Source organism: Salmo salar, chromosome 01 (genome assembly GCF_965601325.2).
Source record: "Salmo salar chromosome 01, fSalSal1, whole genome shotgun sequence".
NCBI classification, from domain to species: domain Eukaryota; kingdom Metazoa; phylum Chordata; class Actinopteri; order Salmoniformes; family Salmonidae; genus Salmo; species Salmo salar.
The window spans coordinates 40,928,010-41,072,188 of NC_138291.1; the positions used below are offsets into that span (position 1 = coordinate 40,928,010).

The 144,179-nt window shown below is 43.4% G+C and overlaps 4 protein-coding genes across 7 annotated transcripts; 1 reads left to right on the forward strand and 3 right to left on the reverse strand.

Moving 5' to 3' along the window:
* Window positions 1-9,946: 9,946 nt before the first annotated feature.
* Window positions 9,947-26,264, reverse strand: LOC106602366 (serine/threonine-protein kinase VRK1). Of its 2 annotated transcripts, none has more exons than XM_082974408.1 (13): window positions 26,156-26,264; window positions 24,134-24,293; window positions 23,897-23,952; window positions 23,508-23,577; window positions 22,806-22,893; window positions 21,426-21,534; window positions 21,067-21,159; window positions 19,319-19,451; window positions 18,681-18,801; window positions 18,521-18,579; window positions 14,801-14,973; window positions 13,060-13,153; window positions 9,947-12,960 (listed from the first exon to the last, which is right to left on the reverse strand). In XM_082974408.1, exons 2-13 carry the CDS (start codon window positions 24,291-24,293, stop codon window positions 12,770-12,772), a joined length of 1,347 nt encoding a protein of 448 aa, XP_082830534.1. In that variant the 5' UTR covers window positions 26,156-26,264; the 3' UTR covers window positions 9,947-12,769. The 2 variants fall into 2 exon arrangements, with proteins under 2 accessions (XP_082830534.1, XP_014050452.1); XM_014194977.3 differs by having other exon boundaries at window positions 13,060-13,156.
* A 699-nt stretch (window positions 26,265-26,963) lies between these two features.
* Window positions 26,964-73,186, forward strand: si:dkey-288a3.2 (uncharacterized). Its single transcript, XM_082959207.1, has 8 exons — window positions 26,964-27,117; window positions 28,200-28,297; window positions 37,606-37,753; window positions 44,350-44,505; window positions 44,953-45,065; window positions 72,326-72,467; window positions 72,635-72,801; window positions 73,181-73,186. The coding sequence occupies exons 1-8, from the start codon at window positions 26,964-26,966 to the stop codon at window positions 73,184-73,186; spliced, it is 984 nt and encodes a 327-aa protein (XP_082815333.1).
* Window positions 73,187-107,824: 34,638 nt separating this feature from the next.
* Window positions 107,825-125,748, reverse strand: ak7b (adenylate kinase 7b). Of its 2 annotated transcripts, XR_006769802.2 has the most exons (19): window positions 125,629-125,748; window positions 125,187-125,369; window positions 124,953-125,061; window positions 124,667-124,761; window positions 118,165-118,275; window positions 117,961-118,044; window positions 117,262-117,350; window positions 112,820-112,910; window positions 112,637-112,714; window positions 112,295-112,444; window positions 111,917-112,045; window positions 111,605-111,707; window positions 111,363-111,491; window positions 111,084-111,149; window positions 110,616-110,813; window positions 110,149-110,369; window positions 109,359-109,517; window positions 108,860-108,957; window positions 107,825-108,289 (listed from the first exon to the last, which is right to left on the reverse strand). XR_006769802.2 is itself a non-coding variant. In XM_045717706.2 (18 exons), exons 1-18 carry the CDS (start codon window positions 125,719-125,721, stop codon window positions 108,919-108,921), a joined length of 2,127 nt encoding a protein of 708 aa, XP_045573662.1. In that variant the 5' UTR covers window positions 125,722-125,748; the 3' UTR covers window positions 108,727-108,918. The 2 variants fall into 2 exon arrangements, 1 of the variants encoding a protein (XP_045573662.1); XM_045717706.2 differs by lacking the exon at window positions 107,825-108,289 and having other exon boundaries at window positions 108,727-108,957.
* A 94-nt stretch (window positions 125,749-125,842) lies between these two features.
* galcb (galactosylceramidase b) lies at window positions 125,843-135,423 on the reverse strand. Of its 2 annotated transcripts, none has more exons than XM_014194036.3 (17): window positions 135,196-135,423; window positions 134,985-135,053; window positions 134,792-134,855; window positions 134,507-134,620; window positions 134,199-134,338; window positions 134,043-134,081; window positions 133,518-133,645; window positions 130,400-130,555; window positions 129,551-129,675; window positions 129,117-129,244; window positions 128,557-128,646; window positions 128,379-128,468; window positions 127,945-128,089; window positions 127,623-127,803; window positions 127,238-127,401; window positions 126,900-126,976; window positions 125,843-126,716 (listed from the first exon to the last, which is right to left on the reverse strand). In XM_014194036.3, exons 1-17 carry the CDS (start codon window positions 135,334-135,336, stop codon window positions 126,570-126,572), a joined length of 1,998 nt encoding a protein of 665 aa, XP_014049511.2. In that variant the 5' UTR covers window positions 135,337-135,423; the 3' UTR covers window positions 125,843-126,569.
* Between the last annotated feature and the right edge of the window lie 8,756 nt (window positions 135,424-144,179).

Below are 144,179 nucleotides of genomic sequence, written 5' to 3' on the forward strand. Positions count from 1 at the left end.
CAGGAAGAGGAGAGGTGAGGAGGAAAGAAGGGGTGGGGGGAGGAGAGGAGGGAGTGGAAAAGGAGGGAGGCGGAGAAGGGGACATGAGGAGAGGAGAGAAGCTGTGGTCCTTTGGACTTGAACTTGGTCATGATCTTCCCCCAGCTCGGATATCCAAACATAGTGCCATCTGGCCCCAGAGCCTGGCCCTGACACTGACACTGATACACACACTGACTTGACGGAGGGCTGGGGAGAGGGCTAGGGAGCAGAGGGGTTAATATCATACGGTTAGGCAGCGGAATAGAGACTGCAATTATATTCAATTCCAAGACACAAAATCCTATTATTTGATGGTGAGTCTGACAGATGGACGGGCCAGCCACATCCTCTCCTCCCATTCCTGAGCAAGCCAATCTGGAGGCCAGGGGCCGGGGTGAGGAGAGGAGAGGGGAAAGGGGGAGGAGGGATGTGGGGAACACAATGGTGGGAGAGGGCAGAGGGGGCAGCTAGGTTGTGTGGTTGTTTTAGGTGGCGGGTGGTGAGGGGAGGGTGTGCCCATGAAACCTGAGATAGGAAGGGTTACCCCTTCTCCTCCCCTTCACCCCTACTCTCCCCCCTCGGTCACAATGGGAAGCAGAGCCGTTTGAAAAGCTCAGCTGTTGGGAGGTGAGGTGACAGATGAAGATATCTACTCCCTGGGAACGAACAGACAGACAGACAGACAGACAGACAGACAGACAGACAGACAGACAGACAGACAGAGAGAGAGAGAGAGAGAGAGAGAGAGAGAGAGAGAGAGAGAGAAAGGCTGCACACTATGCATTTTGTACAGTCACTGGCAATTGGCAAATTAATGTCCTTGATACTGTATATACAGTTGAAGTCGGAAGTTTACATACACCGTAGCCAAATACATAAAACTCAGTTTTTCCACAATTCCTGACATTTAATCCTAATAAAAATTCCCTGTCTTAGGTCAATTAGGATCACCACTTTATTTTAAGAATGTGAAATGTCAGAATAATAGTAGAGAGAATGATTTATTTCAGCTTTTATTTCTTTCATCACATTCTCAGTGGGTCAGAAGTTTACATACACTCAATTAGTATTTGGTAGCATTGCCTTTAATTTTGGCCCATTCCTCCGAACAGAGCTGGTGTAACTGAGTCAGGTTTGTAGGCCTCCTGGCTCGCACAAGCTTTTTCAGTTCTGCCCACAAATCTTCCATTGGATTGAGGTCAGGGCTTTGTGATGGCCGCTCCAATACCTTGACTTTGTTGTCCTTAAGCCATTTTGCCACAACTTTGGAAGTATGCTTGGAGTCATTGCAACCAAGCTTTAACTTCCTGACTGATGTCTGGAGACGTTGCTTCAATATATCCACATAATTTCCCTTCCTCATGATGCCATCTATTTTGTGAAGTGCACCAGTCCCTCCTGCCGCAAAGCACCCCCACAACATGATGCTGCCACCCCCGTGCTTCACGGATGGGATGGTGTCTTCGGCTTGCAAGCCTCCCCCCTTTTTCCTCCAAACATAATGATGGTCATTATGGCCAAACAGTTCTATTTTTGTTTCATCAGACCAGAGGACATTTCTCCAAAGTACGATCTTTGTCCCCATGTGCAGTTGCAGACTGTAGTCTGGCTTTTTTATGGCGGTTTTGGAGCAGTAGTTTCTTTCTTGTTGAGCGGCCTTTCTGGTTATGTCGATATAGGACTCGTTTCACTGTAAAAATAGATACTTTTGTACCTGTTTCCTCCAGCATCTTCACAGGGTCCTTTGCTGTTGTTCTGGGATTGATTTGCACTTTTCGCACCAAAGTATATTCATCTCTAGGAGACAGAATGTCTCCTTCTTGAGCGGTATGACAACTTCATGGTCCCATGGTGTTTATACTTGCGTACTATTGCTTGTATAGATGAACAGGCGTTTGGAAATTGCTCCCAAGGATGAACCAGACTTGTGGAGGTCTACAATATTTTTCTGAGGTCTTGGCTGATTTCTTTTGATTTTCCCATGATGTCAAGCAAAGAGGCACTGAGTTTGAAGGTAGGCCTTGAAATACATCTACAGGTACACCTCCAATTGACTCAAATGATGTCAATTAGCCTATCAGAAGCTTCTAATGTCATGACATAATGTTCTGGAATTTTCCAAGCTGTTTAAAGGCACAGTCAACTTAGTGTGTGTAAACTTCTGACCCACTGGAATTGTGATACAGTGAATTTTAAGTGATATAATCTGTCTGTAAACAACTGTTGTAAAAATTACTTGTGTCATGCACAAAGTAGATGTCCTAACCGACTTGCCAAAACTATAGTTTGTTAACAAGACATTTGTGGAGTGGTTGAAAAACGAGTTTTAATGACTCCAACTTAAGTGTATGTAAACTTCTGACTTTAACTGTATTCCTACATTGTACGTGAAAACGTTTTGAATATTCTACTATATTTCTAAACATTTTACATTTAAATAATACAGTATAAAGGACACCCAAAGTGCAAAACAATAGGACAAAAAAGCTACAAAAAGCAGGGTCTACAGTATATTGAGAAAAAACTGTTGAGGTTAAAAGATTTACCAAGCCAATTCCCAAAGCTAGTGCTCCTTGTGTATATCACACACAACTCCAGAGTCTCTCTGCACACCAAGGGCTATGAGAATGCATGTATTTCCCATCTAGACAGAAGGCTGAGTGTAGATTCAGCAGCGTTGACTTTTCATGTACTATCAGACCCTGGAGAGTAGCTTTACAGGGCAGGAACCAGAGAAAAATTCATTTTAATTACAGTCTATCAGGCGCATCAAAATGTTGTATCTCCCAGTTTAAATGGAAAGTGGGACAAATCAAACACTTGCACTGAGGGCAGACAGTGAATACATCAACACTAATGGTGTCACGGATACATTTTAAGGCTTTTTATGAAGCTTGTTTTTTAAGATGTAAATGTTGTTTATCAGTGAAACGTTATATAATAAGTACATCAAAATTACTCTCGGAAGCTGAGGCAAAAGGCAAGTTTGGAAATATTGTACCTCCCTTTTCCAACAATTCCACTGCCAGATACTGTTTACCACTTCAACTCAACATAAAGGGAGATTTCACCTTGAAAGCCATTGGCCTGCAGGCAGACAGACCTTCCTACTCAGACCACTGACTGACCACAGACAGACTGGTTGTCCCAGACCCTGAACAGCCTACAGGCTACCACAACAATGTTCTGTGGCCCATGTGTGGGGACATTGCCCCGGGCTCCCTACCAGGCCTCTGTGTTCAGTGGATAAGCACAAGTGCCCTGATGGGCCGTATCTTCCACATCCCCCCACTCCCACCACCACTACCCCCAGCCACAGCACTCACACCCCGGTCAGATGGATCATGGCCTGGGGCCAGTCTACCAGCCGGACCTTGTCACCCCTCCCAGACATCCAGGAAGAAAAACAGCAGCATTCTCCCTCCGGACTCTCCCCCTCACCACTGTATGCGTGTGTTTGTTGATAACATAGGGCTGAGGTCGCCTGGGCAAGGGGTAGGGAGGGGAGAGCAGACAGGGGGGAGTTGTGGCCTGGCAGAACCAGGGAGAGAGGATGTATGGAGGGTCGAGAAGTATTTTGCAGCAAAATTGAGCATCATATATAACATATGAAATACATTGAGATATGAGATCCATTCACTGGCAAAAAATCTTAATCTACATTCACGAAACGCTTTCTTTACATTTTCCTGCACGATTAGAAAAAACAGCTATGAATGTGTTATGTATTGGCTATGAAGGTGTATAGTTATGAACCTGTTATAAAGTCCTTGTTCCTCAGCCATCTTTGTGAAGCTAATCTTTGACTGTACAGTAGGTATATCTGTGCGTGCTATTGAGCAAAGCCAGAGGTAGAAAACAACGGCTAAGCCCTGTGGACTGTAGTATTCAGCAATCAACTACCCTCCCGCCCTGATTATCCACTAATAGATACTCCTCAGCCAACATGTAGATTGGTTAATAAATATGTCCACATAGGTTTATTTCCCCTTAATGGTGCTCCCAGCTTGTTGGCCATTAGACACTGTGACCTAATTTAAGAGCCATCGCTCACACGTTACGTTAGCATCATCAGGGCCCGTGGTTGCATCACAAACGGCACCCTATTCCCTATTTAGTGCACTTCTTTTGACCAGGGCCCCAGGTCCATTTGGGAAACAGAATATTTGTACATCCTTTCTTTTCCTCGACACAGCCACGGCGTGATTTTGATATGACCAGCCGCTGCCTCCATCCCCACTGAATGACAATGATCTGAAGGGGAGGTGGGGGAGAATGGGGTGTAACGGGGCGTAACGTAAGTTTGAAAGTCCTCTTTAGGACCCCATCAGAGTTCATTAGAAGCTCCAGCCAGCACTTAATTAATAAGATATCTTTCTCTCTCTCTCTGTGCGACACGTGTATGTGTCAGAGTAATTAAACACTGCCGTGGCTGATGCCGTTGTTGAAGGTTAACACCGTGCTGTCACCAACATTTACCCACTCCCGTACCGTGGCCGCGGCTGGCACTCACTTGTCCAAGTGGCAGAGGGGTGGAGAGGGAGGCGAGGGGTTGAGAGGGGACGTTTCAAGACTGAGGAAGGTTATGGGTGGGGGAGGGAGGTGGGTGTGGTGGTATGCAATGAGGAGGGTTGTGGTGGTTGAGCGTGGAAGGAGGGAGGGGATGAGAGAAAGAGGGAGGGGGACGTTAAGCATGGACAGTTACAGAGTCAGGCAGCCTGCCGCACGCTGATGAACATGTCTTTTTGATGACCACTAAGCACACTCAACAATCGCTGCCAGGGCTAAATCAAATTAAAGCCCTTCAATTTGGCCCGCGGACGGAGTACTCCGCTTTGGCACTTTCTTCGTGGAAGAGTCCTCCTTTCCTCTGCCTGGGGGATCACAGGCTGCAGAGAGGAGACAACACTTTACCTTATGCTCTGTCCCCTGAACTTGAACTTCTACAGCCCTGCCGAAATCCCAAGCACACACACATCACGTACAGACATAAAAACACACACACACAGGCACACGCACAAACACACACACAAAAAACACACAGACATACACAACAAACAACACACACACACACACAGCTCTAAAAGACACAACAAAAGAAAGAAAATTAGAAAAGTATAAAAAGAAAAACTTAATTTTCTGGTTGCGGTTTCTTTCTCTCTGCTGCTGTTTCCCCCAAAACAGAAATGAAACGTGTATCTACATTTTATCATGTCTGGTATCGCCTTTGAAAATTGCAGGTAGTGGAGTGTTTAACATTCTCTTGTCAAGCGTGCCCCCGCTGAGACAATAAATGCCTGTCCAGTTTTGCTCACAGCGGCAGCAGCAGATTAGAAACAGCAGGAGGACGGTGTAGTGTGAATACAATACCGATAAGGACGCATGTCTTAGCCCCCACTGCCAAGCCTGGATTCTCCCAATGTACTGAGAACCCGCTGTTTCTAATATTTTACGCACAACTACAGTCACAAATGTACCATAACTGCATTGAAAGAGCTTATTTTCACCCCACCCACCTGAAATCAGGGTATAGTTTAGGGTGTTTTTGTCTTTTGGGAGACGGGTTGTTTTTGTAGGAGGGAGGGAAGAGTGGGAGGGAGGGGTGGGCAGAGAGGGGGAGTGGGACAGAGGAAGGTAAATCAGAACACAATAAGAGTGAAATTTCTGTGGTTTCTTTTCATCAGAAATGCTGGTGGAGATAGATAGGTGTGGACAATTGTGGCAGTGAAGCTTTTATCTAGGTATTCCTTTTGAGAGAGAAATACAGAAAGTGACTGTAGGGCCTCGGCTGTATGAGCTACTGCATGAACAGGTGGTAGAAGCCAGAGCTCTGGACAGACACAGACAAAACACAGAATCATATAAGTTGTTATATATACACAACATACATTCACATAACTTTTACCCAAACGCACACAGCAAATTCCCCAGTGTAAAAAAATGAAACAAATCAACACTGACAGTGTTAAATCAACACTGAACAAACACTGAACGTTGATTTAACACTCAGTTTGAATTTGTTTTGTAAGTATTTAAAGTATTTTGAGAGCCTAGTTTTATGATAATACAGGGGCATGAAACTCATGCACATCACTTTGAACCAAAACCAAGCCAATCATTATCATATTTCCCAGCATGCTCTATTGCAGGTTGATTTTTAGAATAGTTTGTTTCAAAATCAATGTTTGTGCATGTTCATTGATTTATTAATTAATCTTATGCTACACAAAGATAAATAGCCTTCATATTTCTAAACTAATCCTGATTGTTAGTTCGATATTTTGCACCAGTTACTGAAATGTGTGTTCCAGTTTAAATAGTTTAGGTAGTCTCCTTACAATGTGTTGAACCCTGGGATGCATTCTGAATGTTGATTGCAGGTGAATAAGAATTCCAACTGTTGGGTTATCCTAATTCTGATTGGATTCCAATAGGAATTACACATCACTTTGCTAGACACTATAATGTGATTTGCAGATAAAAAAAATCTGGGATTTTTGGACAGTCACTGGAATTTTGAAATCCTACTTGCAGGTCTGATGTGGCCTGCATTATGAACTGGGGGACAGGCATGCACTTCTAACTAAAAGTACAAAGGATGACCTTACAGGGTCCCATTAGTGCCAAGTGTTTGTACCCCTTCAGGAACAATAAAATACAAATTCTGAGTTTAACATACTGGATGAATTTACAAAATGTTTGTAATTTATATTTGAGCAGCATAAGATGAATTAATCAATCAATCAATGTACAGTGAATAAACTATAAATAAACTATAAATATAAACGCAACATGTAAAGTGTTTGTCCCATGTTTTTTCAGCTAAAACATCCCAGACATTTTCCGTATGCACGAAAAGTGTATTTCTCTCAAATTTTGTGCACAAATTTGTTTACATTCCTGTTAGTTAGCATTTTTCCTTTGCCAAGATGATAAATCCACCTGACAGATCAAGAAGCTTATTGAACAGCATGATCATTACACAGGTGCACCTTGTGCTGGGGACAATAAAAGGCCACTAAGAATGTGCAGTTGGCACACAACACAATGCCAGAGATGTCTCAAGTTGAGGGAGCGTGCAATCTGCATGTTGACTGCAGGAAGGTCCTGTGTTTCATTTACTCTGGTAGATGTAATTTGCTGTCAGCGAACACCTATACAGTACAGTCAATGGTTAACACAAACAGAAATACTCAAAACACTTCAGACTCACAGAAAAAATAACACTCTCCCTGGCCTTCTCTTAGTTTTTATTTTCTTAACTTTGAACTCTTGAATGTGCCTCATAAAATGCGACCTCACATTGCCTCAAAGTTACAACACTTAAAATAGTGACACTAGTGTGTTAAAGTGTTATTGAGTTTTATGAGGCTGTCTCTGTCTATATTGGTCTGAGATCCATATCATGGCCTGGTGCTTCAGGAGGGACAAGAGGTGGTTATACTACTGCTGGGAAGGTAGTCACGATTCAGCGTGTGTCCATCCAGTGTGTGTGTGCATGTGCTGCCGATGGTGTATGTGTTTCGGACAGTGGGTGTGTTGTGTGTGTGTCCCTCAGCCACATCCCGGCCCCGGAGAGCATGTAGACACCCACCTGCAGTCAGGCACTGGATAAAAACACAGGTCAATCAATGTCCGCAGTCGGGCACCGCAAAACACTGTCACCCCCTACCACTAGCGTAACTGTTACAAATGGCATCCTATTCCCTACATAGTGCACTACCTTTGACCAGGGCCCATAGTGCTACCATTATGTGCCATTTGGGACAGTCTGTGACTGTGCCTGGCCATGAGCGTTAGTGAGGGAACAGGTGGTATTGTTATGTTTAAGTGTCATCTCCTTCACCCCTCCCCTTGTTCTCCAGCCCCCCTCTCTGTGCCATCATTATGTGCTACTGCCCCCTACTGAGGAGCGATGGCTGTGCGCCCCCAAGGTCACGGTTGTGTCCCAATCATCTATCCTTCCTTTCTCCCAAAGTGTGCATTTGTTCACTTCCCTCCATGGATTTGAAAGGAAATGACTGATATAATGAAACTCCCTCTAGCCTACACCAATACAGTGCTTTAACATTTGTGGGGAGTAGTGAACGAGTGCACTCTTCAGGAGGAAGGAGAGATTATTGGGGCGCAACCCAGGTTCTGGGAAGGGAAAGAGAAGGGAACAGGCAGGCAGGGGTGCACTTACTACCTCCCTCCATGCGTCCGAGCTGGGCTGAGGGGATCGATGCCAACACCATGCAGCCATGAGACCCTGCAGGCTCACAAAACACAAACATTTACAAAGACATCTTCCTCTGTGTGTGGTGTGTCACTTATAGCCAGGGCAGCGTGTGCCTTACAGTGTGTGAGGGACGGAGGGAGAAAGGCAGGGATCTAACCAGAGTTAATGGGGGATAGATGGGAGGTCTGAAGTTTCCCTTCAACAGAAACACCTGGTGCTGATGGGCTGTGTAGGCTGAGGGACTGCATAATGGAGAGAGTGGTGGTAAGGCGGACAGCGTATATGACAAAATGCAGCTCAGGTGACAAAAGGATTTATGTTTTCGGAAACAAGCAGTTTCCTTTTTTATATTGTAATATACTGAACTATTACCAACTATCAGGTGAGGAAAAGGTGGATGTCTTTTAAAAGCTTAAATCAATATGCATCATATCAATGTGACCATATAAAAAAAAATGAACAGGGTTATTATTTTAATCAGTAATAGAGGCACTATTCCACACTGACCTTTCTTTCTAAACATTGGTGTTCAAAAGAACCACTTCTCTGCCAAAAGACGATGGTAAAATAGTGAACTTTATCTGTAATACGGGCTACAGAGACACTAATCTATGTCTGACCATCTCTTTTCGCCAAATGTGAACCGAATGACCGTTAAATAATCTCTAATCTCCTCACATTAGTCCCTTGACCCTAAATACTACGCTCGGCCCCAGTCAGGCGTTTTCAGTTACAGAAGTTAGACACAATCGGTCTAATTTGCGACAGTTTTAGTAAATCCTGTCACTTAATTTGAAGTCCTGCACATCAGGCCTAATTACTGCACTCTGAAGCTGTGTCCGCCTGGCCTGGGTCCAACCCACCGGTGGAGGATAGGCCATGGGAGAAGCTAGAAGGGGGTAGGGAAGAGTAGAGTGAGGGAGGAAGAGAGGGAAGGGGCATGAGGCCTCAGCCCTGGTACCCAATCATGTCAGACAGACTAGAGAACCAAACTGGAGCCTGACGCTTCACATTTCCATCAGCAGATTACAATACAGAGGGAGATACTTATCTATTAGCGGTCACGAGGAGAAGAAAGATAACCAGTTTCTACTTAACATTATGTTGTAAATGGAAACTATGCAGGACAAACAGTTTAGGAAACCAAGTGTATTGTATGTGTGGGACAACAGTGATATGGAGGCATTTTAGATTTCCATATATTTTCCACCTATATTGGATTCAAAATATACATGACAGAGATGATATGATATAGGGTGCCCGATCAAAAACACATTTTTACATTTAATTCAGCTTGTCATGCTAACAACGTTGACGACGACAACCACAAAATGTAAAATCCTCAACAGTTGTTACGAGAAACCTGCACTACATCTCTGTGCTTTTTAATCAGATGTATTAGGTTAGGAAATCCATTTTTTTTTTTTATATATATACAATAAATGTTAATGATATGCCTGGGGTTTTCACCCCACTTAACATTTCAGAACATGAATAATCATATTTGTCTTGGTAAAATGTATCTTATAAACATAAGGATGTTGAATTTCATCACCAAATCACTGGGTTAACATTATGTTGTAAATGGAAACTATGCAGGACAAACAGTTTAGGAAACCAAGTGTATTGTAATTAGGCCTGATGTGCAGGACTTCAAATCCTACATGACACGTTTTTGGTTTACAGAAAGCATAACACAGAAACTCAAACATTATTATTTTATTATCCGACTTACAGAAGAAGGCCTTGCGTGTTAACAAAATGAAATATAAAAAAATATGCAGTGCAGAAGAGATAAACGATACTGTACAAACTTTAAAAAATGAGTATCTCTTAAAGTGGAACTGACAGCATTTTAGAAATATGAAATCGTATTAAAATCTGTTCATATACAACCCCAGGAAGAATGACACTTAAAAAAAAATTCTTCTGACAAGCAAGCACTAAGATAACGTCATTTTCACATTTTTTCCCCATAAATTCTTAGAATGTTTGGGAATTACGTATACTAAGGTGGTTGTGAAAATTCTATAGCAATAGAGTGGGAAATTGGCAGTGCGTTTGGACAATTAATAGACACTGCAGTAAATAAAACCTAATAAAAACATCTGTCTTGTCCCAGACTGGTGTGCTATAGCCAATCAGAGCTACAGTAGGGCTTTATGCAAACAAGCCATTTACCACACTGGCCTGCCATCATTCACTTTGAACTGGACTATGTTTTTACAGGCAATTGCAACAGCGCAACTTTAGATCATTAGAACGCATTCGCCAAAAGCAACAAAATATACCTGAAAGGATTTCTGAAAATATGTAAACACCACAGAGTCCTCTTACATTTGGGAACTTTACAACCATTAAGAGGTGGGCTCTCTCTCCCTCAGTTATGCAAATCAACAAGAACAACAAGATCAACAACTAATGCTAGCCAGAGCAAGATGAGATAAAATCTAACAAAGGGACATTAGATACTGTTAAAGTCGGAAGTTTACATACACTTAGGTCGGAGTCATTAAAACTCGCTTTTCAACCACTCCACAAATTTCTTGATAACAAACTATAGTTTTGGCAAGTTGGTTAGGACAACACAAGTAATTTTTCCAACAGTTGTTTACAGACAGATTATTTCACTGTATCACAATCCAGTGGGTCAGAAGTTTACATACACTAAGTTGAATGTGCCTTTTAACAGCTTGGAAAATTCCAGAAAATTATGTCATGGCTTTAGAAGCTTCTGATAGGCTAATTGACATCATTTGAGTTAATTGGAGGTGTAGGCCTAGCTTCAAACTCAGTGCCTCTTTGCTTGACATCATGGGAAAATCAAAAGAAATCAGCCAAGACCTCAGAAGACCTCCACAAGTCTGGTTCATCCTTGGGAGCAATTTCCAAACGCCTGAAGGTACCACATTCATCTGTACAAACAATAGTACGCAAGTATAAACACCATGGGACCACGCAGCCGTCATAACGCTCAGGATGGAGATGCGTTCTGTCTCCTAGAGATGAACGTACTTTGGTGTGGAAAGTGCAAATCAATCCCAGAACAACAGCAAGGGACCTTGTGAAGATGCTGGAGGAAACAGGTACCAAAGTATCTATATCCACAGTAAAACGAGTTCTATATCGACATAACCTGAAAGGCCGCTCAGCAAGGAAGAAGCCACTGCTCCAAAACCGCCATAAAAATGCCAGACTACGGTTTGCAGCTGCACATGGGGACAAAGATCGTACTTTTTAGAGTAATGTCCTAGAAATACTCTGCTATTATTCTGACATTTCACATTCTTAAAATAAAGTGGTGATCCTAACTGACCTAAGACAGGGAATTTTTACTAGGATTAAATGTCATAAATTGTGAAAAACTGAGTTTAAATGTATTTGGCTAAGGTGCATGTAAACTTCCGACAACTGTAAACCCTCTCAAACTTATTCAGCTAGTTGGCTGTCAAAATTGCACTGATTAACAATGGTGAATTATAGCCTACTCATCCTTCTGCAGCTTGCCTGCCAATGCATGCTTGTCCCAACAAAGCACCCAAGCTAACTGGCTAAAGTTGGCTAGCTTGCTAGCTAGCTAGCTACTTCCAGACACAAATGAGAGAACACCTCACTCTGACCATTTCACTCAGCATAGCAGAGCTGGTTAGGCTGTTTTCATGTTAACTGAAGTGTTTGTGATTAACTATTACTTTTTTGCATATGTTTACTGACACTGGTCATATTCCGCAAGTGTAAATTCATCAGTTATTCTGGGCTCTGGCACACTCAGACAAGAGTGCACTGAAATCGAAGTAGATAGCCAGAGCGAATTTGAGAACGCAAGAGATATGCTAACTGGATAACAGTCGTTCAAGTTCTTGCTAGCTAACCAAATGACACCTGCATCTCTAGATGTGTATAGCCACCGATAAAACAATACGAGGGGAAAAAGCCAGTCACTCACACACTCCTCCAAGGTCATGAAATCCTCCTAGCGTTAGGTTCCGCGTTTTTAGCTTGATACATAAGTAGATACGCTAGCCTATTAGCCACGTTATGACTGACTTGTGATCATTGCTCTTGCTAGTTGGATTGTGTTGATATTCCTATCCTTAGTTACATTCGTCAGTTTTTGTCCAGAATATTGAGTCATTGAAACTGAAACAGTGTAACCTGAATGGAGGCAGAAAACAATGTACCTGGGCAGTTGTGATTTACAACCTGATAACAATATGTTTTGGGACTACCAAGAAATGTATCGGCGAATCATATTAATCATGCATTGAACTGCATCCATCTATTCTGCCAACAATGCCTTAGTCTACATCATGGAATGTTTAGTCAAATAGAAGCTATTTTTAAAACCGTTACAAAGTTGATTTTGTAGGGTAAACTGGGAATTTGACTTTTTTTTGACTGATTATGATTGTTTGTTTCATATCGGCAAAGTAGTTCAAATTAAAGCTGTCAGTTCCACCTTAAAAAGCGGACAGTGTGAGGAAGGTGAGCGAGGGTGGCTGGAACACTGAATGAAAAAAGTACAACTCATTCTGATTCTAATGGTTCTGCCTTTTTCTTGGGTCTACCTCTGCCTCTCTTCAGGCCAGGAGTGGTCTGAGTAGCCATCTCCACCAGTATCTTCTTGGGGCTAGCAGCCTTCTTCTTTGGGCTAGCAGCAGTCTTTTTAAGGGTCGCTTTCTTCTTGGGGATGACTACCCTTTTCACTCCATTCACCTCTGTAGGTAGAAGATTACAATTTCAAAATAGTGAGATTTAACCTGAAGAGAGGGGAGGGGAGAGGAGAAGGAAAAAAGGAGAGGAAAGGAGATTCTTACCTTTCTTTTCAGCTTTACTTTTCTTGGCGGGAGTGCCGTCGGTCTCGTCATTAGCCTCCTCTTTATAATCTACCGCTCTCTTTCTTTTGGGAGTCTTCTGTGAGGAGAGGGAAAGAAAAGAGGGATGAGAGAGAGACAGCGAGCAAGCGCACTGGTCAAATCTCCCGGTCCGCTTGCAGAATCCTTGGAGGCCGAAATCAAACATGAAATGAGAAACTGCTTGGGTACACGACGACCAAACATTTACATCTGCTCAGAACCTTGTGTGACATCTGAGCAAATGCAATTATCACTGCCATCTCGCAGAATAAGAAAACCTTCTACAGGAATAATCCATTGAAAGTACAAATTAAATTATGGTTCCATGACCTTGACTATCTAAATAACAACAATGGTCAGGGTTAATTCTGTTTCTTGGGTCATCGTTTAAGGCATCTGGAACTGTCTTTGGGGTCAAAGTTGAGATTTGATGGTTTAGTAACTGACAAAGCAGAGCTGTATCCGTACTTAGTGAGGTGATCCCTTTGGTACCATTTTCATAAACTATGACTTAATTTCCCCCCCTTATACAGATTAAAGACTAAAACGAGATAATAACTTTGTCCATGAAATCATACCAGCCGAGAATGAGGCGACGAGAAAGATACACTTAACGACAGCAATCAAATCCTCCATCTCTCCTTCCTTCCTTGCCTCCTCCCTCCCTTTCACCTTTTCCTCCATCTCTCAGACTGTATAATGAACGCTCGCCCCTCTCTCGGACTTGAACTATCACTCACCCAACCCCCCCCCCTCTTCTCTTCCCTCTCTCCTCTCTGCTGACTTCCATTTTGCCAATTGCTACCTCATGATTACCAGCAGACCCTGCTGAGCTGAACAGATTGGCTGGATAATTACAAACAATAACGGCAGTGGGCAGGTAACCCTCAACTGGCATGGGCCAGCTCCCCGGTGGCACCTTCCATATGCAAACGGCATTGTGGGTAGTGCGAGGAGGGGGGAGGAAGAGGGGCTGAAGGGAGAGGGGAAGAGGGAGGAGATCCCTCCCTCTGCCGTGAGAGCGGTGCGCTGATTGCGGGGCCGCGCCGACTCCAAGGTTACCGTGTCAGCAAATTTGTGATACATTAGCGAGGGATAAACACAGGTACTCAGACCTGTCGGAGAAGAGGGATGGAGGGAGGGAGGAGAGGAGGGAGGTAGAGAGGAAGGAAGAGGGGAAGATAATGAAGAGAAGAAAGGGGAGAGGAGGGGGGAGATAGGTAAGATGGAGAAGAGAGGGCAGGAAAGGGAGGGAATTGTGAGAATTGAGAGAGCGGGGAGGAGAGAAACGGAAAAAGGCTTTTGAGATGGTTGGAGGAAACCCTGTGTGTAAGTCAGAGTAATGTAGAAATGGCTTTGATCAGCAAAATGAAGGCTCTGTGTGTGTGTGGGTAAAAATGCCAATAAGCAGCGGTCAAGGTACATCTGGTAAAAGCATCACACCTTAATTGGATTTGAAAATCAATGCACTTGGCAGCCATTCACACTAACGTGCACAATTAGTCTGGGATCGTGCTCAGGCATTTTTACATTTCAAATGGCTTTTAACAGGTAAACACATTAGGGGTGGTTGAAATGGGCTCCGTTTGAAAGGCCGGGCTTCAAAAAGGTCTGGAGCGTGCCAGGTTTTAAATGCTGAGGCTACCACGACCGCACAGCAACACGTGTCTTTCTTAATGTGTTGGGCTGTGTGTGAACCGACCTCGGCAGAGGACGACGGCCCGACTCCGTTGACCGATGAGAACTCCAGCTTGTCGTCATCTTTGGCGCCGATCGACTTAAGCCCCGCCTCCAGAATGGACCGGAGCTTCTGATAGGCCGGCTTGTCTGTGTAGCTTAGAGTCTTCACCTCCTCCATAAACTTCTGAAGTTCGTCTAAAAAGGAGAGAAAACAATAGATATGGGGGGGGGGGGGGGGGGGGGAGATTTAGATTTGAGCCTTACGTTTTAGGTCAGGAGTCCCCGCACAAAGCAAAGATTGAAGACAAAGTTGTACATGAGCTGCGCTGCTTACCCCAAAAAGTATGACTGGTGATCATGATATTAGAGACAGGGTGCACACCATGAAAATACAAGTTTGATATTAATAACATTCATTGAACTCAATAGTTAAGCCAGGCCCGGTGTTTCAGCTGCTGCCTTCCTCAAGGGACGCTGGTCAAAGCAGCATCATCTCCAGTATACAAAAAAAATAAAGTCGATTTAGATGTTCCATTTATGGTAATATCTACTGGGAGGGTCACACAGACTTAAGAACACCTTTTAAGTGAGTCCTATCCACAATTACAAGGTAGCTAGCTGCAGTGGCTAGATTTCTACTGTTCAATGTAGCACACAGTAGAAAATAGTACGAGGTAATGCATTTCTACCCGTTTCCCAAGCTGCTCCAACAACATTGTGATAAAAATACAGTCATCCAATACAGAGAAGAAACAACGTACCATATTGAACCATAAACAGACAAACTTAGTCAAATCAACGATTCACAACTGACGATAAACTGAAAAAAAAACTGACACTCTGAACGGTTGTTATCTAGGTGTTGATCCACCTCTACGCAGACGACACCATTCTGTATACATCTGGCCCTTCTTTGGACACCGTGTTAACAAACCTCCAAACGAGCTTCAATGCCATACAACACTCCTTCCATGGCCTCCAACTGCTCTTAAAACGCTAGTAAATCTAAATGCATGCTCTTCAACCAATCGCTTCCCGCACCAGCCCGCCCGACTAGCATCACTACTCTGGATGGTTCTGACTTAGAATATGTGGACAACTATAAATACCTAGGTAAACTCTTCTTCCAGACTCACATTAAGCATCTACAATCCAAAATGAAATATAGAATTGGCTTCCTATTTCGCAAGAAAGCCTCCTTCACTCACGCTGCCAAACATACCCTTGTAAAACTGACTATCCTACCGATCCTCGACTTCGGCGATGTCATTTACAAAATAGCCTCCAACACTCTGCTCAGCAAACTAGATGCAGTCTATCACAGTGCCATCTGTTTTGACACCAAAGCCCTATATACTACCCACCACTGCGACCTGTATGCTCTCGTTGGCTGGCCTCGCTTCATGTTCGTTGCCAAACCCACTGGCTCCAGGTCATCTATAAGTCTTTGCTAGGTAAAGCTCCACCTTAGCTCACTGGCCGCCATAACAACACCCACCCGTAGCACGCGCTCCAGCAGGTATATCTCACTGGTCATCCCCAAAGCCAACAACTAAATTGGGCGCCTTTCCTTCCAGTTCTCTGCTGTCAATGACTGGAACCAATTGCAAAAATCGCTGAAGTTGGAGACTTATATCTTCCTCACTAACTTTAAACATCAGCTATCAGAACAGCTTACCGATCACTGCAGCTGTTCACAGCCCATCTGTAAATAGCCCATCCAACTAACTACCTCATCCCCATATTGTTTTTATTTACGTTTTTTGCACACCAGTATTTCTACTTGCACATCATCATCTGCACATCTATCACTCCAGTGTTAATTAGCTAAATTGTAATTACTTCGCTACTATTGGCCTATTTATTGCCTTACCTCTTTACTCCATTTGCACACACTGTATATAGATTTTTCTATTGTTATTGACTGTACTTTTGGTTTATCCCATGTGTAACTCTGTTTTTTGTCGCACTGCTTTGCTTTATCTTGGCCAGGTGGCAGTTGTAAATGAGAACTTGTTCTCAACTGGCCTACCTGGTTAAATAAAGGTGAAATAAAATAAAAACAGAATAAAAAAGGTGTTGGCTACCGCACTTCCTTCCTGTTACACTCCTTCTCTACTCGCATTCCTTTCCTCTCGCCTAATACAGCCATCACTGGCACTTTGACCTTGGGGCTAAGTCAAGAGAGAGTGAGGAGGAGAGGAGAGTGGGACGAGGAGAGGAAGTGGCACGGTGCGTCAGCCCCTCTTCCTTCTGCTCCGTCGCTCCCAAACTGTTGTTTACCGTCTGGGCGAAAGCTAAAATAAGTCACACCAAACAGAATTAGTGATGATGGCGGACACAACAGAACCATGACGGCTCCACTGCAGTCACCTCTCTCTCTGTGCTGTTGTGATGCGTTGCGTGTTGCTGTACGCACAAGACAACAGCCCGCGGAGAAATCTCTCCTTCTGTCACACGGCTGCCACAAAGCGCACAGAGCGGGCGCTGCCACATAGGGATCAGAGGAGGAGGCCGACAAGAGTAGGCGGAGAGGAGGCAAGGCCCTGGCTTCAGGATTAAAGGGATAGTTAAACTCCCCAAGTCAAAGTTTGTTATAAGGCCCAGTGCAGTCAAAAACGTGATTTCACCGGAAACGTTTCCCCACTATGACGTTGGAATAATACTGTAATATTGTGAAAATTCTGATAATGCCCTTTAGTGTAAGAGTTGTTTGAAAAGGCTGCCTGAATGTTCAGCCTGTTTTGGTGGGATGGGGTTTTGGCCTGCCTGGTGATGTCACCAAGTGGTAAATTAATTAATAGACCAATGAGAAAGAGTTCCAAACCTCTCTGCCAGTAACAGCAAGTTTTCAGTTTTCCCCTCCCCACTCAGACCCCTCCCAGACATTCCTAGCAAAAGTCTTGCTTGAGAAATTGCTCTTTGCTAAGAAGCTATTTTTGTATATTTTTGACCACAATTGAAAACAATCACAGTAAAGGTACTTAATTGTTACCTAAAAATTATTTGATATCGAGATAAAAACAGCTGCATTAGACGTGTTCTTACTTCAGATAGAATTGTCTTGTCGACTAGGCCCCCTAGTCCATATTCTAAGGTGAATGATATGTAGAGCCAAATTAAATCTACAGTCCTCAATACCGTACGAATGGCCCACAAATCATTCAAAAATAAAATCATAGATATTTAACAAACCCTCAAAAAGTTTACAACATATTTGAAGTGTTTTCACTCCAAATGGCTAGAAAACTTGAGTGAACACTCTAGCCGTCCCCCATACTGACTCTCACCTATGCTTCACACTAATGCACTCAACACATATGTAAGTTCACGGCTTCATAACAAAGTTAAAGTGGAAAGTTTTGTTGCGGTCGGAGAATTAGCGGTGGTGCTAATGAATTAGCATTCATTATGAGGGAATCGACAGGTCCCATTATTATGGAGTGAACAGCCACTCTCCTCTCCGCTGTGTGTGTGTGTGTGTGATGAAGAAGTGCTTCAGTTCAATTAGGGCTGGTTGGGGCTGTGAATGGAGCAGAGGCACGGGATGTAATGTGGAGGGCTGAACTCACAACACAGGTGTTCTCAAGGACCACAGAGAGTCAGTCAGTTCAGCTAGTAATGACGACGTAACTGGCAAGTTCCCCACAGCAATATGGACTACGACGTCCACACGAAAAGGAAACTGATACAAGGGGCGAGTCCAAAATAAATAAATATAATGTGAATGAAAAGACCTCACCTGGTTTGTCTTGTGAGGAGAAACACTTAGACATGAACTCTGAGACGTTATCTCTACATCTGTAACGGGGAGAAAAAGAAAAAAAAACTTAAGAGGGATGTGCGCACAAATGTGTGCTTGTGCGTGTTTTGCACATGCAGGTATGTGTGTGACATCTTACCGTAGTTTTGAGTCTCTGACGTAGAGAGAGTCTTGCAGTTTGTCTTCCCAGGGCAATTTACTACAGAGCCACTGGACCATACAGTACCCCAGGATCTCCAGATCACTCCTTCTACAAGGTGCTGTAGACATACAACAGTTGAGTTGACCAATAGACACTAAACTCTGGACTTACACTTGCCGGCAAAATTAGCGATGGAGCTGTTGAAATCTGCCCGCGTAGGTGTGCATTACAGCATTTGTTGTTGTTATCCAATTTCAAAGCGTGATTGTGAGAGCAGCCCACCCCAATTGGGTGTCGCAAGATTGCATAGCAGAAATGTGCATAAACGTGGGAATTTTTCAACGCAGCTCGCTAGCTCTCAAGTCACCAGCCATTAAGTGTCTGTGTGTCCTTGTGTTTCCTCCTCCCTTCGAAAATGACTGGTCGCTGGTAGCTAGGTGTGAACGGCAGGTTATATACACCTTAACCGCTGGTAGCTAGGTGGTGTTGACGAAAGTTTTTTGCATTTTTTTTTGACACTTGACCAGACAAAAAATTCCAATAGTTTCAAACCATTCCCCCCCCCCCCACCATTTGCTCCCAAATGAACGTGCCCCTGGCTTGGCTCAGTCAGAGGTGAGGTGTGCTGTACTTACAGACTCCTTTGTGTGCGTCGATGCTGGTGAACTCGATGGTCCCGTCGTGGCACCTCTTAGGGTCCTCCTTGTACTCCTTCAGTATGCCTTCAGGAGAGTACCTATAGGCCAGCCCATAATCTACTAAATAAACCTATAGGTTTGCAAACAAAACAGACAAATTCATGCATGCACACACGGACACATATCCAACCTAAGGAGTATACATAAGATGTGGCCTATAACTAGTATATTACTAATAATAAACTGTACATGTGTACCAAGTTTCATGCTTTTATAAAAAAGTGGGGGGGAAATTCACATGCCGTATCACCTGGACTACCAGAATAAAATAGGGACATTTCCCTTTCAATAAGATTCGATTCGCATAAAGATACATGGGCTCCGATACAGGAACGATACGTTATACAGTAGTTTGAAATAATTCCATATGATTCAGTTTGATTGGAGAACAAGTCGATGCAATTTGGTTTGATGCGATTTGATGCACTAACATTTGTTGCATAAACACATTAATTTCCTATTATAAATTAAAAACTGCTGGTGATGGAGCTCATGAATTGGGCCTCTCTGAGCTAGATCTGTCTTGAGCTTACTTGTGTGTGTGGTGTGTGTGTGTGTGTGTGTGTGTAAACAATGTATGGTCTATGTACTAGGTAGTCACCTGAGCTGAGCCATAACGGAGACTAGGCATATATCACCACATAAGATTGAGGGGGGGGGGGGGACAATGTAGCCTGTTTTTTGTCCCCCCCCCCCACTTCGGTGATTTCAGAACCATCACCCACTAATTAACTTGTCATTTTGGCAGATTAAGTGTTTAAGATGGCAATGTATCAATATTTATTGTTTACAAATTAGCTATGACTAATAGCTAGCGAACCCAGCGAACCCAGCTATTTGTAGCGGTTTTCTGACCGGGCGAATCGGGCGAATCGTCACATCCTTACAACAAAGCATACAATACTAGTCATGGCTACAGTACAGTAGGTGGCTCCCTCCTTGCTCAAATCATCAGCTCCCAGAAAGTCAAACAAATGTTTCCAACAACTGCAGGGAAGGAGAAGGCAGATTGAGAGAGAGCTAACCCTGAGACTCCCAAGGGGCCGCTTTCTAAATTGTCGTTTAAAAATAGCACTTTAATAACACACCGTGGATACATTATTAATCTCTAAATTAAATATTTGCCTCTGCCCCCACCTTGTTTGCTTGAAAGATCTCTTACCAGTCATCTAATCTCTCCCCTGTTTAGAGGAATGATGAACGCCCCATCACCCTCTTCTCTCTCTCTCTCTCTCATTTGTTTAATTGAATCTAATGAACCAGTGGCAGGAGCATAATCAAATAAATAAATATATCCAACGTTGTTTCAACTTAGCAACATATCGGGTCAAAGGAATTACTTCCCTTGAAGAGGTAGAGACAATAATTTGAAATCGTACCCAGACTGAGAAATAGGCCTCCCCTCTGAAACCGTAACCCACTACACACAAAGCACATAGCTAGCTAGGCTACATAGCCCTGATACTATAGTGTACCATGTATGCGAGCCATACCAGGACTAAAAGCTCCACTACATAAGTGTTTCTCAATCCATTCCCGCGGTCCTATCACACCTGATTGAACTAAACTTTACATCAAGCCCTGGCTTAATAATGAGCTTAAATCAGGTGTGTTAGCACCGAGCCAGATCAAAAATGAGTCAGTCAATACAGAGTGAATAGCAGACAGGTGGGACAGCCACTGACCTGATCGGGGTTGTTGTGGCTGAGGAGGAGGTTGGAGGCTTTGATGTCAGCGTGGACATACTCATGCTCATGGATGTACTCCAGAATGTCAAGCTACACAAGTGAGGGGAGAAGAGAAGTCAACATATAAGTATCAAACACATTATTTACTGAGATAGTAATGCATAGGCAAACAAAATGAGCGAGAATATTTTTTTTTAACACAACACTCAAGACACAGTAAATGAAATAAATAGGCAACATTTTTTTTATAGCGTGACTGAAATAACTCAATGCTTTAGTTAGCTGTTGTTTTAGTCTTTTTTTTCCCCCCTTGGCTCGATTATCTAAAATCGTCAGTTAAGATGACTAAAACTCACGAGTCTCAGTCCGAGCTGCAGGACCAGTTTTCGGGGGAACCTCCTCCCACTCTCCTCAAACTTCTTCTGCAGGTCCGTCCCAAATCGGTCCATCACCATGAACCTGTACCTGGGAAGGGAGGAACCAGATTCAGTGTGCATCCCAAATGGCACCCAATTCCTATAGTGCACTACTTTTGCCCTGGGCCCATGGCACCCTATATGGCACCCTGTGGGCCCTGGTCAACAGTAGTGCACTATAAAGGCAATAGGGTGCCAATTGGGAAGCCCACAATCGCATATGTTAATCAATCAACATCACTTTCTTTGCAGCTGGAGAAGTGGGGGGCTGGTTGGACATTCATGAATGCATAACTTTATGGGTGTCTGTAAACAATTGCTTTGTTGGTTCAAAGCAGCGTTGTCACGGTACCAGAATTTGGACTTTGATACCAGGTTTAGTATCACAATACTCGATACCAAAATGACACCACGGCGAAAAACAAGAAAGCGTATTTGCCAAAGTCATGGAATGGCACTTGATCCACACATAGTTTTTTGAGTTCAATATCACTACATTTAAAATGTATGAATGTATGCATTAATGAATCAATTATGCAATCAATTTGACTTTGGGGAAGAAAAAAAAGTATATAACAATGGTAAAAAAAATTGAATGGTAAATCTATAGTCTATTGATAAACTGGGTAAATCAAGATGTAGCCTAGGCCTATTCACAATACAGGTGAATGCAAATAGGAGTGTGCGCAGGCATTGAGTTATTGAGCTTGTTTTGACTGATTTCAAATCAAATGTTATTTGTCACATGCGCCGAATACAACCTTACCGTGAAATGCTTACTTACAAGCACTTTTCATTGGACTACAGATGAAAAACAATATTTCCATTAAATTTGGGACTTATTTTCAATATCTTCTTTTATAAAAGTGTGTGCTGTCTCTTTAAGACCCATGATGGCATTCACACACACAGTTCCGGGCTCAAGCAAAGATGATTTTGACTGGGAGAGACGTGAGGCTGGGGAGATTAAGTGAATAAATAAAGTTTTTGGTGACAATCAGCTTTGAAATCAGCAATATTCTGCGGACAGGGTAGAGCTAGCAATGAGTAAGCGGAGCAGGCACGGAGCGCTGGCGCTATGAGGGAACATCGGCTGCGTTGATCGACTTGATCCTCTCTCGATCAGTAGATGACTTGAGAAACATTTGACAAAAGTACCGAAAGTAATAGAAATTCTAGTACCAAACCGTTTTCATGTTATACTATCGAAAAAAGTACTAAGGTTTCGGTATATTGTGCAACACTAGTTCAAAGGTATTTAAATGAGACTGCCATCAAGTTACTGAAAGAACCAGGTTTTAAAAAGGCACTAGTCAATACCTTTTCCCTCCTTTCTCATGCAGTCCAGACCCCCAGTACTTTGGCACCCCCAAATATTTTGTCTTGTGAGACTTCATCCAACTCTGAACTACAATACAAAAAAAAGTGTAGAACAGTTATAAAACAATACTACATATGAAAAACAGCAAAATACTCACCTAAAAAAAAATTACAACATGCTAAAAACAGTCACTTGTTAAGGGTTAAACTATATGACTGCAAGTGAAAAGTAACAGTAAGGCAAATCAAGGTAGTACTATTTAGCCTCCATACAAATGCTTCTAAACACACTTCCTAAAACTTGGTGGTGGTGCTCAAAGTAATGAGAAGGATAATTCCATGGAAGGCGAGCCAGAGGCGGTCGCAAGCTAATCTGCTACGGGGACAAATATTTACCAACAGACACCACCATATTCCATGAATAAAATATGAGCCTTCGTTCCTTAGTAATATAACAGTTAATTGTCAGGGGAGATTGACATTTGGATTGTTATGATATAAAATGCAAAGTTGTGGCCTTGGGGCGAACGCAGGAGCCAAAGGCACCATGTTGGAAAGAGAAGACCTCACTACATGGCCCTAATACTTCACTTATTTAATTAAGAAAGTTGTTCATTTCTCTATTCGTGTTTGTTTGTTCCAGTGTTGAGGGACCGCGTGGGTGTGCGATCATGAGGGAGGAGTGGTATGTGGTATGCATACTTAGATCCGGCTTGGCAGCTCGCATGTAGAACTTGAGCTCTGAGAACAGTGGTCCGTTGTCACTGGGCTCCTAGATGGAAAAAAAAAACAAAAAACAGGACAGTTGACCAAACAGTGCAGCTTTATTCATCCCATTAGTGTTAGTTTATGACATAATCAGGAGCATAAGATCAGTTATACACATCCTGGAAACACTATACAGAACATCCAGCATAGGTAAGCCTGGAGTCATGCAGGGTTGTCAGAGTATATTGTCATCAACTGTACAGGCATACAGTAAGGATGCTAAATGTTTCCTTTGTCTTGCGTGTACGGGCATGAGATAGAACTGAGGCCAATCAGGCAATCATATACAAAAGGCATGGGTTACCAAGCCAGAGTTGTCTTACCACTTTGATGACATATGGGGCACCAGCACCAACCGTTTTAGATGAATTCTCATCGGCTGTAAAACAATAACAGACCTCAGACTAGCCTAGAGTTTAAAAGGGAATGGGCTGGAAATACAGATGCAAGACATGTAGTATTCCTGATCTTCTGAGGTCAGCGGATGAGGAATTCCCGATCAATAATCAATGAACTAGCCTAGATGTGTTTTATAACCCATGTTGCCATTCCTCTCTTACCCAGATAGAGCAGTCCGAAGCCGCCCTGTCCAATGGGGGCTCCCAGTTTCCAGGACTTCTTGCCAGTATCTGTAAGTACTTCTCCAGGGGGGAACTCCTCAGCAAGCTTCCTCTTTTCTGGTCCTCTGCCCTTCCCTGCTGCCTTGGCTTTAGGGGGCATCTGGAGGGACAGGATAGAGAATCTATGCAATCTCGCGATACATCTAGCAGATGTAACAGTGCTTCATTCAACAAAACTATCTTGCCACTGCCAGCCAGTAAGGGAGCCTGGCTTCTCCCAAAACATATGGCTAGTTATAAAGCTAGCAATGCCTTAATTTGACCTTCACCAACATAAAGCAGTTTTCTTGAATGTCTCGGTGAAGTTTGAATATGATGTGTAAACAGCATATCACATGATACATCACTTGAGTGGCAAGCGACTGAATGAAGGTAACCAATAAGGTAGCAAGCACATCGATTACTTCTGGCTCATCGAACTACCTAGCTAAGATACATTACATATACAAAAGTATGTGGACACCCCTTCAAAATAGTGGACTCTGCTTTTTCAGCCACACCCGATGCTGACAGGTGTCTAAAATCGAGCACACAGCCATGCAATCTCCATAGACATACATTGGCAGTAGAATGGCCTTACTGAAGAGCTCAGTGACTTTCAACATGGCACCGTCATAGGATGCCACATTTCCAACAAGTCAGTTTGACTCATTTCTGCCCTGGTCAACTGTAAGTGCTGCCATTGTGAAGTAGAAACGTCTAGGAGCAACAATGGCTAAGCTGCGAAGTGGAAGGCCTCAAAATTTCACAGAATGGGACAGCCGAGTGCTGAAGCGTGTACAAATCGTATGTCCTGGGTTGCAAAACGAACTAGATTTCCAAACTGACTCACAAAGCAACGCTAGCAGCCAGACACAAGCCTAAGATCACCATGCATAATGCCACGCGTCAGCTGGAGTGGCGTAAAGCTCGCCGCCATTGGACTCCGGAGCAGAGGAAACGCGTTCTCTTGAGTGATGAAACACACTTAACCATCTGGCAGTCCAACAGACAAATTTGGGTTTGGCGGATGCCAGGAGAACGCTACCTTCCTGAATGCATAGTCCCAACTGTAAAGTTTGGTGGAGGAGGAATAATGGTTTGGGGCTGTTTTTCATGGTTCGGGCTAGGCCCCTTAGTTCCAGTGAAGTGAAATCTTAACACTACAGCATAAAATTACATTCTAGACGATTCTGTGCAACACTTTTGGAAGGCCCTTTCCTGTTTCAGCGCAACAATGCCCCGTGCACAAAGCGAGGTCCATACAGAAATGATTTGTCAAGATCGGTGTGAAATAACTTGACTGGCCTGCACAGAGCCCTGACCTCAACCCCATCGGGATGAATTGGAACGCCGACTGCGAGCCAGACCTAATCGTCCAACATCAGTGCCAGACCTCACTAATGCTCGTGGCTGAATGGAAGCAAGTCCCCGCAGCAATGTTCCAACATCTAGTGGAAAGCCTTCCCAGATGAGTGGAGGCTGTTATAGCAGCAAAGGGGCTCTAACTCCATATTAATGTCTATGATTTTGGAATGAGATGTTAGACAAGCAGGTGTCCATATACTTTTGGTCATGTAGTGTAGCTTATTATCGTCAATCTAGCCAGTTTCACTTTCACCAAATGGGGCGAGAGGGTTTTTCCTATTTAGCCAACGTTAACTACTAGTTCGTAGCAAAATTTTGCGAACTTAAACGCCAATATCGGGTAAACAATCGTGCATACGTGTGAAAGATTGTCAGGCAATTTCAAAAGCCAGTGAACATATAGCTAGTTAGCTTAACTATTTTGCTAACGTCGTAGATACATTAGCTATTTGATATTAGCAATGGCCTTCATTCTGATGAAGCCTTGCCTTTGGATGATCAGATCGCACAACCCAGCGTTTCCGTGATAATCGTGTTCTTAAACACAGTATATCAATATATCTAAACAAAGGCATTGGAATTCACAGGTTTATAACATAAACCTTTAACGCAAACCTCGTTGACGTTGTTGTTATTTCCAAGCTATCCTCGATGCTCCTCCAAAATTCCCGCACTACAGTCCAACCGGAAATCGATTGGCGCATTCTGCAACACTGCTCAAGCCTATTGGTCAGAAACACTTTCTTTCATTTGCATATTAACAGGGGTGCTGGGAAATGACGTTCTAAATCGAATGTGACGTTGATGCAGGTGCTCATGCTGAGGACGAGATGCAGCGTATACTTCTATCTACGTGCAAAAGTATAAACATTTGATAGGTTTAGCAAAGGTAGTAGAGATTGCAGGCAGTGAGGAATATAAAAATGAGAAGTTGTTCATTCTAAATTTGTATGATATATTGTATAATTATCAATTATATTGTAACCTATTTTATACAAGTTTAACTGAATTATTATTGTACTTGTTGCTGGCCATTTGATAGCTTTAGAACAGATTGGGTTTCACTTGCATCACATGGCACTGGCTCATGAATAAGATATGGACACATGAGTAGCCCTATCTTGTGTCTAGCCTGAGCCTCTCACTGGAAGTGTTGCACTGGAAACCTAAACTTTGGGAGAGTTTGAATCCTGTTGTCACTAGACAAGGAGTTTATTCAATGCCATCGCTTTTATAACAAAACGTGTAGTTTGATGACCTGTGAGCTACGACTGTATAAAACAAGAATGGCCCTTGAGATGTCCAACGATAAACGGATAAAACTCGGAGCGCTCTGGTGACTCGAATCCAATTGCGCCCCTATCCAAAAAAGATCCTCCCCAACCGGGAAATTCATACTGGACGTTTGGAAGCGGAACGAACGATGACTAGACGCAGTGACAGCGATAATGACGGAGAGACTTCGTCCCCGTCTCCGTCCTGGCGCCCAAAGAAATGTAAAGGTGAAAAGCGTGTGTCTTTCCCTCCGGATGAGGAGATAGTGTCAGGCTTCGCTGAGCGCAAGGACACGATCAATGGTGAGCTGATGTCCTCTACCTCTTCTCTCCCTTGATGGCTCTGAGGGAATAAGGGAGGGATAACTTTTAGTGATTGATACAGGCCAACTTAGGTATGGTATAGGCCAGTCGGCATAGGCTAATGTTGTTCTGTGTAGTGTGGATGGCTGATGTAAGGTAGACCTAGCACTAATCAGTTTCATACTCCGCTCATTGGACATTTTGACATTTTACATGGTCTCAAGATCAAGTCTCCTGATTTGTATTCTGGTCCTCCCCTCTTTCCCTCCCTGATTCCCCACCCTCCTATATTTATTAGTGATTTGCATAAACATGGTAACCAACACAGAATCACAGCAGTATCTCCTAGTGACCTAAATGTTTTGAAGTAAATTAATTAATTACTGTAGATATGTTTTAATTAATGTCAAGGATTTAAGCATCCTGAGGGCACACACACACACACACACACTTTTCTAATCAGATTCAAGATAAGTGTTTTTATTGGTTTAGAGGGAGCTGTCATTCTCTGGATATACTTACATGATGTTTACAGAACCATTGGAATGACTATGGAGGCCATTATCATGTTATGGTTGTAGTGAAGAGTGGTGTGAAATACATTGTTTGTGAGCAATATAACTTTAGTGTGACACAAATGATGTATCAAGTTTGAGACAGTCAGTGAGTCAAGTGTTTCCATCTGCAAGTCCTATAGGCCTAGCTACACCTGTTAGGCTCACTCCATAAGGCATCTGGGATGAATTTGATCGCTTGATTGGTTGATTTATAAGGCAGATAGTCATCCTCTCTGCCCTTCCCACTTCCAAATGACTGACATCTTCTCCCTTCCCCACAGTCAGTCAATCAGAAGTGCACAGGCTGCATCCAAAATGGCACCCTATTCCCTATAAGTGCACTACTTTTGACCAGAGCCCTATAGGCCCTGGTCAAAAGTAGCACACTAAATAGGGAATGGGGTGCCATTTAGGATGTGGGACAGTTTACCATCCGTATGGCCTAAGCACTTTGGAGTGGGAGCTCCCAGTTCATTGGGACAGAGAGACATTAAGGTGGGTAATGAGTGTATTCTTCTATTTTAGTTGACAGCCTCACCTTGGCAGAGGTAATTGAGGCCTACAAGAGGAGCTGCGACAAGCACCAGGTGGAACCTAAACCCAAGATTCTGGAACAACTTGAGGTGCATTCCACAGAGATCCTATTAAAAGATTAGTTTCATGTAATTCTATGGTACATCCGTAAAAAAAGATGCTTCTAGAACCAAGACTGCTTCAAAGTCATATTTCATATATATTGTCCCTAAAATCTTTTATTTCAACCCATTTTTGCCAGTAATTGAAACCTGGTATGGGGTCTTTTTAACCTTCCCAAAATAATCCCCAAAGAATCATATATATTTTTTTTTACAGATACAGTACATGTTGCACTGTGGTACATTAGTAGTGAAAAAGAAAGACAATTCTCATCAGTTCATATCGGTATAATACCCAGTGATATGAATAATCTCTGACTATACTGATTTGTGGTGAGAGGATACATTTTTTGTAAAGTAAGACAAGATTTTACCACAGATAGGCAGAGATACTGCGGTCCCTTGGCTTTATAGCAGACACTCACAGTAGTAGACACACAGTGTGACTGCTCATATTAAAATTCCAAGGGTAATTTGGATCAGTTCGTTCAATCAGCCTCAATCAGGCTTATTGCACAAAAAAATTAGAACTGCATCTCTTGTGCAAACAAGAGGCTAAGAGCAGGTTAACTACTACATTGGATTTAAGTTAGTGGCTTTGTAAATAATAGCACAGCTGTAAACAAAAACAAATAAACATGGGCTAGTGGGGGTGTACACACACACTTACACACACACACGCACACACACGCACACACACAAACTCCGACATGTATAATTTATTGTATGTACTTACTTATTATACTTGGACCAGCAATGTTAAGAACATCAGTTTCCCTCCTGCATAAATGTAAGATTAGATCAAGGAGAATTCTTTGTTGGAAATTAGAGACTTAGCAGTGCTTATATTAAGCACACACACTCACACATTCCCACACTGTATTATGTTGGACGCACTAATGAACCCAATTGCGTTCGAAATGAATGTAGGTGGTCCTCCTAAAAGAGTAAAATATGTATGGTTAAGGAGTAGCTAAGAGGAGAAATATTTAGCCGAGAGAGAGAGAGGGCTGAGAGTGAATTCATAATAAGAGTATGCAAAATGAGAGTGTGAGCTTAAAGAGCATATTTATTAAATTAGGTATTTTCAGCAGGGTAATCCCCCTGAGGTTGGCCGTTGAAGACTATTTAAAGCTTTTATTGTACCCGTGGGCTTTCGCTGTTTCTTTGAAATGTTTTAAGTGGATAAAACAGTATTGCTTTTGGTTACATCTTCATAAACAATAATGGGTTTCAGCTCAGGGCCCAGGGCTGCTTTAGTTAAACACAGACTCTCTTACTCTTTCATTTCATTTTCCCTCTGAAGTCTGGAATTTCATGAAGCTTTATTTTCTGGGTTAGATCCTGTGATTATTTACATAATTCTGATAAGTCCTATCAACATAGTTAAGCCCTATTTAGGCATGGGGGAGAAAGGTTCACTTTTCAAAATGCTGCAATCATTCAGATTCAAATTGAGACACTTGACTTTAACATGAAGGACTGTTGTAATTTTTGTTTGAATGGCTCAATGGCAGCCATGTTTGCATCAATAAAGTACCTTACTCTAATAGATTTCCATTCAAATTTAGCAAAAAACTATTTCTCAAGCAAGAATTTTGCTAGGACTGTCTGGGAGTGGTCTGAGTGGGGAGGGGAAACTTAAAACTAGAAGTTATTGGCTGAGAGGTTTGGAACTCTCTTTGTAATTGGTCGATTAACTAATTTATCTCATGGTGATGTCATCATTGATGCTGAAGCCCCCGCCCACGCAAATCTGATGATTAGATGGTCCTGTGTAGATTATATTTTCAACCAGAAACTATCAGGAAATAACACTGAAGACATTTCTTCTCACTTTTACAGTGTTAGTTTTATCAGCTGTTGTACAATATGATACAAAACACAGGAACAACCGAATGTTGACTGCACTTGGCCTTTAAAGTATGATTTGTTTACTTTTATGTTCATTCATTTCAAAAGCACCTCCTTTTATTAGTGTCCTGTATTCATTTGGAGCTCTCACCTACAGTACAAGGGTGAAATTCAGAAATGTTTTAATATGATTCCAAAATACTATAAGACTCAAATCACATTGACCTAAATAGGATTTAGTATTCTCTCTGGGTTGTAGGCACCAGGTGGAGTAGCCTAAGCTAGGAATTAGTTGCTTGTTGTTGAATCATTTAATGAATAGATATCGGTTATTTCTCTTGCAGATTTTTCAGTTGAGTGGACTGAGGAGAAATCAATTACCTCGACATAAATTCCCTATTTATTGAAGGATGAATTATCCCTCCCGGTGCAAAGCTGCCAACGTGACATTCTATTGCTGTTAAATTCATAAGGTTTAATTCACAGAAATGTCGTTTTTGTTGTGTGTGTGTGGAGCTAAATCCATCCCAAAAACATCCCCCCCCTAAGGAATTTAAAGAAGAAAAAATATTTGTGCATTAGATGCAAACCCTGCTGGTTTCTCATTCTCTTGATTAGCGTTAATATTGTTCTGCTGTAGCGGCCTACCTACAGTACGGTACGGTAGCGTTACAACATAATCCTTGGCTGCTGCCAGCCAGTGAGCCTCTCACAGCACAGAGGGATCTCTCTCTCTCTCTTTCTCGCCTCATGTAATTCTAAAGAGAAACACATTAAAACAATTAAATGCATTAAATGATTGTTATTGTGTCTCCCCAGGTGTAGAGAATAGGCAGATGAGAGGTAAATGTCACTAAGTAAGTGTTGCACTATTTCCAAGGCTGTTGTTAGTGCTTCAGATGCAAATAAAAGCTGAGAGAGGTGAAAGGGATTTGAATGTTTCCGACTGAATGCAGGCTTATCAAAAAAGAAAACAGGGGAACCGGACATATGTCTCCTCGCTCATTACAACAAGCGATAAGAGGTGACGCTTACTGGGGCAATGCCCTAACCACAGCTATCTGAACGCAGGAGTGGGAGAGCCTGAAGAGAAGAGTGCTTCCTTTCCTTAGCTGGGCTGGAGGCCATTGGGAACCTACACAGGCTCACACTCAAGATTGTAATTTGGTAACGCTCAGACAAACTTTCACTAAAACATCCTTTTTTTTAGAAGTGAAAGGATCGGTGCCTCCTCTCAATACACATTTTAATTTGAGGGGAGCCCTCTAATATGGTTCATTTTGGTTAAATTAAAATACATTCAACAGCGGACAAAATAGCTTTGAACATTTTGGAAAATAGATTGTGATTTTATAAGTAACCAAAAATGTTATATAAGTAGTATTACTCCTATTTTAGAATAACAGCAGTATTAGTATTAGTGATTATTGAATTTATTTGCAGTTGTAATATTGCTGTTGCAGCAGCACCATCTTGCTAAGATCTGACACATCCCGAGATCAGGCATAGGTTTTGTAAATAGCTTACATTTCAAACCAAACGGTTCCCATTTGAGTCAATTCTGTCATCTGTGTGTACCCATCTCTCCCTCTCCCTCCTGTGCTCTCTGTCTCTCTCTCTCCCTCTCTCTCTCTGAGCCCTGTACCTCAGCATCCATCAGAAAAGCACAGCGTCTCTGATATGCAATAACCCTCTGTCTGCCCAGCGATACGATACAAAGTCAAAAACATCTAAACACATCTAAACACCATCCAGTCTAAATAACTTCCCAACACACACCCTCTGGACTTTACTGATACACACACCACACACACAACCCCCCCCCCCCCCCGGGGACCTGGCTGATGCTGTGCTTTCTGTAGTATGGAGATGATATTTGTGATGATATTTTTAGCTCTGCTACACACCACAAAAACACCCTCACACACATGCACGCAGGCACACACACACACACACACACACACACACACACACACACACATGGAAGAGCGGAAGCATGCAGAGTCAGGTGGTGAATATAAACATTATATTTTACATCTAGCATTTAGGGATACAATACATAGGTACTTTACATGAAGACTCATTAATAATGTTACCAAATGTACTATCACACATTTCAAAATCATTACAGATGAACAAAGAAAGACAGTGGGAAATATTTTCAAAGTCAATTAGAATTTTGTGTACTGTACGTTACATTTTTTTTTAATGATAAATGAAGTTACTAATTTTGTCTCTTCTCTTTCTAGACACTGCAGGTTTAATTGCTAATTGTTAACTGTGAATGAATACATTTGCATATTAATTAGCTCCCAATTTACATTTTTTATTTGCTGCCTTCAAAGGGTGTGAGATAAAAGGTTGTGTTATTTTAAATAATTTATCCTTTATTGCAGAAAAGATGCTGAATGGAAAATGTGCTGGTGATTTTAACCCCTAAGAGCTTTAACTGTAGAAAAGTGCTCAGAAAAAAAACTACTTTTTTTCCAACTAATTAAATGAGTTTAAAAAAAAGAGCTCCAGTGAAACATTTGTTAATACAAAGGCAGAGCGCGGGACTGGGATTCCTGGACCGACGACGGAGTGATGAATGGCAAATGCACCAGAGATGACTTCGCTAGAAGTCAAGTTTATAAACCATATCCCTCTCTGCCTGGGAGAGGGAAAGCTTTTCTTTTTATCCCTTCATTTTGTCCCTCTCCCTCCTGATACATCAATAGGTTTGGCACTCGGTCCCTTCGTTTTTCTCCTCCACGCTAGGCAGCACATCTCAGCAGCAGAGCAACAGGGAAAAGGAAGGGGGCTCACAAGTTCAGAAATTCATTAAGATGGAAAAAAAGCAACTACTCTCTCTGTGTGTGTGTGTGGGTGGGTGGGTGGGTGGGTGTGCACTTGCACTTGTGTGGTTGTTTGTGTGATCGGTGGGGTGGGCCGGTGGTTGCACAGCCTCAAATTATTTTGTCACATCGCTGTACTCTATCCCAAACAGAATATATACAGTATATTGACCGACCACACTGTATAATACTTTCATGTCTCCTGCTCATCAATAAAATCCTCTCTTCAGGTTATTCTGCCAAGTACTCAGAAGAGATGCTATCATAAAGTAGAACAATATCATAACTCATACTGCTATAATGTTATATCAGGGGTTTTAATAAATTGATATGCATGCTTTGTTTTGTGGTGGTGGTTCCTCTATAAATAAAATATTTCTCAGAGGGATACACATTTCAGAGACAGACAGATAGGGAGTACTGTTTCAGGGCATAGCAGGCCTACATGATGCTGTTCATTCCAGGCTCTAACCTATTAGACGTGTGTGTGTGTGTGTGTGTGTGTGTGTGTGTGTGTGTGTGTGTGTGTGTGTGTGTGTGTGTGTGTGTGTGTGTGTGGCCTTTTCTGCCGCCAACATTGTCTTTGGCACAATATGTGTTGTACGTTATTTTTCGGCGAATGTGACACGTCACTCATGTGTCTTGCGTTATTCCTTGTATTGTTTTGGTGTGTTTCTGCACACTGACAATTTCAAAGGAAATGTGTAATTAGAACAAATAATACGCCTCTATTTACAAAGTGTAATTTATTCATGTTATATTGATTAATGTAGTTTGGTTCTGACTGAGAAAATTTTTAAGGGGTCTATTGTCTCTCCTCCCTGCTCCTAGACAGAAAAATATAGGAAATCATTCCTTCAAGGTATTTTGTACTCTCATGTCCCTTCAACAATGAATCATATTTAAGGATTAAATAAAACAGGCAGAATATGAGAATAAGCCGGTGGCATCTTCACACAGTGGGATTTGGCAAAACGAAGACGGCGTGCGTTCGGTTCCTCCACTTGATGTGAGGGAGAAACAGTTGAAATGATCGCATTCCTTCCTTTCCAGAGAGAGAGAGAGAGAGGGAGAGACGAGGGAACATGCTATCACATTCTTTTTTAATCTGCATGTAAGGAGAGATTCTCTTTCGCTCCTTGGCTGTTGTGTTCTGGTTGTCAGGAGAATAAAAGATGACAATTTCCACGATACACGCAATTATGTCACCTTTGGAGATTGATGTAGTCAAAACAGATGTATGTGGAACAGTGGCTTGGCAAATGAACGCCTCAACAGATGACCAGCTGTTGCTAATTAATATACACTGGTTAATTAGGACATGGTGTTGCCATCAATAGTAAACTGTGTGAAATCCATAATTTATGCTCTCATGTTGCTGTTGTGGCAGTGGAAGCTAGAGCTTCTAACTCTGAACAAAGTCAGAGAGCCATGGAGGGATGCAGAGGCCTCATGTTAGAGGGGTACATTAACTGTATTGTTTATGTTAATGAGTAATGCTAAATTTTCTCTCTCCATCAGCAGGTTACCAGTTTAAATGGCAGGGCCCCATGTCTGGATTTGAAAGGTAAGCTAATGTGAAATGTTTGTTCTAACTTTATTTACAACATAGGATATGATTAATATGATATTTTATACAGTGAGTGGTATAGTGCTTGTTGAATGTAAAATGAATGACTATTACAGCCATTACAACAGTGTAAGATTGCAATATTACAATACTAGAAAGTTAGTAGCCCGAAAGACATCACATTCCAGTACATTATACAGATTATTTCTAAGTAGCCATCGGTTTACTGTAACATACATTTACAGTGCCAGTAGAATTTAATCACTCCTCTGATGTTGTGAAGCTTCAGTTTGGGGTTAACCCCTGCCCCCCTTTGATGAGTGTAACAGGAGAGCTGCCACCCCAGTGGGGATGTGTGATTCCAACATGGGGTCATCTTGTTCCCCCCCCCTCCTCAGTTGTCACGCACTGATGACATCACACTGGGGTGATGACACCCTGCATTAGTTATTATCTTCCCCAACACAGAGGGGATTAGATAGAGGGGATTTCAGTTCCTCCCCTTCCTTGCGGTTCCCCCTGTTCCTACGGTACTGTTAAGTGATTATTGTTTAAACAATTATTATTCTTATTTTTTTGAAATGATTATGCTAATGATGAATAAAGAAGGATGTGTGAGCTGTGAGACAGCGATGTGCTGTTTGCTCCCTCCCTCCGCGGTCATGGAGATAAGAGTTTATGAGGGGAAGGAAGGAAGGAGCTAGGGCCTCTAAGAGAGGCGGACTGATGCTGCGGCCATCAAAGTCTCTCTCTTTGTTCAAAAGTCATCTGGTGTTGAATAATCAGACACCCTTTGATTCATGACTGGGAGGGAGGGAAGGGGACAGTGGATGGGATCTTGTTAGAGAGAGACCGTCTTTCGCCTTTTAACTCTGAGTCGTCGCATCACACTGTGCACTAACTACCAGTCACATAATCTGTGGCGACGCTTTTCTTCTCTCAGAGCTTACTGTACAACTTTAATTCAGAAAGTAAACAATTGCACAGATAAAGAGATGATTTACGTTTTCTAAAGGAGGGGTAGGAGGGGAAGGTTGTTTTGTGTGCTCTAGCCTCCCTGAGTTTCCTAAAATTCCAATCACAAAATAACATTGACTCCTGACTGGGGACATGGCAATCTGACTGTTAGCAAAAAGTCCCAATTATCTTCTGTTTGATTGCTTTCCCTACTCAGGTGAGCGATTAGACCACCTTTCCTGCGAGGCTCTGGAAGTCATACTGAAATCACTGAGCTTTGATTTCATCAATCTGCAAGCGGCAGAGCTGGAGGAAAATGTGAGTTTTATGAGCAAAAACTTATTTTTTCATTTTTTCTTTCCAATTGGGTTTTGTATTCAGCTGTCCCTGTGTATCGGATTTTACTCTCCATCAAAGGAACTGGGAACTCCATTACTATGTTGCTGTTGAATTTAAACCTCGCTCCCTTTTCTTTTTTTCTTCCAGGGAGCATCATCCTTGCTGGATATGATTTTGTATTATGAATCTACCCCCCATCTTGACATCTCTGACAACACCGGCATGGGGATATCTGGTTGGAAGGCCCTCTCTCATTTGATAAAGCAGGTAAATGTAGTTCAGTGTAATGTGTTTCTATGTGTGGATTTAGGCCAGGGGTGAGAGAGTGCACATACTATAGGAGGGAATGTATTCTAGAAGTAAGACGAGTGAGTATTGAGGGCAAAAAAAAGTATATTCAAGTTCAGCAGTTCCCAGAGAAGCTGCCTAGCTTTGTTAGCTAACACACATGCATGCACACAATCGCGCACGCATGCACGCGCCATTACCCACAGTCAGTACCTCAGACTTCATTACCATGGGCATCTGATTAGCTAGCAGAGCCAGGAGAAATGATCCTGCAGATCCCAAATGCTATTTTTGAAGGCCTGCCTGCCAGCCTGGTCGTGTCCTTGGGGTGATAAACCTCTCAGGGCCCATGTCAGGACTCAAAGTATGCAGGGAAAATCTTCGCAAGCATCTTACGTTAGCTGACTGTGTCTGAGAGACAGACAGATAGACAAACAGATGAGGGATCTATAAGTAATTTGCCAATGACAAAATAAGCCCAGATGACAACCTCTACCATTCCTTAGAGTTTCAGAGTGCTGGATGGAATTGGATAGTTATAGTGTAAATTTATTTCAATGTTTGTTCAATTAGTGATAGTTCTTAGATGAAAGAGAGGTGAGGTTTTGCCGCGTGGTGAAATGGACTTCAAGGGTGAGACCAAAAGCCGGCTCTTAGGCAGTATTACTCAAGATCAATCAAAATCACCTTGGTGTAGAGCGAGAGATGGAGGATGCAGCAGGAGAGAAAAAATCTGGACACGTTTGATGTGCCGACCAGACGGACAGAGAGATGGTGGGGGGGATGGAGACTAACAATGGCCCCCAGACCTGCCGCTCTCCCTCCGTCACTCAGGACTGTTTTCTTCTCATCCTTTTTTGATATTCCCCCTCTCCTCTCCTCCTTCAGACAGGCTAGTGGTTGCTGAGGAGAGGTGATGCATGGAGGCCAGTCCCCACCAGGGGCACAGCCTAGCCCTTCAGCCACACTCTCGCTCTGTCACTCTCTCCACCGCTCTCTTTCTGTCAGTCAGTGTTGTTTTGCCTTACTGGCATTCCCCTCTTCCTCTAGTGTTTGAAGGTGAGGTAGAATACGGAGTTCAGTCCACACTTAGGGCACGGCCTAGCCCTTCAGCCTCTCCTCCTTCCCTCCCTGCCATCTTTTTCTGACAGGTTCTGGAAGTGTTTGATCAGAAGTAAAGTACAGAGGCCAGTCCATAACCTAGCATCTCAGACCCTCACTCTCTCTTACACGTCTCTCTCGCTCTCTGTCCCTGTCGTACCCTGTCCTTCCCTCCATCTCTGTTTTTCCATCCCCTCAGTTTTGCTGACTTTCTCTCCCTTTATCTTTGTCCTCTATCTCCCGTCCATCTCTCTCTATCTCTCCCCACCCCACTCTCTCTCTCCCTCTGTCCCCCGCCCTCTCCCTTTCTCCCTCTCTGTGATGAGATCCTTGTGTTTGTCTCTCTGTAGAGTGTGTGTCTGTTGAGGCTGGATGTGTGTAACGTGGCCCTGCTACAGTATCCAGCCCAGGTCCTGTCAAGAGCCCTCCTCAGCAGCAGACTCACCGTGCTGCACCTCCAAAGCACCTGCCTCAGCGGCAGACCCCTCTTCACGCTTGGTATGCCCTGCACGTATGCATAAACGCATACACACACACACAGCTTTGTTTTAGAGAATTATCAGGACTTTTTGGGGAGTAAAAATGTTTTCCCATTCAAAAATATATTTTCAAAACTCTAACCTTAATCCCTAACCCTAACTCTTAAACCCAAACCCCAAACCTAAGCCTAAAATAGCATTTGAAGAAATCCAGGACATGGAAAAAAAGTCCTGACTTTTCCAAAATGTTATTATTTTCCTACCTTGTCAGGACATTGTGGTGACTTGTCAGGACATTGTGGTGACTTGTCAGGACATTGTGGTGACTTGTCAGGACATTGTGGTGACTTGTCAGGACATTGTGGTGACTTGTCAGGACATTGTGGTCCTGATAAGGTAGCGAAACATATACACACACACACACACACACACACACACACACACACACACACACACACACACACACACACACACACACACAGTCTTGTACAACTAACCTTGTGGGGACACACAATTCAGTCCCATTCAAAATCCTATTTGCCCTAACCCTAACCTTAACCCTGAAACCTAACCTTAACCCTAAACCTAATTCTAAACCCCCTAGAAATAGCATTTGACCTTATGGGGACCAACAAAATTTCCCCATTGGGGCGGCAAGTAGCCTAGTGGTTAGAGCGTTGGACTAGTAACCGAAAGGTTGCAAGATCGAATCCCCGAGCTGACAAGGTAAAAATCTATCCTTCTGCCCCTGAACAAGGCAGTTAACACACTGTTCCTAGGCTGTCATGGAAAATAAGAATTTGTTCTTAACTGACTTTCCTGGTTAAATAAAGTCCCCAGTTGGTAACATTTTTGTTTGTTTACTATTCTTGTGGGGACTTCCTTGTACCCACAAGTATATATAAACATGTACACACACACCACACCACACACACACACACACACACACACCCACACACACACACACACACACACACACACACACACACACACACACACACACACACACACACCACACACACACACACACACACACACACACCACACACACACACACACAATCTGTTATTTCTGAGTTCTTCCTCATGGCCTGATAGGGCTCAGTAGTATCTCCTGTGTGTGTGGGTGTGTGTGTGTGACTGCATATGTGTGTTTTTGTGTGTCTGTTTGTATTTCGTGTGTGTATGTGTGTGCACTCTGTGTTGTCCATGCTCGGCCGTGGCCAGCAGGAACAGATGACGGAGGACAAGGAGCGGAGGAGCAGATTTTGGCCCTGTGACCCTCACAGTGGGACTGGCCCGGGATTAGATGTCCTAATCTTCAGCCTGTCACTTTACACACCGCCGCACCGATCCACACCGTCACCGCGGCCAGAGACACTATCCTTTCTACCTAGGACTTTCTGTAGCCAGATACGAGGACCAGTAACCAGGCCTCAGAACAGTTATTTCACCGGGCATCAGGTCTTTCACCAGAGATGCTAAACACATTTTGCCCCGCATTTGGTCTTCACCGAGGTCCAGAGTGCCGCACTTACGATTAATTGTATTTCCTCACTGTTAAAATGTGCAAAAATAACTTTATCCATCGCTTTTTTTCCCTCTAAAAGCCCCATATCCCCAAAAAGTATAGTGTATAAAATATTAGGAACACCTTCTTAATATTGAGTTGCACCCCCACCTTTTACCCTCAGAACTGCCTAATTTTGTCTGGGCATGGACTCTACAAGGTGTCGAAAGCATTCCACAGTTGTGTCAAGTTGGCTGGATGTCCCCTTTGGGTGGTGGACCATTCTTGATACAAATGGGAAACTTTTGAACGTGACACAAACCGGTGCACCTGGCACCTAATACCATACTCCGTTCAAATGCACTTAAATCTTTTGTCTTGCCCGTTCACCCTCTGAAGGGCACGCATACATAATCCATGTCTCAAATGTTTCAAGACGTAAAAATTATTCTTTAACCTGTGGATTTAACATGTGACATCACTAAGGGACATAGCTTTCACGTGGATTCACATGGTCAGTCAATGTCATAGAAATCTCAGTTTATAATGTTTTGTACACTCAGGGATCTCACCATAAGGTCAATGGTGACTTTAAAACAGAGTTTAATGGCTGTGACAGGAGAAAACTGAGGATGGATCAACAATATTATAGTTACTCCACAATACTAACCTAAATGACAGAGTGAAAATATGGAAGCTTGTACAGAATAAAAATATTCCAAAACATACATCCTGTTTGCAATAAGGCACTAACATTAAACTGCAAAAAATGTGACCAAGAAATTAACTTTATGTCCTGAATACATAGTGTTATGTTTGGGTCAAATCCAACAACACATCACTGAATAGCACTCATCATATTTTCAAGCATGGTGGTGACTGCATCATGTTATGGATATGCTAGTCATCGGCAAGGACTATAGAGTTTTCTTTAGGATAAAAAGAAACAGAATAGATTTAAGAACAAGAGTTGCTTACTAAGACGTCATTGAATTTTCTTGAGTGGCCTAGTTACAGTTTTGACTTAAACCAGCTTGAATATCTATGGCGAGATTTGAAAATGGCTGTCAAGCAATGATCAACAACCAACTTGACAAAGCTTGAAGAATTTTTGAAAGAGCAATGTTCAAATATTGTACAATTCAGGTGTGCAAAGCTCTTAGAGACTTACCCAAAAAGACTCACAGCTGTAATCACTGCCAAAGGTGATTCTAACATTTATTGACTCAGGGGGTTGAATACTTATCTAATCAAGTATTGTTTTGTTTTCCATTCATATTTTACTTTCTTTTCTTTCACTTTGACAGATTATTTTGTGTAGATTGTTGACAAATGAAATCCATTTAACTCCACTTTGTAACACAACAAAATGTGAAAAAGTCAAGGGGAGTGGATACTTTCTGAAGGGACTGTGTATATATACAGTACCAGTCGAAAGTTTGGAGACACCTACTCATTCAAAGGTTTTCCTTTATTTTTACTATTTTATACATTGTAGAATAATAGTGAAGACATCAAAACTATGAAATAGCACATATGGAATCATGTAGTAACCAAAAAAGTGTTAAACATATCAAAATATTTATTATATTTGAGATTCTTCAAAGGAACCACCCTTTGCCTCGATAACAGCTTTGCATACTCTTGGCATTCTCTCAACCAGTTTCATGAGGTAGTCACATGGGATGCATTTCAATTAACAGGAGCACCTTGTTAAAAGTTAATTTGTGGAATTTCTTTCCTTCTTAATGCATTTCAGCCAATCAGTTGTGACAACGTAGGGGTACAGAAGAAAGCCCTATTTGGTAAAATACCAGGTCTATATTATGGCAAGAACAGCTCAAATAAGCAAAGGTAATAAGAATAAGACATGAAGGTCAGTCAATAAGGAAAATTTCAAGAACCTTGTTCTTGAAAGTTTATTTTAAGTGCAGTCGCAAAACCTATCAAGCGCTATGATGAAACGCCACAGGAAAGGAAGACCCAGAGTTACCTCTGCTGCGGAGGATAAGCTCATGAGAGTTAACTGCACCTTAGATTGCAGCCCAAGTAAATGCTTCACAGAGTTCAAGTAACAGGAAAAATGGTTTAAGGACAACAAAGTCAAGGTATTAGAGTGGCCATCACAAAGCCCTGACCTCATCCTATAGAAAATGTGTGGGGAGAACTGAAAAAGTGTGTGCGAGCAAGGAGTCCCACAAACCTGACTCAGTTACACCAGCTCTGACAGGAGGAATGGGCCAAAATTCACCCAACTTATTGTGGGAAGCTTGTGGAAGGCTACCCAAAACGTTTGACCCAAGTTAAACAATTTAAAGGCAATACTACCAAATACTAATTGAGTGTATGTAAACTTCTGACCCACTGGGAATGTGATGAAAGAAATTAAAGCTGAAATAAATCATTCTCTCTACTATTATTCTGACATTTCACATTCTTAAAATAAAGTGGTGATCCTAACTGACCTAAGACAGGGACTTTTTACTAGGATTAAAAGTCAGGAATTGTGAAAAACTTAGTTTAAATGTATTTGGCTAAGGTGTGTGTGAACTTCCGACTTCAACTGTATTATACAGTATTGTGCAAAAGTTTTAGGCAGGTGTGAAAAAATGCTGTAAAGTAAGAATGCTTTCAAAAATAGACATGTTAATAGTTTATATTTATCAATTAGCAAAATGCAGAGGTGAGTGAACAGAAGAAAAATCTACATCAAATCAATATTTGGTGTGACCACCCTTTGCCTTCAAAACAGCATCAATTCTTCTAGGTACACTTTTTGAAGGAACTCGGCATGTAGGTTGGCCCAAACATCGTGGAGAACTAACCACAGTTATTCTGTGGATTTAGGCAGCCTCAGGTGCTTCTCTCTCTTCATGTAATCCCAAACAGACTTGATGATGTTGAGATCAGGGCTCTGTGTGGGCCGTACCATCACTTCCAGGACTCCTTGTTCTTCTTTACGCTGAAGATAGTTCTTAATGACATTCCCTGTGTGTTTGGGGTCGTTGTCATGCTGCAGAATATATTTGGGGCCAATCAGATGCCTCCCTGATGGTATTACATGATGGATAAGTATCTGCCTTTACTTCTCAGCATTGAGGAGACCATTAATTCTGACCAAATCCCCAACTCCATTTGCAGAAATGCAGCCCCAAACTTGCAAGGAGTGCTTCACTGTTGCCTGCAGACACTCATTCGTGTACCGCTCTCTAGCCCTTCGGCAAACAAACTCCCTTCTGCTACAGCCAAATAGAGTCGCTTGGCCTTATTTCCACGTCGGAGGTATGGCTTTTTGGCCGCAAGTCTTCCATGAAGGCCACTTCTGACCAGACTTCTCCGGACAGTAGATGGGTGTACCAGGGTCCCACTGTTTTCTGCCAATTCTGAGCTGATGGCACTGCTGGACATCTTCTGATTGCAAAGGGAAGTAAGCACGATGTGTCTTTCATCTGCTGCAGTAAGTTTCCTTGGCCGACCACTACGCAGTGGTGGTCCTCAACGTTGCCCGTTTCTTTTCTTCTGCAAAAGAGCTTGGACAGCACATCTGGAAACCCTGTCTGCCTTTACATTTCTGCATGGGAGAGACCTTGCGGATGCAGTATAACTACCTTGTGTCTTGTTGCTGTGCTCAGTCTTGCCATGGTGTATGAATTTTGACAGTAAACTGTCTTCAGCAACCTCACCTTGTTAGCTGAGTTTTATTCCTTCTACACAGCTGTTTCTGTTTCAGGTAATGCTTTTGTTTCAACCTACATATTGAATTGATGATTATTAGCACCTGTTAGGTATAATTGTTTAATCATATGCCTACAAAATCCCTGACTTTGCAGCATTTTTTTCACACCTGCTTAAAACTTTTGCACAGTACAGTACATTTTTTACTCACACCAGCCACAGGCTGGACTGAATAGGCTCGCAGGCCGGAGCAGTATGTTTGATACCCATGTGCTACACTGTGTTCGTACCACTGCACTCAGGCACAAGAGGCCAACACTGCCCTCCAGCACACAGCATTGGACTTCCAATAAAGGACTGGACTTTCCCTTACAGTAATATTACCTTGGTCAGGAGCAAGATATACAAATACCTTAACTTGTAAAATTCTCAAAAAGAAATTATGTTGAGGGGTATTAACATTTACTTCGGTCATATTTCTGTAATTTACTAATTTGTTTTTTATCATTTTTACCACGAAGCCTTTAGCCAAGTACAGTTTAAGGTTAAGATGAAAGCTTTCACCAATGTCACACTCTACGGCTCCATGGTGATGGCTTTGGTCCTGCTGTCCTTGAACGGTGACCTTCATTGATTGGCTGGTGTTTCATCTCTGGGACGTAACCTTGACGACCGAGGGAGGTGTTCCTCTTCTGTAAGCAGCGGGGGGCTGGGCCGGTGTACTCTAGTGATCAGGGAGGAGACAATGACCTGTAAATCTGTAAATGAGCCAGAGGAAGAGACAGGCACATACACGTACACGTACACGCTCTTCCTTCTCACCACTGAGACAGAGACCCTATCTCTTTAAACCCTCCTGGATCCTTTTGATATTTTTGGGCCGTGCATCCAGCCTCGTCGCCCCTGCCTACCCCCCTGTCCTCCCCCGTTCCCTTCCATCCTTCTCTGCGGGGGGCCCAGCTGTGGATCATTGCCTTCGATCGAAGGGGCCCTGATTGCGGCGCTCGACGGGCCGCGCGCCGTGGAGTCGTCCAGATCAATCCAGCGATCCCTCCATTTGGTTCCCACTGTGCATGATGACAATGTTGGCATTCCACATGCAGCCCAAAGGGCCTGATCAAATCTACTGCATCGATCCGCTAAGGCTGGGCTGCGTGACAACCCGCCAATGCACACACACTTCACTGTACAATTTACTGAGAGATAGTGTGCAATAAAATTATGCTTTGAAATATTTTTGGTAGAATAATGGGAGATTTGTGCTTTTGAGAAACGCTAGTTGACTCTTGAGAAATACTATAAATACAATAAATACAATGGTTTAGTCTCAAACGTTCTTAAGCTAAAGTAGGTTATTTATTAGACTAGCATGATTCTTTACCATCAAACTTTACTTAAAAAGTAATATTGCTTTGGTTTCTTTGTCCATAGTGGCTGCTTTGAAGAGCAACAGAGCACTCCGGGAGCTGTACCTGTCCAACAATAATCTGAACAGCGAACAGGACTCTATGCAGTTAGGAGACCTGCTCAGACACAACAGCTCAATCACTACTCTGGACCTCAGCAACAACACCATAGCAAACTCAGGTGCACTTAAAGAACATATTCAGTATGAACCAGATACAACAGTACCAGTGGAGGCTGCTGGAGGGAGGACGGCTTATAATAATGGCTGGAACTGAGCGAATGGAATGGCATCAAACACATGGAAACCATGTGCTTGATGTATTTGATACCATTCCACTAATTCCGCTCCAGCCATTACCACGAGCCCGTTCTCCCCAATTAAGGTGCAACCAAGCTCCTGTGAACAGTACCATCACTACCCTGGACTTCAGCAACAACACCATAACAGACTCAGGTGACGGTCCTGGTACTGTCAAAGAACAGGACCATTTTCACTCTGTATCACTCACAGAGAGTGAGGTAGCAGTAAATTGTTTAATTCCCCTTGTCATTTATGTAAGCCCTTTATGACTAGCCTAGTGCACTGTAGTCTTAAGTGTTTCATTTCTCTTTTCTGGTCTTGTGCAGGACTGGAGGAGATCTGTGAAGGTCTGAGAGTTCAGACAAATGGACTGAAGGTTCTGATTCTATGGAACAACCAGATCACTAACAATGGACTGGTCCATCTAGCCAAAGTTCTGGTGAGGAACACAGATCTTATGTTGATCCTGTATCATAAATTAGCTGTGTTTATACTGATTGTAATTTCACTGTGTTGATCCTGGATTACCATTTTTAGCTCAACCCCAGCCTTAGCCTTTGACTCAGATTTAGCCTTTCCCTTTGGCAACATAAACTGCACCTTTGTCATTTGAGTGGTGGCGATTTGGAAATCAAAAGGGTATACATTAAAAGCCTTGGCCCACTGGCATATTCAAAGAGAACTCACCCAGGCCAAAAATAAAGTGCCTCTCTCTCTCTCTCTCTCTCTCTCTCTCTCTCTCTCTCTCTCTCTCTCCGTTCTGCACCACCAACAGTTTGATTAAATAATAGATATGCGTTTAGAAGTGGCTATCATGCTGCCTGCCACTAAGAAGGAGAAGTAGAAGTCTTGGCAAACCATAATGACGATAATTAGACCAATGGCTGGTCTTGTCAAATATGACACAGGAAAAGCTGTTATTAACCTTTCTCGTTTGTTGTATTTCTCTTTTCCTTTTGTCCTCTGGGCTGTCTCTGTTGAAAGAGAAAGAGAACAGAGTGAGAGCGGGTTATTTGGGTCGGACATGGAACCACTTTGGTGTCACAGAATGTAATTGGGTTGTAATGTTATCCAGAACACACATTTAGTGTAGTGACAAATCACTATACAGTATAACTCCCTTTTTCTGTGAGTTTTATATTTGTTGTTGGTATAGGTACTCCGGTTTAAGTTCCTCCTTTTATGCATTTTTAGTCATTTTTTGCTACTTAATGGACTAGGTCAAGGATACTCTACTACTTTTTGAGAAGGTTCGTTCACACAAATGTCCTATCTGGCAAATGTTCTGATGGATATTGTCATTTATCGGCGTAGCAACAAACCACCACCTCACGACCCAAAATTTTCACACCCCTCTTTTTGGCGGAGTGAATTTTTTTAACGTTTTTAAGCAAATTTCTTTCAATTCTACACATTTTTTCATGTCTTATGTGTGTTCATATGATACCTGAGCGACTCAACAAAATCAATGGGAATCGAAGCTGGCCTTGATAACTACAAGATTTAGATAGCTGGTTAGCCTAACTTACCTAACTAACATTGGCTAGTTATACATAGATTATAAATAGCTCTCTAAAGTAATGTCTTAATGACATAAGAGGAAAGCTGCCATGCACTACAACATTTAAAAATTGCACCTTGTACATTCTACTAGTATAACTCTCAATAACATTAAATTGAAAGCCCGACTGAGTTGTTAAAAAAAGTTGTTTTTAAGTTGGGACCTGCGGTCCGTACCAACCCCGTTCTGGGTCCAGATTCGGACGGCGGTCCGCCTGTTCAGTATGGCTGGACTACATCTTCACAATTTATAGTTCTGGGTGTTCACTCTGTTTATTCCATTTGTTTTGTCATCTGAAACGTCAAAATCTGTCTTAGAATTTTTGGTTTTAACTGAAGCCCTGTATTGTGTTTTCCCCAAAGCTCTCTTCTCCAAACCTACAGTGGTTTACATGCGACAGGCCTCATCCATGCTTGACTCAAACCCTCAAACAACCAGTCAAGTCTTTAATTGGTCGCTATTATCCCCTGCGTTCCCCTTCAAGCATCTCCTCTCTCTGGGAAAGGTTTCAGTCGTCCATCGGACGTGTCGTGCCTCTGTGTATCCCTCTCCCCTCTGCACATCTCTGAGCTGGCATTAGCACAGACACAGCAAGGGCCTCTTGAGTGTGCCACACACACACAGCGAGGGGCTCTTGAGTGTGTTTGTAGTCACCACTGTACAAATTAACTCTGAAGACGCACTTCCTCAGGTCTGCTGTTGCCAGCATCTTTCCACCCCCGCATTCATTCATTACCTCCTCAGCCGGGTGACCAAAGGAGTGGAACGGGGGGTGGCAATGAGGTACGCTGGTGTATCGCTCCTCACTCTGACTGTAGTATACTATAGTATTCGCTGTAGTGTGATTGCGGATATGACCGTAGTATACTGTAGTGTTTTTGCTGACATGACTGTAGTATACTGCAGTGTTTACAGTAAATACTGTACAGACATGTCTGCAAAAACACTACAGTAGTCTCATGATGCCATACCTCCAGAATCACGTCATGGTCACGCCTCTCTTGGAGGTCTGGAGAATTTGTTTTGCAAAAACATTTTGAATGGCCCACTGGCTCCCAACGGCAAGATTTTGATTGGATGTGACATTTCAAGAACCCTCCCCCCACACACCCGTAGAAGGGGTGCTGTGTGTTATGTGCACCACTGTTTACCGTCTGGGTAGTTGTTGCCTATGCTAGTTTCATTAAGTGCTAGTTTTTAAGTTATAACTGTGGGCGACAGTCTGCGATTTATATTTAGTGAAATTGAAAGTGGATTACGCTGGTAAAGTCAAACGTCACAACATGGTCTATACCGCTCTGGTGGTAAACCTTTTTTTTTACAAAATTGTTTTTTTTCCTCCATTCATCCACATGGCTGATGGCGGCGCTTTGCTACGACCAAAAATATTGTGAATATTGTCCATTATTTTTTTTTTTGGAGCCAGTGGGAGAACCTATTCAAGTAAGTAAATACATGTTTTTAGATGTTAATGTATTATTAGCTAGCTGGCTGGCAACAGTAGGCCACTTTGTAGGCTAACTCAACTGAGCTGCTAGCTAGCTAGCTTGACACACTGTTTAGCTAAGTGAATTAAAATGTAATCAGCTAGCTAACTTCCCATTAGCTAGCTATCTTGATGTAATCATTGTAAATTAAAAACAGTCTCCAAATGCATTTGTAGATAACAGCCATGGAAGAGGGTGACATTGCAGCTCCAGCTGTCAGTAAACAGAGAGTGTAGGCTACTGGACAGGGCAGGTATCTTTGTGGGATGACATTATGAAAAGTGTATCCAACTCCAGTCCCCAAAGGGGAAAACTTTGAGGACAGAGATATAATAGTAACATATTATTTAGTGCTTTCTAATTTGAGTATATCTGTCGCCTGTTTGTGATTTTTTTTTTTCTGTCCTCAGATATGGAAAGCTGTGAAAGCCTGTTCGCAGATGGAGAGTGCTCCCAATGAGTATATCCTATTTGCCATGGATTATATGTGTAGGCCTACCTATGTTAGCAAATGTTGCATACAAAAATACAGTTAAACATCACACACAATGTCTGCCAACCCAGTAGATCAGGGATCAGTGGAGCAAGATTGTAAGGTTGTGGTGGGTTTTTGTTCATCTGAAAATATGCTTTAGTAATATTAGCATACTTGTTATTGCTCAATTATCTTTTGTTGTTTAGACTAAGATTTCTGATCTTTACGTATGTGCCTATTTGTACATTTTGAAGTGATGAAGTGTTGATTTTTTTAAGTGAAGTGTTTAAATTTGTTTTAATTGTTAAACTATTATTCAAAATGAATTAGTGTCAATGTTGGTCAATCGCATATGACAATCCTGCAATAAAAAGGGGAAGGGGTTCTGTCTCTAATGTGTATGTGTTGTAGTGCTGAGCGATTAGTGCTTTTTGAGGTTGGTTCGATTATTAAGAAATAATCAAGTTTTTTGATTTTGGTTTCAATCTTTTTTTTCATGACTGCTGAATACCAACTATCAAATCACTTAGATCGTGCATTGTCATGTAGAAATACCTTGCACGAAGCAAATGCTCCTCTCAATCGAGAATTCTTCTGTCTCTTTTACGCAGCAGGCATACAACACAGACTGGCCAAGTAGGCATGCAATGGATTATGGCCATTGCAGTTAATTACCACATTTTCTGCGCTAAACTACGTAGAATATTAGTCTGGAAACCAACTCCCTACTACATCGCACAGTTCTGGCTTGATCTGTTTTATCTCTAGAGAAACTTTGCAATATGCGCATTGAGCTCACAGAAAAAAACAGAACGAAATGGAATTCAAATATATATATTTTTTTTACCCCCTTTTTCTCCACGATTTCGTGATATTCAAATAATTGAACCGACATCAGTCAATTAGTTGTTCACATGTTGTTGTTTTTTTCATAATGTCTGTTAATCGCTCAGCACTACTGTGTTGTATTCTGAAATGAACATTTCCTTTTTGTCTAGTTTGTCAGATTTCCAATCTGTTTTATTGATTGTCACCCTCAGTATGTCAGCTATCTGAATCCATTTATCAGCTTATCATATGGCAGGCATCGCCAACGCAGCCATAGGCCTATAGTAAGATGGCATTACTGGCCTTATGGGCATCTGTCATCTGAAGCAGAGAATAGCAAAACTCACATTTGTTTACATTTTGAGCTATATATTCTCAATTTAAAACTTCTTTGGGATAGGTGGGACATTAGCGTCCCACCTGGCCAACATCCGGTGAAATTGCAGAGCGCAAAATTCAAATTAAATTACTATAAATATTAAACTTTCATGAAATCACAAGTGCAATACATCAAAATATAGCTTAACTTGTTGTTAATCAGGCCAAGGTGTCAGATTTCAAAAAGGCTTTACGGCGAAAACAAACCATGTGATTATCTGAGGACAGCGTCCAGCACACAAATGCATAACAAATAATTTTCAACCAGGGAGTTGTGACACGAAAGTCAGAAATAGCGATATAATATATGCCTTACCTTTGAAGATCTTCTTCTGTTGGCACTCCAAAATGTCCCAGTTACATTACAAATGGTCCTTTTGTTCGATAAAGTCCTTTTTTGTATCCATAAAAACTCAGTTTAGCTGGCGCGCTTCAGTCAATAATCCACTCGGTTTCCCTCTTTCAAAATGAATCCCAAACGTTACCAATTAACTTATCCAAACAAGTCAATCAATGTTTATAATCAATCCTTAGGTACCCTAATACGCAAATAAACAATCAAATTTATGACGGAGAATCGTTATTGTCTTTACCGGAGATAAACAAAAAGAACGCGCTGTCTTGGCCATGGAAATTACAGCCAAAATGGGAGCCACTTAGAAAAACTACAACTTCTCCCTCATTTTTCCAAAAACCAGCCTGAAACTCTTTCTAAAGACTGTTGACATCTAGTGGAAGCAATAGGAACTGCAATCGGGGATGATTTTGCCCTATTATAAAAGTGCCACGCATTGAAATCAGTGGTATGCTGAATTTTTATTTTATTTTTTATGGTTTGTCCTCAGGGTTTCACCTGCCATTTCAGTTCTGTTATACTCACAGACATTATTTTAACAGTTATAGAAACTTTAGAGTGTTTTCCATGCATATCCTAGTTTCTGGGCCTGAGAAGCAGGCAGTTTACTTTGGGCACGCTTTTCATCCGGATGTCAAAATACCGCCCCCTATACCAAAGAAGTTAAAATGATACCAGTAGACAATGTACAGTGAGGGGAAAAAAGTATTTGATCCCCTGCTGATTTTGTACGTTTGCCCACTGACAAAGAAATGATCAGTCTATAATTTTAATGGTAGGTTTATTTGAACAGAAAGAGACAGAATAACAACAAAAAAATCCAGATAAATGCATGTCAAAAATGTTATTAATTAATTTGCATTTTAATGAGGGATATAAGTATTTGACCCCCTCTCAATCAGAAAGATTTCTGGCTCCCAGGTGTCTTTTATACAGGTAAGGAGCTGAGATTAGGAGCACACTCTTAAAGGGAGTGCTCCTAATCTCAGTTTGTTACCTGTATAAAAGACACCTGTCCACAGAAGCAATCAATTCATCAGATTCCAAACTCTCCACCATGGCCAAGACCAAAGAGCTCTCCAAGGATGTCAGGGACAAGATTGTAGACCTACACAAGGCTGGAATGGGCTACAAGACCATCGCCAAGCAGCTTGGTGAGAAGGTGACAACAGTTGGTGCGATTATTCGTAAATGGAAGAAACACAAAAGAACTGTCAATCTCCCTCGGCCTGGGGCTCCATGCAAGATCTCACCTCGTGGAGTTGCAATGATCATGAGAACGGTGAGGAATCAGCCCAGAACTACATGGGAGGATCTTGTCAATGATCTCAAGGCAGCTGGGACCATAGTCACCAAGAAAACAATTGGTAACACACTACGCCGTGAAGGACTGAAATCCTGCAGCGCCCGCAAGGTCCCCCTGCTCAAGAAAGCACATATACATGCCCGTCTGAAGTTTGCCAATGAACATCTGAATGATTCAGAGGACAACTGGGTGAAAGTGTTGTGGTCAGATCAGACCAAAATGGAGCTCTTTGGCATCAACTCAACTCGCCGTGTTTGGAGTCAACATGGAGGTGGAAACATTATGCTTTGGGGGTGTTTTTCTGCTAAGGGGACAGGACAACTTCACCGCATCAAAGGGACGATGGACGGGGCCATGTACCGTCAAATCTTGGGTGTGAACCTCCTTCCCTCAGCCAGGGCATTGAAAATGGGTCGTAAATGGGGATTCCAGCAAGACAATGACCAAAACACACGGCCAAGGCAACAAAGGAGTGGCTCAAGAAGAAGCACATTAAGGTCCTGGAGTGGCCTAGCCAGTCTCCAGACCTTAATCCCATAGAAAATCTGTGGAGGGAGCTGAAGGTTCGAGTTTCCAAACGTCAGCCTCGAAACCTTAATGACTTGGAGAAGATCTGCAAAGAGGAGTGGGACAAAATCCCTCTTGAGATGTGTGCAAACCTGGTGGCCAACTACAAGAAACGTCTGACCTCTGTGATTGCCAACAAGGGTTTTGCCACCAAAGTCATGTTTTGCAGAGGGGTCAAATATTTATTTCCCTCATTAAAATGCAAATCAATTTATAACATTTTTGACATGCGAATTTCTGGATTTTTTGTTGTTGTTATTCTGTCTCTCACTGTTCAAATGAACCTACCATTAAAATTATAGACTGATCATTTCTTTGTAAGTGGGCAAATCAGCATGCAAAATCAGCATACAAAAACATACAAAATCAGCAGGGGATGAAATACATTTTTCCCTCACTGTATATGAGGCAAACCATATACCAGATGTTGTACATGGCTTTTATGTGCTGACAAATACAATTGTTTAGTGCAAACCCACCCATTGTAAATTTAGCTACAGTATGAAAATATTGAGATGACAATTTGGCTACAGGAGATGAGCATTACAGGTAACATTTTAGTTCATTCATTTTAGCAATATTGCTTGCAAAATGATTGCTGTTGTTCCCATAGATAGACCCCTTAAACAAAGATTGCGGTTTTGAAAGTGCAATAAAAGTGCATTAATTGCAGTCGACTGGTAACTGCAGTTGAAATGCAATTATACTGCAAAAGTACTGCAGTAAAAAATATATATATATTGGATGCAGTATTTGTAGCGTACTGAAGTTATACTGCACTCCAACTGCAGTTATACTGCACTCTGACTGCAATCTTTTTTCGTACTGGACAGTACATGGTTGCACTAGTATCACTGACCCTGGATAAGCTAGCGACTGGGCTAAGATAGCTAACATTTTAGGTCAATAATATGGTGTTAACATTATGTTGGCTTTATAATCGAGAGAGAAATTGAACTAGCGAGTAAGTTCATTTTTGCCTAGGTAGTTTACAAGGTTAGCATACTTTTCTCAAAACAAACCTCTTTGTAGCTAGCCAGCTACTTTTTGTCCTACTTTAGAAACATACACATTTATAATCTTTGATGTGGCTACCATTGTAGACCATTTCTCCCCTCTTGCTGCAGCTTTAACTCATCTCGAAATTATGTGAAAACCAGAAACGCATTTGATTCGTGTGACAGGTTTGCGAGTCGTTATTGATTTACACTGGGTTCCAACCAATCTTTAGCTGATTTCTGCCATGGAACTTCCCCAGGCTTCCCATTTTAGGGTAGCCTGGTTCACGACGAGGCTATATTTACTGTAGTTTTTTTGCGGACATGACTAGTATACTACAGTATTTACCATAGTGTGTTCGCAGACATGATTGTAGTAACTACCAGACTACACCTCAACCAGAACATAAGACAGGTTGGTGACAGGCCAGGTCAACATTCTGAGCAATTCAACGGACCAGACAACACATTAGCAAAAATATATTTATTACAATTGTAACATCTAAACGTTAGACACAGGTTGTAGGTGACAAACTCATTCCATGGAGGGTCGAGCGTCTGCGGGTTTGTACTTGATTGATGAATTAAGGTCACTAATTAGTAAGACACTCCCAACACCTGATTGTCTAGGGCTTAATTGAAAGGAAAACAAAAACCTGCAGACACTGAATTAGTTTAATGGGCCTAGAACAGGGTTGTCAAAGGGAAACAGTACAGAAGCAGATATAAAGAACAAGAAAAGTTGATTAAAACTTAGACCAGGTATTCCAAAACTGGGGAACATGTGAATATATATTTTTATATATATATATATATATATATATATATATATATATATATATATATATATTTTTTTTTTATATATATATTTTCCAATGGGGCTATACATTTGTGTGAGGTTTTTTCCTCGCCTGAGTAGCCTCGTTTCACTCCCCCCCCCCCAAAATGAAACCATCTAGTGTTCAGCGAAATAACAACACAATGTGAAATACAGATAGTCTAGTCAAATAATTAACATCCAATCACATTAACCGTTACCCTCTTGCGGGAATTCCACTAATGGTCTGTACAGTGCCTTGCAAAAGTATTCATCCCCCTTGGCGTTTTCCTATTTTGTTGCATTACAACCTGTAATTTAAATTGATTTTTATTTTTATTTCATGTAATGGACATACACATATTAGTCCAAATTGGTGAAGTGAAATGAAAAAAGAGCTTGTTTCAAAAAAAATTCTAAAAACAGAAAAGTGGTGCGTGCATATGTATTCACCCCTTTGCAATGAAGCCCCTAAATAAGATCTGGTGCAACCAATTACCTTCAGAAGTCACATGATTTGTAAAATAAAGTCCACCTGTGTGCAATCTAAGTGTCACATGATCTCAGTATATATACACCTGTTCTGAAAGGCCCCAGAGTCTGCAACACCACCAAGCAAGCGGCACCACCAATCAAGCGGCACCATGAAGACCAAGGAGCTCTCCAAACAGGTCAGGGACTAAGTTGTGGAGAAGTACAAACCAGGGTTGGGTTATAAAAAAAATATCCGAAACTTTGAACATCCCACAGAGCACCGTTTAAATCCATTATAAAACATGTTAAAGAATATGGCACTGCAACAAACCTGCCAAGAGAGGGCTACCCACCAAAACTCACGGACCAGGCAAGGAGGGCATTAATCAGAGAGGCAACAAAGAGACCAAAGATAACCCTGAAGGAGCTGCAAAGCTCCACAGCAGAGATTGGATATCTGTCCATAGCAATCCACAGAACTGGGCTTTATGGAAGAGTAGCCAGAAAAAAAGCCATTGCTTGAAGAAAAAAATAAGCAATCACATTTGGTGTTCGCCAAAAGGCATGTAGGAGACTCCCCAAACATATGGAAGAACGTACTCTGGTCAGATGAGACTAAAATTTAGCTTTTTGGCCATTGTCACGAACCGGCTTGAAGTCCGTAACAAAAGGGAGACAACGTGGAGATAATAAATATAATTTTGTTATTCCTTAACTGAAGTAACGTAAATACAATTAGCAATAGTGTGTGTAGTCAGTAATCAGTAGTGTAAGTGAGTGGTTGCGTGCATAAATGTGGTAATGAGGGGTGTTGAAAGGTGGCAAAGCAAACACACAAAATGGCCATAAAAATGCCACAACCAAAATCTAACCGTGTGTCTGCATGGAGCGTCTCCTCAATAAATGGGGAAGAGGTGTATGCGATCTTAGTATGCGATTGTAGGTTTTCCTCACACCCATATGTCCAGCAACATCATTGTGAGAAGTTGTAAACACCAACTCGCGAAGCTTAGCTGGTACAACAACCTGACTAATCGCCTCCCTCACAAAACAACTACCATGAGACACCCACTTTCTCATCAGGTCATCCTCTTGGAGAAAATAGCCATGGGCAACATCTCCCAACTGTTCCACAGGCACAATTTGGGAACGCAACTCTTCTAATGTGGAGTCAGCCCGTTGCTCCTTGATTAGATCGGAGCGGGGTACAGATAACGGGAAAGTAGTGACAGATTTCTGTGTGCCATTCTCGTTAGCCGGCCCAGTGACCAGGTCGCCACGGCTCATGGAACGAATCACTGCACACGCAGAGAACACCTCTGGGGAAACTCTGCGCACTCTCATCAGGAATCCATGCAAATGACGGATTAGTGGAAACCACTAGAGATGGAAACAGGACAGGCCATACACGCTCACCAGCCAAGTTATTCCCAAGGATAACGTCGATACCCTCAGTAGGCAACGAAGGACGCACCCCCACAACAACCTCACCTTTCACCAGTCCACAATCCAACATCAGTTTATTCAATGGAACTGACAGTGTTCAAACCTATTCCCCTAATTAGAACACTATTCCCCGAATCAGTCTCAGCAGAGAAGGGTAACACAGACTCCAACACAAATGACTCAGAGGCACCTGTTTCTCTCAGGATCTTCACTGGCACTAGGTCGTTACTTCCTAAAATAGACACAAAACCCTCCGTAATGAAAGGTAAATAGTCTGGGTCAATATGGACTTTCACATGCCCCTGGGCATGAGACAGTGTGGCAGGAGTGAACTGATGTGGGACAGCCACTGCTAAAGCCATAGGCTTAGATTTAACGTAAGCGCAAGTACTGAATTTACCATTAGCCCTGAGAACCGGACATTCGTTTTTCCAATGACCTGAACCTTGACAGTAGTGACACTCTTGACCAAAGTCAGCTTTACCATGGGAGTCAGGCTCAACCCTAGTTGAATGAAACTCTGCCCGTGAACCAGAGTACACCTCTGGGGAAAGTCTGCGCACTCTCATCAGGAATCCCTGCAAATGACGGCTTAGCGGAAACCACTAGAGATGGAAACAGGACAGGCCATACACGCTCACCAGCCAAGCTATTCCCAAGGACAATGTCGATACCCTCAGTAGGCAACGAAGGATGCACCACCACAACAACCTCACCTTTCACCAGTCCACAATCTAAAGCCATAGGTGAGCGAGGCCCAAATCTTTCCGAACGCCCCCACTCACTCCGAATATGGGGCTCTGCAAAGACAATTTTGTGAGTCAAAACATACTTGTCTGCCAAAACCGCAGCTTCAGCGACAGTCTTTACTTTTCGATCGTTAATGTACGTGGTTATACGATCAGGGATTGTGTCCTTAAATTGCTTTAGCATAATCAGATCACACAGCCCTTGGAAAGTCATAACTGCAGAGGCAGAACACCATCGATTAAACTGTGAAGAAAACTCTTGCGCAAACTCAACATGAGTCTGTTGATCATCCCTTTTTAAAGTTCTAAATCGTTGGCGGTAAGCCTCAGGAACCAATTCATAAATCTGGAACACAGCCATATTAACCTTATCATAAATGACATTGTCAGCTACACTAAGAGCTGAATATGCTTCCTGCGCTTTACCAGTCACCACACACTGCAACATTAAAGTGCTGTCGGAATCAGGCCAACTCCTAGCGTCAGCAACACGATCAGACAACGGAAAGAATGTCACAGGGTCCTTCTCATTAAATTTTGGCAACAACCGTAAGTTCCCAATAATATCAAATGTGTCCGGGGCACGACCGAAAGAGGAGCGACCCCTAAGAAAATCTGGGTTACCTTCCCAGAGCAAACTCTCCCGAGAGCTTTCCTTCCCTAACCAACTCTAACCGCTCTTGTTGCAGCTTGATTTTAGCACGCTCCAAATCCTGTTTAAATTCCAATTCCTTTTCATACTTTAGCTTCTCACGATCATGCTCTAGCTTCTCACGATCATGCTCTAGTTGTAACAGAAGCAGTTATTTCTGTTGTTCAAAAGACAGACCGCTAGGTCTAACAGATGGGGCGGCCATTGTAACGAAACAGGGAGATGGCGAGTCCTCGGCAGAGGCTGCCCAAGTGGCAACTTCAATACCCCTCTCCATCAAATTGGCTTTCAATATCAACCTAACAGACTTTTTTAGATGTTCATCACTAATTTCAACGTTGTAGTGTTCAGCGATCTTCAACACCTGTTCTTTAGTACATAATTCTAACAGTTCCTCTGATGGAAAGTGAATAAACTTGTCTACGTAAGACGCCATAGTCACAAGTAAATATTTTTTTTTTTAAATCTTTCTCTCCCCTCTGCTGAGCACACCAGACTGGACCACAAGAGAAATGACAATCACACTAAATGACCATCACACTGGGCACCACAGAAGAGAGATGAGATATATATGGAGCTTCCCCAAAACCTACAATAACTCAACCCTATTCTTTGAGCGGATTTGCGGTGGATAATTACACACTGTAGCACGCTGGCAAGGGAAAAAAACACCCAGCACGCTGGCAGATTCCCCCAAGCCACAGATGTGCCCCCGAGACAACTGCTCAGTCCACGGACACCACACAAAAATAAAAAAACAAATAACCATGCCCAACGTATTGTAACAGCTGTCTTCAGAAATGGACCAAGGCGCAGCGGGAATGTGGATACTCATAGTTCTTTTAATAAACTTAAGTAAAGCATCCACAGGCAAAAACAATAAACGATACTCACGAAGACAGGAACAGTTTTGCAGGCACACAACATGCAGTGCAAAAACAACTACCCACAACCCCAAAGAAAAACACACACTACTATATAGGACTCCCAATCAAAGGCAACTCAACACACCTGCCTTCAATTGGGAGTCCAATCACCCACACAACATTTAACACACACAAACCCCCTGCCACATCCTGACCAAAACTAACACAATTACGCCCTCTGCTGGTCAGGACGTGACAGTACCCCCCCCCCCCCCCCCCCCCCCTCAAGGTGCAGACCCCGGAATGCACCTAAAAGAAAAAACAAACCCCCAAACAACAAAAAATATCCCCCTAAACAATAAGGGAGGGAAGGGAGGGTGGCTGCCATCAACGACGGCACTGTGCTACACCCTCCCTCCCCAACCCACCTCTCCTGGAGGTGGCTCAGGTGCAGGACGTGGACCTCGCTCCACCTTCGGCGGGCCACTCGGGCTGGGCCGGAGGACAGGCGGGGCCCTGGGGCTGGGCCGGAGGACAGGCGGGCCACTCGGGCTGGGCCGGAGGACAGGCGGGCCCCTCGGGCTGGGCCGGAGGACAGGCGGGCCACTCGGGCTGGGCTGGAGGACAGGCGGGCCTCTCGGGCTGGGCCGGAGGACAGGCGGGCCACTCGGGCTGGGCCGGAGGACAGGCGGGCCACTCGGGCTGGGCCGGAGGGCAGGCGGGCCACCCTGGCAGCTCCGGGCAGTCGGGCCGCTCTGGCGGACCCGGGCAGTCGGGCCGCTCTGGCGGACCCGGGCAGTCGGGCCGCTCTGGCGGACCCGGGCAGTCGGGCCGCTCTGGCGGACCCGGGCAGTCGGGCCGCTCTGGCGGCTCCGGGCAGTCGGGCCGCTCTGGCGGCTCCGGGCAGTCGGGCCGCTCTGGCGGCTCCGGGCAGTCGGGCCGCTCTGGCGGCTCCGGGCAGTCAGGCCACTCTGGCGACTCTTGACTGGCGAGGCTGGGCTGACGCACTAGACGCCTGATGCGTGGGGCTGGTACTGGACGTGCCAGCCTGGAGACACGCACCTCCATGCTAGTGCGTATAGCGGGAAACACCGGACCGTCGAGGCGCACTGGCGGTCTTGAGCGCAGGGTTGGCATCACCCCTTCCGGCTCGATGCTCACCTCACCCTGGCACATGCGGGGCGCTGGTACAGGGCGGACTGGCCTGTGCGTAGGTATAGACGAGATGGTGCGTACCTCTGCGTAACATGGCGCCCTCCACCTCATACGCACCTCCCTGTAATCACGGGTAGCTGGCTTACGGCTCTTCCTTTCCTGGCCAAACTACCCGTGTGCCCCCCCAAAAAAATGTCTTGGGGGTGCCTCTCGGGTTTCCTACCCAGCCGTGTTCCCTCATACCGCTGCCGTTGGTTCCTCTGTCCTGCTGCCTCCACTCTCCTGAGTGCCTCCACCTGTTCCCATGGGAGGCGATCCCTTCCGACCAGGATCTCTTCCCAAGTGTAGACTCCCTTGCCGTCCAGGATGTCCTCCCATGTCCATTCATCCACCCGATGCTCCTTCCTCTTCCGCTGCTTGGTCCTTTTGTGGTGGGTAGTTCTGTAACAGCTGTCTTCAGAAATGGACCAAGGCGCAGCGGGAATGTGGATACTCATAGTTCTTTTAATAAACTTAAGTAAAGCATCCACAGGCAAAACAATAAACAATACTCACGAAGACAGGAACAGTTTTGCAGGCACACAACATGCAGTGCAAAAACAACTACCCACAACCCCAAAGAAAAACACACACTACTATATAGGACTCTCAATCAAAGGCAACTCAACACACCTGCCTTCAATTGGGAGTCCAATCACCCACACAACATTTAACACACACAAACCCCCTGCCAAATCCTGACCAAAACTAACACAATTACGCCCTCTGCTGGTCAGGACGTGACACGTATTCCAAAGTGAAACACGTTGCTAAGCCTAACAGGGAAAAAAGAAAGGCTATAGCTCCGGGTAGCAAGTGTCAAGTGCCTACCCAAATCACCCACTGAGGTACACAGCCGATTGCACTCACCTCCTCGGACCGATGTTCCAACAGCAAGTAGAGCAAGAGTTTCCAGACTGGGCAGGGTTCTGGAAACTAAACAATGTACTCTCTCCAACGCAGCACACAACAAACTATCCACCGCAGTGGCAAGTTTACCTAACAAACAAAGGCAACCAATACTGGGCCTACCTGTCACCGAATATGTCGTACTCTTCGTCGAATATGTCGTATGTGAGAGAGAAGGACCAAGGTGCAGCGGGAATATGGATGCTCATATTTTAATTTAAAAAAAAGGAGTAAAGCATCCACTGAAAAAACAATAAACACAACAGTGACAGTCTTACAGGCATACAAAACGCAGTGCAAGAACAACCACCCACAAACCCCAGTGACAAACAACTCCTACATATATGACTCCCAATCAGGAACAACGATTCCCAGCTGTTCCTGATCAGGAGTCACAAGACACACAAGACTGCCACGTCCTGACCCCCAAACTACTACAACAGCTCCATCTGCTGGTCAGGACGTGACACTACCAAACATTACAACTCAAAAGCTGCAACAAAAGTTGCAAACAAAGCACCTACAGAGTTCTCAAACATTAACTCCACATTTTCTCCCAAACACAACACACATACAACGCCCAACGACACTAGTATTAGTCCTTCATAATGCAACAAAGTTCTATACGCCGAAATGTCTAGGAACCAACCTTATGATCCCGGACGATCCCCCACTTGTCATGAACCGGCTCGAAGTCCATAACAAAAAGGGAGACAATGTGGAGATAAGGAATAACAAAAATATATTTATCAACTGAAGTAATGTAAATACAATTAACAATAGTGTCTGTAGTCAGTAATCAGTAGTGTAAGTGAGTGATTGTGTGCATAAATGTGGTAATGAGGGGTGTTGAAAGGTGGCAAAGCAAACACACAAAATGGCCACAAAAATGCCACAACCAAAATCTAACCGTGTGTCTGCATGGAGAGTCTCCTCAATAAATGGGGAAGAGGTGTATTTATCCCGGGACACACCCGAGCCCAAGTGTGTCCCACTTCGCTGATGACCCTCCCGGCTCCGCCCACCGACATCTTATTAAGGAAAACAAGAGCAAAGAGAAAGAATTTGACAGACAGAGTGGGAGGGTCGTCACACAATCAAGGAAAACACTATATCTGGCGCAAACCCAACACCTCTCATCACCCCAAGAACACTATCCCCACAGTGAAGCATGGTGGTGGCAGCATCATGCTGTGGGGATGTTTTTCATCGGCAGGGACTGGGAAACTGGTCAGAATTGAAGGAATGATGGATGGTGCTATATACAGGGAAATTCTTGAGGGAATCCTGTTTGTTTCCAGAGATGTGAAACTGGGAAGGAGGTTCACCTTCCAGCAGGACAATGAGCTGAAAGCATACTGCTAAAGCAACACTCAATTGGTTTAAGGGGAAACATTTAAATGTCTTGGAATGGCCTAGTCAAAGCCCAAACCTCAATCCAATTGAGAATCTATGGTATGACTTAAAGATTGCTGTACACCAGCGGAACCCATCCAACTTGAAGGTGCTGGAGCAATTTTGCCTTGAAGAATGGGCACAAATCCCAGTGGCTAGATGTGCCAAGCTTATAGAGACACACCCCAAAAGACTTGCAGCTGTAATTGCTGCAAAAGGTGGCTCTACAAAGTATTTACTTTTTTTGGGGGGGGTGGGGGTATTTTGCATCTTCAAGGTGGTATGCATGGTGTGTAAGTCAAATGATACAAACCCCCCAAAAATCGTTTTTAATTACAGGTTGTAAGGCAACAAAATAGGAAAAATGCCAAGGGTGTCACGACTTCCGCCGAAGTTGGTGCCTCTCCTTGTTCGGGCGGCGTTTGGCGGTCGACGTCACCGGCTTTCTAGCTGCCACCGATCTATGTTTCTTATTTTAGCTGCCACCGGTCTATTTATTCCCTATTTAACCTTTTGGTTCCCACATGGTTTTATGCGTGTTTGTTCTTTGTTTAGTGTTCAAGGCTTCTGTGAGCTGGTGTGTTTTCTTTATTTTTGAGTAAAGTACGTCTTTTACTCAGTTATGTGTCCTGCGCCTGACTCCGTCCTAACCGCTGCACACTGACACTTGACAAAGGGGTGAATAATTTTGCAAGCCACTGTATGTAGCCAAACGTAGTTGCTGTTCATTCCGTTTGCTCAAAAATGGATAAATGGTTAAAAAAAGCAGTACTACCAGCTGTACTACACCTGCACCTGTCGACAACACAGGTTGTTCTGCTTCCACGAGCACATCCAATGCTAGCATCAGTAATTCTACATTTGTTGTTAGCCCAGCTAGGATGGACACTGACAGTTGTGAATCGGATGCAGCCGAAGAGCTACTGCCCCCTTACCCGGGAAAGCACCGAACAACAGACAGGGACTTTTGACGATAGACGAGGCGCAAATATGATGAGAACTTCATTGATTTGGGGTTCACTTATATTGGGAGTAGTGCCTTTCCTCAGCCACAGTGTGTTATATGTGCAAAAGTACTATCTCACAACTTGATGAAACCTTCACTCTTGAGCAGACATTTAGAAATAAAACATGCAAATTTGAAAAATAAGCCACTGGAGTTTTTTGAGCGAGAATTAAGACAACTTTCGAGTAGTAAGACATGTATAAAAGCAAAATATACCATTAATAAGAAGGGGCTAGAAGTGTCCTATATGATGAGCTACCGAGTGGCTTGGACAAGCAAGCCCCCTACTATTGTGCAGGACTTAATTATTCCTGCTACTGCGGATATGGCTGGGACAATGCTGGGGGAAAGGCCGAAAAAAATATACAGACAATGCCTTCATCAAACAACACTGTTTCACAACGCATCAGTGACATGGCAGGAGATGTTTTGAAACAATTACTGCTTTGCATACAAGCCAGTGAATTAAATGTGTTACAGCTGGATGAGTAAACAGATGTGGCGGGCCTGGCACAGCCCCTGATATATGTACTTTACGTTCATGAGGGGTCAATTAAGGAAGACTTCCTCTTCTGCAAACCACTGGAAACCAGGACAACAGGCGAGGATATTTTTAAAGTACTGAACAGCTTTGTGACATCATGGACTTTGGTGGTCAAGATGTGTTTGTATCTGTACTGATGGCACAAAAGCTATGACAGGGAGATATAGTGGAGTGGTAACGCGCATGCAAGCAGTTGCTCCCGACGCCACTTGGGTACACTGCAACATCTACCGAGAGGCTCTTGCTGCCAAGGGAATGCCTGACAGTTAGAAAAACGTTTTGGACACTACAATGAAAATGATTAACTTTGTTAAAGCAAGGCCCCTGAACTCTCGTGTATTATCTGCACTATGCAATGATATGGGCACCAACCATGTAACACTTTTACAACATACAGAAGTGCACTGGTTATCAAGGGGCAAAGTATTAACACGTTGTTTTTAATTGAGAGACGGCCTTAAAGTTTTCTTTACTGACCATAATTTCCACTTGTCTGACTGCTTGCATGATGACGAGTTTCTCACACGACTGACCTATCTGGGTCATGTTTTTTCTCGCCTGAATGATCTGAATCTAGGATTACAGGGACTCTCCGCAACTATATTCAACGTGTGGGACAAAATTGAGGCTATGATTAATATGTTGGAGCTCTTCTCTGTCTGCATTAACAAGGACAACACACAGGTCTTTCCATCATTGTATGATTGTTTTTGTGTGCAAATGAACTCAAGCTTACGGACAATGTCAAATGTGATAGAGCGAAGCACCTGAGTGAATTGAGTGCGCAATTACGCAGGTACTTTCCCAAAACGGATGACACAAACAACTGGATTCGTTATCCCTTACATGCCCTGCCTCCAGTCCACTTACCGATATCTGAACAAGAAAGCCTCATCAAAATTACAAGATGCGGTTCTGTGAAAATTGTATTTAATCAGAAGCCACTGCCATATTTCTGGATTGGGCTGCGCTCAGAGTATCCTGCCTTGGCAAATTGCGCTGTTAAGACACTGATGCCCTTTGCAACCACGTACCTATGTGAGAGTGGATTCTCGGCCCTCACTAGCATGAAAACTAAATACAGGCACAGACTGTGTGTGGAAAATGATTTAAGACTGAGACTCTCTCCAATACAACCCAACATTGCAGAGTTATGTGCATCCTTTCAAGCACACCCTTCTCATTAACCTATGGTGAGTTATTCACAGTTTTCGATGAATAAATAAGGTTTTATATGTAAGATGGTTAAATAAAGAGCAAAACTATTGATTATTATAATTATATTATCATTTGTGCCCTGGTCCTATAAGAGCTCTTTGTCACTTTCCACAAGCTGGGTTGTGACAAAAACTCACACTCATTCTTATGTTTAATAATTGTATCGTATAGTGTGTGTGTGTGTGTGTGTGGGTGTGTGTGTGTGTGTGTGTGTGTGTGTGTGTGTGTGTGTGTGTGTGTGTGTGTGTGTGTGTGTGTGTGTGTGTGTGTGTGTGGCAGGCTTACAATGATGGCAAAAAACATTTGAGAGTGTGCTGACCCAGGTGCTAGATGGGGAACGCAGCTGGAGGTTGAATGTTTGAAGGGGTACGGGACTATAAAAAGTTTGGGAACCACTGACTTAGACAATTAGATTTGCATGTTTGACAGAGAACACACATTAACAAGAGTTCACCAAAATTACTTAGATCTGTTACTTCCACTAGATAGGTTTCTGAAATCCAGTGCTTTGCTTTCAGAGATTCAGATGACCAACTTAACAAGATGATCAAAAACAGTGTCAAACAATACTGCACTTCTGATGGTAGAGAACAGTTAACCACTGCATTTACATAAACAATAGTTATTTTTGAAATACAAATGACTTTACAAAGTCAACTTATTGGAGGGCGCTGCCAATAAACTGCCTGGACAAACCAGCAAAGCCTCTCCAAACAAAACAACTGAAAATGGTGGCTTTACATAATGAACATCTTGAATATTGTCACACATGAATAAACTCACTGATGGTCAAACTCAACACATACCATTCAGAACAATAGAACACACCCCAAACGTTTCTTCAAGACCGCATGGTCACAAAATAAACAAAATGCACCGCCACCGTACAACTTACACAACCACAAATGACCTTCCAGGTATACAGCTTTCACCTGAATTCTTCTTCTTCGATGGGGTTTAACGGAGGTTGGCATTCAATGTTAATGGTGCATTACCACCACCAGCTGGACGAGTTATTGAATAAGAAACTTAAAAAAACATTCTGGGAAAGGTGGATAACAGCATCATACAAAATAAAACACGCCAACTAAAAAAAATTAAAATTATATCAACATCATACTTCTTCAATCATAGTCCACTCCAAAATACATCCCTACACACGCTTAGGGGCCTGTGATGGGCGGACATTCACCGACAGGATTTCTTGCACCGCCTCGGCTGTGAAATCACGAAGACCCCAAAAACGTTCAGCGGCATTCACAATGATTCAAATTTTCTTAGACTTCTTCTCCGCTTGTGCTGTACAGTTTATGACCATTGCAATAAATCATACAAATCCACCTTTTTAACATGTAGCGTTTCACTAACCCTCGGTTGATGAGAAACCTTCTGGTCTTGGTGGCTCTACTACCGTTACTTCTTCCCCGCCACTCGTTCCTTTAAATTTTCTCACCGCCTCCAGATAGGAGACACCATGGACACTCCTTACCCTTGCCACCTCCTTCTCCAGGGCACGCCAAGAATTCAGGGGCATGTTCACCTCCACAGTTGCAGCATTTCCCTTCATCTGGTATACGATATTCTTCTCTTCTGCACACACTTGACACATGACCAAATCTTTTACATTTATCACACTGAAGGGGCTTGTGCACAAAAGCTCTTACAGGGTATCTCATGAATCCTAACTTTATATGAGAAGAGAGAGACTTCATCAAGGAATAGTAGCATGAGTGAAGTGAACTTCTTTTCTCCGTCCACCATACAGGTCAATCGATGTGCACCAACCACTACATCGATGTCTTCAGTTATATCCTCTGCCTTTCTTTTTTTGCGCCACCCCAGAAATAACCCCCTTAATTGGCGCCCTGCTACGAATATCCATGCAGGAAACATTCCACTCCGATATCTTTTTGAGTTTCAACACATGCTTCTTCTGCTCCGCAGACCAAAAAATTAAATAAGACCACTTCTTGTAACTCTCACCGACTCCACACTTTGTTCCAACACATTCCAGATTTTCATGGAGACATTAAACGGATTTACCAAGTAGCATTCATCCAAAACCCTGACTCTGACCAAAAACGAGTTTAGTGGTTTCCTATTTTCCAACATAGCTTTACTTCTCCTTTCCTGCCACTGTAACCCACTCATTTTCACTTTCTGTACTATTAGCTTCACTCGATTCACTGGCAGTTTCAAACAAAACCTCAGTTTCCGCCATCTTCCGTCCTCTCTGCCCTCCCCAATATTTCCCGGCCTCTTCAATATGGTGTAATTGTTTTTTTTGTTTTTTTATTTAACCTTTATTTAACTAGGCAAGTCAGTTAAGAACAAATTCTTATTTACAATGACGGCCAACCTGGACGACGCTGGGCCAATTGTGCTGCGCCCTATGGGACTCCCGATCACAGCCAGTTGTGATACAGCCCGGGATCGAACCAGTGACGCCTCGACCACTGCACCACTCAGAAGGCCTCTCACCTGAATGCGACCAAGGTGTGCTTTTATACATTTCCTACATGTCCTTCCCTAATAAGGGTGTACAGGGAAACACTGACCAAAACTTTGGTTCCTAGCCTGTCACGCAATATTCTTCAGTTGCAAGATTGTAACTGAGTGAGGTTTAGGTGAGGGTTATGGTGATGACCATCTACTGTGGGACTCCAGTTAAAGAGCAGGCGGAGGAAGAGATGCAGTTCAGTTTAAGGGTCTTTATAGATTCAGGTAATGGAGATTATACATGGCAGGGAATGATTGACAGTTGACATGAGACTCATCTTGAATTGAGACTTGGTTGGCTTTGTATTGAATATGGTTTATCTAAAAGGAGACACCGATAATAACAGGCATAAACAGCAATGAACGTACATAATTAATCGGCTGTTAATGGCAATAATCAATGACAATATGCAAAGGCAATAAGCATATAAATGGGTAAAGCTATGCATAAATGTATAGCAGCAGTGTCACGTCCTGACCAGTAAAGTGGTCTTTTGTCATTGTATTCGGTCAGGGCGTGGCCACCCTCCCTTTCCTCCCTTTAGGTTTGGGGTTGTTTTGTAGGGTTTTGTGTTTTGAGGTGCAGTCGGGGTCTGCACCTTGTGGGGGAGGGGGGGGGCGGGGGTACTGTCACGTCCTGACCAGTAAAGGGGTCTTTTGTCATTGTAGTTGGTCAGGGTGCGGCAGGGGGTGTTTGTTTTGTGTGTTTTGGGGTTTTTGGTCTAGGGGATTTTGGTTCTAGTTTTCATTTTCTATGTTTCGTTTTCCAGGTTTGGCCGAGTGTGGTTTCCAATCAGAGACAGGTGTCTTTTGTTGTCTTTGATTGGAAGCCATACTTGGGCAGCCTGTTTTCCTTTGGGTTTTGTGGGTGGTTGTTTTCCGTTTTGTGTAAGTACCTGACGGAACTGTCGGTTGTCGGTTTTGTTATTTTTTTGTAAAAGTGTTATCTCATTAAAATTAAAGAAGATGAGCACTATACCTGCTGCGCCTTGGTCTGTCCTTTACGACGCCCCTGACAAGCAGTTAAAAATGAATTGCTAGAAAGGGGGTACAATAGCATGCGGCATGGTAGGCCGATGCTATAGCGGGCTAATTTATCAATGGCTACATAGCATAGCATGGCAAGCTTACAAAATCTAAAATAAACAAAAGTAACAAGCGTAATTGGGTCGCTGAGCTATGATCCACCGGGTCAAATAAGACTGGAGGTGTGGCTTAAGGGGGACGTGGCTTTCACAACGAATGAGAGTATTTTCACACACATTTTTTATTAACATTATTTAAATATTATAACAAAGTGGTAACTATCCCAACATTGGATGTGCATAGGTACTTAAGGAACTGATACTCTTGTGTAAGCCTTATTAAAGCTACAAAAGTGTCAGTGCTCAACCTTAACATGTGTTGACAATACAACAGAACAGATTAACTGGAATGACATCATGGGTGGCCAAAAATAACTATCTGAAAGCCATGCCTCCAAATGGCTGGTTCAAAATAACCTAATGTGTGTTCTGTCCAATATTTACCCAAATTCGTTTGTTTTTAACCCAGCATATTTTTGGGGGGAGTGTAATGAGCATCACAAAGGCAATTCAGAAAAAGTGCAACAATTATTAGCGCGTCCATTAGCACTACTAGTACCGAAGACAACAGATCAATATTGTAGCTCTCAAACTCTAAGCGGCATTCTGCTATCTCCCTACAGTTTTCAGCCATTAGTTTCGCCCACAATATTTCATCAGAGAGAAAGAATCCTTCAAATAAAAAAGAAAACTTACTGTAGAATTTTTGCACAGATCCATACAGCCATTGGTGCCTCAATCCAACGAAACTACACTTCCGTTACACTTCCCAAGTCACACGCTTGAGCTAATTAGCAAATGCGGTCGCCTCGTCTTCCGTCTGTTTTCCGTGAAAACAAGCACTGTAACATGGAGATATGGCCGTGTGGGTACACTAACCTAACCTAACCTTTCGTTATTTATTTTTAATGGTTTCTCGATGATATGTAAGATAAGGTCCTTATGCTTCCAAAACCGTACCGCAAGCAATGCGTGCAAATGTTTAGATTGAGAATAAGGACTCTTAACAAAGCTCCCCCGTACATAAGGTGCCTTCGTCCAATGACTTATGTGTAATTTAATGGAACTGAGAGTCATGATCAAGGGCTAGGAATTCTGTACAAAGATTCAAAACCAACTGGCAGTTCCTTTTGGGTTTACCAGTATAAATCAACAATTATCAGACAACCAGTAATACATACCCAGATAGTGGCTTGCTCTACTCAGGCAATCATAAATATGGTAGGTATTTCAAATTATCCTCTTTGATGATATGTGACTTAAAGTCCTAAGTATTTATGATTGAGTAGAGCAAGCCACTATCTGGGTATGTATTATTGGTTGTCTGATGATTGTTGATGATTTATACTGGTAAAGCTGGTTACTGTGCTCTGTGACGTGGATGCGGGGGAGGGCATTCGTGTCAGGTGTGCCCTCTAGAAAGCCAGTATGAGTGTTTGCACTCAGGCTAGAATGGAAGGCGACCGGTGCGTAGGAGAAAAAATATCTGTAGATTTCAAAAGGTACTCGCACTGAAAACCATGAAAAAGGCATAACCCTAGGAGGCCGAGATTCAAAAAATAATGCACTTAATTTTATCCATGCTCGAAAGAATACAAAAGGTGAAAGTACAAAGTGCGAAAAAAAACTAAAACGAAGCATATGTTTCAGCCTTATGCCTTCATCAGTGCTGTACACACAAATTAGGAAGACACGTACTTAAGGAGACACACCTGCTGTGCGTAACAGGCGCAACAGGTGCAAGCAGATAGTTGATTAGATACTGGAGAATAGGGAGTCAATAAATATTAACAAGGAATATGTAGAAGAATATAGAAAATGGACAATTCAAATGTCACATATTATTGGAAAAAGGCTAGGCTACAAAACAATATCAGAAGCAATAGATATAAAATACTCAAGTAGGTTAAAAATCTCAGCAGTCCCCCCCAGAGTGCTGGGGGGGACTGCTGGTGCTCATCCATATTGTGGCGGCTTGAGAAACATGGTCAATGGCACAGAACTTAAGATCAGTCACAGCATGTTTAGCCTCATGAAAATGTCTAGCCACTAGTAATTTCAGGTCATTTCTTCTGATGGCACTGCGGTGCTCATTGATGCGTAACCGTAGTTGTCTGCACGTAACCGTAGTTGTATTAACTGTAGTTGTCTGCGGGTAATGCCAGTGTATTAACTGTAGTTGTCTGCGGGTAATGACAGTGTATTGCAAGCCACATGGCAGTACTGTAGATACACAACAATACTGGTTCTTGGCCTATCACGCAATATTCTTCAGTTACAAGATTGTAACTGAGTGAGGTTTAGGTGAGGGTTATGGTGATGTTGGTGCCCATCTACTGTGGGACTCCAGTTAAAGAGCAGGCAGAGGCAGAGATGCAGTTCAGTTTAAGAGTCTTTATAGATTCAGGTAATGGAGATGATACATGGCAGGGAATGATTGACATGAGACTCATTTTGAATTGAGACTTGGCTGGATTTGTCTGGAGTATGGTTTATCTAAAAGGAGATAGAGAAAGGTGCAAATAATAACAGGCAAAATCAGCAATGAACATACATAATTTAAACAGCTGTTATGGGCCTAGAACCTGTCTAATGTCTTAGATGTTACAATTGTAATAAATGTTTTATATTTTTGCTAAGGTGTTGCCTGGTTTGTTGAATTGCTCAGAATGTTGACCCAACTCAATAGGTGGCCTGTCACCAACCTGTCTTATGTCCTGGTTGAGGTGATCCACTCATTGAACAGTAACTGGCGTAGTCTGGTGGTTCTGCAATTTTAGCTAACCCTAGTCAGCAGGTGTTACTACAGTCATGTCTTCAAAAACACTACAGTGAATATTATAGTGTATATACATTTAGACCATAGTATACTTTAGTATTTTTGGGGGGGTTGGCTGTGAATGTCTAACATGTTTGAACTAGGACCACAATGGAATTAATTACTTAATTAATTAACTTTGTTCTCAACAAATCTCTAACTGCATTGTATCCACGTTTGTGGTTGTATTGTGTTTTTAAATAGATTTTGACTATCAATCAAGGGATACTACAGTGTGGAGTATAGTATTCTACAAAATTCTATAGTTGGCACACCACGATCTAGGGGGAACCTCAGGAAATCCCCGGCATGAGCTCCCTAAGGACATACTGTTCAAATCAAAATGGCATTGTTAAAGCTAGCTAGCAGTCCAATCGGAAAATTCTCAATTAAGCACTACGTGACAAAGGATATTACAGATAAATGATAATGCCCGACAAGCCGGTGTTTGGAGGAAATATTGACACAGGAGTTAGGGCAATATATCCTACAAACACTGGCCCTGAGGGCATTATCACTTTTATACAACGGGTTACCAACATCTTCAAATAATGATTGACATATTTTCATGAATGTTATTTTGATTTATTTATTCATACTATTTCCTCCTTCCACAAGATATAGTCCCAAAACAAATCTTGGGTTGCTACCCAAGCTGGCTGAACTTTCGTTCTATCGGTTCGGTTGCGAAGACGCGACCCAGTCATTCAGTCTTTTTGTTCTGTATCTATGGAAGCGACCCAGTCGTTCAGTCTTTTTGTTCTGTATCTATGGACACGACCCAGTCGTTTATTCTAAATGTTACATTGCCATACTGGCTGGCAACATTCTTAACCCTTGCTTGCTAGTTAGGCAACTATGGCTAACAACTACGGCTCGCCAGAATAACAGCAAAGTAGCTTCATTTGCATTTGTTTAAGCTGTTTTCTAATGACATTTATTTGGATACATCCATAACAATGAGCTAAGGAGGCGCGATTTCGCCTGGCATAGAAAATGTGCTCACCTGTCAGGACACTGTTGTTCAGAGGAGCTAGCCAACAACAAAGCTAACACAATCACTTCAAACTGAAGCTGGAAAGACTAGCTGTACTTCGTTTCGTTTGACCTTTTTTCAATTTACATTTCTTTGTATATATCCATAAAAATGATGCCAGCTGATTCATGATTTCTATTGGGTGAGAAACATTGCCTGCCTGTCTGTCTCATCGAGACTCCCGAGACATTCATTACTATGGGACAGCTGGAGATCGAATTTGAATATTGAAACAATGTTGCAAATGTCGGAGAGACAGCAAGGTTTACACAAATCTCTGCTGTTGAAAACTAAATGTTACTCTAAATGAAATGTGAGATGGTGTATAGATCATTTTTATAGTGGAGATCAAGTTCATAAATTGCCTGGCTGGGCTGATGAGACAGAGGATTGAGCAGTCAGATGGAACAGAGTAAATAGGCATTTTAACGTCATAGATTTAGCCGGTGGTAACTTGTGGAAAGACACTGGCTGGAATGCGGTTTTAACCAATCAGCATTCAGGATTAGACCCACCCGTTGTATAATGTAAAGTATTCTACACAGTATACTACAACATTCTAAAGTAAGCACTACATGATCAAGGAAACTACAGCGTGTAGTATGGTATTCTCCAGTATACTACAAAATTCTACAGTAAGCACTACACAATCGAGGGTTACTACAACGTGGAGTATAGGATTCTACACTGTACTATAGTTTACTATATAATTCTATAGTAAGTACTATAGTGAACTGTAGCATTTTTTTATGTGGACAGGAAAAGATTAAACATCCTGTAACAGATTCATAAACACCATAAACAACTTGCTGCAAAATATCTAAAAATGTAGTTGAATGTGCAGATTTATTGTCCCTGCTTCACTAGTTGTGGTTCCTTAAGAATGTCAGAATTGTCATATTTTATTGGATGTTATATTCAGGTAGAGGATATAGGCTATGTGCCAAACGGTTACCTATACCCTAGTGCACTATATAGAGAATTCGGGACGCACACAGAGTATGATCTGTGGCCTTGTGTTTGTGCTGTATTCCAGCCTATCCTAAAGACTCTGGAGACATTGAACCTGGGGGAGAATAACCTGCAGAACAGAGGTATCCACACACTGAGGGAATCTCTGATGATGAACCACTCACTTCTGCAGCTAGGCCTGGAACACACACACATCACTTGTGAAGGTACTCACTTTTCACAGTCGTCACTCATGTTATTTTGTGTGTTTGCTATCTCTTCATACTACTGTGTTACTATAAGTGTGTGTGTGTGTGTGTGTGTGTGTGTGTGTGTGTGTGTGTGTGTGTGTGTGTGTGTGTGTGTGTGTGTGTGTGTGTGTGTGTGTGTGTAGGTGCTGTGGCGTTGGCTGAGTTTCTAGCTGAGAGCCGTCACATCCAGCGTCTGGACGTGCGTGACAACGAGGTCAGGGCTGGAGGTCTCATGGCCCTCTCTCTGGCCTTACGAATCAACCACAGCCTCACCTCACTGGACCTGGACCACACACCCAAACAGGAACAGGTACATCAGTCTCAAGCATCTCAAATGGCACCCTATTCCCTATGTAGAGCAGTACTTTTGATCATAGCAACTTTTCCCTATATAGTGCACTACTTTTGACCAGGGCCAGAGTCAGACACTAAAATGTCATCCATGGCGATTAAGTGTTGCGATATGTCTTCAGCGTTGTTGCCTTTTTGTCCTCTGTGTGAGGAGGACAAAAGGAGACGCAGAGCTGAGGAGAACGACGCTGCCACAACTTAAATATGAATACTTTAATCCACAGCCGTTGGTTGGTCATGTTAAAGTTCACAATTAGAAGTCAGATAAAGACAACTAAAAAGTAACGCATGGTAGTACGTCAGTGTTGCCTTTTTCTCCTCTGTGTGTGTCTGTGAAGGCCTGAGGAGAACTATTCTGCCACTACCTTAATACAGGCCCCTGCTGGATTCACAAAATAATTACCCGCACTTGCCATCTGTTTGTCATGATTTTATCTCAGCTAACTTATTTGCATATTAAAGCATTAATTAAAATCTCCAAGGAACGGAATTCTTACTTTAAAATTAACTCCAATGGCTTCGTGTGGATGGGGCTCTAAACTTGTTTTATTTTAGTGTTTGCAGTTTTATTTTGGTGTTTACTCATTTAATTCAAATTCTATTCAATTTCTTCCCCGGTGACAGAAGTCAACTGGATATACAGTATATGCCTGTTTATGTGGGTGAAAATGGGAAGCTATTATTTGAAATGATGATAGGTTAACGTACTGTGCATACTGTGAATGTGTACCTATACCAGGCCAGGTACTGTATCAATTTTAATGGGGACAGAAATAAATTCCTTGTTGGAGAAAAGCATTTCATGCCTAGCATCAGACACACAGCCTTATGATTAACATTTCTGTTGTGGAGACAGGAGTTACTGTGGTTTCAGTCCGGGATGTTTAAGGCATGGTAATAAGGAATATTTTTGCGCTGTGCCGTCGTAAGGTTTGGAGTCACACAGCTGGGATTTGTCTTGGCGGTCGTGCTGATCCAGGTGGGAAGAGTGACGATTGTATTAAAAAGCAAATCTTTCCATCAGAAAGCAGCGGGGGGCCAGATCAAGTGTTCCTCACTCAGTCCCGCTGTATTCCCCGGGTCGCAAAGAAATGTGAAAATTTCATTTTTCTAAAGGAAAATGACTGGGTATGTGTGTGGGAGTGTATGTGTGTCTGTAAAAGAGTGGGCGTGTGATGCCGTTGGTCTGCCCGTATGTGGTGTGTGTGTGTGGCTATGTGTGTGTGGTTCAATTGTGGATGCGCATATTTAAAAGACAAAAAAGGTGGCGGGGCCTGGGACTCGGAGGGATGGGAGGAAATCTGGGTCCTTGCATCTTTGTTTACAAGCGTCAGATTTTTCATGTCTGTTGCCGCGCTGCTCCATTTGATCATTGGCCTGTTTGCTGTTAATTATTAATTATTTACCCATCTAAAATATTCATTGAGCCAGCAGCCTTATGAAAAGCAACATTCAGAGCGTGTAGTTATCTGTAGCCGCTGCTTCCCTGCCTACAAGGCTGCAAGGTGAAGAGAGGCTGTTTATCCTGCTTATCAACCTGCCTAATAAACAAACTACATGGGCTGCGTACCAAATTGTCCACCTTTTCCCTATGTTGTGCGCTATATAAGAAATAGGGTGCCATTTTGGACACAGACATCTTGTCATCAAACTTCATTTAGCAGCTGCCGCTTAATCGCTAGTTTGATGTTTGGATATTTTGTTTGTTGGTCAATATCCCGTGTGGCTCAGTTGGTAGAGCATGGCGCGGGCAACACCAGGGTTGTGGGTTTGATTCCCATGGGGGACCAGTCACTACTATCAGTCGCTCTGGATGAGAGCGTCTTCTAAATGATGTAAATGTGGAATGGCTCTGCCCTACAGTTAAGGGCTACAGTGAGGAAGTTGAATGTGTAGACTAGGTTGTCATTGTGAAAGGGTGATAATTAGGAGAACGGGGGGGTGGTCTAGGGTTACTTGAGTTGGGACTCTGTGGGGAAAGATACAGAGTGGAGGACACAGCCTTTTGGAAGCTGTTTTAGAATGCTGTGTGTTGGAAAGTTATTTTGTTGCTTTGTGTGGTGGCATTGGGGCGTTGGTAGAGGGGTACAGGTGTGAAGGGAGGGGGATGTGGAGGGGGTCTCTGGGGAGCTGTTTTGGGGGGGCCTCTTTATCACACAGGGGTGCAGTAAGAAAGGGAGGAGGAGGCAGTCATTGGGGAAGATGTTTTTTGGGGGCCCCTCTCCTTTGGCTTGGTCAGTCTCGGTGGCTGGTTGTTTGACGGCTGGGATGGGACAACCTGTCCATGCATGTAGTCAGCACTCAGGTTCAGGCTCAGAGGGGTGATGGGCTGCATCATCATAGGCAGAGCCAGCCCAGCGCTCCAGAGACCACAGCAGAGGTCGCGTCCCACATGGCATATTCCCTACGGGCCGTGGTTAAAAGTAGTGCACTAAATAAGGAAAAGGGTGCCATTTGGGACACAGGCTTATGCCACCCGACCCACCCAGAACCACAGAGATGATGCCTCAGAGATGGAGCTCTCACACAGAGAGCGAACTGGCATTCAGACCCTCCCTGCTTTTCACCGCATCGCTGCAATAAGAGAGGCACGGAGGCTTTAACGAGGACTTCTGACTTCTGCATATTACCCTAACTCAACAACTATCAAAAGACTACTCCGACCACTTTTTCGGACATTGCTATAATCACGAAGCCGTCTACTGCTGAACTCCAACTGTAACCATCACCATTAGAGCTGCTAGTAGTGCATCAGAGGATAGAGCCTCTCAAACAGAAAATGAACCAGTGTCTCTCAAACACAAACACAACAACAAACTCGTAGCTCGCTGCACTCCTGATGTATTTTCAGGGAAAAATAGGCATATTTGCCAGCTGTGTAATTTACTGCTGCTCTCATTTGCATATTAAAGCCTTAATTAGCCCCTCTGAGCGTGTGTGTGTGTGTTTTGAGGTGGGGGGGGGGGGGGTAGTGTAATCATCGGACGTGTAGTCACGGGGGAGGACGATGTGTTTGTGTCCGGGGGGAGGTGGAGAAGGGGGGGAGTGGGCACGTGTGGGAGGGATCCGGGAACGGGCCAGAACAGAGGCAGACTGCACAGTCGTAGTCTTCTGGGGGTCTCTGTTGACCATGTACTGCGTGCCGTATCCCTTTGTTCCCCCTGCTGCTCTGGGGGAGAGGAAGGAGGGTGAGGGGGCTGTATGTATGAAGCAGGGGTTGCGTTGCGCCGTTTCGGAGCTCTTTCCGGGCCCTTTGATGTGTCACACTTGGTCTATCTTGCTATGATTTTAATGGCTCCTCCTCTCCTCTCCAACACTTCTCAGCAGTCAGAGGTGTGACCCACACGTTCACAGGAAGTACAGAGGGCTGTTTTTTTGGTTGTGGAAGACAGGGAGATGGAGAAGAGAAAGGAGGTGTTGGGAGAGAGGGTGGCAATATGCATGAGAAAACAAACTCAATTGCACATTTGGTCTTTTCAAGGCTGGCACGAGGGTGTTCTTGTTAATTGATTAGCTCTTATATGTTTTCCTTCTCCCTCCTCCCCAGATGACACCATATGTGTATGGTTATTGTCACGTTTTCTTAGGAGCAGGATAGGGGCAGAGTCAAGAGCAGGAGACTGAGGTCCGGTAGTACAGAAGTTTTATTCCACCGTTGAAAATAAGGTAGCCGAAAAAGCACAGGGTGTGCATAACACCCAAAGAGGAGAATCGTTCCAAAACGATAACGCACGGGGCGCAGCCCGGCAAACACAATACAGAAATGCAACACGCTGAATACTAAGGCAGCGCTAACTACCGTCTGCACTCTTAGTGACATACAAACAATCCCGCACGAATTCCCGAACACAAAAGGACACACTAAATACCCCCCCACTAATGACAGACAAGGAACAGGTGCGGACCTAGACAGACAAAACCAAAAGACACAGAAACATAGATCGGTGGCAGCTAGTAGGCCGGCGACGACGATCGCCGAGCGCCACCCGACCGAGGAGGGGCGCCACCTTCTGTGGATACTGTGACAGTACCCCCGCTCGCTGACGCCGGCCTCGGGGACGACCCAGGGGGCGAGGCGCCGGTCGATCCGGACGGAGACGGTGGAATTCCTGCAGCATAGCTGGATCCAGAATGTCCCCCACCGGGACCCAGCACCTTTCCTCTGGGCCGTACCCCTCCCAGTCCATGAGGTACTGCAGGCCCCCTACCTGACGTCGGGAGTCCAGGATGGCCCGGACTGTGTACGCCGGGGCCCCCCCGATGTCCAGGGGGGGCGGAGGGACCTCCCGCACCTTAGCGTCCTGCAGCGGACCAGCTACCACCGGCCTGAGGAGAGACACGTGAAACGAGGAGTTAATACGGTAATATGAAGGAAGTCGTAACCTATAACACACCTCGTTTATTCTCCTCAGGACTTTGAACGGCCCCACAAATCGCGGACCCAGCTTCCGGCAGGGCAGGCGGAGGGGCAGGTTCTGGGTCGAGAGCCAGACTCTGTCCCCCGGGTTAAACACGGGGGCCTCACTGCGGCGGCGGTCAGCGCTCTCCTTGTGTCGTCCTATCGCCCGCTTCAGACACTCCTGGACAGCACTCCAGGTCTCTTTCGAGCACTGTACCCATTCCTCCACCGCAGGAGCCTCCGTCTGGCTCTGCTGCCATGGCACCAGGACCGGCTGATACACTAATACAACCTGGAAAGGTGACAGGTTAGTAGAGGAGTGGCGCTGAGAGTTCTGGGCAATCTCGGCCCATGGCACGAACCTCGCCCACTCCCCTGGCCGGTCCTGGCAATACGACCGCAGAAACCTGCCCACATCCTGGTTAATGCGTTCTACCTGCCCATTACTCTCGGGGTGAAAACCCGAGGTCAGGCTGACCGAGACCCCAGCCTCTCCATAAACGACCTCCACACCCTGGACGTGAACTGGGGACCCCGATCAGATACGATGTCCTCGGGCACCCCATAGTGCCGGAAGACATGGGTGAATAGGGCCTCTGCGGTCTGTAGGGCCGTAGGAAGACGGGGCAAAGGGAGCAGATGGCAGGACTTCGAGAACCGATCCACAACAACCAGGATTGTGGTGTTCCCCTGAGACGGTGGGAGATCCGTGAGGAAATCCACCGAGAGGTGAGATCAAGGTCGCTGTGGAACGGGGAGGGGCTGTAGTTTCCCTTGAGGCAGGTGCCTAGGAGCCTTGCACTGGGCGCACACCGAACAGGAAGAGACATAGTGTCTAACATCCTCAACCAAGGTGGGCCACCAGTACTTTCCCTTCAGGCCCCGCACTGTCCGTTCCCCCCCAGGATGACCCGAGGAGGGTAGAGTGTGGGACCATCGGATCAGGCGATCGCGAACACCAAGCGGAACGTAATTCAGACCCGCGGGACATTGAGGTGGAGTGGGTTCTGACTGACCCGCGCGCTCGATGTCCGCATCCACCTCCCATACCACCGGTGCCACCAGACAGGAGGCGGGGAGTATGGGAGTAGGATCGATGGTCTGCTCCTCGGTGTCGTAGAGACGCGACAGTGCGTCGGCCTTCCGGTTCCGGGAACCTGGAATGTATGAGAGGGTAAATTGAAACCTCGTAAAGAACATGGCCCACCTGGCTTGACGAGGATTAAGTCTCCTCGCTGCCCCGGATGTACTCCATGTTACGGTGGTTGGTCCAGATGAGAAAAGGGTGACGTGCCCCCTCAAGCCAATGTCTCCACACCGTCAAAGCCTTGAACACGGCTAACAACTCCCTGTCCCCCACATCATAGTTGCGCTCTGCCGGGCTCAGCTTCTTAGAAAAGAATGCGCAGGGGCGGAGCTTCGGAGGAGCGCCCGAACGCTGCGACAGCACTGCTCCTACCCCAGCCTCGGACACATCCACCTCCACTATGAATGGCAAAGAGGGGTCCGGATGCGCCAGCACCGGAGCGTCGGTAAACAGAGCCTTCAGACGACGGAAGGCTCTGTCCGCCTCTGCCAACCACCGTAGCCGCACCGGACCCCCCTTCATCAGTGAGGTAATGGGAGCCGCCACCTAGCCAAAACCCCGGATAAACCTCCGGTAAAATTGGCGAACCCCAAGAATCGCTGCACCTCCTTCACCGTGGTTGGGGTCGGCCAATTACGCACAGCCGTAACGCGGTCACATTCCATCACCACCCCCGTGGTGGAAATGCGATATCCCAGAAAAGAGACTGCTCGTTTGGAGAACTCATTTCTCAGCCTTGGCGTATAGGTTATGCTCCAGCAGCCGCCCAAGCACTATACGCACCAGAGCCACATGCACGGCGCGTGTGGCGGAGTAGATCAAGATGTCATCGATGTACACCACCACACCCTGCCCGAGCATGTCTCTGAGAACCTCGTCCACAAAGGATTGGAAGACAGCGGGAGCATTTTTTAACCCATACGGCATGACGAGGTACTCATAATGGCCAGATGTGGTACTAAATGCGGTTTTCCACTCGTCTCTATCTCGGATACGCACCAGGTTATACGCGCTCCTGAGATCTAGTTTTGTGAAGAAGCGTGACCCTGTGAAATGACTCCACTGCCGTAGCAATGAGAGGTAGCGGGTAACTGAAACCCACCGTGATAGAATTTAGACCTCTATAGTCAATGCACGGGCGTATACCTCCCTCCTTCTTCTTCACAAAAAAAGAAGCTTGAGGAGACGGGTGACTTGGATGGTCGAATGTATCCCTGTCTCAAGGACTCAGCGACGTATGTCTCCATAGCCGCTGTCTCCTCCTGAGACAGAGGATACACGTGACTCCTAGGAAGGGCCGCATCAGCCTGGAGGTTTATCGCACAATCCCCTCGTCGATGAGGGGGTAATTGGGTCGCCTTCGTTTTACTGAAGGCGATAGCCAAATCGGCATATTCTGAGGGAATGTGCACGGTGGAGACTTGGTCTGGACTTTCCACCGTGGTCGCACCGATGGAAACTCCTATACACCTACCTGAGCACTCCCTCGACCACCCCTTAAGAGCCCTCTGCCTCCACGAAATCTGAGGGTTGTGAGTGGCTAGCCAGGGGATTCCCAGTACCACCGGAAATGCCGGGGAGTCAATGAGGAATAGGCTGATACGTTCCTCATGGCCCCCCCACGTCACCATAACCAGTGGCACGGTGACCTCCCCCACTTGGCCGGACCCTAGCGGTCGACTATCTAGGGTGTGCACAGGGAAGGGGTGGTCCAGCTGAACCAGGGGAATCCCTAACTTCTTGGCTACCCCACGGTCCATAAAACTCGCAGCTGCACCTGAATCAACTAGTGCCTTATACTGGAAGTGAGGGGAAAAATTGGGAAAACAAACTGAGGTGTACATGTGGTCAACAGGGGGCTCTGAGTGTGCCTGGTGCTGACTCACCTGGGGGGTCGATGTAGTGCTCTGCCTGCCATCCAAACTCCCGGGTGGACCTCTCCAGCACCGGTCCGCAGTGTGTCCTTTGCGCCCACAGTGGGTGCAGGAGAGGCCCCCCCCCCTCCGGTCCTCCTTGAAGCAGCTCCTCCTATCTCCATGGGCAGTGGAGCAGGAGGGCTGGGAGGTGGAACGAACAGGCTCTGACTGGAACATCCCCGGGCAGCCAGCAGGTTGTCCAGCCTGATGGACAAATCCACCAGCTGGTCTAGGGTGGTGGTGTTGTCCCTACAAGCCAGCTCCTGGCGGACGTCCTCTCGGAGACTGTATCTGTAGTGATCTATCAAGGTCCGCTCATTCCACCCCGATCCAGCGGCGAGAGTCCGGAATTCCAGGGCGAAGTCCTGAGCGCTCCTCGTCTCCTGTCTCAAGTGAAATAATCGCTCACCCGCCTCCTTGCCCTCCGGGGGATGATCGAATACCGCCCAGAAGCGGCGGGTGAACTCCGGGTAGTCGCCCCGAGCCATCCCAGACCGCATTGGCCCATTCCAGGACTCTACCCGTGAGACACGAGACGAGGACGCTCACTTTCTCTTCGTCAGAGGGAGAGGGGCGGACGGTCGCCAGGTATAGTTCTAACTGGAGCAAAAACCCGTTGCACCCCGCGGCCGTCCCATCGAACTCCCTGGGAGGAGTAATCCGGGCTCCACTTAAGCCCGCTTCAGTGGGTGTCGGTAGGTGCGCAGGATGAGGAACCGGAGCTGGTCTGGCTGGGGAAGCACCTCTCTCCCAGCTCCCCAACCGGGCTAGCACCTGGTCCATAGCCGAGCCCAGGCGGTGGAGGATGCTGGCGTGTTGCGACACCTGCTCAGTCATGGATGGCGCTTCTGCTCCTGCTGACTCCATCGTATCAGGTGCGGGATTCTGTCACGTTTTCTTAGGAGCAGGAAAGGGGCAGAGTCAAGAGCAGGAGACTGAGGTCCGGTAGTACAGAAGTTTTATTCCACCGTTGAAAATAAGGTAGCCGAAAAAGCACAGGGTGCGCATAACACCCAAAGAGGAGAATCGTTCCAAAACGATAATGCACAGGGCGCAGCCCGGCAAACACAATACAGAAATGCAACATGCTGAATACTAAGGCAGCGCTAACTACCGTCTGCACTCTTAGTGACATACATACAATCCCGCACGAATTCCCGAACACAAAAGGACACACTAAATACACCCCCACTAATGACAGACAAGGAACAGGTGCGGACCTAGACAGACAAAACCAAAAGACACAGAAACATAGATCGGTGGCAGCTAGTAGGCCGGCGACGACGACCGCCGAGCGCCGCCCGACCGAGGAGGGGCGCCACCTTCTGTGGATACTGTGACAGTTATTATGAGGTCATGAACTACATAAGCTCAAAAAAAAGAAACGTCCCTTTTTCAGGACCCTGTCTTTCAAAGATAATTCGTAAAAATCCAAATAACTTCACAGATCTTCATTGTAGAGGGTTTAAACACTGTTTCCCATGCTTGTTCAGTGAACCATAAACAATTAATGAACATGCACGTGTGGAATGGTCGTTAAGACACTAACAGCTTACAGACGGTAGGCAATTAAGGTCACAGTTATGAAAACTTAGGAAACTAAAGAGGCCTTTCTACTGACTCTGAAAAACACCAAAAGAAAGACGCCCAGGGTCCCAGCTCATCTGCGTGAACGTGCCTTAGGCATGCTGCAAGGGTGCATGAGGACTGCAGATGTCGCCAGGGCAATAAATTGCAATATCTGTACTGTGAGACGCCGAAGAAAGCGCTACAGGGAGACAGGACGGACAGCTGATCATCCTCACAGTGGCCAGACCACGTGTAACAACACCTGCACAGGATCGGTACAGCCAAACATCACACCTGCGGGACAGGTACAGGATGACAACAACAACTGCCCAAGTTACACCAGGAACGCACAATCCCTCCATCAGTGCTCATACTGTCCGCAATAGGCTGAGAGAGGCTGGAGTGAGGGCTTCTAAGGCAGGTCCTCACCAGACATCCCTGGCAACAACGTCGCCTATGGGCACAAACCCACCGTCACTGGACCAGACAGGACTGGCAAAAAAGTGCTCTTCGCTGACGAGTCGCGGTTTTGTCTCATCAGGGGTGGTGGTCGGATTCGTGTTTATCGTTGAAGGAATGAGCATTACATTGAGGCCTGTACTCTGGAGCGGGATCGATTTGGAGGTGGAGGGTCCGTCATGGCCTGGGGCGCTGTGTCACAGCATCATCGGACTGAGCTTGTTGTCATTGCAGGCAATCTCAACTCTGTGCGTTACAGGGAAGACATCCTCCTCTCTCATGTGGTACCCTTCCTGCAAGCTCATCCTGACATGACCCTCCAGCATGACAATGCCACCAGCCATACTGCTCGTTCTGTGCGTGATTTCCTGCAAGACAGGAATGTCAGTGTTGTGCCATGGCCAGCGAAGAGCCCGGATCTCAATCTCAATGAGCGCGTGTTTGACCTGTTGGATCGAAGGGTGAGGGCTAGGGCCATTCCCCCCAGAAATGTCCGGGAACTTGCAGGTGCCTTGGTGGAAGAGTGAGGAAACATCTCACAGCAAGAACTGGCAAATCTGGTGCAGTCCATGAGGAGATACACTGCAGTACTTAATGCAGCTGGTGGCCACACCAGATACTGACTGTTACTTTTGATTTTAACCCCCCCTTTGTTCAGGGACACATTATTCAATTTCTGTTAGTGACATGTCTGTGGAACTTGTTCAGTTTATGTCTCAGTTGTGGCATCTAGTTATGTTCATACAAATATTTACACATGTTAAGTTTGCTGAAAATAAACGCAATTGACAGTGAGAGGACGTTTATTTTTTTGCTGAGTTTACATAGGGGGTATGCAATACATACAGTACCAGTCAAAAGTTTGGACACACCTACTCATTCAAGGGTTTTTCTTTATTTTTACAATTTTTTACTTTGTAGATCAAAACTATGAAATAACACATATGGAATCATGTAGTAACCAAAAAGTGTTAAACAAATCTAAATATATTTTATATTCTTCCACCCTTTGCCTTGATGATGGCTTTGCACACTCTTGCCATTCTCTCAATCAGCTTCATGAGGTAGTCACCTGGAATGCGTTTAATTTAACAGGTGTGCCTTGTTAAAAGTTAATTTGTGGAATTTCTTACCTTCTTAATGTGTTTGAGCCAATCATTTGTGTTGTGACAAGGTATGGGTGGTATACAGAAGATTTTTGGTAAAAGACCAAGTCCATATAATGGCAAGAACAGCTCAAATAAGCAAAGAGAAACGACAGTCCATCATTACTTTAAGACATGACTGTCAGTCAGTCCGGAAAATTTCAAGAACTTTGAACGTTTCTTCAAGTGCAGTCGCAAAAACCATCAAGCGCTATGATGAAACTGGCTGTAATGAGGACCGCCACAGCAAAGGAAGACCCAGAGTTACGTCTGCTGCAGAGGAATAGTTAATTAGAGTTACCAGCCTCAGAAATTGCAGCCCAAATAAATGCTTCACAGAGTTCAAGTAACAGACACATCTCAACATCAACTGAATCAGGCCTTCATGGTCGAATTGCTGCAAAGAAACAACTACTAAAGGACAGCAATAAGAAGAAGAGATTGGCTTGGGCCAAGCAACACGAGCAATGGACATTAGACCGGTGGAAATCTGTCGTTCGGTCAGATGAGTCCAAATTGGAGATTTTTGGTTCCAACCGCCGTGTCTTTGTGAGACGCAGAGTAGGTTTCCAGGTGAAGCTGGTTGAGAGAATGCCAAGAGTGTGCAAAGCTGTCATTAAGGCAAAGGGTGGCTAATTTGAAGAATATAAAATATATTTTGATTTGCTTGACACTTTTTTGGTTACTACATGAATCCATACGTGTTATTTAATAGTTGTGATGTCTTCACTATTATTCTACAATGTAGAAAATTGTAAAAAATTAATAAAAACCCTTCAATGAGTAGGTGTGTCCAAACTTTTAAATTGTACTGTATGTTTCAGACTGAACTGTCAAAGTGTCATATAGCTTTGACTCTCACTGTCCTAACCCAAGTGCATTCAAACACACGTGGTTCATTCATTCAGTGTTTTTATAATGACCAAAAACACAGAAAATTCTGCAATTTATATCATACCGCTCTGCGTTAGAGTGGGGTTTAGTGTGTATATACACTACCGTTCAAAGGTTTGGTGTCACTTAGAAATTCCCTTGTTTTTGAAAGAAATGCTCATTTTTTGTCCATTAAAATAACATCAAATTGATCAAAAATACAGTGTAGACATTGTTAATGTTGTAAATTACTTGGGAACTATGAGCTGAAAACTCTGCCTAGAAGGCCAGCATCCCGGAGTTGCCTCTTCACTGTTGAGGTTGAGACTGGTGTTTTGCGGGTACTATTTAATGAAGCTGCCAGTTGAGGACTTGTGAGGCGTCTGTTTCTCAAACTAGACACTCTCATGTACTTGTCCTCTTGCTCAGTTGTGCACCGGGGCCTCCCACTCCTCTTTCTATTCTGGTTAGAGGCAGTTTGCCCTGTTCTGTGAAGGGAGTAGTACACAGCGTTATATGAGATGTTCAGTTTCTTGGCAATTTCTCGCATGGAATCGCCATCACTTCTCAGAACAAGAATAGACTGATGAGTTTCAGAAGAAAGTACTTTGTTTCTGGCCATTTTGAGCCTGTAATTCAACCCACAAATGCTGATGCTCCAGATACTAGTCTAAGAAGGTCTGTTTTATTGCTTCTTTAATTAGAACAACAGTTTTCAGCTGTGCTAACATAATTGCAAAAGGGTTTTCTAATGCTCAATAAGCCTTTTAAAATTATAAACTTGGATTAGCTAACACAACGTGCCATTGCAACACAGGAGTGATGGTTGCTGATAATGGGCCTCTGTACGCCTTTGTAGATATTCCATAAAAGATCAGCCGTTTCCAGCTTCAATAGTCATTTGCAACATTAACAATGTCTACACTGTATTTCTGATCAATTTCATGTTATTAAAATGGACAAAAATTGTGCTTTTCTATTCAAAAACAAGGACATTTCTAAGTGACCCCAAACTTTTGAACGGTAGTGTGTGTATATATATATATATTTATATATAGCTGAAGTTGGAAGTTTTCATACACCTTAGCCAAATACATTTAAACTAAGTTTTTCACAATTTCTGACATTTAATCCTAGTTAAAATTCCCTGTCTTAGGTTGAGAGGATCACCACTTTATTTTAAGAATGTGACGTGTCACAATAATAGTAGAGAGAATGATTTATTTCAGCTTTAATTTCTTTCATCACATTCCCAGTGGGTCAGAAGTTTACATACACTCAATTAGTATTTGGTAGCATTGCCTTTAAATTGTTTAACTTGGGTCAAACATTTCGGGTCGCCTTCCACAAGCTTCCCACAATAAGTTGGGTGAATTTTGGCCCATTCCTCCTGACAGAGCTGGTGTAACTGAGTCAGGTTTGTAGGCCTCCTTGCTCGTACAAGCTTTTTCAGTTCTGCCCACAAATGTTCTATAGGATTGAGGTCAAGGCTTTGTGATGGCCACTCCAATACCTTGACTTTGTTGTCCTTAAGCCATTTTGCCACAACTTTGGAAGTATGCTTGGGGTCATTGTCCATTTGGAAGACCCATTTGCGACCAAGCTTTAACTTCCTGACTGATGTCTTGTGATGTTGCTTCAATATCTCCACATAATTTTCCTTCCTCAGCCTCCCCCATTTTCCTCCTTCTATTTTTGTTTCATTAGACCAGAGGACATTTCTAGAAAAAGTACGATCTTTGTCCTCATGTGCAGTTGCAAACCGTAGTCTGGCTTTTTTATGGTGGTTTTGGAGCAGTGGTTTCTTCCTTGCTGAGCAACCTTTCAGGTTATGTCGATATAGGACTTGTTTTACTGTGGATATAGATACTTTTGTACCTGTTTCCTCCAGCATCTTCACAAGGTCCTTTGCTGTTGTTCTGGGATTGATTTGCACTTTTCGCACCAAAGTACGTTCATCTCTAGGAGACAGAACGCATCTCCTTCCTGAGCTGTATGATGGCTGCGTGGTCCCATGGTGTTTATACTTGCGTACTACTGTTTGTACAGATGAACGTGGTACCTTCAGGCATTTGGAAATTGCTCCCAAGGATGAACCAGACTTGTGGAGTTCTACAATTTGTTTTCCGAGGTCTTGGCTGACTTCTTTAGATTTTCCCATGATGTCAAGCAAAGAGGCACTGAGTTTGAAGGTAGGTCTTGAAATACATCCACAGGTACTCTTCCAATTTACTCAAATGATGTCAATTAGCTATCAGAAGCTTCTAAAGCCATGACATAATTTTCTGGAATTTTCCAAGCTGTTTAAAGGCACAGTCAACTTAGTGTATGTTAGCTTCTGACCCACTGGAATTGTGATACAGTGAATTATAAGTGAAATAATCTTTCTGTAAACAATTGTTGTAAAAATGACTTGTGTCATGCACAAAGTAGATGTCCTAACCAACATGCCAAAACTATAGTTTGTTAACAACAAATTTGTGGAGTGGTTGAAAAACTAGTTTTAATGACTCCAACCTAAGTGTATGTAAACTTCCGACTTCAACTGTATGTATATATATATATATATATATATATATATATATATATATATATATATATATATATATATATATATATATGCATATATGCATAAGTAGGGGTGTCGGATGGCAGCGCCTCTGTGGGCATGTCCTGGTGCTCTACGCTCAAATGCCCCCGAGTCACCAGTCACCCATCGTAGAGCCCAGAGAGCCTGACGCCCGCTCATCTGAATACCATGAAGCTCTCTGTCTCGCTCTCGATCGTGCTCGCTTGCTCTCTCCCCGCTTTTATCAGGATCTCACCATCCACTGAGAACCAAGCCATCCCTTTCACTTTCAAATGGCTGCTGCCTGCCTTCTCAGCTGCTGAGAAGGAAGAAATTGGCCGGTCCACGCTGGCTGAGGAGGATTTGGATATAAATATGGATAGTTTAATGTCTTCATTTCAGTCACTTGCCCCATTGAGGGTGAGTGCTCCACCACAACCACCCTGCTCTTCATCCATACGATGTCCCCCTGTCTGATCGTCTGTCAGGGAGAGGAGCAGCGGGGATCTTGGTGGTTGGCCGATGGAGGCGGGGAGGAGAGACACTAACGGCTGAGTACTCGGCTGGGCCGGCCCAGTGGCAGAGAGAGAGCGGAAATAAGTTGAGACACTTTCCCTAGGGTGGAAGACGATAGGAGAGTGGGAGAGGAGTGGTAGGTGAGGGAGAGAGGAGAGTGGGGGAGGGGAGATGAGTTGGCAGGTTACCTCTGTGGCTTTTCCCTCTCACTCTCCTCAGACACCCCTGGAGTGGTGATAATTCCCCACACTTCCTCCAGGTCTCCTTCACCTTTAGCTCTGCTGGGATGGACTGTCTGATAACAGATCAATACTCAGCCCTTATGATCAGCACTTAACATGTAGTGTCCCAGTCTGCAACTATCAACCAATTTGTTTATGAAGATTTAAATGAATTAATGTTAAAAACAGGACACAGACTCTGAGAGCCATGCAGCGATGATTAAATGCGTCCAAATAGCACCCTATTCCCTATGTAGAGCACTACTTTTGACCAAGGTCATTTCTTTCTTTCTTTCTTTCTTTCTTTCTTTCTTTCTTTTCTTTCTGTCTTTCTTTCTTTCTTTCTTTCTTTCTTTCTTTCTTTCTTTCTTTCTTTCTTTCTTTCTTTCTTTCTTTCTTTCTATCTCTCTGTGTCCTTTCTTTCTTTCTGTCCTTTCTTTCTTTTCTTTTCTTTCTGTCCTTTGTTTCTTTTGAAAAATCACTTTCAAATTCTCTGTAAATTATGCAATTGTTTGACACACATGGACTGGAGTACTGTGCTGTATACTGTAGCATGTGTTTCTCCAGATTGTCCCAGGATTTTCTCACATAAGTAGGCGGTGGTAATATTGCTAACAGATCCCCAGTATAGACAGTATCAGGGAAGCACACTGCTGTGAATTAACTCTATCACCTCTCCACAAAGGCATTGTTAGTGTGACTGTTTTTCCCCTTCTCCCCTTCTCCCACCCACCCACCCACCCACCCACTCACTCACTCACTCACTCACTCACTCACTCACTCACTCACTCACTCACTCACTCACTCACTCACTCACTCACTCACTCACTCACTCACTCACTCACTCACTCACTCACTCACTCACTCACTCACTCACTCACTCACTCACTCACTCACTCACTCACTCACTCACTCACTCACTCACTCTGTTTTAATCCTCTTGAAAAACTTTTCCTGTGTGTGTCCTCTGTCCCCTGTCCCACTGTCCCCCCCATCCCATACCTCTGTCCCCTGTCAGCTCTAACCCCTGTGGTCCCGGCCGGGCAGACGTCGTTGAGGGTAGATAATTGGATTTGTTGTCACCTCCAGTAGCTGCCAGTTCCGGGCGCCGGGCGTCTGCTCCGCTTAGCGATGAAGACATCAGTGTGACATGGGCCCTGCATGGGAGAGGATCAGCTGGAGTCCTGGACAGCCACTAATAAAGTGCTGGCCAGCCAGTCACGGACAGACAGGCTGGGGGCAGCTGTTACCCCTATAGTCCCCCCACAGTCCCCAAGCCAGGCCTGAGAGGGGGGAAAGGAAGGGGAGAGAGGGGGGGAGAGGGGTCAGGTCTGTTCCCCGTACACTCCCTACGCCAGGCCTGAGAGGGGGGAGAGAAAGTGGTAAGAGAGGGGGGTTGAGGTGAGGGGAGAGGGGGTTGAAGTGAGGGGAGGATAGTAGTGGACAAGCATTAATCATAGCAGATGCCATGATGCCCCCATGATGCAGGTGTCCCTCCACAGAACAGACAACACTGCTTGAGAGGTCATGGAATTCACTCCTCACCATTATGTGGTTCAGGAGCAGTGTTGGGATGAGAACATCCACTGTCAGTGTCATGGTATTCACTCATCACACTTCACCTGTCCACTCATCCATATTGTATGACTCAACCGTACCAGAGAATACATCATTATGTTATTCACCTTTGTTAACCATTCCACTGAGTACCCGCTTGTTGTCCCCTAGTTTACCCCTCTGAATCGCGTGTGGTGTGTGTGCGTGTGTGCGTTAACATGCAGTGTGAGGCCCTGGCTCTAGGAGGCCCTGGCTGTATCCTAGTTCTCTGCTCCCTGGCAGGTTATGTGTGTGTATGCCCGCGCATGCGTATGCTAGTGGTGTGTGTGTGTGTATGTGATGGGCAGAGGAGCGTGGCGGACACTGGTGGCACAGTGATCGGCACCTGTTTGGCTCAGGCGTGGTGTTTGTGAGCTCAAGGGTGGGTGGGTAGCGGTGGGGTGGTGGTGGGTAATGACGGGCGTGGCATGCGGAGCGTGTGGAGCATGCAGAGGGCCAGGTGAGGAACCCCAGAGGTACTCAGTAATTAACAGACTGGTGCTCCATCATGGCTGCCCCATGCCTGAACCCGTCAGGGACCGCCGCGCCCTGCTGTCAACACCGCTTTTATTAAATTCAGCTCTGAGGAGAAGAGGAAACTGAGTCCCAATTCCCTATATAGTGCCTTTCTTTGGTCAAAAGTAGTGCACTATATAAGGAATAGGGTCCCATTTGGGATGCAACGTCTATGAATGAGACCGCATGGCTTGGGCTGTGCTGTGCTCTGACCTGATAGGATAGGATGAGGCATGTGGAGGCCATTTTGATAGCCATCATGGGGGTTTGTTGCTGAGAAAAGACTCTTATTGAACAATGTTTACATACAGTATCATTAATTGTATGGACATAGTGGCTACCCAGGAGTTGGTTTAGATTTGAACAATCTGATTGGTCCTGGCTGTGCTTTTGGGAAGTGTTTGTTTGTTTGTGTGTGTGTGTGTGTGTGTGTGTGTGTGTGTGTGTGTGTGTGTGTGTGTGTGTGTGTGTGTGTGTGTGTGTGTGTGTGTGTGTGTGTGTGTGTGTGTGTGTGTGTGTGTGCGCGTGTAAAATTGTACCCGTGCCTGTGTATTCGCGTGCCTTGTGTGTGTAATTGGGGAAGAACTGGGTTCTGCAGGCTTAGACATCCTCTCTCCCAGGGGATCAATTACGCAAGGCCTCGTTCAGCTCTTTCTATTCAAATGAACACCTGAAGAACCCGGCCCTGCCTGTGTGTGTGTGTGTGTGTGTGAGCGCACACAGGGTCTCGCTGTTCCATGGAAGCCCAGGATACCGCCGGATAAACGCACACCCAATACAAAAACTCATCAACAGCAATTTGTATGCTTTTAGGCTGGCAGCAGAGAGTGGTACCTTTTTCAAATGTTGTCTTTCCCTTTGACTCCTGCCCTATTTTTATCTCACCTACATAGGGAAACAGGTAACCCACCATTGAAGTAGTACGTACGACATACTGCTCCTCTATAGTGAGTATTCCTTTGGGAGTTGACCCTTACTGTGCACACATTGACTTGCCCTGCCAGTTGAATCTCCCATAGATTAAATGAGTTAAGGAGAAATAGTATATTGTAATCAGTAATCAGTGGACCTGCAGCAACATGTGCTGATTCAACATACTGTATAGTTCAAACCAACATACATTTGTTGAAATATGAAATAAATATTTTTCTAATCAACAAATTTTTTCTGCTAGTACTGACTTTCATGATAGCTACTGTATTGAGGAAAAATGTGCTTACTATGACTGAGATACGTTGTTGTCTCACCTAGCTACCTCAAGGTGAATGCACAAACTGTAAGTCACTCTGGATAAGAGCGTCTGCTAAATGACTAACATGTCAATGTAATAACTGCGGCCCACAGCAATGTTTACACCTGACATAACAGGGCAAGTTGTGGAATGCTTCCCATTTACATTAAAAGGGCTGTAAGCAGTGTAAGTATATGCCTGGGCAGCTGATTGGTTTGTGAGTTGTGGTGATTCATTTGTACTCCCTAGGCACCTCAATCCCTGGGTTGTTCTGTGAGGGCTGCAGCCCAAAAACGAGGCCCAAGCGGAGCATCATAGCTCTGCTATGTGGTTTAAGAGAGCTTCATTTTTTTTACACTGGAGGCCTTTCTCTGTAGCAACATTCTGGAATAAGGTTGAGAAAGTGGGGCTACAGCACCATGTCCTGTCCTCAAACTATCCACCAACATAACTATTAAAGCATTACACTGCGGATTCTCAGAGTTAAACCATAGTTCTTTTTTTTTTAAGTCACACTGAAAGCACATAGAGGAGCGTTAGAGATGTATGTGATGATGATGCAGAGAGAGAGAGAGAAGGACGGTGAATGGTGGTGCTTCCTCTCCCTGCGTCTTCCTGGGTGTCAGAGACTCAGTGCCCCCCCTTTCTCACACCTTCTCACCAGTCTCCATCCCCTTGGAAGGGTTACGCTCCCACTCCCACGGCACCGGCTCTCACACCTGCGGCGACCTAGCCCTGCCATCCGTCTCCACGACAACCTGCGTCAGGCGGATTACGGCGCCTGCCACGCTTCCGTACAGATGGCGCTTTACCGGCAGCGATGCCGGACGGTGCATAATCTTTGTACACCGCAACAGAAGAGAGAGGGAGAGAGGGAAAGGGTGAGAGGGAGAGACTGTGAGGGAGAGACTGAGAGGGAGAGACTGAGAGACAGAGAGGGAGAGACAGAGAGGGAGAGACTGAAAGACTGAGGGAGAGACTGAGATACTGAGAAGGAGATACTGAGAGGGGGAGACTGAGAGGGAGAGACTGACAGGGAGCGAGTTGAGAGGGAGAAAGTGAGATAGAGAAATACAGAGAGGAAGGAATGAAAAAGCAAAGCAAGATGCAGAGAGAGCAAAAGAGACAGAAAGAGAGTGAACTGCTCTCTCTCTCTCTCTCTACAGTGTGCCCTACACTAGTGCTACTGTCATACCACCTGAAAAATGAACAAAGGCATTTAAACAACAACACTTAATTCCTCTTTTTCTCTCTCCATTTTTAAGCCTTTAATGAAAATGTCACAGTGCAAGAGACCAGCCGAGGCAGGGTGCTCTGTTTTATCTAAGCAGTATGGCTTTTAGAAGAGTCTGTAATCCAACCCCTCTCCAAAAACACAGAGACAAAACTAATGGGAAGGCAATTGGCAAAGTTTACCCTCAGGGAGTCCATTTTTAAAATGTCACGGACAGACGTGAAGCGTTTTAAATAGCCTGGATGCATATTCACCTGTAGAAACACAATACCAGGTACTATGATTTCTGGGCTAATTCATTAAACACCTGTGAAGGCATGTTGTGGATGGAAGCCAAAGGAATCAGTCAGTCGTCGGAGGAGGAGAGCGAGCAAAACAAAAAGAGTTTTGTATCGAGAATAAGCCCTTCCACGCCCACCCAGAGCTTGCTTTAACAGCACTGATATGTAAATGTAAAATAAAAAAATACAACTTGCAGAGATCAATTAAATGAGCTGTAGCTACAGCCGATGGTGCTTGAGCACGGCCCGAGGTCACAGCGGTGGGCTCTGTGATCATTTGTGTGAATCTAGACCCTCTTGACACACACAAACACGTACGCGTGCACACACACGCGCGCACAAACAGAAACACACGCGCTCTGTGATAATGTGTTAATCAAGACACTTCATAAACCTTGTGTCCTCCCCTCCCTAATGACAGGTAGGAGTGTGAGCACCGCTGTTAAAGAACAGATAAAAACTCACAATGGTGACACATGTAGAGAGGGATACATGCAGGAGCTCACCAGACAGACAGAGGGAGGAGGAGGAAGACAGGAAGGAGGACTAAGGTCGCTAAATTAGGAGAGAGGTGTTACTCTAAGTTCTCATCATAACACTATGGAAACTCTGGTCAAGGTGTTCGTGTGTACGCAAATGTCTATGTATTTTAAATCTATTTACATTCATTCTCTTCTTTTTATCGCCGTGACTATTTCTCTCTATTTATCCATTCCTCTGCGTCTTTCCAAATAGAAAAATCCTCACAATATAATTATTGCATCATAACTTCCCCTAATCTGCTGATGTTATAATTATATAATGCCCAGAAGGAAAACACTACAATCAAATCAAATGTTATTCGAATCAAATGATTCGTAGACTACAGGTGTAGACTAACAGTGAAATGCTTACTTATGGGTCCATTTACAATAATAAATGCTGAAGTTAAACATAAGTGTGAGAATTAAACCCAACCAATCTTTTTCCTAATTGCTATAATAAATAGGCTGGCAGTAGAATTCACTCTGTTTTTACCTCCTTATTTCTACTGGGGTGATGCATTGTAAATACTGTACAGTACTTACTGTAACCACAATCAGAGATTCAGGTATTTCACTCAGGTGTTTGAGCATAGAATATTTTACAATTGATCCACTGCGTTCTATTGAATGAAATGCCTAATAAGTTGTGAAATACAGATTGTTTAGTGTGCACGTCATGTTCATGTGCAAATTATTACCTGGACAGGTGCCAAATATGACATGTTTACAAGGAAAGTACAAGCTTGATTTGATAAATGTAGTGGATTTCCAGACTTTCAAAGTTCAGGCAGGCAGAGTTGTTTTAAATGTAAAATATGTTTAAAACATCCAGCTTCGTATTATCCTCGTAAAGATGAACATGCAAACACTTTTTCCCCGAGTAGTGTCTATCTCCCTGTCTCTGTCTCTCTCTCTCTATTTCTCTCTCTCTCTATTTCTCTCTCTCTCTCTCTCTCTCTCTCTCTTTCTCTCTGTGGTTCTCCTGAGTATCCATTCTGTATACAATAGTGACATCTTCAGTTGAGTTGGGAGAATAGAAAGAGGCAGAGGCAGCAGCCAGTCTACCTGGTATACAGTACTACAGTAGACAGAGATACTGTAGGACAGTAGAACAACACCTCACTCTATTGATGTAACTGCCCCAGAGAGACCAGGAGAAGAAAAACTAAATGCACTGATAATTATAGCAATTTATGTTAAGAGAAAAAGGGCTTGGAAGATGCTTAAAGGGCATTCATTAACATTTACATATCGACAACATTAGTCGCCTTTAGAGAGAATAGAAGAGCAATTCCACAGCTTTGTCTTCTAATACGCCTAACGCTGAGATAGGGCAGAAGAAGGTAGAATACATCCGGTTTGATGAGTAAACATGGTTAGATGGAGAGGTTTATTTATTTAAATAAAGAATCAGCTTGGTAGAGAAACGACTGTCTTAACTTAATCATGCATTGTGAAAAATATTCTAATATTCTAATTTCATTGCCTCTGAAATGTTCTGCTATAAACGTTTGAATTTTATATACGGAAAGTTTGTTTTACTGTGCAGAAAATAGTTATGGTGTAAATTATCATTATTGTGAATATTTGTTTTAGTTGGAGAGTAAATGTTAAACAGCAGTGTTTATATTGCATTATTTTAGTGTACCCAATACCACCACATCCTAGGACAAATGCCACAGAAAAATGCCACAGAAAAAAAACAATATATACGCCTCGAAATGTAAAGCACTTGCTTTGTTGATCTGCTTTAAGAATATTACTTTAAATAAAATACAATACACTACTTGCATATACTTGTAACTGGTATCTGAAATGTTTAGTAATTTACATATATTAGCATATAAAGTAATTGGCACAGATGCCAAGGAAGCAGTGGCAAACAGATTAATTGTCATGCAGCAGTCGCAGTGACATAGTTAAAAATGAGCTCCTTTTAAGAAGCCAATTATCATAGAATTTCCAAAGTAGCCTTTTTTCATCAGTGATTCTCTTCATAGTCTCATTCTCACCCACACACCCACAAACACATGCCACACACACATGCATACACAAATGCAAAATATGCATACTGTAGTATTACCATCGAGCCGTACTTAAATGTATTAATATTGTAAAGGCACAGCCTTCGCTCTCAAGTTTCGCCTTTGAAATTTCGCCTCTCACCATCCTTGTTTGAAAACACACGCGTTCGTCTTTGTATAAAGAAAGAGAAGAACAAACACTGGATCCACACATGTTTATTATAGTGAGACTACATTATGAGTTTCTAGAGATGGAATGGAGTATGTAAGGCTTCTGAGGTTTCCTGTCTTATAAATACTCTGCTTTTAACACGCTACAGTACAACTCTTGATCTAAAGACAGGTACTGTATTGTTAGTCGTATTTAGAGTCCATGAGAATTGGGGTATTTTCTACCTCACGACCTGTGCCTGTTTACTAGTATATACAGATGTAGGATCCTAATTTCAGCCAGCTAGCTTCGGCAGGAAAATAATCCTGCAGCAACAGGAAATGTTAATTATTGTGTGGATTATAATTCATGGACGATTTTGTAGGGGTTGATACATTTTCATTAGGGAAAATCAAGTCTGAAATTACAAAGTGGAAATTACAAACTTTAGTAGCCTTTTTAAACTCATACACTACAAGTTTGCATTTCCTGTAGTGTAGGGAAATCAAATTAAGATCCATGCTTTTTTAGTAGTAACTCTCTCTGGGCACGTCTGGGTCTCATTGTCAGATGACACCCAAACTTCACATTTACAATATATCAACATGATGATAATAAACTATTCTATCCCATTCCACTTCCATATTCTAAAGACAAATTCCAGAATATATTTACAGTACATTCCAGAATGTCTGGGAATGGCCTGCAGGGTCTCTTTCTGCAGCCGACTAAGTTGGGGATTGAATCAGTCCATGTGTAAGGTTTTCCATGTGGGGTTATAGATTGTGGTGTGGCCAGCCTACAGCAGCAGCAGCAGCTCTAGTTCATACCCTGTAATAATTGGACGGTGCCTCCATTTACAGGTCTGTCTGAGGGAATGCACAGCTAACAAATGAGTTAGTTTAGTTGCCAAGACCACTGTTCAGGGAGAGGGGCTTAAGCGGCTCCTGTTCTCGCTGCCATTGTGCGCTGGCCATCTTAAATAATATTGAGATTACACCAGGGACAAAAGCCCGCGGAGGATCCTTTTGTGGCGAGGCAGACATGTAAGGAGGGGAACAATACCCATAGTGAAGAATGACACACAGTGGTTGTTTGACAATGTAGTACTGTGATTACAGAGGAACAAAAGTAACTAAAATACAAATAAAATACATATTTGTGGAGTGTGATGAGGTGGAGGTGGTGTATTTTTGATAAAAGTTTGTTTTGTATTGCGATGCAGAGGAGCGGTTTGTGTTTCAGCTCCTCTTCAGTTATGAGTGTGTGTGTGTGTTTGTGTGTTTGACGCGCACAGTGAAGTCACTCAAGGCCCCCAACCTTACACACACACACACGTTACCTTAGCCTAAGCTGCACCAGGGGTATGGCCTAGTCAGCACGTCCCCTCTCTTGGCCCCTGTATGCTGTCGGGTGTGGTGTGTGTGTGTGTGTGTGTGTGTGTGTGTGTGTGTGTGTGTGTGTGTGTGTGTGTGTGTGTGTGTGTGTGTGTGTGTGTGTGTGTGTGTGTGTGTGTGTGTGTGTGTGTGTGTGTTTGTGTCTCTATATATATGTGTGTGTGTGTATTTGGATTCCTTAATGACTTTATAATTCCAGGCCAGCAGGAACCTGCCTTTATGTCTATTAGTTTAGTAGCCTGGCAAACAAAGGGAGTCTGTGCCCGTGGCACCGCGCCAGCAGAAGCTTCAGCCGTAAAAAGCACTTGTCCATCTGTGTTGCCTTCCTTCTCAAGCTCGCTGTGTAGCACTCTCTCTTTTTCCTCCTCCTCCTCTTGTCTCTTTCTTTTTTGGGTGGATGTGAAATGCTGTCTACTCCTCCTATCCTCCTCCTTTCCTTTTTTCATCTCTCCTTTTTTTTGTGGGGGTGTGAAATGGTCTCTCGTGCTCTGTGTCGGTTTAAGGAGAGAGGAAAAAAATAAACCCAACGAGACATCACCATCTCTATCCTGGTGTTCTACTCACTCTGTCTGAGGCTATTGATCTCTCCGACGACCAATCGAGTGCAAAAAGAGTGTTTACTGGGATGAGAGAGACAGGATAAGCCCATTCAAGTGGGTGAGGGGGGGATGGATGGCATTGTTGTTTGTAGACACACACTACTGCTGTGTGGAAATGCCTGTATCACAGTGCCAGTATGGAAGTCTATAGTATGGAATGCATGGTTGTTTTCACAATACCTTCACTATTGCGTTAATTAAGTACTGTGAATTATTCTGAAATTCTTCAAATTTCATTTGTCACATGCGATGAATACAACAGGTGTAGATTTTACAGTGAAATGCTAATTTATGAGCCCTTTCCCAAAAAATGGAGAGTTAGAAAGCATGATTTAAAAAAATAATAATAAAAAAAAAGGAAATAGTAACACAATAAAATAACAATAACAAGGCTCAATACAAGGAGTATTTGTATTTTGTACCGGTACCGATTCAATATGCAGGGGTATGAGGTAGTTGAGGTATATACATGTAGGTAGGGGTAAACGTGACAAAGCAATCAGGATAGATAATAAACAGAGTAGCAGCATTATATGTTAAGAGTATGAAAGTGTGTCTATGTGTGAGGGTGTGTGTGACGTCAATATGCATGTGTGTGAGCGTGTGTGTGAGCGTGTGTGTTGGAGTGTCAGTGTAGTATGTGTTAGTGTGTGGGTAGAGTCTAGTAAGTGTACATAAAGCAAGTGCAAGAATGTGGGGTGCGAAAAAAAACTGTTCAGCAGTTTTATGGCTTGGAGGTAGAAGCTGTTCAGGAGCCTTTTGTTCCCAGACTTGGCAGTCCGGTACCGCTTGCCGTGCGTTAGCAGAGAGAACAGTCTATGACTTGGGTGACTGGAGTCTGACAATTTTTAGGGCCTTCCTCTGACACCACCTGGTGTAGAGGTCCTGGATGGCAGGGAGCTCAGTCCCAGTGATGTACTGGACTGTACGCACTACCCTCTGTAGCACCTTGCGGACGGATGCCAAGAAGTTGCCATACCAAGCGGTGATGCAGCCAGTCAAGATGTTCTCAGTGGTGCAGCAGTAGAACTTTTTGAGGATCTGAGGGCCCATGCCAAATCTTTTCAGTCTACTGAGGGGGAATAGGCGTTGTCGTGCCCTCTTCATGACTGTGTTGGTGTGTTTGGACCATGATAGGTCCTTAGTGATGTGGACACCGAGGAACGCTCTCGACTCTGCCCTCCATTTCCTGTAGTCCACGATCAGCTCCTTTGTCTTCCTGACATTGAGGGAGAGGTTATTGTCCTGGCACCACACTGCCAGGTCTCTGACCTTCTCCATGTAGTCTGTCTCGTTGTCGTCGGTGATAAGGCCTACCACCGTCATGTTGTCGGCAAACTTAATGATGATGTTGGAGTCGTGCTTGGCCACTCAGTCGTGGGGGAACAGGGAGTACAGGAGGGCACTAAGCATGCACCCCTGATGGGCCCCCATGTTAAAGGTCCGTGTGGCTGATGTTTTTTTTCCTACCTCCATCACATGGGGGTGGCCCGTCAGGAAGTCCAGGATCCAGTTGTAGAGGGAGGTATTTAATCCCTGCGTCCTTAGTTTAGTGATGAGCTTTGAAGGAGGGCACTATGGTGTTGAACACTGAGCTGTAGTCAATGAACAGAATTCTCAGGTAGGTGTTCCTTTTTTCCAGGTGGGAAAGAGCATTGTGGAGTGCAATAGAGGTTGCATCATCTTTGGATCTGTTGGTGCGGTATGCGAATTGCCGTGGGTCCAGGGTGTCTGTGATGATGGTGTTGATGTGAGCCCTGATCAGCCTTTCAAAGCATTTCATGTCTACAGATATAAGTGCTACATAGCGATAGTCATTTAGACATCCTAGGTATTACAGACTGGGTCAGGGAGAGGTTGAAAATGTCTGCAAAAATGTCAGTGAACTTGCCAGTGAACTCACTGGACAGCTCGCAGCTGGGTTTTCTTTTGTAATCCGTGATAGTTTGCAAGCCCTGCCACATCCGACGAGTGTCAGAGCCGGTGTAGTAGAATTTAATCTTGGTCCTGTATTGACACTTTGCCTGATAGTTCATCGGAGGGCATAGTGTGATTTTTTATAATCGTCCGGATTAGTGTCCCACTCCTTTAACCCGGCAGCTCTAGCCTTAGCTCAGTGCGGATATTGCCTGTAATCCATGGTTTCTGTTTGGGATATGTACGTACGGTCACTGTGGGGATGACGTCGTCGATACACTTATTAATGAATCCGGTTACTGATGTGGTAAATTCCCCAATGCCATCGGATGAATCCCAGAACATATTCCAGTCTTTGCTAGCGAAAGAGTCCTGTAGCTTAGCATCCGCTTCATCGGACCACTTCCATGTTGAATGCGTCAATGGTACTTCCTGTTTGACTTTTTGATGGTAAAAAGGAATCAGGAGGATAGAGTTCTGGTCAGATTTGCCAAATGGAGGGCGTTGATAATGATGAGATATACAGTTGAGATGCTACTGAGTCTACAGATAGTTTGTTGAACATCTGTAGATGGACTACAGACACTTTCTTGTTGAAAGTCAACAGACATACAGTTGGCATGTTACTGATAAGGGGCGGCAGGTAGCATAGCAGGAAGCCTAAGAGCGTTGGGCCAGTAACTGAAAGGTCGCTGGTTCGAATCCCCTTTCCCTTTGATAGTCTGTAGAGCATCTACAGATGGACTATCCAAATAAAGTGCTACGCCTGTGAACTGCAAGGGTGATAGATAGTCCTGATACTCTGAGGCACCATTTAAGTGTTGGATATTAAAGAATGCATTGTGATTGTTGTATTTACAATCCTCTCACCGCCATGTTCATTTTGCATTGATAGCCTTCCCTAACACTTAGTTGCTGCACCCATGTGACATAGTGGCGGAAGACTGACAACCTAGCATAAAAACTGGTGACACATTGAAGACTGCATTGCAATTGCATTCAGGATAGGCCTACTGTTGCTATCACATTCATTATACATTGTGAATATTCTAAAACACGTATAGTGGTTTTATGTACCAACGTGCGATATGTGAGACTGATATGTGCCACACATACAGTGCGTATTGAAAATGGCATTGGGATTGTATTCAGACTTCCAGATTGATGCCCTGTGAATCTACTTAAACAATTATGCCGTTCGGTCTGTTTTTATATGACATACTAACGCAAGAATGTTATGTACTCTAACATAGGAAATATAAATGTTGCCTCCTACAGAAAAGAAGCACAATGTGATCATCTCTGGAGCCTTCTGGAGTCCGGTACTTTTTTTCAGGGCCAAACTGATCCTAAATCATTACACCCTTGATACACACAGCGCCATGATCTTATTAACATGTCAGTGTGATGGTCGTACATATTGTCTGATGGTTGTGACGGTTTCTGTGTTTTCCCGTAGCGGAGAGCGAGCATGTGGTGTAGCTCCAGTGTGGTGGTCATGCTGCTCCTTTGTATAAAACGTTTCATGCTCGTTATACAGCATATGGTCATTATTGCGGTGTGTCGACCTTGTATGTCAGAAGGTAGCTAGGCTACACAGTATAAGGCTGTATTCCAATTGAACCCACATTCATATTCTTTACAGATGGTCTTTTTCCCATGGTCAAAATAAAATCGTACAATGGTATTGTAAAACAAATAAAAATGACTATTACTAAGTAGGTAGTCTCCCCTCTTAGGTAGATGCTTCCAGTGTTCAGAATAAGAAGTGTGTGTGTGTGTGTGTGTGTGTGTGTGTGTGTGTGTGTGTGTGTGTGTGTGTGTGTGTGTGTGTGTGTGTGTGTGTGTGTGTGTGTGAACAGACAGTAGTTAGTAAACGCAGAACGCTGTAGCCTATACTGTCTGTTTACTGTACAATGCGAGATGAACATGCTAGTACTACACACAATGTGCTACCAGAAAAACGTCCATCCGGAGAGAGGCCTTGCTCCACTCCTCTCTAGTCTGCTACTGCGTTCGGTAGCATGGCAGGCCGACAGCTCCTTGCTCCTCTGCTCCTCTCCCTCATCACAGCGCTGCATGGCCAGAGCAGATCAGAAGCCTTCATTGTATATTTTTCTCTGGGGTTGTTTTGATCTTCTTCAAGACAGAGAGCAGCTTTTTTTTCACACTCACTCACTCACTCACTCACTCACTCACTCACTCACTCACTCACTCACTCACTCACTCACTCACTCACTCACTCACACACACACACACACACACACACACACACACACACACACACACACACACACACACACACACACATATATATATATATATATATATATATATATATATATATATATATATGAATTGTCTTTGAACAATGCACTGTTTGAACAGGGTAATGCGGCAAGCTGCAACTCAGCTGGAAAGGATGAATCCACTGTTGTCACCTGATGTTATCAGTGCTGGGATTTCATTAAAAAGGGGGGACGGTGTTGGGGATTGGGGGATGCGCTGTTGTTGGACAGACAGACCGACAGGCAGGCAGGTCCCAAACTTCAAACAGAGTCAGAAGGAGGAGAGGTGTAGCACCCAGACAGCCTTCAGTGCAGGGGAGGAGTGACACTGAGAGGAGCACAAAGCGAACGAGTAGAGCACCTGCCTGGCTGTCTGGGCGTACCTGTGTGCTGTTAAATCATTAATTAGGGTGTGGGCTGTGCACTCGGCACTCAACACCTCCCTTTCTATCACCGTGCCAGGGATATCCTCACTAGTATCCTCACTAGAACGCTCTGTGATTGGCTGTGCATGTCTGTGTTTAAGTAAAAAAAACTGAGCATTGTAAATGTTACTCAAGATAATGCCTAAAACCTCTGTGTGTGTGTGTGTGTGTGTGTGTGTGTGTGTGTGTGTGTGTGTGTGTGTGTGTGTGTGTGTGTGTGTGTGTGTGTGTGTGTGTGTGTGTGTGTGTGTGTGTGTGTGTGTGTGTGTGTGTGTGTGTGTGTGTGCATATGTACCTCATATTTGACCTCGCCGGCACTACAGCATGTCGTCACTGGCATCTCTTTCTCCTCCCTCCCCCCTCCCTCTCTCTCCCTCCCCCACTTCTCTTTGCGCTCTCTCTTGTGCTTTCTCTCTCTCCAGAAGGCAGCGGCTGTGAACTCTGACTCTCTGACTCTGGCAGTGAGAGTCACCAGCCGCTGATTTGCTCTCCTCATCTCCTTCTCCTCTCCTCCTCTCCCTGTCTTTCTCTCTCCTACTCCAGAAGCTTGGAGCAGCGTGCTCTGCATGCCCCCATCTCTCTCACCCTCCTCCCCCTCCCCCGGCAGGCAGCAGTGTTGGCACGGCTTGAAGCGGGGTGTCGGGTTGGGTGCCGGGGGTGTGGGTGGCACGGGGCGGTTGGAGCGGGTAGAGCGGAAGGCGGTGTGGTGCCTGTGCCTCCTCTCCTGGCTGCTGTGCAGCGAGCGTGCCCTCTGTCACTCACGCAGAGACGCCCTGTCCAACTGTCACTTCCTGACAGCCTGATAATCAATCTCTTTATTAACTGCTCTGCTGCAGACCGGCCCGGCCGCGCAGTGGGGAGGAGGAGGAGGAGGAGGGAGAAGGAGACCCATACTGCTGCCTCTGCTTCACAATAACACATGGGCCTGGACATGGGTTGGGTTGGTGTGGGTTTTGCTCGGGCTGCGGTTGAGGGTGGGTGGTTGGTAGTCACTGCGGGACGACAGCGGGTCTACGCAGGGTTCCGTCCCCAACGCTGAAAGAATCACACCGGTGTGCTGGAGGGCCTGGTCGTCACGACGATAATTTATGAGGAGGAAACAGCATCTCTAATGCTGTCCTCCAGCCAGCTCACTACGCGTCAGATCTCTCTCTCTCTCTCTCTCTCTCTAAACACAACATGGCAGCAAGAAGCATCTGTGTGTTTGTTCCCCTACTTACTCATGAGTTCCCCTCTATCACATAGAACTCAAAGAAACACAAAGGAATAGATAAATAAATAAGAATAAGACGAGATGGAAAGACAGTGCTGTAGGAGATGAAATATGCATCCTGTGGTCCTCCCTACTGTACTCTACTGTACTCAGTGTCTTTGACTGTTTGTCATTTCCAGGAGGACTTTCTGATGGAGACACAGAAGAGTCTACTGAGAGAGATCAGTGAGCTCTGCACGGGGAACGCTGCACGTCACCGCATCGCCACGGAAACAGAGCTGCCGTGGCCCGACTCCTCTGAGACCCGCTGACAACCCCACAACATGACTGAAACGGATACACACACATGCTCGCAGATGCACACTTTCTCTCTCTCACTCTCTCTCATGCACACACACACACAGACGTCCTGTTCTAATGTCCATCCCAAACAGTTGACTAGCAGATCTATTCGAATAATAATTCTATGGAAAATAATGATAACCATAAAACTCATAATCTGGGTAACATAGCCGGAGCTCTGCTCCCTAATGAAACTTGGGGGATATGTCCCAAATAGCACCCCTATTCCTTATGTAGTGCACTACTTTTGACCCTGACCAATGGGGCTTTGGTCAAAAGTAGTGCACTATGTAGGGAATAGGGTGACATTTTGGATGTAGCCCCAGCCGCCCTGCTGTTCCCAGGGTAATGCTCCTGCCTAGGCTCACACACTTTCCATGAAGCAACATTGCAAGCCCACTCAAAACGTGAATCACCTAGAAATGAAGAGAGCTGTTCTCTCTGTTCTCCGCCTCGTTCTCCTCTTCCTACCCCCGTCTCCCTCGTTTAATGTCCCCGGAGTGTGATGCGGACTAAAGCTCTGTTGATACGGAAAGGTGTGTGTCATGACTAATGTTCAGGGGAGCACTCTTGTGTCTGGTTGTTACTTATGTTCCACAGCATCATCTGCATGACATCCACAACTGAACTTGACTCTGCTAACTTACATTCACACATGGACAGCCTCAGGTATGTCACACAGTTTTAGCGACAACAGTTTACCTTTTGTTTTTATTGCGCTGTCTTGCTTCTTTTATGAGTTTTCACATAATCAGTTTGTACCCTGGTATTTTTAGGATTCATGTTAAGGAACTTGATGTAGTTCTAAACAGATATTAACATTTGAATCATTGGTTTGGAGCTTCTGGTAAAACTATTTTAGTTGGACTGAGGGAACAAGGGATCAAAATGCTTCACATCAACAGGGAACAGTACTATTTTAATGTTGTATTATATGACTTAATTTCTCTATCTAGGATTTTATATACGTATGATGATGTCATCTCGTTGTTGCTGTGTATTTGTCACACTTACAAAAAGTGTATATTTGTCACACGGATAAAATAAATAGTCTCTGCAGTAAAAAAGGAATGACAGAATTGCAGCTAAGGAAGGCATTACTTGATTTTGACATAAGCGTCATGAAAATGAGAGCGTGGGCAAAATGCTTCTCTGCATAACCACTCTGTTAATGTATAGGCTAATACATAGTACTTACGGTACTTACTGGACACCATTTCCACTTTGAATCATACAGGGATTGAAGTTTGTAGTGATTCTGATGGATTTGTGCTTTTTGTGGCTATAACAGTTACACAACTTTGTGCACTTTTTGTTAAATAACAAATAAATACCTATACAAAAACCCACTTTCCCCTCTGTTCTCGCTCATGTCTATGCCTGCGTCCCAAATGGCCCCTTGAGGCCCTGGTCAAAAGTAGTGCACTACATAGGGAATAAGGTGCCGTTTGGGACGTAACCTATTTCTCTCCTCTCCTCTAAATCCATGTTTATTCAAGATCTGCTGATTGACAGATGAGGGTAGACAGGCGTATTTAACAGGGGATGATCTCTCCCTCTTCGTCCTTGGGTGTGAATTGGGTTTCACACTGCCTGGATAACCACCCAAACACCCCTGCCCGGTCAGTCCCTTCCTCTGGTGGCCTCTCACACCCCCTCCTTCCTTTCAGCTCAGGCAGGGGTGTGTCTGTGACTGTGTGTTTGTGTAGAGAGGGGGTGATGTGGTAGAGTTAGAAGCAGATTGACAGAGCAGCATGGAGCACCCCTGCCCCCCTTGGTGCCCTGTGCCCAAACCCCCACACTCCACCTGATGTTTTAACAAAGGCCTCCATCTCTACCATCGGCAGCACCCACCACAACCATGGCTCCCTCCCAACCCCCAAGCCCCAGCCAGCCCCTACCTGAGCCAGGTCAGCCGTAGCCAGGTCCAACCCTAGCTCCAAGCCTCTAGCCAGGCCCCATCCCAGCGGTGCCTCCACCATCCTGGAATCAACTAGGTATGAAACCTGATGGCAGCGAGACGAGGAGAGACAGAAGCAGATGTACTGACAGTGGGAGTAGGGCTGGGTCCTCTACGGCTGCTGCACATGAGTGAAACACCTACACCCTTTATCACATTTGGGAAAAGCAGTGAGAAACAGCACAAGGTCAGCACTATTAGCACTTCATTCAACCTATTTGTTTTGTTTAATCACACACATATGAAAACTGAGAAAAAAAAAGATGAACTACTTGTGTATTTGAGCTTAGAAGTGCTGAACAAATTTTTTACGAAAGCAACTTTTAGTTTGTGATTAAACATTGTTACCGTAACAGATGCTGGACACATGTTAATGACCCACTTAATATCCACTTTTAGACATATCAAAGTAGTAAAGTTGCAGCGCAGGGGAAATCTGCAGCACCGATGTGGAGAATAGGTCAGAGGGAGTTTGATCATTTCTCCTACACTGACAATTATGGGTAAGCAATTAGACAGGACAGTAGCATACATTACTAATGAGCAATACTCTAACGAAGACCACCTCAACTCTCCCATCCATCACGGAGAAATAGCCCTGACTTTCCAATAGCAATGAGAGCAACCCACAGAAACACACACACAGAGCTCAACAGAGCCTGCTGTTGCAATGTGGCTCTTGGAGGTGTTCCCCTAGTTTGATGAATTTCCGTCCCTGCTGTAAATGTGGCTGCTTCTCCTTCTCTCCTCTTTCCCCCTGTCAACACAATCCCTCTGTCGATCTGTTGTGAGGCCGGGGCGCGGTGGGGGCCGTTCCGCCCCTTGCGGCGTCCTCTAGGCGCTCACTGGGCCCCCTCTTTCTCCGCCCCGCCTGAACGTACCCCCTCCCTCTGTCAGCGCCTGTCATCTACTTCCGAAAGCTGGCATGGCCCAGCCGGAAGAGGAAGAGTGATTGTCCCATCCCTCCACCACTTTCCCTCTCTTTTTCCTCCTCCTCCTCCAAATAATTTCCTTGGTACTTATCAGTGGCATATTAATGAATCTGCCTTGCCATTACAATAGGCAGAAACTAACTTCAGAGGGAGAAAGGAGGAAGCTCTCACTCTGGGCTTGCTATGCTGTCCTCACACAGTAATGAGAGAGAGCAGCTTCTTGGCTTTGTCAGAGGAGGATGTTTGGAGCAGAAGAGCAGTGCCTCTGCTGTGTGTGTGTGTGTTGATCATGTAAGGTGAGAGTTTTCACACTTGGGATCTAAAAGTAAGCTACTGAGGATATTTCAAAGTCAAGCATGTTTTCACAGGGAAGGGTGTGTGTGTGTGTAGGAAATGCTGGAAATGTTCAGGTGCCACTTATTTAGAGGGTGGCTCATTTGTACTCATCTAAAGGACAAACCACTCAAAATAACTCGAGACGGATACAAATACAAAGCTGAGAATAAGAACAATTAAGTAATATAGTTGTGCTTTTGTATTATTTAGCAATTAGATTGTCTTTGCAGATGTCCCCATAAAGCAAAACAAAACAATATTGTCTGTAAGCTTGAAGCTGTCCTCTAGAAATATAATGTTGACAAATTATAAAGGTAGGTGACGTCTCTCACAGACTTCGCTTGCCTAGTAACCCCTTTAATCAATGAAAGCATTTTCCAGACCTCCCGACAGTGAGTGGAGCAGACAATAAATATTGGCAGAAAAGAAAAATGTGTCATCCTCCCGACTCGAGGGGCACATAATGATATTCACAAGGAGACCACCCGCAGAGACGGAAGGCAAACTGTTCCTAAGCAACAAAACACATTTTCTTTCTGAACGCCAATGAGGCAAGGTTTTCTGGGGGAAAATTTCCTCACCAAGTTAAGGCCTCGGCTCATGGTGTGTGTGTGTGAAAGAGACATCCCTCCATGGCTTAAGCAGCTTTAAGGAACAGTGACCAGCATCACACAGTGGATTCTGTCCACCTGCAGCTCAGCATATTGACCCTGTGATATAGTAAGCTATAACTGCTTAAATTGCGTAATGTGCTGAATTTCTTTATGGTAAAGATGAATTTATCCATTTATGATTAAATAAATATCTAAATAAATAAATATATATATAAACAAAATATACAATGTCTGGTGTATAATTGTTGTTATTGGTAAAGCCAGAAAACTACATTATCAAAATTAACCCATAGCTGGGGCAAGGCTGCCATCTAGTGTTATAATGCTGCCATTCAAAAGCAGTAGAGACTGACCCCTTTTGGATGATATTGGACATGACACCAGTTTCTACTATGAAGAATGCATCTCTATAGTCTTTTGTGGCTTCCTCTTCTCTCCTCGTCTCCTCTCCAGCAATTGCATGGATCAGAAAAGCTGAAAAGCAATATGCAATGTGGAGGTGGATGTCAACCACTATTTTCACCTGTGAAGGTAGGGACCGTCGGTGTCAGCTCAGATGACGAAAGGGAGACTAGAAAAGGGTAATGTAGCCTAACTGTCAAGAATCTGTATTAATTTCCCCCCGAATAAAACAATTTCAACAACAAAGACAAGTACATCTTATTTAGTTTAAGGGGAGTAAAAGTAAAAGTCCAAGCAAACTGCATATTTTTACCTCAGATCTGTGGTTTGATTTACGCCTACATATCAGAAAGGAAAATATAAAAACACAGCTTGAAATTGTGTTGTTGTGGCTCGCGCTACAATGTTCTCAAACAAAGTGATTTCCCAGTGTGGTGATTAAGCATGTACAATGAAATAATTTGGTGTTCCAGTACAGCTAATTATGTACACTTAGAGCTGCGAGTGGAAACATGAGAGAGTGACACAATTAGCTGCCATTTTTAACATTTATCCTTTGAAATCACAAGCCAAATCAAAGTCATTATGACCCGACTGGGTCTACTTTTTAGTTACCAAGCGCACCCAAGTTCATTACGCAAATTAACATGTTAATTAGCTGTTGGCTTCAGTCAGGCTTTCATCCAGTTCTCAGGGCTTTTAAGTAATGGTCTGCAGAAAACAACACAAACAAAGCTGTGTGTTAATAAAACAGGGCAGGGAATGACATAATTTACTAATCTAGTTTATCAAAGTCACAGCATGAAATGGGGGGCCACTTAAAATGTTATGGCTGAAATATGTTTGCAACCAAACTCAAGAAAAGTTTTTATTTTGATTATATTTATTTTACATTGACAGTATATTGTAGTTGTTTTATATTATTTTGGCAATAACGTGATTACAACGCAACTGTGAAAGATGCAATGAAGCCATGACGTTCAACTCATAACATTTCAACATAGTGAGTTTACATCAAAAGTAATATTTAGACACTTTACACGTGTGAACTGAAATATTACTTTTGATGTAAACTCACTAAGTTGAAATGTTATGAGTTGAACGTCATGGCTTCATTGCATCTTTCACAGTTGTGTTGTAATCACGTTATTGCCAAAATAATATAAAACAACTACAATATACTGTCAATGTATAAGAATCCCCCCTAAATATAATCAAAATAAAAACTCTTCTTGTGAGAACAGGCTTTTACTAAATCACTTTTAAATATGATGTGAGTACAATTCTGAAATGTAGATGGTACTGATATGAGGTTATAAATCTTGAAGACAAGTCCCATTTCACTCCACTTGGGGGTTGTTCTTGAAGAGATATTCTGCCTGAAATACAAAACACAGAATAAGACATTTGAATATGTTTTACAAAATCGCTGTCGGATTAAAACCTTGTAACTATTTTTGAAAACCTCAACTATTTTTGCCAATTTTCATTTTTCTTAAACATGTATTCTTCCATATCAAGCTATATAGCATAGCTTGATATGGAAGAAATGGCCATATTTCAATACATCACTTTGATTTGAGGATGTCTTGGAAACTTTTTACATATTTTGTATGAGGATTTGTTCAACAAATAATGCTGTGTATGTGGTTGTTTTTCGCTACTAAACGTAGTTTAATGCACTACCTAGTTTAATGCACTAACTGTAATTCACTATGGATAAGACTGTCTGCTAAATTACTGAAATATATATATTTTTTTATCTATAATGTGGTCTCACCAGGAAATCAACAGGGTCCTGAGGCCTGGTTTTGCAGCACTCGATCAGGCCCTGGGTGAGAGTGGGCATGACGTTCTTCATCAGATAGTTTCTCAGGGGAACAGACTGGACCTCCAGGAGATCATGCTCCTGCTTCTTCACCTCCTCCAGACACTTACTCTGGAACACATACAGAAACATTCAAGTGCAACGCCACCACTTCTCAACCAAATTGTTACTATCGCCGACACAATACCAGTGTCAACATATGTGAAAACGGCTTATTTCTACGTTTTGTAGAAAAAAATATGAAGCTAAAAAGTGCTACCCGGTGACATCATCAAAAGTTGCAACATTTTAAAAACAGTGATTTTCAAACACTATGAGATTCATGGTGATATGGGGAGCAAGAAAATACCCTCCCTTGGACAGAAACGTGTTGCAGGTTTTAAAAATCACAGTTGATTTGATGTCATAGAGAAGCATTTTTTTAAAACCTTTCTTTTTAACCACAGATCATAGAAACACGCTGTTTTCACAAATGTAGACACTGGTTTGGTGCTGGAGATGATGAATATGAGCTTGAAAAGTGGCAGAATTGTCCATTAACATACAGTATGAGGACTGCTACTAAAAACATCACAGCGGCTGTATTGAATAAACAAAATATGGCAATTATGCGAGATGTTCACATAGGTGTTGAATTTTTTTTTGTACCTAGCCCTCAATCACTTCCTTCAAGAAAGCTACAGGTAAGAGGAAGAGAGTGGGTAAGTTCTAATCTCCCTTATACCCCGCCTCTTGAACTCACCCACTCCTCCCAGCGGGCTGCTCTCTGCTGGGCCTCCTCTGTCTCCCACCTCTCTGTGTCAGCCCTCTTCTGGGCCTCCGTTCTCAGCCGGTGGTCTGCGCTCCTCCTCTCCTCCTCCTCCAGCTCCTGGCTGGTGGGGCCGTAGTTCTTAGGCTTCCCCACTGACTTGATGATCCTCTCTGTCACCACCAGGTACTGCTGGTCGTCACTGCTGGTGATCTCTGACACCGAAATAACACAAATGACTAGTTTAGATACACTGAGTAGGTAGTAGTCAGTAAAATCACACTGTACTGTACCTGAATTCATAGATGAATAGTAGAATGTAACTAAATAGAAAAGTACTTTATAGCCCCAAAAGAAATGGACAATATGGAGATCTACTTATGACATAGTGGTATGCGTGGTACTAGTACAAGTGGTATGCCAGTGGTTCATTTCTATGGGTTAGTTCCCTCAGTATTTACCAATGTGCTCCGGGTGAATATCTAGCTCTTCAAAGTAGTTGAGGACGGTTTCGTCCTCCACGTTGCTCTCCCGGAACCTGGCAAGGCGGCGCAGGAACTGCTCCTGGGAATAGGACGTTCCCTCCACCAGGCTCTCCGGGAGGTTCAGGACACGGTTCTTCAGGAATGCATCGGAGGTGTCCAGGGAGAACACAAACTCTAGAACCGAGAGAGTACACAACATAAGAAAGCTACTATAATCTCCAGTGGGGAGACACAATCTCTAACGCAATATTTTGGTTCTGGGTTTCCGAGATGAGAAAAGCACTGAAAATATACTGTTCTGAAAGATCTGAAAAGACAGGGTCAGCTCTGTAACTACTATGAAATAATGATGACCACTGTGTCTGGGACTACTTGGCTTGGTATTCACGTTCACCGTGTAATGAACAAAAAGGCAAACATATGTGTTTTCCAGCTTGGACAGACCTGGAATTATCTTCTTGTTGAATGGAGGGATCTTTGACCTCATATCCTCTGGCTCATCATCATCAGCTAAACAAAAAATACAGATTTTGGTAAGTGAGCTGAAACTATAAATATGTGTCCCAAATATCACCCTATTCCCTATATAGTGCACTACTTTTGACTAGGGAATAGGGAATACGTTTCTTGGTCAAAAGTAGTGCACTATATAGGGAATAAGGTGCCATTGGGCCGCCGCCATTGTAACATACTTCCAGTAGTGAGGATACAGCTCTGTCTCACCATAGAACAGGTCCTTGGCCTGTTCATATGTCTTGGGAAAGCTGTCCAGGACAAAACCCTGGTTCCTGCACTGCTTTGACTTCAGCTTGTCTCTCATGATCCTGATCACATACTGGTCATCCAGTCGACCTTGGAGAATAGAACAGGATAGAACAGACAGAGAAAACATGTATTGCACTGACTATATCATCTTGTTTTAGAAAAGGAATATGGCTAAAACAACAAATTGCATCATTCTGTACCTCCATTTTGATCCATGTTCTCCTTCAAAGTCTCCAGGAGTTCTGATGAGGTGGCAGAATCCTCTGCCTCAGTCTCTCCGTCCTCCATCCTAATGATAGACTCCTGGAATGATGGATCTCATTTAAAAGGCATACATTGGTATGGTGCACCTGGATCGTTAGGCTGCCTTCCAAATGGCACCTTTATAGTGCACTATTTTTGACCAGAGGCCTATGGGCTCTGGCCCAAAGTAGTACACATCATAGGGAACAGAGTACCATTTGGGACATAGCCCTGGTTTGTTAGTCTTTGTCTGCTGGATGGAAACTGACCAGGTGTGCAAGGGTCTCAGTGATGGTTTCCTTGAGTCTGATGTGGTGCAGTTTGTAGTGTTTACAGATCCTCTCTGCTACTGTGCTCTTTCCCACTGCTGGAGGGCCCATGATACACACTCGGATGGGCTAAGGAAAAGACCACATTTACTATACACAGAGTAATTTACAGTACACACCACATAACTTATTCAGTCAAATGCAATGGGTTTTTACATTAAATAATTTCAGCAACCCACACTCGGAATTTAGTTTGATCTAGTTGAAATCTACACACCGTCATGCAACAATATAGACCCGTTCAATACAAGAGTGCCTTTGTTCAATCTTAAATGATAGTATGGGCTGCTAGCCTGCTACAGCTGCTGTCTAACTTACCAGCAGGCCCCTGGTTTGCTTGTATTCCTCCACAACACGGTCAATGTTGTCTATGAGACCAGACTCACACACCCAGTGGATGTTGAAGTTCTCTTTCAGGTAGACAGCCTCAATCCGAAGGTTGACAAAAAGAGCATCGATGTCCATTTGCTGAGGAAAAAAAAAAGAAAAAAGACCAGATTTAATGATTTGCTTCTTGAATAATTATAATGATAAACAGTAGACCATGGTAATAAAACTGCCATCTAAACCTTGTATTTACCTTATATTCTATGTGAAGCATATTGTAACGTCTGAATCAAATGTATTATGAATAAAGTTTGATTTGATCTTTGTACGTACTCTCAAATCCCGAGTGAGAAAAGCATCCTCTTTTGGCACTCTCTTGGTCTTTCCTGGCCCCACCACATCGGCTATTGTCTGGTGATGAAAAAATAAGAATTCAAATAATCCTTAAAGCACTTTTTTGGGATGATTGAACCTATAGTCGAATTCCCAATGATCAAACATATTTGCTTTAACTACCTTTACAATGTCATCGATAGTGGTCTTGGAATCATCCACAGCGACTAAGTAATGTGGTTTTGGCTTGTGGTCAATTACATTCTGGATCACTCTTCAGGAGAGAAAAAAAGTGTCTGATTAATAGATACTGTGCCTAGTGAAAGTCTACACACCCCTTGCACAGTCTTCACATTCTGCTGCCTTAGAATTACATCTGATTTTTCCCCCTTCAGTCTACACAACCTACTCCACATTTTCCAAGTGAAAGAAAGTTATTGAACAGAAGAAAGTTAGTGCAACATATGTCCATTGTTTTTGTCAAAATTGCTCAAGCTCTGTAAATTTTGTTGAGAATAATTGACGGACAGCAATATTCAAACCTTGTCTCTGATTTGCAACCCAGGAACACTCAACACCTCTAGGAAAGCGATTCTGGTGTGTCTTTGGCATGAAAATGTATGTAATTGTCTCGTGGAAAAATAAAACTCTATCCCAGGGATATGTTTTCAGAAGGCCAAAGCGGGTTTTCCTTTAACTTTTTACCTGGGCTTTGTTCCTTTCACATATATTTTAAACCTGACCAACTCTCCAATCCCTGCCGATAACAAGCATACTCATAACATGATGCTGCGACCACAATACTTGAAAATACAGAGGGTTTCACTCTGTGTTGTGTTTCTATTGGATTTGACCCAAACCTGTAGTTTTTCATTCAGGCCAAAAAGTGAATGTCTTTGCCTTGTTGTCTTGCAGTATTACTTAACTGCCTTGCTGCTGTTAAGAATGGATGATTTGGAATGGATTTTTTTTGGAAGACAGGTTTCCTTCTTTTCAGTAATGTGGAGTGAATGCAATGTTGTTGATCCCTTTCTATTTTCAAGTATTGTCATGGCAGCATTAGGGCTGTGGTGGTCATGAAATTTTGTCAGCCGGTGATTGTCATGCAAATAACTGCGGATCTCACGGTAATTGATCGTTAATTAACATAAACACATTTAGTGTCTCCTGGCTTCCACGCATTGCATAAAAGCCACTGATGCAGACCTTTGGAACATCTACATTTAAAGAAATCTGATAAATCAATTTATAGCCTATACCATCACAATAAATCCATTATTTATTTTAGACAGGTCTAAAGAAACATGATATGAAGAAAATGTTGTCTATTTCAGAAGAACAGAATAGCATACTCTGAGTTGTCCTTATGTTAGGTCCTGATCTGGCTATTTATTTATTTATTTCACTTTTATTTAACCAGGTAGGCAAGTTGAGAACAAGTTCTCATTTACAACTGCGACCTGGCCAAGATAAAGCAAAGCAGTTCGACACATACAACAACACAGAGTTACACATGGAGTAAAACAAACATAGTCAATAATACAGTAGAAAAATAAGTCTATATACAATGTGAGCAAATGAGGTAAGGGAGGTAAAGGCAATAAATAGGCCATGGTGGCAAAGTAAATACAATATAGCAAGTAAAACACTGGAATGGTAGATTTGCAGTGGATGAATGTGCAAAGTAGAAATACTGGGGTGCAAAGGAGCAAAATAAATAAATAAATAAATACAGTAGGGGAAGAGGTAGTTATTTGGGCTAATTATAGATGGGCTATGTACAGGTGCAGTAATCTGTGAGCTGCTCTGACAGATGGTGCTTAAAGCTAGCAGAATTGCTCAGAAATCCGTGGCATTATTTGCTTGTATGAAGAATACAATTCATCATAGCTGAATAAAATAGAAAGGATATTTTCTCCAAACAATTTGAGGGAGTGCCCACATGCGGCTATTCTGTGTTGAGCGGTTAACAAAGAAACAGGTCCTCCAATATGATTAATTTAGAGTTATTTATGCAACTGTAGTTCTGATACAAACTTTGGGCTATATGTTCTGAATTTTAATACATTCTAAGGCTGCATTATGAGACTCTAATGATGATTTGAAAAAAGTTGCATGAAAGGCATGAGCTCTGCTTTGTTTTTTTGCATCGGCTGCACACACCTCCTCAAGTCTATCATTTACAATTTGACAAGGACTTGATAATGCCTTAAATGTCCCGGTGGCATCCTCTTTGTGTGGCCGTAATGCCCCCTAAAAAAATCGATGCCCTTTGCGGCCAGTGGACATTGTGCCCTTTGGCTGAATATAATAATTATAATTCCCTTCTTCCGTCTGCGTGCTCCGAAGCATCTCTCACTCACATGGCTCTCTCAGTTATCTCAATTCTTATTAGCCAATGCCCGTCACATCATTGGGTCTTTCTCACAGGCTACAAGTGAAGACAAACACATCGGGGACGTAACTGCACGTCCTTATTGAATTCCGAGGCACATATTGAAGATGTTGGAAGAACTGTCTACATTTACTTTTAGTCAGCCAACAAGATGAGTAGGCTTAACAAACAGCAAAAGCACTAGCCTATGTCAATCTGCTATCCCCCATAATACAAAAGTTGACCTATTCTATTCTGTGAGAGAAATAAATATTCCAAACATAGTCTGGGACAGTTGTGGGATTTGATAGATCCCAAAATATACAACCACTAGCTTCAAAAAAAACGTTTAAAAGCTTAGTTTAAAATGCTGACAAACTATTAGGCTATTTCTTCACATTATAAGCGCAGCAATGCGACACAGCAGTAGGCTATAAGCGCAAACGTTCCAAAATGCAATCAATTAGCGGGAAAACATTTTCTCAAACGTGATCGCAAATGCGTTATGCATGTAATGCTTTTATTATAAGGTGCATTTGTATTGTGAAAATTATCTTCCCCAAACTTGAAACTCACGTGCTGCGTATGTATGCCAGTTAAGCTCTACACCCCTTGTAAAGTGGATTCATTTTCTTAATTTTGAAAGTTATTTGGCCACTTTAGTTGTGATACAAACCTTATCAAAATATATAGGTCTATGGGCTAGGCAACATGAGGTGTGTGACTATGATTTGAAAAAAGTCACAAAAAAAGGCATGCACTGCTTCCTGCCTTACTGCACACAAGCTGGGCATCATTCACAAGATATAGGCTAATATTGTCACCCATCAGACGATTCTCGATTTCATCTTGTCTTTACATATACTAAATAATATATGTGAGAATTTATTTTGATTTGGAATGGACCATTATCATGCATATCAAAACAGGAGCAATGGAAAAAAATACATGTCATCTATGCACTTAAATAGTGAATGGAGGACGCTTTTCCCATGGTTCCTTTTCATGCCAGCCAGGTAGACTATACTCCTGTTGTAAAGAGAAGCAATGTGCTTAATATTATGAAAGTTGAGAAATAAATATAGTAGGCTTAACCTATAGAAAGCTGATGGCCATCAAAACTCTGCATAGCCTATAGAAATGTTGCCCAACATGAGCTTATGGGCTCTCATGAAGTGTTTGATTCAATTTTCAATTATATTTTCATTGATGTCAAAGTGATTTGAGGGCCAATAGAGTGTTGAGTACCAGGCAGTTAGAAAGTTCGGTAGGTTACTAATGACCATCCGCAGCATCAGAGCTTGGAGAAGCGTTATGACTCGTGACCGCCGGTGTGGCGGTAATACGGTCACCATAACAGCCCTAGGCAGCATCATGTTACAGGTATGCTTGTCACCGGCAGGGACTGGGGGTTTGTTAGGATCAAAACAAATATAAAAGGAGCGAAGCCCAGGTAAAAAGTTTGCAGAAAACCCGCCTCAGTCTTCTGAAAACCCTGCGACATTTTCACACATTTTAATGCCAAAGACACACCAGAATGCCTTTCCAAGAGGTGTTGAGTGCTCCTGAATGGTCCAGTCTCCATCCTGACTTAAATCTGCTTAAAAAATCAGAGACAAGGTTTGAATATTGCTGTCCATCAATGATTCCCAACCAAGTTTACTGAGCTTGAGTAATTTTGACAAAAACAATGGATATACTGTATGTTGCCCTAAGAGCTGTGCAAGGTTGGTAGAATCTTTAAAAAAAAAATGTTTTACAGCTGTAATGACTGCCAAAGGTGCTTCCGCCAAGTATTTCTTAGTAATTTGGGAAAAGTTATCATTTTTCTTTCACTTTGAAAATGTGGAGGTTGTATTAATCAATTTATTTTATTAAACTAGGCAAGTCAGTTAAGAACAAATTCTTATTTACAATAACGGCCTACCCCGGCCAAACTCGGACGACACTGGGCCAATTGTGCGCCACCCTATGGGACTCCCAATCACGGCCGGATGTAATACAGCCTGGAATCGAACCAGGGACTGTAGTGACGCCTCTTGCACTGAGATGCAGTGTCTTAGACCGTATAAATCAATAGGGGGAGACATTAATTTAATCCCTTTTGAGATTTAATTTTATTAAAGCAGAAAAATGTGAAGACCATGCAAGGGGTGTGTAGGCTTTCACTAGCGACTGTACATGACAGAGATTTTGCTTTATAAAGACAGGCCTATTTCATGTTTTGAAGGAAAATAAGAATAGAACTCACCCTGCAAGGTCATTGATGTGAATAGTAGGAATGACATTGGTGCCTTCTCCAAAGATAGGGACTTTGGGCAAGTCTCCCAACCAAGATGTCTAATGAAAAAGGAACCACACAAGACAACTTACATTCAATGATCCCTTGTACAAATATACATGGAGTACACCAAATATGAGGAACACCCTCCCCCCTTTTGCCCTCAGAACAGCCTCAATTCATCAGGGCATGGATGACTCTACATGGTGTGGAAAGCATTCCACAGGGATGCTGGCCCATGTTGACTCCAATGCTTCCCACAGTTGTGTCAAGTTGGCTGGGTGTCCTTTGGGTGGTGGGCCAATCTTTATACACCCCAGGAAACTGTTGAGTGTGAAAAACCCAGCAGCGTTGCAGTTCTTGACATAAACCAGTGTACCGGGCACCTTCTACCATACCCCGTTCAAAGGCACGTAAATCTTTTGTCTTGCCCATTCACCCACTGAAGGGCACACATACACAATCCATGTCTCAAGTGTCTCAATGCTTAAAAATATTTTTTTTAACCTGTCTCCTCATCTTCATCTACACTGATTGAGGTGGATTTAACAAGTGACATCAATAAGAGATCATAGCTTTCACCTGGTCAGTCTATGTCATGGAAAGAGCAGGTGTTGTTAATGTTTTGTACACTCAGTGTAGGTAACAATAATCAATGTTATGATCTACCTTGAAGAAGAAGTGGAAGACTTGCTCTCCCATTCCATACTGAACTCCTGAGGCAACTACGTATGTGGAGAGCAATGAACTTTTCTATAGCGAAAGAAAAACATTGTAATGAGCAGGTTGAATAATGTTATGTATTGGCACTGAACAGTAATGCCTACACAATTTTAATAACACAATAAACTGACAAAGAATATGCAGATTAACCGTTTTGCCCATTTTGACCACAAGTTTTTCAACGTTGATATGCTCTTTGAAGTTGGGATGGGCTCTTCTTCTCCTGTAGTCTTCCTCAGTGAATGGAATCTCAGGGTCATCCTGAAAATGTAACAGCAAACAACATACATTCAAAAAAACTTCCAGTGAACAAGTCTGGGTTGAAACAGTTAAAGCTATTGATTACAAGTGATTACTCTATCATACAATACTTTGTAAACACACGTGGATCATTTTAGATATTGTAGAGAGTTCGGGGGTGGCTCTAACCGGGACTTGAACACAGGTCCAGCGACTGTCAACCCAACACCATAGCCATTACGCTAAGAGATCCGAAACCTCTTGACAAGGTCGCTAGGTGTTGGCTAGCCTGGGTACCAGTCTCTTTAGCTAACATTCAACTCCTTGCCACTCCTCATTGCCAAAGAGACTGGCCTTTCAGCAATCTCAACATTCAATATGCAGCCAGATTTACGGCGCAGTTGCTGATTGGTAGTTGGAAACAACATTAATATTTTCCATGACAACGTTCTGGAACATGCATGGAACAGTGCGCACAAATTCGGCGCAATATAAAATACACATTTTACGTACAACAAACAATACCGTTACGACCTGCTGCAGTAATTCCCTTTGTGAGAAGGCAGTGCTAATGCAAGATCATGTTGTTCAAAGTGGCTAGAGAGGACTCCGTAATGAGAGAGAGAAATATATTATCCTACAAGATTCAATCGAGTAAGGTTTTCTTCAGTTGCATCCCATAAATGTGAGGAAAGAAATGCAAAACAGCCACCTTTCGTCATTCCTCGCACACATGCTGATCATAATGACTTGCTTAAATGTTGACAATTTGCTAAGCTAATTTCAGATACATTATTTGTCCCTCCTCTCTTATTAAGAAATGGAGTCCAGAAAGGTTACTTTAGGAAACATTCTGAATAGACTTAGAGTGAATTAGCGAACTCACACACACATACACACCCTAAAAGGACCCACCAATCAAAGCCAACAGCGCACCTCAAACATACACATCACATTTGTCCTTTCCTAAAAACATATTCAAAACCTAGGCTCACCTTCAAATCTTGGCTGTAGTCCATCAGAAAGTAGGCCTAGGCTACATTATAGCATAATGCTAAAATAATATTGCCTATCAAATGAATTGATAAGGAAAGTTTGAAGGGGGAGACAGACAACTATAGTATTACCAGAGACGTTGGTTATGTAATTATTATCCACGTATGTGACTTACTCCAGAGTAAGATTAGCACGGGATTCATTTTTCCAAACTGCCCCATGTAATTCTTCATTTTTTCATTCATTTGAGTCTGACGGAAGCCTGGAGGTTTTTATTCTAGGCGTGAAGACATTTCAACATTGTGTCTCGACGATAAAAGGCTACAATGATCACTCGTGCTTGGCTGCCAAACGTATAGGTGTCCCCATAGGTCAAATATTAAAATTGAGGAAATGTGATAGTAATTATTTTAGTGATCCACGTTAGACGTCCCTCCTAATGAAAAGGCCCCCCATCCTACTGATGTGAGCTGATGGACCGTGCACTTGCACTTGATATGCGTGTATGGATGAGAAAGTAAACTTGCCATTCCCAAAAATCAGCTCACTGGGGAATGGGGATTCCCTGCTTTGCGATCTGCTGCCTACGTCAACAGCCCAACAGCCAGGGTTTCATTAAATAGGCCTAGGCACAATACTTTTTTATTGCACATTTAATTAATGCGATGCTCAACTTCTATTCATTGGCACAAAGTGTGTGTCAGGGCTTGCATAGTTCAGGAGGGGGTGCCTAAATTCACTATAGTAGGATTAGGCTAGGCCTAATATATAGGCTAGCATACAAATGGTGGATTAATAGCCCAGCCTATGAATTAAGTTATATTTTACAAATCTCTGTCTTGCCTGTTCCCATCGTGTGCAAATCAAATGAAACTTCATTTGTCACATGCGCCGAATACAACAAGTGTAGACCTTACCGTGATATGCTTACTTACAAGCCCTTAACCGACAGTGCAGTTCAAGAAGATTTAAGAAAATATTTATCAAATACACTAAAGTAAAAAAAAAGTAACACAATAACGAGGCTATATACAGGGGGTACCGGTACCGAGTCAGTGTGCGGGGGTACATATTAGAGGTAATCTGTAGATGTAGGTAGGGGTGAAGTGACTATGCATAGATAATAAACAGCGAGTAGCAGCAGTATACAAAACAAACGGGGGGGGGGGGGGGGGGGGAGGTCAATGTAATAGTCCGGTGGCTATTTTATTAATTGTTCTGCAGTCTTATGGCTTGGGGGTAGAAGCTGTTAAAACCTGTTCACGGCCGGATAAAAAACGTACCCGATTTAAACTGGTTACTGCTCTTGCCCAGAAACGAGAATATGCATATTATTATTCGATTTGGATAGAAAACACTCTAAAGTTTCTAAAACTGTTTGAATGGTGTCTGTGAGTATAACATAACTCATATGGCAGTCAAAACCCGGAGACAAATCCTAACAGGAAGTGGAAATCTGATGTGTGGAATCCCTTTCAAGCCTTTGCCTATGAAACACACAGTGAGTTAGGATTCATTTAGCACTTCCTAAGGCTTCCACTAGATGTCAGTCTTTACAAAGTGGTTTGAGTCTTCTCCTGTAAAACCTGACCGAACGAGAAGCCTGGAAAGTTTGACATAAGGGAAAGGCGATTACAACTATGACGCGCGTGCATGTGGGTACTCTTTTGTTCCGAAACGTTTTGTAAGACAATGCAATCGTCCGCCTTCAATATTATTGAAGTTCTGATTGAAAAAGGTCCTAAAGATTTATGCTTATACAACGTTTGACATGTTTGAACGAACGTAAATAAAAAAAAAAGAATTGTACTTTCGTGGCGACATGTTCCGCGCGCTTCGTACATTTTGAGTAGCCTTCGGAACGCGCTAACAAGAAGGAGCTATTTGGACATAAATTATGAACTTCTTCGAAGAAAACAACATTTGTTGTGGGCCTGGGATTCCTGAAAGTGCCTTCTGATGAAGATAATCAAAGGTAAGGGAATATTTACAATAGTATATTTGATTTTAGATGACTCCAAGATGGCGCTAGTCTGCATCGCCTAGCCTATTTTTCTGAGCATAGTACCTTGTTTATTGCAAAGTGTGATTTCCCAGTAAAGTTATTTTGAAATCTGGCAATGCGGTTGCATTCACGAGATGTTAATCTATAATTCTTTGAATGACAATATTATATTTTACCAATATTTTCGAATAGTAATTTTGTAAATTGTAGCGCTGATTCACCGGCACTTTTGGAGGCAAAATATTTTCTGAACATCACCGCCATTGTAAAATGCTGTTTTTGGATATAAATATGAACTTGATAAAACAAAAAATGCATGTATTGTCTAACATAATGTCCTAGGAGTGTCATCTGATGAAGATTGTCAAAGGTTAGTGCATAATTTTAGCTGGTTTTCTGCTTTTGGTGACGCCTGTCTTTGCATTGAAAATAGCTGTGTGTAATGTTTTGTCAATGTACTGTCCTAACATAATCTAACTTTATGCTTTCGCCGTAAAGCCTTTTTGAAATCGGACAACGTGGTTCAATTAAGGAGATGTTTATCTTTCAAAGGGTGTAAAATAGTTGATTGTTTGAGAAATTTAAAATTATTCGATTTTTGCTGTTTTGAATTTCGCACCATGTATCTTGTCAAGCAATCCCGTTACTGGGATCCGAACGGGAAGGGGTGGCCCCAACAGGTTTTAACCTGTTGGGGGAAGGGGGCAGTATTGACACGGCCGGATAAAAAACGTACCCGATTTAATCTGGTTACTACTCCTGCCCAGTAACTAGAATATGCATATAATTATTGGCTTTGGATAGAAAACACCCTAAAGTTTCTAAAACTGTTTGAATGATGTCTGTGAGTATAACAGAACTCATATGGCATGCAAAAACCTGAGAGGATTCTATATGGGAAGTGGCCTGTCTGACAAGTTGTTGTTCATCTGGGCTCTTTTTATTGAAGACTGAGGATCTTTGCTCTAACGTGACACTTCCTACGGCTCCCATAGGCTCTCAGAGCCCGGGAAAAAGCTGAACGATATCGAGGCAGCCTCTGGCTGAAACACATTATCGCTTTTGGCAAGTGGCCGATCAGAGTACTATGGGCTTAGGCGCGTGCCCGAGTCGACCCCATGCTTTATTTTCTTTTGTCTGTTTACCTAAATGCAGATTCCCGGTCGGAATATTATCGCTTTTTTACGAGAAAAATGGCATAAAAATGGATTTTAAACAGCGGTTGACATGCTTCGAAGTACGGTAATGGAAAATGTAGAATTTTTTGGTCACGAAATGCGCCATGCTCGTAACCCTTATTTACCCTTTCGGATAGTGTCTTGAACGCACGAACAAAACGCCGCTATTTGGATATAACTATGGATTATTTGGGACCAAACCAACATTTGTTATTGAAGTAGAAGTCCTGGGAGTGCATTCTGACGAAGAACACCAAAGGTAATAACATTTTTCTTATAGTAAATCTGACTTTGGTCAGGGCTAAACTTGCTGGGTGTCTAAATAGCTAGCCCTGTGATGCCGGGCTATCTACTGAGAATATTGCAAAATGTGCTTTCACCGAAAAGCTATTTTAAAATCGGACATAGAGTGCATAGAGGAGTTCTGTATCTATAATTCTTAAAATAATTGTTATGCTTTTTGTGAACGTTTATCGTGAGTAATTTAGTAAATTCACCGGAAGTTTGCGGGGGGGTATGCTAGTTCTGAACGTCACATGCTAATGTAAAAAGCTGTTTTTTGATATAAATATGAACTTGATTGAACAAAACATGCATGTATTGTATAACATAATGTCCTAGGTGTGTCATCTGATGAAGATCATCAAAGGTTAGTGCTGCATTTAGCTGTCTTCTGGGTTTTTGTGACATTATATGCTAGCTTGAAAAATGGGTGTCTGATTATTTCTGGCTGGGTACTCTGCTGACATAATCTAATGTTTTGCTTTCGTTGTAAAGCCTTTTTGAAATCGGACAGTGTGGTTAGATTAACGAGAGTCTTGTCTTTAAAATGGTGTAAAATAGTCATATGTTTGAGAAATTGAAGTAATAGCATTTCTAAAGGTATTTGAATAACGCGCCACAGGATTCCACTGGCTGTTACGTAGGTGGGACGATTTCGTCCCGCCGGCCCTAGAGAAGTTAAGGAGCCTTTTGGTCCTAGACTTGGCGCTCCGGTACTGCTTGCTGTGTGGTAACAGAGAAAACAGTCCATGACTTGTGTGACTGGAGTCTCTGACAATTTATGGTCTTTCCTCTGACACCGCCTATTATATAGGTCCTGGATTACAGGAAGCTTGGCCCCAGTGGTGTACTGGGCTGTACGCACTACCCTCTGTAGCGCCTTACGGCCAGATGCCGAGCAGTTGCCATACCAGGCGGTGATGCAACCGGTCAGGATGCTCTCGATGGTGCAGCTGTAGAACTTTCAGTCTCCTGAGGGGGAAAAGTTTTATTGTGCCCTTTTCACGACTGTCTTGATGTGTTTGGACCATTATTGGTGATGTGGACACCAAGGAATTTGAAACTCTCGCTCCGCTCCACTACAGCCCCGTCAATGTTAATGTGGGTCTGTTCGGCCCCCCTTTTCCTGTAGTCCACGATCAGCTCCTTTGTCTTGCTCACATTGAGGGAAAGGTTGTTGTCCTGGCACCACACTGCCAGTTCTCTGACCTCCTCCCTATAGGCTGTCTCATCCTTGTCGGTGATCAGGCCTACCACTGTTGTGCCGTCAACAAACTTAATGATGGTGTTGGAGTCGTGTTTGGCCACGCAGTCGTGGGTGAACAGGAAGTACAGGAGGGGACTAAGTACACACCCCTGAGGGGCCCCAAGAGTTGAGGATCAGCGTGGCAGACGTGTTGTTGCCTACATCTCCGCTGGCATCTCCACTGGCCTCTCTTCCATCCTCTGTATTCCTCTTATAGCTCTTGAACCAGTAGCCTAGCCCAATGCAAGTCCCAAACGTAGCAATGTACAGTAGTTTGGTAAGTTATTTTGAGCAATATTTTATTGCGGAAAGAAGCACCTTGCTCTTGCTTGCTGGATATAAAATAGACTCAGTATTCACAATGAACTGCTGGGGAATCCTCTGCTCTCCCCACGTCCAGTGTTTATATTTACAATGAAATGCCCAATGTTAGAATGTTTCCATTCAAATTTATGAATTAAGTTAGAACGTTTTCCTATTAGTCAAATTTTCTGTGAGGGTTATCGAATCAGAATCAAATCCTCTGATTTCCTCAAGCTCATTAATGATAGAATGTTAACATTTGAAGATTGCCAAAAGGACAGTCTCTTTGGCAATGACAAGGAGTGGCAAGGAGTGGAATGTTAGCTAAAGAGACTGGTACTTAGGCTAGGTGTTGGCATAAGGTCGCTACAATAAAGCGGAAGTGAATCCTGGCCCACTCACCGCATCGACAGGCTTGCTGAGTGCCCAGGTCATTACAGTTGAAATGAGGATGAACATCTTTGGCTGACTGAACCTGGCCATCTCAGCATGAAGGGCTGGTGAAACAACAGTGAACTGTGAAGTAGGTATTGATTTCTAGGGTCATGCAATGCAGACATTTCAATTTAATCAATGGTGTGTTATGCAATGTGTTATAATTCCCAGACCAACACAGAGAGATAGTGTTGTAGTGGTGTGTGTGTGTTTGTATTAATAATCAGTCAATGAGAGACAAACAGTAGCCTACCTGAGATTGCCCAAGAGGCCTCGTCCATCTGGTCAGCATCCTCGGTGATGTTGTAAATTATGATATCACACTCCATCAGGCGCTCCAGGAGTTCTTCCCTTTTCAGTTGCTTAAATCATACAAACGCATAGCATAGGACTTGTTTAGGTAACACTTACCGTTCGTTTTCTTTGACGATAAGATGCAGAGCATGTGGAAATGCCATTCTGCTACACATATTAGGCTGTTACTCACAAAATATTCATCCAACACATAACTTGGTCTTCTTTCGTTTTTGTTTGCAACAGTCCCGACAATTTGAAAGGTTCCCTCTTTGACTTTTGGATGCTCATCTTTGGACAGCCTCTCTTCCCCTTCCTCCACCTCTGGCTCGTCAGTTTCCACCAGGGACGCCCCCACTACACAGGCAGACAAGAACTGCACACAGCATAGAGAGACATTTTAAGCAGGTATGGTTCTGGTCAACCCAGTCTAACCCATTGCTTTAGCTACTTTCTTTTATATAGCTACGCATACAACCGACACATATTTGTTTTGAAGGCATTGATTGGATAGCAACGGTCAGCACACCGCTAGGCTAACGTTAGCTGGCTAGCAATGGATGAGACCCACGGTTTAGTTCCGAGTCGTAGATACATTTTTATTTACACAATATGTCCGTTTCAGAAAGCCCAACCTTTGCGATACATTTCGAGGCATAGGAGTCAAAGTTGTTGATAAAAATACGCTTGGTGTGACGAATAATCTTCTCAACTTCTTCCTCAGCCATCCTGCGCTCAGATGTTGACTGGGCGTCTCTCCCGTTACTTAGCAACAACCGTTCAAGGGGGTATCGTTTGCCCAATGTTTGACACAAACTTGACAAATATGCACAAAAAAATAGAGCCCGGTTCAAAATATGCCTTCTCTTTAATGTAAAGAGTTATGACAATTAATAATCTATATTTACAGTCATTAGGCAATGATTATTTTATCAGTGGAAAGACAAAAAAGGCTTAACAGAAAAGTAATTCCATCACAGTAATTCTCAGATCCAAACTTGAGTAATTTCACCATATTTCTGGGGAAATACTAGGCATGTAACAATATTTAAAGCGAAGGTTTGCACTTAAGATGGTGGATAAATGAGGTCTTACTAACAGGTAGCCTAGCAGTTAAAAATCGTTGGGCCAGTAACCGAAAGGTCATTGGTATGAACCCGAGCAGACTAGGTGAAAAGTCTGTTGATAAGACTCTCTGCTAAATTATGTAACTATTACTCAGGCCGTTGACAAGTTCTGGTCTAAGGGGTGGCTATCCCATAGAAACCAATGCAATAGCAACTGGGTCTGGTCAACTTAGTTCATTGACTGTATAGGAGCCAGTGAGATTTCTCGCTTCCTCTTCCGTCTCTGCATGCACACACACAAAATAACAATAGAAAGTATGGATATTTGTGCCAATGTTTGATTGTTAATGAAATAGCACTGAATCCAAATTAATCCCTTTAAAAAATATTTCTGGAATTAAAAAACACCACCATTCTCATTTTACACACAATCACATTTAAGGGCTCAAAGGCATAATTGTGCCAATAAATTAATGACCAAGGTTTATTCACCACAAAACACAGAAAAATTATAATTTTGCTTCCACAGCAAAGTTGTCAAACTGTGCAAGTTCAAATGAGTGTGTTCCTATGGCAGCCCAGCCATTCTTTGGTCCCAATACCACAGCATCCTTCCATAGTGGATATCCATTCAGCAACCCTGTGGCATACTGCCCCTGAAAAAAAAAAAACGTTTCCCCATTTAGTATAGCTAATGTGCCCATAGTCAGACAATATGTCACCCTACCAAGGTCTGGAAGTCATTTAAATGAAAAACAAAATTGAAAAAAATGCATTTTGATGAAGTTTCTCTGAAAATAGTTGGTGTACTGTTTCAGATATTGAAGTTGTAAACATACCTCGACTGTGAGGGTTAACGTGTGCCAGCCATACGCTCTCGTTCCAGACAGACCCTCTGCCAGTACAGTCTTGCCAACTGTGGAGTAAAAAGACTTGGCATATTGATTTTATCAACGCCCTGTGCTTTACAATGATACATAATTTACTGAAAAGCAGGCATGTTTAAAACTCAGGTATAAACATTATTGCGCCGTTTCCCCAGACAAGCCTAGTCATGGACTAAACAGTTATTTCAAAGGAGATTATCCTTTGACCATGGTTTTCAGTCCTGGATTAGGCTTAATCTGTGTCGGGGAAACTAGCCCTTAATGTGTATGTCTATGATTGAAATACTGACCTAGGTCATTGGTGACTTTGTAGGAGCCATCTGCGAACACCCAGAAGAAGACTCCCTTGGCGCTACGGACAGACTGCCCTCCTTTGTCCACTCTGGCTGCGATGAACACTCCCCCAGTCTTCACCGTCTCCATGAAGACATCACACGTCACTGTCAGGTTCTGCCTGGAAAACAGTATACAACATTACAAAATACACACAGTAAAATGACCACTTTCTTGACCTGAACCGTTTTCCTTACCAGAGTAATATTACTATCATTGTGGATTTGAGCAGAGGAGTCTAAGGCCTATTGCTGAAACACTACATACACAATACATTACAAAGTGCACACTTCAACCCTCCAGGATAAGGGTTGGCGTCAGGCCTGACCCCTGCCCTCTCACCATTTATAGTCTCCAATGACGCTGATGGTCTGGTCAGCATCTGTTGCCCAGGTAACAGGCATCTGTGTGACCACCTGGCGCAAAGTGAAGACATGAGGACCAGGGTCCGTCAGGTTAATGTAATACTCAAACACCCCCGTCTGGTCAGCAAAGTCTGGGGCCTCAGAGAAGGAAGGGTTGGCTGCAGAGAGAGAGAGAAAAGAGGAGAAAGGTAGCAAGCGAGAGCAAGACAGACAAAAGCATTTATTTAATTAGAATTTACAGATCATTTGCAGGTTGTTTTTGGCAGATAGTGACATTTCTAGCTTTATAATGCACTTACCAACATTAAAGTCATCAAAGTAAACTTTAGGGAATGGGCCAGAGGTGGGTGGATCAGGGTAAGTCCCTTTCAGTCCAGTGGATATGGTGGTTAAAGTGTAAACCTCATCAACATCCAGGCTCAAGGTGAACGAACCATCAGAAATCTACCAGAGAGGGAGGGAGGGAGGAAGGAAGCATGAAACTCATGACAATGTGGTAAATAAAAAAATGCCCACATCAAAACATCTTCAACCTAAAATCATAAAACCTCTCATAAAAAAGTTAGTGAGGAGATGTGAAATGTCATGGGAGAGTAATATCATTTTGTACAACACTCGCTCTAAAAACAAGATCCAAAGACGGTGTCATCCTGTCAGATATCATCTTGTAAAAATATTTTAGAGGCTGGCGTGCCCTATTGCAGAGCTATTTCTGTCAGAGGAGTACGTTTACCTTTAAGGGGCTCAATTTCTTGAAGAAGAACGGCTTTTTAGTCTTGAAGTCAAACCTTGACTGCCACACCTGTAGTTCCTTGATCAAAGCCTAGGACAGAGAAACAGGTACTCAGACAAAGTGGCCTCTCAATCATTAAGTGGGCAGAAAAGTCTCAGGGGATTGCGACAGTACTCACAAAAGATCCCTTGAGTTGGAATGTTACATTCTGGGCTGTGACATTGAAGGGCAGGAGTGGAGGTCTGATGCACACAGAATGATCATGAGTCTGAACAGAAGAAAAATAAATGTAAAAACGAAGGTGATAGCCCAGTTGTCAGATAGCTTTGTGTTTATATGATAAGAAATAATAAAGTTGCCACAAGCGCAAACCACTCTGGCTACACCATCCTTGCATCAGCAGAAAGATAAGTAGAAGTGAGCTGCTAGCTCACGAGACTTCCTTTTGCTTTTCTAAAGCTTAGATTGTAGGCTCCGGAGAGAGCAGAGCTTAAATTTGAAAGAGAAAGTCAACAATGTCCTCTTCGGGTTTCCATCCCAGTCAAAAGCAGACTTAAAAGTTAAGCTTCAGAGATTTAAAAAAAGGGTTTTACCATAATTGTTTATTCAAAATTAGAAAAGTGTTCATAGCAGTGTCCTGTCAACAGTAGGATTAAGCCTTTTACTCACATTATACAGCATTACTCAGAATAAAGATCCTGGTTAACAGGCATAATGTATAGGAAGATAAATACTGACCATGGTTTCTATTACAACAGTGAGGTTTCCGTTACTGTCGGTCAGGGCAACATAACTTCCCCCGTGTACCAGATGCCCAACGGTTTGCAGATAGGTCCATCCTGGCTGGCTAAACTGGGTGGTGTGGGCTAGGAGATAATATTACCTCATGTCAATGAAATTATTAGTCCTTTTTACATTAGCAGTTGTCACATACTTGTCTAAAACATGTTGGTGAGCTTTGTACTGTAGCAGGATATGGCCGCTAATGTCGCCACGTGAGCTGGCGATACTTTTGGGGAAGCTTCACAGAATGGTGAAGCAGTAATAAACCACTCAAAAACAGTGACACGTTAAGCAAACATTATTGTGCTAATCTGTAGCTAGTATGCAAGTTAACTGTACCAATAATGAAAATGTTAGGGTGAACTATCCATTTAAGTGCTGTGGGTTACCAGTTATCCAGATGGGTGATTCCACCACATAGTTCCCAGTCCACGGCTCCTCTGCGGTCATTAGGCCATCTCTCCCAAAGGGAAGGTCCTCATAGTAACTGGCTACCAGGTTCCAGGATATGGTGCTGAAACAATACAACAGATATTTCACTGACCACTCTTTTACAAAAAGGACAACAGGTAACCCTTTTAATGGCAGACTACTTTTGACCAGGGTCCATAGGCTCCGGTCATAATTTAACTAGGCAAGTCAGTTAAGAACAAATTCTTATTTACAATGACGGCCTACACCGGCCAAATCCGGACGACGCTGGGCCAATTGTGATATAGCCTGGATTCGAACCAGGGTGTCTGTAGTGACACCTCTAGCACTGAGATGTAGTGCCTTAGACCACTGCGCCACTCGGGAGGAAACAGGGTGCAATTTGGGACGCAGCCCATACCTACCATTATACGAGTGAGGGTTGTGTGTTTTGGACGCTGATCTATCAGATTCTTATAGCTGCACCTTGTCTCAGGTTACAAACTGGAATTCATGCAGTTTCCTGGTTTTCATCCCAAAGTCACCTGCCCAATGGGGCAACCTTAGAGCAGCCTCAACTTGCCCAACTGCTCAGGTCACTTACCCCGGCATTAGGGCAATCCTTAAGATCAATCTCTGTGTTGATCATAGTACTACCCTCTCACCCTTCCAATACTATGGCTGATTTTAGTAGTCTTGTTTAAAATCAGCCCAATCTCGCAAACTCACATTCTGTTGTGAAATGAAAAGTGAGCACAGGAGTCAGTCTGGTTCCACGAGGCTATGATTTTAGTAGAAATCAGTAACTACGACAGTTAGCTACATACGCAGTCATGAGTCCGTTGACATAGTTCTGGTTGAGGATCCGGGCCCAGCAGCCTCCTCCCACCTCGTCGTTAAAGGTGCTGTAGTCTTCAGACGACCATAGCTTCTTCTGGGTCTTCAGGGCCTCTATCACTGTGGTGGTGCCTGGGTAGTGGGCCCTATCAGGCCACACAAATGGAATTATAAAAAAAAAGTGATGAACAAAGGCACACTTAAAAGAATAAGCTAAATAAGCACTGTGCGTGCAGACGGTAGTTCTGAGGAATAACTTTAAATAGATGGGAGAAGCGCATGCAGTATATTGAACAGAGGTGGTATCTTGTAACACAGTAGAAGCTCAGAAACAAAGTAGAAACTCTCCTACCCTATCACGTCTACTGCGTCGGCCAGCTCTTGATCGACACACAATGAATAGGTTATGGGCTGCCAAAGGTTATCACTGGCTATGATTCTGACCCTCTCCAAACCACTCTTATCCAGAGTGTACCGCAGCAGCTAACCAGTGACAGTCAGAAAGAGAGGCAAGTGAAAAGGTGATCCTGTATTGAAGAACCATTCAGGACAATTGACTACATTGCCCTTTTACTTTAACATGTGCCAATGTCAAGAAATAAACATAGCTTACATACTAGTGTGCACATTCTCTATTAGTATGGAATCAACTCCTGATATTGCTGTGGTTTGAGACTGTCATGAATATATGCACTAAATAAGATTATTCAGATATGCAGAAGAATAATGAAGAATTTATTTGAATTGGTACTGGTGTACTGAAATTCACTTAAAGTGATACTTCGGGATTATGGCAATGAAGCCTTTTATCTACTTTCCCAGAGTCAGATGAAATCATGGATAACATTTGTATGTCTCTGCATCCAGTATGAAGGAAGTTAAAGGTAATTTTGCAAGCCAACGCTAACTAGCGTTAGCCCAATGACTGGAAGTCTATGGTATCTACTAGTACTTACCATAGACTTCCAGTCATTGGGCTAACGCTAGTTAGCAACTTCCTTCAAACTGCACGCAGAGACATAAAAAAATAGTATCCACGAGTTCATCTGACTCTAGGGAAGTAATCCTGAAGTATCACTTCAAACAAAATTTAAATTGATCAGGAATTGACTGTAATTGTCTTAAGACATCTCTTCTGACAGCTCAGGCATTTAAAAAAAAAAAAAAGCCACCAACATTCAGCTTTGTCTGACAACAGAGCAATCAAAGTTATGAAATGTAGCACGCAGACTTCCTTATTGCTTGCCAAGTGTTCTAGAATTGTAGAGTGGTTTAAAACCTCTTGTGGCTAAGGGGCAGTATTTTCACGGCTGGATAAAAAACGTACCCGATTTAATCTGGTTACTAATCCTACCCAGTAACTAGAATATGCATATACTTATTATATATGGATAGAAAACACCCTAAAGTTTCTAAAACTGTTTGAATGGTGTCTGTGAGTATAACAGAACTCAAATGGCAGGTCAAAACCTGAGAGATTCCTTTACAGGAAGTGGCCTGTCTGACCATTTCTGGAACTTCTTTGCCATCTCTATCTTTTACAAAGGATCTCTGCTCTAACGTGACACTTCCTACGTCGTCCATAGGCGCTCAGAGCCCGGGAAAAACCTGAATGTCGTCATCCCAGCCCCAGGCTGAAACACATTATCGCCTTTCTCAAGTGGCCGATCAAGGGACTGTGGGCTTAGGCGCGTGACCCCGTCTTTGTGATTTTTTCCTCTGTTTGCCGAAAAGGAGATTCCCGGTCGGAATATTATCGCTTTTCTACGAGAAAAATGGCATAAAAATTGATTTTAAACAGCGGTTGACATGCTTCGAAGTACGGTAATGGAATATTTAGATTTTTTTTGTCACAAATTGCGCCATGCGCACGACCCTTATTTACCCTTTCAGATAGTGTCTGGAACGCACGAACAAAACGTCGCTATTCGGATATAACGATGGATTATTTTGGACCAACCCAACATTTGTTATTGAAGTGGCAGTCCTGGGAGTGCATTCTGACGAAGACAACAAAAGGTAATCAAACTTTTATAATAGTAAATCTGATATTGGTGAGTGCTAAACTTGCCGGGTGTCTAAATAGCTAGCCCGTGATGCCTGGGCTATGTACTTAGAATATTGCAAAATGTGCTTTCACCAAAAAGCTATTTTCAAATCGGACATATCGAGTGCATAGAGGAGTTCTGTATCTATAATTCTTAAAATAATTGTTATGCTTTTTGTGAACGTTTATCGTGAGTAATTTAGTAAATTGTTAGCAAATTCCTCCGGAAGTTTGCGGGGGTATGCTAGTTCTGAACGTCACATGCTAATGTAAAAAGCTGTTTTTTGATATAAATATGAACTTGATTGAACAAAACATGCATGTATTGTATAACATAATGTCCTAGGTGTGTCATCTGATGAAGATCAAAGGTTAGTGCTGCATTTAGCTGTCTTCTGGGTTTTTGTGACATTATATGCTAGCTTGAAAAATGGGTGTCTGATTATTTCTGGCTGGGTACTCTGCTGACATAATCGAATGTTTTGCATTCGTTGTAAAGCCTTTTTGAAATCGGACAGTGTGGTTAGATAAAGGAGAGTCTTGTCTTTAAAATGCTGTGAAATAGTCATATGTTTGAAAAATTGAAGTTTTTGTATTTTTGAGGAATTTGTAATTCGCGCCACGCCTATCATTGGATATTGGAGCAGGTGTTCCGCTAGTGGAACGTCTTGATGTAAGAGGATAACTAACTCGTGCCAGAAGCAAACATACCAGACCCAGGGAACTGAAAGGAGAGACACACCCATGGAGAACCCATACTCCATTACAGTAAACCCCTGTGTGTTCAGTTCTTCATTCACCTTGACTGGCATCTGGGTTTAACGATACCACGTTCTTTAACTTATTACTTTAGTGCAAAAGCATCTGAGAGCATGTTTGTTTAGCATGATCATTGCATTTCTAGACCCACAGAATGCTATTGACTACACCTGTGACAGTCAGCTTCACGTGAGAAATACCATGCCATGGAGGAAACAGAGCGATTTGCTGTGAGCCGAAGTTGCAAAGGCTGTTTTGTGTCACTTCAGCGCAAGTTGTGGTCCATGTTATCCCTTACTTACCCTACTACCTCAACAGCGTCGTTGAGGTACGGGTCTATACCCATGGCATTGGAAACATCCCAGTTGCCGTCTGCTGCGATGATGCCCACACCGGTTAGGCCAACTTTATCCAATGTCTCTCGGAGCACCTTAGTAACAAATGATATGCTCTCAGATGCAAACAGCTGATCTTGATCGGATTTTTATGAACAATTTTCTGTCGCTCTCTGCCAATAGCCCTAAATTCACAGGAGGCTGCTGAGGGGAGGACAGTTCAGAATAATAACTGGAATGGAGTCACTGGAATGTATCAACCACATGGAAACCTTGTGTTGGATACCAGTCCTTTGATACCATTCCAGCCATTACGATGAGCCCATCCTCCCCAATTAAGGTGCCACTGGCCACCGGTAACAAATTAACTAATGGCTGCAACAGTAAAACCAAATGTTGGTGGCAGTTTGTCATCTTTTTCTTCTAAGACATTTCACATTGTGTAATGGTAATGGCTGGTAAAATATGAACACAAAACATGACAACACCAACCTTGATGTACTTGCTGTCGAAGTTCCGTTCATTCCAAATCTATATAGTTATAAAAACAACAGCATAACTTTAAACAGGTGGGTAGAGTAAATGAATACATCATGTTTGTATCCAATTAAAATATTCTCAATACACAACAATGAATTGAATACACACCCCGACATAATCAATATTCAGGTCATGGTAGTGTTTGGCTCCTAAAATCCACGACACCACGTAGGATGCGGTAATATCAGGGAAGTCATACGGCCAGTTCTTCCCATGTCCAACCCAACCCGGAAAGGCCCATGGCAAGCCTGCAGTTACAAAAGGAAACATGAACAGAGACTATCGTTAGAGAGACCACACCTGACGCTGATCTGTCGAATCGTCGCAGATATTTCCAACTGTCTTGTGTTCTAGTTTGATACAGGGATGAAAGGGTACGGCGGCAATGAAACGGTCTACTGCTCCTTCAGCCTCACCTATGAGACTGATGTTGGGGTTCCTCTTCTTGGCTTCTCTCATCAGCCACCATTCATACCCTCGGAAGAAGTTCTCATCATTTTCATAGTGCATGTGAGACGGTTCCGTTCCATCTAGAGGGAAAAACAGAATTGACATTTAGTCTTCAGCTAACATTACATTCGTAACTCAAAGCCACTCTCTGCCATACTTGATAAACACAAAGAATGCTTCCCAAATGGCACCCTAATCCCAAAATAGTCCTGGTCAAAGTAGTGCACCATAAAGTACGTTTCCATGTTTACCTGTGGTTTGGGCATCACCTCCAATCTCCACTTTCAGGATGTGTAGAGAAGCCCCAAAGTTTGGCTACAGACAGAAAATAAAAGTTACATACTGTTATGGAACTCACACCAAGATAAGATTACTGGCTGGCTACCTTGCATGATAAGAGGAATTCAGACCTAACATAAGAATGTATACAGTTGTAGCAGCTACCTTGAAGAGATAGTCCAATATCTGGCTGCGGTAGGGTTCTGCATAATTGACAAGTAGACGAGATGTTGCCTAAAACGAAAAGGGAAAGGTGGCAAAAAAGTGACAAAACGATTTAAATTGCAACGCACTCGTTTCATTGATTGGTTCACAGTACAGTCGAACCAGGAAGTAGCTACTAGCCTAGTATTAGCAGCTAGGATAAGTTACTTACCCCTCCACCACTCAAACCACCAATGCCGTCAAACGTTCTTCCTAATCCAACTTTATCATCCAAAACGTAGCTCTCGGCAATACAGAGATCAAAACACAAACTAAAACACAAGGCGATAGCAAAATATAATTTATAAATCATCCTGATCAATGTTTCCAAAAAGTCTGACTGCACTGTTAACGCTGCAGTCTCACGAGTTATATAACCACGCCCCTGTTTAGATCATGTGACAGTCACAAGGACATGATTTCGAATTGCTATGTTTTCTTACATTGATGAGACTGGGTATAAAAATCCCCCCCTTTTATCTGTGGAGATATATATATATATAAATAAATAATTTTCCTTGTTTCAGGTCAACATCATAAACAAATTGTACATAGTATGTACATATATTTGTATTCCAAAAAGAAACAAGGTAACAATAAACATAACATAACCAACAAACACCAAAACAAGAACATAATAATTATACATTCTCTTTCTTCATTTTTCATTACTTTAATATTTTTTTTTATTAATTTCATTACCATTATCATTTTTTATTTTCTTTACATAGCATTAATACATTGACTGTCGCTAAATGTGTGGATGTAGTGTGTAATATACCTCTACCAGAGTATAGAGGCCTATAGAATAATATATTTATTTTTTTACAAAAAAAGCGACCGTAGTCCAGTTGACCCATAAATTCATAAAATTTTTATATTTACACTTTATATGGTATCGGCCAGATTAGGGAAAAGAGATAGCAAAAAGGGATCCCATATTGTATAGAAATCTCCTTCCTTGTTCCTAAATATTACACACATTTTTTTCCAGTGGTAACACTTTAAAGATCTCACGATACCACAGATTTATTGTTGGTGGCTGGTCTTTTATCCAGTTAAGGAGAATGGATTTGCGGGCCACAAAGAGTATTTTCTTCAAAGAAGATTGAGCTGGGCTAAGTTAGGTGAGGCCCTGACGACACACAGCAGAAATAGCCATGGGTCCATTCTTATATGAACAGCTTCTTTTTTTAAACATTTTCCCAGAAATGTTTTATTAATGGGCAAGTCCAAAACAGATGGCCATGAGTGCCTTTTTCCTTCTTATACTTACAACAAGTATCAGAGAATTCTGCTTTCATTTTACTTTGCATAATCTTATATTGCATCTTGTGGTTGTATCACTGATGACTGTATCATCAGGACTAGTTCTTATTATACCTCAGTGGGATACTCACGTCTCGAAAACATTAACTCCCTCCCCAGGTTATTGCGCACAGCGCATATGATGATGCGTTTATAACCATAACCAAGTGGAAAGGTGGTAATTACCTGTTATAAAGTCATAACTTGTTGGATGTATTCACGTTGATGTTCTCCGTTTTGCTCTATGACCCCCACAAGTGTCATGGGACTCGTCTGAAGGTAACCGGTTACCAGGCCGAAAAAAAGTATGGAAGTGAATGGGGCATTTCCATGTCAAAGGTATACAGATAATGCCAAGGAAAAAATATAATTATCAATCCATCGCTCAGATATAGGACAGACACTTCAAAACATACTTCCTTTTGCTTTATTTTTGGACTATCTGTTTTTCCATGTATGATTTATTCAAAGCGTTTCTATGGGATAGGCCAAATGCAATGTTTCATCAAATGTTTTTTTGGGGGGGGCCACCGAAATTTTCCTAATTATTGGACATGTAAAAACACCAGCAACTCAGCTACAAGTGATTTTAATTTGGAAAATCTATTCCAAAGTATTCCCATGCATAATAATAATAATAATAATAATAATAATAATAATAATAATAATAATAATAAAATGTGTGACCGTATACAAATGTAAGCAAGGTTTGAAATTATTATGTTTTAGTCAAATATTATCTGTTTGGGCTGCCTTAGGGCCAGATTTCCCAAACTACATAGCTGATTCAAATAATCAAAGCTTGAAGATGAGTTGGTTATTTGAATCAGCTGTGTAGTGCTAGGGCATGTCAAAAACCAAAACATGCACCCGGGGGATGGAGACATAACATGCTTAGTTGAGCTTCTCCAGAAAGTGACATTGCAGGCTTTCTGTACAGCACTTTGAGATATCAGCTGATGTAAGAAGGGCTATATAAATACATTTAATTTGATTTACAGAAGCTCAGTGCTGCCCCCTCTCATTGAGTAACTCAAGTTGAAGGCTGATCGGAGTACAATTAGCAACTAACTTATCCTTAAACTTCTTCTGTGTGCAATTTTAAAATAATTGGTTCAAGGACATACATCTGGTGTATTAGAAGCAGTTATTGGTACCATGATGGTCTTGCAAATACAATTTTTATTTACACTAAGATTGACCACAAAGATGGCTATTTTTTATTCACTATAATAGGGGATCCTGTTTTCCGCTAACAATGTCTACAGTACTGCGGTCAGCCTTGAACATGCTTTCAATGAAAGGGGGCAGTCGTTCTCCACTTTAGAAGTCAGAGCTCAGGGATAATAGAGTTTCCCACCAGTAATTACCAGTTGGAGGGCAACTAGTGGATTTTTCCCAGTCGTATGTGGTAAATACCACCTTCGCACTTGGTTATGAAAGCAGCATTAGCCTGGGATATCAAAGATGCAATGTTGGTCTTAATGGGAGTCACCATAGAATTCTATGGGAGTGATCTACTTAAAGTAGTTTTCATCATTTAATTTTAGCGAATCACACAACTGCATGGTGTGTGGAGGAAAGTGTGGGAGATGATTGATCTAAAATCTCTGATGAAATAGTTCGCCCAAATAATGGTCCAAAAATGAATGCACTTTTTTGCCTCCATCAGCTGACGCCTATGACATACACTACCGTTCAAAAGTTTGAGGTCCTCTGTCCAGTGTCTGTGTTCTTTTGCGCATCTTAATCTTTTATTTTAAGAAAGTACTTTGTTAATGGCCATTTTGAGCCTGTAAGAGAACCCACAAATGCTGATGCTCCAGATACTCAACTAGTCTAAAGAAGGCCAGTTTTATTGCTTCTAATCAAATCAACAACTTTCAGCTGTGCTAACATAATTGCAAAATGGTTTTCTAATGATCAATTAGCCTTTTAAAATGATAAAATTGGATTAGCTAACACAACTATCAATGGAACACAGGAGGGATGGTTGCTGATAATGGTCCTCTGTACGCCTATGTAGATATTCCATTAAAAATCATCCGTTTCCAGATACAATAGTCATTTACAACATTAACAATGTCTACACTCTATTTCTGATCAATTTGATGTTATTTTAATGGACACAATTTTTTGCTTTTCTTTCAAAAACAAGGACATTTCTAAGTCACCCCAACCTTTTGAACGGTAGTGTACACTAGGTCAAAATAGAAAACAGGTAGATTTGATTGGTTGAAATGGGAAACGTCACTATCGTGGGAAAACTTAAAGGCAGACAAAAAGATGGGAAGAGGACTCCTTTGAAATATTCACCTTAAGACTAAACAACATAACTTTAGCTGATGAAGAGTGAGCATGAAGTATCATTGGTGAAGTTCTTGATATACCTCTCTGTTCATTTGCAGGCAGAGGATGTGCTTTTTGACAGGTGAGTGTTGAAAATGCTTGCTTTAGATAGCTAACGTTACATTTCCAGCTACTGCTTGTTTTTGTTTGTTTAATTCAGAGGTGACAACCGAGTCTCGAAAGCCCAACCCTAGGCAACCATGATTAGGCAGGCATGCCAGAACGTCACAATTCAAATCCAAAGTTTGCAGGCAAAACGTTTGCAGCACTTGGTTTTAGTGAAGGTAGTTGACGCAAACTAGCCACTTGCGAAATGCACACAAAAAAATATATATGTGATCTCCATCTTGCTAGCTAGCTACTATTTTGTATAGTAGTGACGTAGGCTGTGATGTAGTTCCTCTATGCCAAAAGAGTCCATTATTGAAACCAGACCCTTAGTATGACCTGGTGGTAGAAGATGTCTCTGAGCTTGTTTATCTGAGACTCAATGCTCTGGTTAAGTTTGCCAGATAGTACCAGAGTGAGCAGTCCATGGCTCGGGTGACTGGAGTCCTTGACGATCTTCCAGGCCTTGCTGCTCAGTCACCGCCTGGTGTAAATGTTCTGTAAGGCTAGAAGCTTGCCCCCAATGATGTACTGGGCCATCCGCACCACCCTCTGTAGAGCCTTGAGGTTGAGGGCGGTGCAGTTGCCATACCAGGTGGTGATGCAGTCAGACAAGATGCTCTCAATGGTGCATCTATATCAGTTCTTGAGGATCTAAGGCACCATGCCAAATTTCTTCAGCTTCGTCATCTCCTCCTCCAAGTAGGTGGATGCTTTCATAGCTAGCTACAGTTTGTGTAACAGTATGGTTGCCTGTCCTCCATCTCTCTCAGGTTTGCTGAGACAAGTATGACAGTAAAATATGGGTCCATTGGATGTGGGTGAGTTTCCCCATACTATACTGAAAAAAATATAAACGCAACATGGAACATTTCAAAGATTTTACTGAGTGACAGTTCAATAAGGAAATCAGTCAACTGAAATACATTCATTAGGCCCTAATCTATGGATTTCACGTGACTGGGAAAACAAATACGCATCTGTTGGTCACAGATACCTTAAAAAAAATAGAAGCGTAGATCAGAAAAATAGTCAGTATCTGGTGTGACCATCCGCTTAAATGGCTGTGTGAAGTTTCTGGAAATTGTCGGGAACTGGAACATGCTGTCGTACATGTCGATTCAGAGTACCCCAAACATCCTCAATGGGTGTCATGTTTGGTGAGTATGCAGGCCATGTAAGAACTGGGACATTTTCAGCTTCCAGGAATTATTAACAGATCCTTGCAACATAGGGCCGTGCATTATCATTCTGAAACATTAGGTGATTGTGGTGGAGTGGCAAGACGATGGGCCTCAGAATCTCATCACGGTATCTCTGTGCATTGAAATTGTCATCAATAAAATTCAATTGTGTTAATTGTCCATAGCTTATGCCTGCCCATACCACAACTCCACCATCACCATAGGGCACTCTGTTCACAACGTTGACATCAGCAAACCACTCACCCACAAGAAGCCATACATGCTGACTGCCATCTGCCCGGTACATTTGAAACCAGGATTCATCCGTGAAGAGCACACTTCTCCAGCGTGCCAGTGGCAATCTAAGGTGAGCATTTGCCCACTGAAGTCAGTTATGACGCCAAACTGCAGTCAGGCCAAGACCCTGGTGAGGACAACGTGCACACAGATGAGCTTACTTGAGGTTTCTGACAGCTGTCTGGGTGGCTGGTCTAAGACGATCCTGCAGGTGAAGAAGCCAGATATAGAGGTCCTGGGCTGACGTGGTTACTCATGGTCTGCGATTGTGAGGCCGGTTGGACATAATGCCAAATTCTTTAAAACAGGGTGGCTTATGATAGAGAAATTAACATTCAATTATCAAGAAACGGCTCTGGTGTTCATTGCTGCAGTCAGCATGCCAATTGCACGCTCCCTCAAAATTTGAAACATTTGTGGCATTGTGTTGTGTGACAAAACACATTTTAGAGTGGCCTTTTATTATCCACATCACAATGTGCACCTGTGTAATGATCATGCTGTTTAATCAGCCTGTTGATATGCCACACCTGTCAGGTGGATGGATTATCTTGCCAAAGGAGAAATGCTCCCTAACATTTTAGAGAAATAGCAGGACTGACTTTGTGTTAGCTAGCCAACGTTTAATTACTTCTGCTTTATGAACTAGACACGGACACGAATGATCCATTGGTAGCTTGTTGTTACCAAGTATTGGTGCTAACCGTGTGTTATAGGATGCTAGCATGCTAGTTAGCTACGGCGTCATAAGACACGGTGCACTAGGTGGGTTTTCACGGAAGAATACTGTACCAAGTTATCTAGCGGAATAAACTAAGTTTGAGCCTATTCCTGGAAACATTGAACCACTGTAGTTTACATCAATTTTAATTTCTAGTGGTAGCTAGGAAAGTTATATTTTAGCGTTTTAGTGTTTCAATGATTGTTAGTGAGGGAGGCCCTGCTCTCTCGCTTCCCCAGTTGTTTAGTTAATTTTTCATGCCAATCTCCTTTGCATTAGCCTAGCCTCTCCTGTAGCCTATCAACTATGTGTCGGTCTATCCCTGTTCTCTCCTCTCTGCACAGGCCATACAAACGCTTCACATCGCATGGCCACTGCCACTCTAACCTGGTGGTCCCAGCGCGCACGACCCACGTGGGGTTCCAGGTCTCCGGCAGCCTCTGGAACTGCCGGTCTGCGGCCAACAAGGCAGAGTTCATCTCAGCCTATGCTACCCTCCAGTCCCTCGACTTCTTGGCACTGACGGAAACATGGATTACCACTGAAAACACTGCTACTCCTACTGCTCTCTCCTCGTCTGACCACGTGTTCTCGCACACCCCGAGAGCATCTGGTCAGCGGGATGGTGGCACTGGAATCCTCATCTCTCCCAAGTGGACATTCTCTCTTTCTCCCCTGACCCATCTGTCTATCTCCTCCTTTGAATTCCATGCTGTCACAATCACTAGCCCATTCAAGCTTAACATCCTTACCATTTAACGCCCTCCAGGTTCCCTTGGAGAGTTCATCATTGAGCTTGACGCCTTGATAAGTTCCTTTCCTGAGGATGGCTCACCCCTCACAGTTCTGGGTGACTTTAACCTCCCTACGTCTACCTTTGACTCATTTCTCTCTGCCTCCTTCTTTCCACTCCTCTCCTCTTTTGACCTCACCCTCTCACCGTCCCCCCCCTACTCACAAGGCAGGCAATACACTTGACCTCATCTTCACTAGATGCTGTTCTTCTACTAATCTCACTGCAACTCCCCTCCAAGTCTCCGATCACTACCTTGTATCCTTTTCCCTCTCGCTCTCCTCCAACAATACTCACTCTGCCCCTACTCAGATGGTATTGCGCCGTCACAACCTTCGCTCTCTCTCTCTCCTGCTACTCTCTCCTCTTCCATCCTATCATCTCTTCCCTCTGCTCAATCCTTCTCCAACCAATCTCCTGATTCTGCCTCCTCAACCCTCCTCTCCTCCCTTTCTGCATCCTTTGACTCTCTATGTCCCCTATCCTCCCGACCGGCTCAGTCCTCCCCTCCTGCTCCGTGGCTTGACGACTCATTGCGAGCTCTCAGAACAGGGCTCCGGGCAGCCGAGCGGAAATGGAGGAAAACTAGCCTCCCTGCGGACCTGGCATCTTTTCACTCCCTCCTCTCTACATTTTTCTCCTCTTTTTCTGCTGCTAAAGCCACTTTCTACCACTCTAACTTCCAAGCATTTGCCTCTAACCCTAGGAAGCTCTTTGCCACCTTCTCCTCCCTCCTGAATCCTCCTCCCCCTCCCTCTCTCCGGATGACTTCGTCAACCATTTTGAAAAGAAGGTCGACGACATCCGATCCTCGTTTGTTAAGTCAAACGACACCGCTGGTCCTGCTCACATTTCCCTACCCTATGCTTTTGTCACGTCCTGACCAGCAGAGGGCGTATTGCTTAGTCTAGGTCAGGATGTGGCAGGGGGTTTGTGTTTGTTAAATGTTGGGTTGATGATTGGGACTTCCAATTGAAGGCAGGTGTGTATAGTTGCCTTTGATTGGAAGTCCTATATAGGTGTGTGTGTTTGTCTTTGGGGTTGTGGGGAATTGTTTTTGCACTTGCTTTGTGAGCCTGCAAAACTGTTGGCTGTCGTGAGTACTGTTTTTGGTTTTCCAGTGGATACTTTACTTGTTTTGTTAATTAAAGAAACATGAGTGTCCACACTTCCGCTGCGCCTTGGTCCTTCTCTCTCATGTATGACATTTTCAACGAAGAGTACGACTTAAGTTGTGACAGCTTTGACCTCTTTCTCCCCTCTCTCTCCAGATGAAATCTTGCATCTTGTGACGACCGGCCGCCCAACAACCTGCCCGCTTGACCCTATCCCCTCCTCTCTTCTCCAGACCATTTCCGGAGACCTTCTCCCTTACCTCACCTCGCTCATCAACTCATCCTTGACCGCTGGCTACGTCCCTTCCGTCTTCAAGAGAGCGAGAGTTGCACCCCTTCTCAAAAAACCTACACTCGATCCCTCTGATGTCAACAACTACAGACCAGTATCCCTTCTTTCTTTTCTCTCCAAAACTCTTGAACGTGCCGTCCTTGGCCAGCTCTCCTGCTATCTCTCTCAGAATGACCTTCTCGATCCAAATCAGTCAGGTTTCAAGGCTGGTCATTCAACTGAGACTGCTCTTCTCTGTGTCACGGAGGCTCTCCGCACTGCTAAAGCTAACTCTCTCTCCTCTGCTCTCATCCTTCTAGACCTATCTGCTGCCTTTGATACTGTGAACCATCAGATCCTCCTCTCCCCCCTCTCCGAGTTGGGTATCTCCGGCACGTCCTACCTGACAGGTCGCTCCTACCAGGTGGCGTGGCGAGAATCCGTCTCCGCACCACGTGCTCTCACCGCTAGTGTCCCCCAGGGCTCAGTTCTAGGCCCTCTCCTATTCTCGCTATACACCAAGTCACTTGGCTCTGTCATATCCTCACATGGTCTCTCCTATCATTGCTACGTAGACGACACACAATTAATCTTCTCCTTTCCCCCTTCTGATAACCAGGTGGCGAATCGCATCTCTGCATGTCTGGCAGACATATCCGTGTGGATGACGGATCACCACCTCAAGCTGAACCTCGGCAAGACGGAGCTGCTCTTCCTCCCGGGGAAGGACTGCCCGTTCCATGATCTCGCCATCACGGTTGACAACTCCATTGTGTCCTCCTCCCAGAGTGCTAAGAGCCTTGGCGTGACCCTGGACAACACCCAGTCGTTCTCCGCTAACATCAAGGCGGTGACCCGATCCTGTAGGTTCATGCTCTACAACATTCGCAGAGTACGACCCTGCCTTACACAGGAAGCGGCGCAGGTCCTAATCCAGGCACTTGTCATCTCCCGTCTGGATTACTGCAACTCCCTGTTGGCGGGGCTCCCTGCCTGTGCCATTAAACCCC

Coding starts and splice junctions, on each gene's coding strand:
- LOC106602366 (XM_014194977.3), bottom strand. CDS start 24,293: ATGCCCCCTAAAGCCAAGGCAGCAGGGAAGGGCAGAGGACCAGAAAAG. Junction 22,894..23,507: donor AGCTGCCAAGCCGGATCTAA/GTATGCATACCA, acceptor TTTGTATTGTAG/TTCAGAGTTGGATGAAGTCT. Junction 14,974..18,520: donor CTCCTCACAAGACAAACCAG/GTGAGGTCTTTT, acceptor TCTCCTTTTTAG/ACGAACTTCAGAAGTTTATG.
- galcb (XM_014194036.3), bottom strand. CDS start 135,336: ATGATTTATAAATTATATTTTGCTATCGCCTTGTGTTTTAGTTTGTGT. Junction 134,621..134,791: donor AGGTGATGCCCAAACCACAG/GTAAACATGGAA, acceptor TTTTCCCTCTAG/ATGGAACGGAACCGTCTCAC. Junction 128,090..128,378: donor AGAAATTGAGCCCCTTAAAG/GTAAACGTACTC, acceptor CCTCTCTGGTAG/ATTTCTGATGGTTCGTTCAC.
- si:dkey-288a3.2 (XM_082959207.1), top strand. CDS start 26,964: ATGACTAGACGCAGTGACAGCGATAATGACGGAGAGACTTCGTCCCCG. Junction 27,118..28,199: donor GCGCAAGGACACGATCAATG/GTGAGCTGATGT, acceptor CTTCTATTTTAG/TTGACAGCCTCACCTTGGCA. Junction 44,506..44,952: donor CAACACCATAGCAAACTCAG/GTGCACTTAAAG, acceptor GGTCTTGTGCAG/GACTGGAGGAGATCTGTGAA.
- ak7b (XM_045717706.2), bottom strand. CDS start 125,721: ATGGCTGAGGAAGAAGTTGAGAAGATTATTCGTCACACCAAGCGTATT. Junction 109,518..110,148: donor CAGCCCGCTGGGAGGAGTGG/GTGAGTTCAAGA, acceptor TATGTGTTCCAG/AGTAAGTGTCTGGAGGAGGT. Junction 108,958..109,358: donor AGGACCCTGTTGATTTCCTG/GTGAGACCACAT, acceptor TTTGTATTTCAG/GCAGAATATCTCTTCAAGAA.